We start from the raw sequence: 112,010 nt of genomic DNA, 5'->3' as shown, positions 1-112,010 counted from the left end.
TGTTTGCGAATATGAGTTTGACTTTATTGTATCTATATCAAACTAAATTAGACACAATATGATGCTTTTGTGCTCTCCAAGATTACAAGCAAGGAGTCATTCATCAGCTTGGTTAGTCAAGCATGATCAACTAGTTCATACATCTTTATGTTTTGATTACTAAAGAATAAAAACCCTACAAATAAAGCCAGAGGATTGTGTATCTTGAGTACATTTCTTAAGACGTGAAAGAATGGAAAAAAAAAAAAAAATCAAAACTGAATGGGTTGAGATGAGGAAAAGGTTCGAATGGAAGAAGGAAAAAACAAGCAAAGAAGAGCAAAACAGTATCGTATCACTTGTTTGTCCTCTTTGGCCGACATGATAGTAGGGATAAAAGCTGCTTCATCAGGTTCCCTCCCTTGTCCACTTCCTGTAATAAACACGAATAAAAATTTTCTCTGGGTGAGAATTCAAATATCGGAATGAGTGATGGTAAGCCCCCAAGATATCTTCAGAAAATCGTAGTCCTTGCCACAGTATTCTTATGTCATTCGTTCTAATCCTTCTGGGTGCATGTGAAAGATTGGTTCAGTTCTTTCTTGACCCTTTTTTTATTCCTGTAGAGTTGGTTTCACAGATTAATGAGTAAGAAAGCTGCTGAAAGCATTTGGGTACCCACAAGGAAGGACTCAAGTTTGGACATTACAACAGTAGTTGGTCTTTGCATAAAACTATGAGACCTTGTTTTCTTGGGATGATAACCCATCTCCACTTTACAGAACTCTAAACTTCCATCGGGTTGAACAAGAAAGAACTCGTCTCCGTTTTACAGAACTTTAAACTTCCATTAGTGGTTTCTGAATCAACTTCTTCTTGAGTCATTCATGAATAAAAAAAAGGGGAAGAATCGAAGCAGAAGCCAGTTCAGAAAGTAAAGGAGAAAATTTGAAAATCTGTATCTTTCCCATTCTAATCTCAGGAAAGCAGAGACAAACTCCGTAGAGGCGAGCAAAACCGAAACAATAATCAGACTATTTCTCGTTCAATTCATGCCGGTTAGTAGGTTTTTCGATTTCAGAGAATTCCCTCAGTGAAGTGTGAAGTTTCTTTTCTTTTTTTTCCTCCGATTTAGTGCATTTATCTTCTTCACCTCTTTACTCCCACTTCGGGTCTCGTGTTGCCAGGTCATTAAAAAAAATGGAAGAAAATAGCAGGGAAGCTTCGCACTCAGTGACCGCCGTTGGCTTAAAGACCTGCGCCCCATTAAATGAACTCGGGGTCCCCGGTAAACTCTCTCTCTCTCTCTCTCTCTCTCACGCGCGAAAGAAGAGGACGATCGATCGAGGCGTACCTACAGGTAGCCGTGAACGGATCATTAAAACGTCCTCGCGTTTTTTCTGGGCAGTGGGACTCACCGTGTCTCCCAAGTTCCATGGCCACAAAGCTTTGGCGCATGGTCATCACATCACATTCTCTCATCTTTCAGGGAATGATTGCCGGTGTCCGCCGCCTGTCATTTCATTTTGAGCCCTTCGTTCTCTTTGGTTTTTAGGTGGTGGAGAATATTTTCTTTTTAGCCTTTGGGGCTCGTTTGAGAGGCTGCGTCCTCTCTGAACCAGACATATGCATGGAAGACAGTGTATGGGAGAAACAGAGGGACTTGTTCTGCGAGACTTTATGAAAATAACAAATCTGTAATTCCAAATTTCCAAATATCCATTTTGATCTTGCCCTTGTGTAGGTTGTGTTCGTATCAATTAAGGACAGAGCAAGAAGAAAGCAAAAATGGAAAAAAAATCTGGTTTAAGGGACTCTTCTTGTGCGAAACAACTAAACAAGATAAAAAAATAAGTCTACTTTCATTAGAAAACATAAAATAAGATTTTAAGTATAAAACAAGAAAGCAGATAAAAAATTACTTTTAATGAAAACTGGTCAAAGATTTGCATTAGATGGGATTAACAACAGGCACCAGACCTTTTGCATATCATGGACCTCCAGCTTTTCTCATGTGTAGGTTTAATTACTTGATGGATCTCTAGGGACCAAGAGTGAATGTGCATTTTCAGTTTTAGAAGTTTATACAGAGATGGAGAGATTCTTGCTTGATAGTTCCACTATAGCTACAGTGCAAGCTATTAGATGATGCTAGGTCAAAAAGGAAAGAAAATAAAACCCATAAGAGTCATGGAAATAGTCCCCATCAGATTTTGGTAGCCACTATTGAAATTTGAATCGTTTAACAGTTTCTAACCTTTTAATCATCGGATAGAATTGATTTCTGTATAGGAATGACATAAAAAGGCTGTTCTATCAGAGAATCCCTAGTTTGAGTCTTAACTAAGGTTGTGTTTGGAATACTAAAACCCGAGAGAAATGAAAAAAAAAAAAGGTTTATTTTATCTTGTTCGAATGCCTATGAAAAATAAAAGAAAATGGAAGAGAAATATTCTTAGAGGATAATGAAGGTATCAAGAAATCAATTTTAGTTTCATGTCAAGGAGATAATTCCAAACTTTTATTGTCTTATTAGCTAGGTTTAGGAGGCCAAAAAAGCATATAATGTAGTTGTTGTAAAGACCTTTTTGAGCTTAACTAATGTATAAAGACTTTAGAGAAGAAGGGTAGAGACCTTAGCATCTTTCTGAGATTAGGGTTACCTAAAAAATCACCATCTTTCATCATCCTCCCCATATATATCCAAAAGGAGTACTATAGATATCAATCCTCTCTATCCCAATTACTCATTAATGTAATTTGGAATATCACTAAGGATTTAGAAAATTTTTTAATGAAACCAAGAGAAATAGATTGATTCAGGTAAAAGATTAAAAAAAAATTACGAGTTATCACTTGCCAGTTAATATAAGGCTTCTCTAGTTTGAGATACTGCATCGACCAAACTGATTTGAACTCTGAACTCTGTTACAGAATCAAACCTTTTATGGGTCCGGTTTGGATGAATAAAGATGAGCTCCTTCAAATGTTCTGAGGCGATAAAAGAGAGAGAGGAGTGTGCCATTTCTTGTAGCTTCATAGGAGGCTTTTTACCCCGACGGATGCAAAAACGAGAACCAGAAACAGTATGAGATTTGCGTTTGATTCACATTGAAACTATGTAGGAGAAGACAACCCATGCTAAGAAACGATGGTTGATTCTGAAATTCTTGTTCATGACGTGTGAAGGGAATAAGCTGGAAAATGATATACTTGAGGGTGGAAGGAGACAAGCTTCTGTAGGAAACAGAAAGGACGTTGGCACCCGTAAGCTTCTGAAATGATCTGACTAGTCCAGAAACAAATGTACGTTGTTTTCGTCACTCTCCAAAAGAAACAAGAGGGTTTCGTTCTGTCGTGCACCAGGAAGAGATGAAAGGGGGTTCTGTAGCTTCATTTACACTGAGCAACCCTTACAGGAAAGAAGCCAGAGGGAAAATACAAATCAGATAGGCCGAGAAACGTAGAAAATCAGTTTTCAGATGATTGTACCGAAGCCCATGGATACAGATAAAAAGCCCAACATCAGGTCGCCTAATTTTAACAATTGTAGTCGGAATTGCAAGGCCTTACCCTTGGATAGGGAGCCCTTCCAGAAATTCTCGAAGGCCTCGGCGGAACCCAGGCCAAAGAGGGGGTTTGGAAATAGTTTTCAACCAGCAATTGACGCGCCTCGGTTATAACCTCACTAGCTAAGTCATTGCCCCAAGCGCAAAGATATCTTATCCTCGTTTTATCTTCGTCTTTATACTAATTGGACCACGTTCATTATCTACCGTTTATCCGATGTGGGACTAAACCACAGCCTGCATTTTGCAACGTGGCAATAAACCCCAAGCATGCGCACATTAGTTGTATTACCCTTCCGACTACAAAATGGTAACTGCCGAGATGGACGGTTACCCTTCCGGCAGCTGCGCAGAGGCGAGAACTACCTGGACGTACAAAACGCGTCCCAGTCATCCGTAACGGATAATGTTATTCAAATAAAAAAATAAAAAAGAGTACGGACCGATTCAGTAGATACGGCTGCTGAGCAAGGAGGGAATATGCTTTTTTCACGTTCCGATTTTGTCTTGGATTTTTTGTGATTATGCTCCAGAGCGGACATGAAACGGAAATCCCAATTCAGTTAAGTCGCCGACTTGAGGAACGTGATCCAAACCGTCGCGCTTTCCCCGTCTCAGGGCATGTGTCCCTGTTTGTCGCTTTTCTCACACTCACACACGCGCTCCTTCACCGGTCACCACCGACGACTCCACGCTTTCTTTCCCTTGGGGGTGCGCACTCGCTTCTTCGGATTGACGGGGTTGGAGCTTCTGCTTTTGCTCTTCTTCAACTGGGTTCGTTAGAGCTCGAAGGGTGGAGGGAGGAGCTTTTTTTTTTTTTTTTCTCCCTGAAGTTTTGCAGCTTGATTCTTTTCTTCTGGGTTGGCAATTGGAGGTCGGGTTTTTTGGTTTGACAGAGTAAAATGGCGAGCGACTCTGAAATCGTCTGTGTGGAGCTTCCTGCACCTGCTGGCTGGAAGAAAAAGGTCTTTTTGCTTTCTCTCCGCTGTTTAATTTTGTTCGAATTATGTGTAGTTAGTAGTGCTGTTGCCGTAATTGTAGGAATAAATACTCCTGCGCTACTTTGCGTGTGTAATTCTGTGATAGTTTCTGTTGTTTCAGCATTTTAAGTTCTTTTGGCTATTTTTTACTGTTTAACTGTGCATTTTTTAGTGGTTTCTGCTTTTGCCTCTTTTAATGTATCTTCAAATGAACTGGTTTTATGTACTATGTATTTCTGCGATTGGATTCTTTGCTTGCGGAATAGCTTTTTTATTTTTTATTTATTTTGTGAGGGGTAGGATGCTAGGGTTCGTGACATTGATTGGTGTTCAGTTGCAACTGCTAGGGTTTTTCTGCTAAAAAACTTCAGTAGTACTTTCCTTATTTTTCTGTGTTTTTTTTTTTTTTATATGCGTTTGGCTTGTTTTACTTCACTTGCCTTCCGTTGAATTCTAATTTGATCAGAAATAAGCGCTACACTGAAGTTGAATTTCTCTAATTTAATCGTGCAGAGGCAAGCATCATGCATCTTTCTTCTTATTTGCGTGTATACCATGTTTTGTTCACTTATTTTCTCTCATAATAACAGTGGAGTGTGCAATTGTTTTGTTTGTGATTTTCTCCAAGAAAACTTTCTTGTTTGATATGTAAAGGTGGCGGTAGCACTTCTCCTCTGCTATTCTGGTATACAAGTGGCACGCATGGAAATGACACTTTTAAGGGTTTTGCGGGCGAGTATTGGTGAAGAATTCACAGCCAGATGTATGATTTTAAGGCTTCGTTTTCATGAGAAGGGCATAGTTTGAGCTGACATGGCATTAATTTTTCTCTTTCCTTAAATAGAGAAGAAGAGTGATTGTTCTTTCCTTTTTTTGTTAACATTGTGGCAATCATTCCGTAGGTGATCTCTCATGATCTAGAGGCTGTTTCTTTTCTATATGAATGTGTATCTTATCTAACTCAAACACAACAAATTCTTTACATGTATGACCCCTTGGACCTTTCTGATATTAATGGGCTGTAACAGTAATCTGTTGACTCTTGTCTTGGTCTTGTTCGATCCTTGGATACGGGCTGGTCATCATTTTTTTTTATGATGACAATATGTGAGGCCCAGAATTTTGTTATTTTTTATTTTTAAATGTTGTTGTGCTCTGATTTTAAAGAATGAAAAAATTACAGCTTGGTAGGGAGAGAAGCCTCAGCTGTCAAGATAGAGTGGAGGACAACACAGGCATCAGTTACAAAAGAAGGGCATTTTTGGATTCACTTTTGAGACTTCCTCTGCTTTCAAGATACATTTTTTTCTGGAATATTTGAGTCCCTGGTGCTACTCCTATTGAGCTGTTTGGCTTAACTCCTATTTATTGATATATCTTATTAGTGCTTAGTTTTGCAACAGTTAAGGAGTACGGTCCAATATGTTAATATCTCTTTCTAAATTTCTTGTTTACTTGACTTATATACGAGTGAAGAAGTTGAGTTCCCCATGGTCAATCACATGGTGTACGTGAGAGCCTCTCCATTATTGAAATGGAGAAGTTAATTTGAATAATTAAGACCTCTAATAGTTCTTATTTGTTTTCCCTGGGTTGCAAAGTGTGATTGGGTCATGGAATGATGGGAGAGATGCAAATTTGCTAGAGTTGAATTCTGAAACTCAATATCCAACTTCTTCTTGAACTAGATTTCAGCGGAAGGGAGTATAGAGTGGATCCCGATTGTTGCTTCCATGACGTACTTCTTGGTTAGGGGTGGTGAAGAAAATTCCTGTAGTATTTACCTGAATTTCAGAGTGCCAACAGCCAAGGCCTTCCAAAGTTTCTAAAGAATTAGATGAAAGTTGTTTGATGAATTTAAAGTGCATAAAGTGTATCAGAAGATCAAATTTGGTCAAACCGAAGAATTACATTAATTAGGGATTCCGAAGATTGATCAATGAAGTTCAAATTCCTATTTCAGGAGTATGTAAAAAGAAATACCATTGCTGCTGAAAAAGAATGTTGATCCATTTGAAAAAAAAAAAAAAGAAGAAGAAAGTTGAAAAACTCTGATGTAATATTTTGAAATGTTTATGTAACATAATTAGAACCAAAATTACTAACTACCTTAAAGACAAATGAACAGCTAGGAATTAGTTTTTTTTCTTTTCATTTGATAAATTTGCTTTCAAATTCAACTCTATTTGATTTCAAGCCTTCCTATGTCACTAAGAAGCATTTCTAGAATGTGATATGTAGTTCGGCATGAGTTGGAAACTAGAAAGGTATTTGGAAGTAATTAATACCCTAAATCGCATGGGAGTTTCTCAGTCTGGATAACTTCCAAAGAGACTGGCATCGAGTCTAACTTGAGTTAGGCAAGTTCAAAATGAGGTTGATCTTGGAATCTGTTGTAATATATAGATGTCCTAGAACATGGGGGACTGCATTAATTGCATGTTTTGAGTTCTAAAATAATTTTTTGAGAGTCATCCTGTCCTTGAAGAAGGTTTCTGACATGTAAGCTTTTCAAGTTTTCTTGGATCTTGTGGGATTGTCCTTTTGTTTCAATGGCTATGGGATTAGGGGTGGTTCCAATTTCACCAAATGTGGGATTCAACTGAAAAAAAAAGTTTTCTTGGATCCCAATTTTTTTATGTTTGCATCAAAACAAGTCAAATCATTGTAATTTGTTTTTCCATTCGATTTGAAGATCCTTTAGGGTTTGTTTATCCTTTGATGTGCCCCTTTTTATCTTTTTTCTTACAACCAAAACATCTTTTTGCCGAGGCATTTATTCCTTTTTTTAGTAGCTGCACTCTTGCTTCTTTTTCAGCTAGGTGTTTCCCTTTTCATTGACAATTACAAAGCTTTGCTGTCGTGTGAATACCTCCAACTCCTACTTGGCTGTGATTCCATCAAATTATGCTAACTAAGTCATAACTTCCCTCGGAAGAGTTCTCATATATGTAAAAACCAACTATTCAGAACAACCAATCAAAGATGGGTACTCTTCATAGGCAAAGCAAGGGCATGAAACCACAGTATATATTACCGCTGTTGGCAACTTAATAGTTCTTTCTCCAAGCCATTGCTGGTGAAGGCCAACTCTGCAGTCATCTTTAGTTGGGTTACCAATTGTTCATTTGATATGGCATAGCTTCAGTATCTGGACGAGATTTTGGATGTTGTGGCCCACCACTTGATCGATTGAGATTTGTATAGAAATCCAATCACTTGGTTGACTCCCTTAACATAGTGCTCTTCCACAATGCCAGGAAGACTTATGGCTTTCTTACGTCCTTAAGTTGTACTTTAGTTTTCATTTTTCAAATTCGTTTGGATACTTCTATATTCTTCTTCCTCTTCTACTTTATTTCTTTCTTTCATTTTAGCTTTCTATTAGCCCTTTGGAGCTCTCTCTTTTCTTAAAATTTCTCACCATTCTCAAGAAGAAGAGAATTTCTTGGAGATTCGAGTCGTTAATCACTAGTCCTTAGTAAATTTGGACTGGTCCATTAATATCCAGTCATGATGTTACTACAAACTGGCAAGAAGTCATAATCATATGAGGACCTGATGCGTCTCAATTTCTCAAATTGATTCAATGCTTTTATTGGCATCCAGAATCTAGTGTCCGAGGCTTGAACTTGTTGTAATGCCTTCTGTATATGATGCTCTTCAAATAGAAATGAATAGAAGAACACACATACGATAAAATCTCTTTTTCTTTAAGGCACAGAGGAATGGAGGGAGAGGGACGTGCTTAATTTGTACTAATCAGGAGGGGATTATGCTGAAGGGGTAATGACCATGCATTTTGGAGCAATATTAATCTCCATTTAGGTTCGTGGTAAGCTTTCAAAGCATAAATGGCAGTTATATAGGAATAGTTATATAAATCTCATCCAGCTTTAATTAATACAATTCAAGAACTACTCATGAAATGCATACTTGAATTCTGCAGAATGTTTTCTTATTATCCATGCCATGTTGTAACTGCCTGACTTAGTGAAAATTTGCATTTCGTCGAGCTTCACCAGATTTTAGAAAATATCTCCAGTGGCTCTGTGGATTCTAGGCATGACTTGATGGGACAATTATTATTGTTGCTTTTGGAATATGACCAGTAAGGAAGCTGTTTCATGGGTTTTCTTGTAGCCAGCTGTGGACATAAAAAGAACATGGGTACATTTGAAATGAGATGCTCTTCAATCACAAGGAGGTTCTTAACATGTGGTGGAAGCTTAATTGAAGTAGCAACTGGGGGCAATATTTGGGAAGTGTATTCTGGTGCAAATTAGAGATGACAATGGGGCAAGGGTAGATGGGAAACTGCCCTGCCTCACCTTGCTTAGAGGAGTACAGTATTTGGGGAAAACAAAGCTTACTGCATCAAATAAATTATGCCTATTTTGGTTTCTTTTTTCAATACTAATTTTTGAATGATTTATATAGGGTTACCGAAAAGAGTGGGCCCAAAATATATATACTTTCAAAACAGTCTGCCTAAAATGGACGGGGCTTGTTTTCATTTTCCAGAGTTGGGAGCAATGGGGATTCGTTCATTGGGCTGCGATGGGTTTAGATTAGATTAATCCTTGTCATCGATTAGGACAGGCATGGGTTGGGACTTTCTCCTGATGAGAGGGGACCCCCAAAGAGAGGGGACCAGTTCAGAAATCCTGCCCCAATGTGTGCCTACTTCAAATGTGGCTTGGGGTCTATATATCAAGTATAGACATTTCTGTCATGCGAAACAGCCTGTTAGCTATTTACTGGAAAATGGAAAGCATGCTATTTCTATGCAGAGGTAGGGATGCCTTAGGACTGACGAGCCTTACAACCTGTGATGTGTTCTTGGTAACTGTAGCCAGTTGGCCAGTTATGGTAGTAAAATATATTACTGTAAAGACATTTGAGATGGGATGGATCATTGCTTCCAGATATTTTCCAAGATTTAGAGAAGATGAATAAGGAATTTGCCTCATATAGGAGCTGGTTATGTGATCAGCATTAATTGAAATCAACGAGGTTGGTCCTCTTATCCTTGTTCAATACATCTGAAGTTCAATGAAACACTTTGGTAAGCTTTGTAGTGAGCTGGCACAATAAAGATGCAAAGAGTCATTCAGAAAGCACAAAAATTTAAAATTGGAACCATGTTACAGTTGTGGTTTGCCTGGCTTCCAAACCATCAGTTCTACAGGACTGCAATCACCTTTAGTTGTATCGACTTGCATGTACCCATATGCCTCGTGCAGTCAATAAGTTTGCTTGACTCCCTTGCTAGGGAGGGTGTAGAGAAACAAGTGCTTGGTGATAACCTAGCTGGCTTCCACTCTGGCGTAATTTTCTTTCCTTTTCTGTCTGAGCAGCCTGCTCTATTGTATTCTTTCCTTTCTTAATAAAGATTTCTCATTTCTCAGCCCTGAAGCAGTTACACTTTGATATAGCCAACATGGACAAATCATTTCTGACACAATATTTGTTAGGAAAAACAACCTCAGGTTGGACTTGCACTATGTAATTATTCTATATATATTCCAGAATGTAGAAGCTGCGAAGGTCCCCTTAGTATGGTTTGCTGAAATTTTATGCTTTGGCAATGTTTGTCACACCCATCATTTTGATAGCTTGCCCTGTGACTATTTTATGAGAAGATGAGCCTTCAGTATCTCTTAATAAGGGCAGCGGAAATATTATGCTTGGCTATGTTTGTCATATCCATTATTTTGATAGCCTTCCTGTGACTAATTTACGAGGCGATGGATCTTTAGTATCTTATTAATTCATAACACTGTAGTAGTGGCTAGTCTGGAGGATAATCATTGCTTGATTGGGTTGACACCATAAACTACTGTAACTTGTTGATTCTAACTCCTGTATATTTGAGTTTCTAACAACTATATTTGTAAGGCCTTAATGAAATGTACCTTTTCTCAGAGAAAAAGAAAAAAAGAAAAAAAGAGAGTAGCTCATAGACCTTTTTTAGCTCTGAAGCAAGGCCTGTCCGTTCATATTGCACACTGTCAGAATTTTTATTATACATGACATTACAATTTAATGTCTTATCTCAACATGAGGTACTATTGAACTCCATGATTAATAGTTCCTTGTAACGATATTTACTTATTTGAGTAAGTGGCTTACTCGTTTCAGCAATTGAGTTTTTTCTTTACTTCTTCCTTATTTATCCGCGTCTCTGGATTCTGTTGCTAAACTCATAGCTTTATTTGTTTTCTATGTATTTTTTTACTGGAAAACTTTTTCTGAGCTTCTACCATGTCTCCTGGGTTTTTGTAGATGGCATTAAATTGTTAAGCTGATGTTATAATTGCTAAGTCATCATATTTTCCTGCAGTTTCTGCCTAAGAGAGGAACACCAAAGAAGAATGAAATTGTTTTTACTGCACCCACTGGAGAAGAGATGAATAATAGAAGGCAATTGGAGCAGTATCTCAAATCCCATCCTGGTGGGCCCCCAATTTCTGAGTTTGACTGGGGCACCGGTGAAACGCCTAGGAGATCGGCAAGGATCAGTGAAAAGGTTAAAGCAACACCACCCAAAGAAAGTCAACCCAAGAGGAAGCGAAGTCGGATATCTACAGGTACAAAGAAGGGTGACCAAGAAGGAAAAGAAGAGCATGTGGAGGATGCTGAGATGGTCCAGAAAGATAGTACAGAGGCCAAAGATTCTGCTCCTGAGGAAAAGGAGCAAGGAGTGAAAGAAATTGAAATGAAAGACAGCGAGATTTCTGGAAAAGAAAATGAAAAACCTGAACAAGCTACTGGTGATGCTAATAAAGATGACGAGAAGGGAAACTTGCTGGGGGAAGAAAAGGAAAGTAATGGACCTGAACAAGGAGCTACCGACGATAATAAAGATGGTGAGAAAGGGGTCACTGAAATAGACGGCGAGGTGACAAGCAAAACCAATTCCGAAGACACCAAGGATAAAGTCCATGAAACGGAAGCCCCAAAGGTTGACAATAACAAAACTGAAGCTGCGTCAGAATATTCAGATAGGAATGTAGGTGTTAAGCATGATGGAGAGGTCTTAAAAAAAGATGATGAGGAAACTAAGGAAACTATTCCTGAGACAAGTCAAGTCGGAGAAGATGTTAAATCACTGGAAAAAATTGAAGCTGAGAAGGAACCACAAAAACAGGAAGAGGAACAAACAGAAAAAGTTGTTGATGGGGAAAAAAAGCTGGAACTTGATGGGAATAAAGAGAAAGAGAATGGTAAGGGTCGGATGTCAAAGGAGAAAGAAGCAGTGCAAGTGGGGGACATGGCAAGTAATGAGAATAAAGTGATAGAATATGGGAGCCAAGAAGGTGAGAAGCGCGAAGCAAAATCTCAGGAAGTACATTGACCCAGATGTGGTGGTGGTGATACGGAACCACCCCCAGCAGCCTCTCAAGTGAGGTGCTGAATGTGGTCCATTGTGGTGGTAGAACCTTTATTGGTCCTGGGTTCTTTCGGATGACTGTAACTATTAGATGGTAATGGACGTTTAATGTTGTTAATAGGACCAGTGGTACATGTTAAGTCCATGGATGCAGATGAGTCATCGACGTAGGTTTTAGTTTTGTAGATCATTGTAACTGTATGTTGGGCAACACTACTGAACGCTGTATGTGCACTATGTAATGTCTTACTGATTTTCCCAACTCCTTGAGACCTATTTCAATCATGTAAAGTAGTAGAGTTATTGCTTGGGTAGATAAAATCTTTGAAATATAATATATAAAAATATATTATAAAACCACTTATAAATAACGTCAAAGTATTATAAAAAAAATTAAAATATTACTTGTTATATAACTAATTTCTATTTAACCAAACATCTTTAAATTGTCTCCTACACAATTGGGAAATTCTCTCTATTTATTTGGTTCATAGGCTAATAATGTATAAAATGCCTTTTACTTGCACTTGTTTTATTTAATAATCGAACAAATTCTTACATACTAAAGATATCGTATTTAAATAGTTGGGGACAATTAGGGGTGGCATCAAACTGAGTCGATTATTTAGTGGCTCGAGCTTGGACTCGGTTTCGATCGGTTTAGTTCGATTTATCTCAATCTTAAATTGAATTCTCGGCTATCTGACCCTTTATAACCCTTCCCTCTTTATTCTGTCAATGAACTCTATCCCATGTTCAATCTCTTTGTTCATGAAAATCTTCTCATATAATACTTCTTAACTAGGATTTTTTGTTGTTAATCTTCGATGAATAGATAGATGTATTGTCTGATTTTTCATGGCTATTATGTATCATTACTTGAAAAATTACATTTTATCTTGGATTGGATGGAGAAAATGATTTGAGACATCAATGAAGGAAAATCGAAAAAATTTCGGGTGGTGACATTGCTTTTTTTTATATTATATTTTATGAGTTGACCATGAAACTATTTCTTATTTTGGTGTTTAGTAGGGTAACATTGTTATAATTCATGTTTGTTAATTTTTTTTTCTACTTTTTATGTGCATCTAATCAAGAGAAACTACTTTTTTATATTATTTTATCTCCTATTTTTTCTCTTTGCTCAACAAGAGGAAAGAAATCTTATTATTTTCCTATGTTTGAATGCCCAATTTTAAATAAAATTTATGCATAGTTTTAAATGTATGTTGAACTCAAATTCGGCTTGAACTCGATTAAAATTATTTGGTTCGGCTCGAGCTCAAATTCGAAATATTTAAATCAAACCCAACTCAAATATAGGCAGGTTTCGATACCGGCTCTAGGGGTGGCTTCAAACCGAGTCGGTTCGCGAGCGGCTCGAGCTCGGCTCAGTTTCGGCTTGGTTCGATTCGATATACCTAGATCTCGACGTTCGAGATCCAGATAAAACTCGTTTGTGTTTATGAGCTGGGTCGACCGAGTCATGATTTGGTTTGAAAGCTCGTGAGCTGGCTCTTTAACAGGGTCGAGAGTCGGGGACTTGGGAGCGGGAGCTAGAGAGGGAGTGAGGGGGGAAATTCTTCCTCCCCTCGTCGGGGATAACGACTGCGACGGAAGCGGCAACAACGGAAACAAAGGCAAAGACAGACGAGGGGGAAGAAATCGAGCGGCGACCACATAATTGACGATGATGGAAAGGCAGAAAGCAGTCGGTGAGGCAGTTGTCGACGATGATAGAAGCTGCCACAACAGTGGCAGGAGGTGATGAGGGGAGGAAGAATTTTCCCGCCTCGCTCTCACTCCTTGGTCTCGACTTCCTCAAATCCCCCGAAACCCGTGCCATTAAATTAACGAGCTGACTCGCAAGCTTTCAACCCGAACCTCAATTCGGTCGAGCTCTTTACTTTAATTTAAACGAGCCGATCCCGGATCTTGAACTCGGCTCAAGATTTGGGTATACCGAATTGAGCCAAACTTGAGCCACTCGCGAGTCGGCTCGGTTTGAAACCACCCCTAGCCGCCATCATCCCCGACGACAGATCCTGCGTTGCTAGACCCCTTCCCTCGGCGTCGTTTCGGTGGAGAAAACCAAAAACCAGAGACCTAAGTTAAAAGGGGGAATTAATTTCTCCTCCCCCATGCGTGCGAAGACGCTTGAAGACGCTTTAGCACGTGCAAGATCAAAAGCAAGCTAAAAAAAAAACTCTTTCTTATACTCCAGTTGTCCCTTCCTTGTGGCTCTTGAAGAAATTGAAAAGATATTTTTGTAGAAATACATTTCTAGGGAGTATTAGTAGTTTTTTTCAATAAAATTGAAAATACATTTTTAGTATAAATACTTTTCTAGGGACTATTAGTGCATCATATTTTTTGGAAATATTTTTTTAATTAAAAATTCTTACGAAAAAAATCATATAATTTTCTTAGTAAGATTTTCTTGCCAAGATGGGCTTGAAAACCGTATAGAAAATTTTTGAATAAGTATTTTCTATTGATGTTGTAATACTTTTAGCATGAGGTAATTTTCATAGCAATTTTGTGTTTGACATTTTGTTTGATTAAAAAATTATCAATAAGTATAGTAATATATTAGATTGATTATTAATATTTATTTATTTTCCTAGAAGAAGCAATAAGAGGTCTATTTAATTTTCCTAAGAAAAAATTAAAATATTTCTTGTAATTTTCTAGTAAGTTACTAATAATAATAAGATTTTATTCAATGAACTTTTTGGAAATATGTAACATGGGAATACATTTTTAGTTTTTCCTAGAATATAAATTTTCAACTAGACGTACTAAGGAGGTCATAGTAAATTTATGGACAGATTCAAAAATTATAAAATAAATTAAACAACATTTGGGGTAAAAAAAACTAATATTGATGCATTCTCTGCCTCGCTCGTTCCCGCACCCCTCTCTCGTTAACAGCACTTTGTCGTCTCCCTAAACCCCGAGCTCTCTGCTCCCTCTCTCGACTCTACCGTACCTCTCCGGTCTCCCTCTCTACGACCTCCATCTCTCGCTGCGAACGTCCTTTCGGCGTTCTTCTCTCCATCTCGGACTCGCTCTCCCTCTGAACCTCCCGCTCGCTTCTCCCTTTCTTATCCCTCTCAACCTCCCTCTCTTCTCTCTGTCTCTTCTCCTTCTCTTCTCTCTGTCTCTTCTTCCTTTCGGCATCTCACTCCGTTCTCCCTCTTGCTATTATCTTTTCCCCCAAAATACCTTCCGATTTCCTGCGATTTCCCCTATTTTGGTTTCAGTTTTCTTCGATTTTGACATTTGGGCTTCGATTTCTTAATTTCTACTTTGATTTGGCATCGATTTTCCCATTCGGCTTTGATTTCAGACGTCGGTTTCGGTTTTTCCCAAATTTCAGAAGGTATGTCTAAACCCTAATTTTTTTCTGATTAAATAAGTGTTGTATTTGATTTAATTTTAGTTTCAGTGCCTAATTTGGGGTTATTTGTGCATAATTGTGGGATTTAGTGTTACGGTTTAGGGTTTAAATTTTTTATTAGGGTTAGGGTTTAGTGTTTTTAGGGTTTGGTGCAACATAATTAGGGGTTAAGTGTTTAGGGTTGAGGATTTATGGTATTGTCAGGGTTTAGGTTTTTTTTTCAATTTTTTTTAAGTTGAGGTTTATTGGGTGATAGGGTTTTGGGTTTTGGGTTTGGGGCTTTTAGGGTTTTTAAGATCCTAGGGTTTTTTGTTTAACTTCAGGAATTAGGGTTTAGGGTATAGGGTTTAGGACGTTTTGAGTATAGGGTTTATGTATGCATAATTTTATATCTAGTTTATCTGACATATATTTTATATAAAGTATTAATGTAGGTTAAGCTCGAACTCAATAAAAATTATTAGGCTCGGGCTCGATTACAATTTTAGGTTTGAGGTTAGGGTCAGCTCAAGCTCGAGTTCAAAATATTTAAATCAAGCTCAACTCGAACATAGGAAGGTTTGGACTTAGTTGGATTTGATGCCACCCTTATGCCCAATTTTAAGTAGAGGTCATACCCAATTTATTGTCAAATGTATGCCCAATTTTATGTATAATTTATTTTATATGTACTTTTTGAAAAGTTTTAAATGTATGTTGGAGCTCGAACTCGAGACATGTATTTTTTGAAAAGTTTTAAATGAATGTTGAAGCTTGAACTCGGTTAAAATTATTGGGCTCGAGTTTGATATCAATTTTAGGCTCGAGCCTAGGCTCGACTCTAGCTTGAACTCTGTTAAAATTATTGAGCTTGAACTCGATAAAAATTTTAGGCTCAAGACTAAGCTCGGCTCGAGCTTTAGTTTAAAATATTTAAATCATGCTCGGTTCAAAGCAGGTTTGGGCTCGTCTCGGTTTGGATCAGCTCTGACTCTGCTCAGTCAATGCCACCCTTACATTGAGGTAAGAGGGCAAAACCAATAATCGGGTACAATTGGCCCCCTAGGAATGGGACCACCCGTTAACCTCAAGAGAGAGTAACGATTCCTGGAAGCCATATTTCGTGCTTGCCCGCGGTTCGTTTCCGTCTTCAAGTTTTCTCCTCCTCGCGGAGTCTCACGGATTCGCTCCATTCTTTTCCCGGCGTGATTACGGCGGAGTCTCCTGCCTGCTCATCCGCCGACGGGCTTTTCGAGAGACCTGCGCTATTCTTCTTCCCTTACCCGAGCAGCCGGCCGAAGGGAAATCAAAATCATATTTTTCTCTGCGATACACCTACTTCTCCACTCCATCCCGACCACGTTGAATGGTTTGACCCAAGTATTTGTGATTCTCTACCGAACCTTTAGTAAGAAAGTTTGTTTTATTTTGAGCTTTTCTTTTCAGGGCTGCTAAAACTCCTAGAGTTTTGAACTATATTTGATTATCTGTGTTTTACTAATGGAGCGCTGAGGTTTTATAATTGTGTGTTTTAATGCGCTAGTGGAAATCATTCTCTTGGCTCTATGCACTCTTTACTTCCTACTTGGTTTTGAGGTGTGCCTGCGGAAACCTTTTGCATTAAAGATATCTATTTTAACGTTAATTGAAGCAGAACTTTGATGTTTAGAATGAAGCTTAGCTCTGATGAGTAACTTCAACAATGTTGTACCTTTTTTTAATTTTTTTTCAAAGAAAGCTCAGTTATTCGATGATGATCATGTGAATTATTGAACTTACAAGCAAATGGATTTGGTTTACTCATGTGGAAGTTAGGAAAACTAAAATTTCATAGCTAAAAATTTCTCTGGAGTTTGAATGAAACACTGGTTACTGGCAAAGTTGAACATGATTCAGTCTATTTCTCTTTATTTTCTATGCTGCCAAGCATAGCCATTTTGGGAAAAATACGTAAAGATTGTAAAATATTAGTTGCTTATATGTTGATGTTATATGTTTAGTCAACATAGTATTGGTTGCTTGCTTGTTTTCCTTATTTCACCTATTGCCTACACTGTTTTCTCTTTGGCCTCGTTAAACCATTACTGCTTCTTTTGTTTCTCCAATTTTCCCAGTGGTTTCCATTTAGATTTGACCAATACATTCATCTGTTGTCCTATTTGGCTTCTCTCCAAGAGTAAATGACCGGCAATATCAGACTCTTTTTGTGATATCAACAGCCTTTAGATCAGCTTATTTAAATGTTACATCATGTTGAATGTGTTTCTTGTACATGCTTTGGCTGATATATTTTTCAACAAGTCACTTTGTTTTTTTCTTTCTAAATTGGCATTCAATGAAAAAGACATCTAATTGTTGTCTGCTCTTGTGATAATCTTGAAGAACGGTTTAAAGATGAAGGAGGAAATTAGAGAGGCAGAAAACTTTCTGCACTGAGTTTATGAAAAGTTGTTGCCATTTCAAATTCTGAAACCTTGCATGAGTCAGCTTGTAATGAAGAACTGCCATGAAACATTAGAACAAAACTACAAATTGGTGATTTGTGTGTCTTTTACAGTTCAAAATTTTAAATAAATAGATAAATTGGTAATGCTGTGGTTTTATGACTTGGGAACAAGTGCCAAAATTTTGTTGGTGTTGTGTACATTTTGGGAACTTTACTTTTTTTTCAGAAGAAATTGACTTTCAGGGTCCTTGCAGGTAAGGACTTCAAAGTGACATCAAATTGTTGCAAGAATTTCAAATAACTGGAACTGTCATAGACCAGATCTGAAGAGGAAGATGTTGTTAGCCCGCAGGTGCTCTTCTCTCACGAACCTGAGGCAATTTGTTCCCTTTTATTAACTATTCGTCTCCAAATCCTTCAGATTTGTTGCTTTCTCAGTTCCTAACATTTGTAGCACCAAGAGTAAAATCCTACCCAAACACTCTACTTCCACAAAGAAATCGTACATTCTCTTCTAAAATCAATACCTTCTTGCGCGATGGAAATTATGATGAGTCCTCCACAACTCTACTTGTCTGCCTCAGTTGTGGTGTTTACATGCAAAACTCTAGTCCCAAACTTCCTGTATTCTTCATCCATCCCTCCAAAAAGCGTCCTGATTATCGAGTTCCGATTGATCGGAATCCCATTGCTGAAGAATATGAGATATCAAACTCCCTCAAGAGAGGTAAAATTCAAGAGTCAAATGAAAGTGGTCAACCTAATCCCAGTGCCAGTGAGAGGCCGATTGTTTGTGCCCGTTGCCATTCTCTTCGTCATTATGGGAGTGTGAAGGATACAACTGTGGAAAAACTTCTTCCGGATTTTGATTTTGACCACACTATAAGTCAAAAGCTAGTAACTGCAAGTGGGTCACGCTTCGTTGTTATAATGGTTGTTGATGCCTCAGATTTTTGATGGATCATTTCCTCGCAAAGTAGCCAAATTGGTATCCAACACTATAGAAGAGAATTACGGAGCATGGAAAGAAGGGAAACCAGGAAACATTCCATGAGTGGTCCTTGTTGTAACCAAAATTGATCTCCTCCCTCCATCTCTCTCTCCTACCCGATTGGAACACTTGGTTTTGAGGTGTGCCTGCGGAAACCTTTTGTATTAAAGATATCTATATTAACGTTAATTGAAGCAGAACTTTGATGTTTAGGATGAAGCTTAGCTCTGTTACAGTCTCTGCACATGAAGCAAAAAATGTAATGGTTAGCTGATGAGTAACTTCAACAATGTTGTACCTTTTTTTAATTTTTTTTTAAAGAAAGCTCAGTTATTTGATGATGATCATGTGAATTATTGAACTTACAAGCAAATGGATTTGGTTTACCCATGTGGAAGTTAGGAAAACTACAATTTTATAGCTAAAACTTTCTCTGGAGTTTGAATGTAACACTGGTTACTGGCAAAGTTGAACATGATTCAGTCTATTTCTCTTTATTTTCTATGCTGCCATGCACAGCCATTTTGGGAAAAATACGTAAAGATTGTAAAATATTAGTTGCTTATATGTTGATGTTATATGTTTAGTCAACATAGTATTGGTTGCTTGCTTGTTTTCCTTATTTCACCAATTGCCTACACTGTTTTCTCTTTGGCCTCGTTAAACCATTACTGCTTCTTTTGTTTCTCCAATTTTCCCAGTGGTTTCCCTTTAGATTTGACCATTACATTCATCTGTTGTCCTATTTGGCTTCTCTCCAAGAGTAAATGACCGGCAATATCAGACTCTTTTTGTGATATCAACAGCCTTGAGATCAGCTTATTTAAATGTTAAATCATGTTGAATGTGTTTCTTGTACATGCTTTGGCTGATATATTTTTCAACAAGTCGATTTGTTTTTTTCTTTCAAAATTGGCATTGAATGAAAAAGACATCTAATTGTTGTCTGTTTTTGTGATAATCTTGAAGAACTGTTTAGAGATGAAGGAGGAAATTAGAGAGGCAGAAAACTTTCTACGCTGAGTTTATGAAATGTTGTTTTATATCAGTTCTGGTGCCATTTAAAATTCTGAAACTTTGCATGAGTCAGCTTGTAATGAAGAGCTGCCATGAAACATTAGAAGCAAAAGTACAAATTGGTGATTTGTGTGTCTTTTACAGTTCAAAATTTTAAATAAATAGATAAATTGGTAATGCTGTGGTTTTATGACTTGGGAGCATGTGCCAAAATTTTGTTGGTGTTGTGTACATTTTGGGAACTTTACTTTTTTTCAGAAGAAATTGACTTTCAGGGTCCTTGCAGGTAAGGACTTCAAAGTGACATCAAATTGTGGCAAGAATTTCAAATAACTGGAACTGTCATACACCAGATCTGAAGAGGAAGAAGAAATGTTTTTAGCCCGCAGGTGCTCTTCTCTCACGAAGCTGAGGCAATTTGTTCCCATTTTATTAACTATTTCATCTCCAAATCCTTCGGACTTGTTACTTTCTCAGTTCCTAACATTTGTAGCACCAAGAGTAAAATCCTACCAAAACACTCTGCTTCCACAAAGAAATCGCACATTCTCTTCTACAATCAATACCTTCTTGCGTGATGGAAATTATGATGAGTCCTCCACAACTCTACTTGTCTGCCCCGGTTGTGGTGTTTACATGCAAAACTCTAGTCCCAAACTTCCTGGATTCTTCATCCATCCCACCAAAAAGCGACCTGATTATCGAGTTTTGATTGATCGGAATCCCATTGCTGAAGAATATGAGATATCAAACTCCCTCAAAAGAGGTAAAATTCAAGAGTCAAATGAAAGTTGTCAACCTAATCTGAATCCCAGTGCCAGTGAGAGGCCTATTGTTTGTGCCCGTTGCCATTCTCTTCGTCATTATGGGAGTGTGAAGGATACAACTGTGGAAAACCTTCTTCCGGATTTTGATTTTGACCACACTATAAGTCCAAAGCTAGTAACTGCAAGAGGGTCACGCTCTGTTGTTATAATGGTTGTTGATGCCTCAGATTTTGACGGATCATTTCCTCGCAAAGTAGCCAAACTGGTATCCAACACTATAGAAGAGAATTACAAAGCATGGAAAGAAGGGAAACCAGGAAACATTCCACGAGTGGTCCTTGTTGTAACCAAAATTGATCTCCTCCCTCCATCTCTCTCTCCTACTCGATTAGAACACTGGGTTAGGCAGCGAGCTCGTGAGGGAGGTGCAAATAAGTTGACAAGCGTTCATTTGGTGAGTGCAATCAAGAACTGGGGCTTGAAGAATTTGGTCGATGATGTGAAGGAGTTGATAGGACCACGAGGTAATGTTTGGGCTATAGGGGCTCAAAATGCAGGGAAATCGACATTGATTAATGGGATGGTCAAGTGTGTTGGTGGGAAAATTAGTGAGTTGACAGAGGCTCCCATACCAGGGACCACACTAGGGATTATAAGGATAGAAGGTGTCCTGGCAGGTCAGGCAAAGTTGTTTGATACACCAGGGATTTTGCATCCCTTTCAAATCTCAACAAGGTTGACAAGGGAAGAGCAGAAGCTGGTGCACATAAGCAAGGAGTTGAGGCCAAGAACTTACAGGATTAAGGTTTAAATTAATTGATTTTATGTCTCTTGCTTATTATTTCATATTCTTGTTTATAGTAAGCATTTTTAGTTGATTGTTCGGTCTGCTTTCTTTAGGAATCTATTTCTTTTCTTTTTTATATTGATTACGCACGCACACCTCACTCTTCGACTGGTCATACTTGGACCCAAGAACTCACGCTAGAATCCACTTCATGTGGCATTTGAGCCAAAAACCCAATCTTTAAACACTAGAAAATTTGATCTGTCTTTTTGTCTGCTGACATATGTAGAAAAAAATAGATTGTTAATTACATCTGTATCGTGGCGGTTGAATTGTTTTTTCTATCCTTATCTACAACAACGTGAAGTGAACAGGCCTTCTGGTGTGGAAGTATTATACATTTGATTCTCTGTGCTTGACATATAGAATTGCTCTTCACATATTCATTCCAAGAAACCCCGACTGGTGCAATTTTCGTTTTGTGGTTTGTGCCTTTAGGTCAATGGCCATTTGGGAAGGGGTTCAATTGTTGGGTCTTGAGTTAGTCAACATTTGAGAAATACTCATTCCAGGAGTGTAAGGTTTATTATTAATTTTGTTTTATGTATTTGTTTATTTTGTTTGGAGAGGGGGTTGGGGTGTTTGTAAGTGCTGAAACGGACCTTGCTACCATGCTGTGGTTATATCTATCTAGTAAGGTGCTGATTTGCTTGTAATGGGTTCTGAGAGCCGATGATAATGACATTGACATAGTTATATGTATTATTAGCTACTAATAGGTACATTCTTATAATTGCTTAAATGCAGTTCTAGTGTTTCATATTTTTATTTTATCCAAACCTACTTCTGTTTGGCTTATGTACAATGTATTATGGTCATACAGGAAGGTCATTCTGTACACATAGGGGGACTTGCAAGGCTCGATGTCGAAGAACTATCAGTAGATACTGTTTATGTCACAGTCTGGGCATCCCCCCATATTCCACTGCATATGGGTAAGACAGAAAACGCTTCCTCAATGGTGGATGCCCATTTTGGCCGGCAGCTGCAGGTAATTTTGGCTTTTCAATTCTTAGGACCCCTTTGTCTTTCACTATATTGACACAAGATTTATTTCTTTATGTAATGATTGTAAACTAAAATAGTGAAGGTGTTTTTCCTGTGTTATTGCAGCCACCAATGGGGGAGCAGCGGGTTGCTGAGCTTGGGAAATGGATGAGGAAGGAATTTAAGGTCTGTGGGAACAGTTGGGAGGTGAGTTCTGTGGATGTAGCTGCTGCAGGTCTTGGTTGGTATGCTATAAGTTTAAAAGGAGAGGCAGTTTTAGGTGTTTGGACGTATGATGGAGTAGACCTCACTGTGCGTAATTCATTGATCCCCCAAAGGGCACCAATATTTGAAGTGGCGGGCTTCACAGTTTCAAAAATTGTTTCTCAAGCTGACAGAGCTTTGCATAAGCAGCAGAAAAACAAGAAAGACAAGAAAGCAGAGGTCATCTCTGGAGAAACACTTTCTGATGTTGAATCAACATTAAAACTGGATGCAGAGACAACTGCTTGACTGCTGTTTTTGGTTCCAAGAAGAGGGGTAAAAGGCTGCATTCTGCTTCAGAGGGAAGATATACATGTTGTCGAATGCTGACAGATTAAATTGCTAATCTGGAAGGACTGCAGTATGTTTTTTAAGAGGTAGACAAGGTGCATTACTGCTAATTTTCAAGTGATGGTGCTTGGAATATTGATATGTAACTTTCTTCAAGGATCTGGGTGAGACTGACAGAGAGACACTGAAAGGCACATTCTCAGAGATCCACGTGGGTGATTTCAGTTTTACTTTAATTAGTCAGCAGATCTGTATAGACTTACTCCAGACCAAGATTGGTGCTAATCCGTGGAAGCAAAATAATGAAGAGGAAGTTGTTTTCTAGGGTTTCTTGCAGCTTTGTACTTCTTTCAAAATATAGAAAATGATGCTCATGAAAGCAGTACTAGGCATGTTGGGCACAGATTTTGTTTTTATTGATTTTGTAGAAGTACAGACATTGTTTTGAAAGTGTTGATGGTGCATAAATGCAGTGACTTCACAAATTTGCACCTGAAGCAGGCAATATGAGCTCAATGCAAATTAAAGAATCAATCTGCTATCTAACAAAACTGCATTGCAATCGTCATCACTGTGAAGAGAAGTCGGGAATTCGCATGAAGGCAACAGGGAAGGTCCTGTCTTTCCTACGGAGAGCATCAGAGGCCTTTGAGCTCACTCACCAGACCACTCAAAGCAGTCCACTTCTCCAATGCAGTGGCTGATAATACAAATGCTGTTTTAGAAGACTGAAGATCATTCTTTTGAACTGCAAAACAGTATGTCAGTAATGGGTAGAGAACAACTGGAATAGATAAAACCGCATTAGATTATTAGAAAGATACATATGTACCGGCAGAGATTAATTGAGCTAAAGAGGCATTGAATGTGTTCACTTCAGATTTCTCCTCAGGACCAGAACTCAACTGAAGCACCAAAAGAAAGCATTAGCTATATCTCAAGTTAGAGAAGTTATTTCCCAACTAATTAACTATAAGAAAACAACCTTTGTGAATGCTGAGTTGACATTTTGAATCCAACCGGCCTCAGTTTTCGGAACAAGAACAGAACTTGCTGTGGAGAAATCATTGCTGTCTATGGCTTGACCCACCTTACTTAGTTTGTACACGAGGTTCTGTAGATATCCTGCGACACCAAAGAAAGGTTTCAACAAATAGCTGCAAAAGAGCTAATGCAACAGTAATACAAGCCTTTTTAATCTAAAACCCTTTGGTACTAGAAGTTCATTGATGGAAACCCAGAAGGAAAATTTGAATACAGCTCAAGAACATAAACAGAACTGTCATTCTGGGTAACTTATGAGAATCTTGTGATTATTTTGACTGATGATGATACAAAAGAGCCAAAAGAACCATGAACGTGTTCATGCAATCAAGAAAAGAGGCGCCATCTGAGTTTCTTACTGGTTAAATCACCATTAACCCAACCGACAAATTTTAATCAGAAATGATGACATAAATGGTTCGAGAGCACAATTGGGTAATCCAATAATGACAGAGAAAATACCAGCCTCCTTTCACAATAGATTCTGGGAAATTTGCGAATTCTATTTCGAGAAAAGAGTTGAGAGAGACCTGTTTCCTTCTTGGAGGAGCTGATGAGTTCTTGCCTCTGCAGCCTCTTCTTTCTATCTTTCTTCACCCTCTCCAAAAGCTCTTCATCATCATCGGCCTCTAAAATAGCCGCATTAGCATCGGGCTCCCTCAATAAGACTCCTCCAGCCACAGAGAGCGTTAACGTTGTGAAGGAGACCGCGAGGCTCCGTCTGTTCGTGCCATGTGCAGCAGCCTTGCAAATGAGGCCAATTGGTGAGCCAGGTCTCTTTCTGAAGGCTCTGAGAGCGGGCAGAAATGCTACCAAAGACGAGGAAGATGAAACAGAAGAGAGAAACGGTGAAGAAACAGCAGAGGCGGCGTTGTGGACCGGAGGAAAGCAGGCGACTGCCATTTTTTTCTCTTTCTGGCTTGGGAAGAGAGTGGCAGTAAGAGGAGATAAGAGCCATAACAAAAGATCGTGAGCACTAGGATTTGCCAAGTCAGCAAGACTGGAAAATCTGTCTTAAGCGTTACATGTCATTTCAGCGGCTATCATTTAATTTCGGAAATTTTGTCATAATAACTATTTTTTTAACTAATTAAATACATAATTTTTAAATTTATAATTATCAAAATTACAAACTTTCCTCAGTTCTCGTTCTCCTTCTACTTGTTCTTTCTTTCGTGTCCATTTCGACCAAAGCTCCTCCCGACGGCCACTGCTCCTTCCGGCGAACTCTCTTGGTAAAAAAAGTCCTCCATTATGTTTTTTTCGTCCTTACCTTTTTTTTTTTTCTAGGCGATTCCGAGAGGGAGGGAACCGAGAGGGAGGGAAGGCTTTCCCTCCCCTGGACGAATGCAGAGAGGAAGGGGAAAATCGTTTCCCCTTTCTCTGGACAAATTTTTGGGAGAGGGCTTTCCCTTCCCTCTCAGCTTTCCACCCTCATGGACGAAGACAAAGATGAGGGGAAAAGTCTTCTCCCCCTCTTCTGCGGATCAGCCTGTTCGTACATTGAAAAGGGAGAAAAGGCTTCCCCCTTCCCTCTCTACTTTTTCCTCTTCTTTGAAAGAGAAAAAAACCCTCTACAACTCTTCTTTGGTCTGTGTGTGTGTTGGGGGAGGGGGGTGTTATGGAGACTTTTGCGCCCAATTGCCTTTCACTTCTAAACACCTTTGCTACTCAGGTTAGCAGGAATTTCTGGCAAATCCCAAGAAGCAAAAATGATAGCCATTTAAAAAACATAACAAAGAAGAAGGGTAGATGGGTACTCAGCCCTTTTTACTTACAGGCTTCCGTCAGTGGGTACAGATGAGAAAATAATTGCAACTAAGAGGGACGGCTGGTGCTTCAACGAGGGAAAAGATTTCATTTTTGTTAAACAACTCAGAAGTACTTTGAGGCTCGGAATAATACAGAAAAAAACAAGGGAACGGGCAATAGATGAAACCATGAAATGAGCCGTGGGGGCTGGATTGCAAGTGTGGGGAGCTGGTAATATATTGAGACCGAGATGTGATGATTGAAATGGAGTTAGAGGTTTGTAATGCCTTTGACATGATACCCAGTTAGTACTAGAAAGAATCACATGAAATGTTGTGTCCTTACACTTCGAAAATCAGGAAAAGAATCATTTTAGAGACTCCTACATTCACTTTCATTTATGAGATGTTTTACTGTTGATCGCTAATGCCTCAAACTGCAAATGTTTGGGACTGGTTTTTTATGCAGACTCTCTTGCAACGATTTGGTGAAATATTGATGTGATTACTTTTCATTTCTATTCTATAATAAATGGGGTTCCTGCAAGCAGTGACGGCCTTTCTGCCATTCTTTAGCAAATCAGAAAAACAAATTGATTGATTAGATGTGAACCTCTTGATTATAAGCTCCTGATAGCTCTCTCTTCTGCTAGGAAGAAGTTGGTTTTTGTTTGTTTTAGAGCTTTAAAGCGGATTGGTGAACATGAGGGGATTCATGTGCACAAACATTTACAATGAAGAGAAATTGAAAATTCAAAGAGATGTGGAGTGATTGTAGTGGCATTGTTCTGGGTTTTTATGAACTACCCCAATCTTCCATGGCTCTTTTACCCACTAATCTTTGCCTTGCCTGACACAATGGAACTTTGTTAGCAAGTTTTCTTTTTCTTTCTAGGAATTTCGTCGAATAAGAGGATGATATTTTGGCATTGGTAAAAACACGTGCACAGTGCAGCAGTTGGAAGCCAATTGTCACTACTGGTGAGTAGGGTAGCCACAGGAGATTTTGTTTGAGCTTTTGATAATTCATTCCCACCTTAAAACTTGATTTGTAATTGTCCTTTAAAAAACCTGTCGAAGGTTTAAAAATTTAACCCAAACTCCACTCCTGTGACAGGTTTTTGTGGGAGACAGTGATGTTGTGGCGAGAAAGTCCTAAAGAGCAGCTCGTTTGGATGGGCGACCAATTTCTGGTCTCTCCATTATCTCCTTACTTATTTTCAGTCACGACTCGTTTGTGTCTCGAATGGATGCTAAATTGGTGTATATTGCAGAGTATGTTTGACAGGTTAGAGCTTATTTTTCCCTCCTAAATCTCTCTTCTTTTTTGTCTTTGTATGTCTTGAAGGCAAAATATCTCATGTCTTGAAGACACGAGTGCTAGATTCAAAACATGAGGCTGGAGGGACTCGTGCGTCATGCAGTCCTCTCCACCTCTTGTTTAGAAACAATATTTGCCCCCTTGAGATAGCTGTTAAGTAAATGATTTTCAGCAAAGCAGCAGAACCCACAAAGCATAGGATGGTTTGTCCAAGCTATACTTAGTTTTTTTTCTCCCAAATTGATGGTTTCAATTATCACAAAAGTGGGTTTCGTTTGATCAAACTTATGATTCCCCACATAATTTTTTAATTGTTGTATAATTAACACAAAAGTGGTAGGATGCAAGAAAAAAGATTTAAATGTCCTGTGGATGGGATAAGGTATAGACTTAATGTTGCTGCACAGGCCTCACTCTTTAATTCAAAGTGATATTTGAATGAATTGGAGTTATGATTTTGCTATTAATAAATGGTTTCTTTCCTACCCAATGATCTAATGTCATGCTTTTGGCTGTTTAAGGCTTCATGGTTTCATTTTTGTCGAGTGAAACGTCTTTGAGTATTAGTCACCTCATACTGCAAACATGATTATATTGTTCATGCAGAAATTTTAAGTCTTAGAACTTGATCAATGTATTATCTAAAGGAATGCCATCAATCAGCCTTAACTGTTACTATTTTTTTTGTCCACATAATTTGTATGTTACATGCAAAGGTTCTATAGTCTAATGCATAAGACACTGGCTTAGCCAGAGATTCTGGGTTCAAATCCTAGTAGAGTTACTTCATGATGTTTTTTACCTAAAAATAGATTCAATGAATATGAAGAAATTTCTTTTTTATTGGCAAAATATCTGAAAATACATATTATGTCCAAATTAATATAGACATGGGTATTCATGTTTTGTGGCTTAAACCGCCATTTGCATTGACAACAGCATTATGCCCTTAGTTACCTACATCCTATTGGTGACTTGGAAGTTGCATACTGCAAGATCACAGCATTATGACCTTTCAATGACATGTACTGCTGCTTTTGTTGTCGAGAACCGTCACAATGAAATTTGCAGTCTAATGAATAAATTCATCCACTAATCACTATAATAAGATCCACCAAGCAGTCAACCTTAACAAGAACTTCCTTGAAAGTGTCCCACCAGTTGTTTATACATCCACTGTAAAATTAACCATCTGAATCATACTTACAGGTCTTCTGTGCAAGCAATACAAATAAAAAATATAGGACACACACAAACAAATTACGTGAGGAAACTCATTATATGGCAGAACCGAGTATCCCAGCTTATTGGAGCCTTTGGTGCTCCTCTGTGCACAAAGGCTGTCCTAAACACATACTTCTACAAGTGCAATTGAAATATGGCAGATAATCAAAGAAAGGGCATCATGCATGTTGGGGTTTACATATGTGTCAATAGAACGCAAACATAAAAGTTATTTCTGAATGCAAACAATAGAAGTCAATGGAATACATTAGTATGTCTATCAATTCATTCCTGAAAAATTTAAGTCTCCATGATTGGAATAGATACATTGGAAAAAATTGAGAGTCTAACAAAGAAAGCATTTGAAAATTAGAGAAAACAGTTAGAGTTTATTCACTACAAAAGCACCCCATCAATCATCACCTTGTTCCTTTTTTTTTGTTAATTATTTACAAAGCTATTTAAAAGGAAGAATAATTTCTTTATAGGGTTTCCCTGGGCAGCCGATGCAACTGAATACTCTACTTAAGACTGCTTCAGATACAGAAGTGTGCTAATGCTTGAAATCACAACTGCACCGGTCAAAACCCTTGACTTGAGAGAGATTATTTGACTAGTTTGGCTGCTGGAAGCATCCAATGATTGTTCTCTTGCTTTCTTCTGAGAATCTGAACAGTCAAGATGCACCCTTGGAAGCTGAAAACAGGAAACAATCATCAAATATTGTATACCAGTGTCCAAAAGAATTTAAAATTTCGTTTTGAGACAAATCAGTTGATCATCCCAATAAATTTGGGATGGGAAAACACACACTTTTATTGATCATCCCAATAAATTTTCTTTGCACACTACCTGCATAATCACATAATGAGCAGAGAGATCCTTCACCACACGAAGTTAGTGAAAACTTTGAACTTGAACCACCTTCTCTAGAATTGCCTCCCAAGGTATAGTCTAAACATTATGATCTGTAATGTTAAGGCAAGAACAGAAAGCCATCTGTATGCATTTGTAACAGTGTTTCATTTTAATAGGTCCATAGTTTAAAATAATGTACTGATCTTAATTTTCATGAAAAATAAGAAAAATCTATAGTTTTGTACTGATCTTAATTTTCATTAAAAACAAGAAAACGCTATAGTTTTATGGTCCATACCTAACTTGTTCAATGTTCAAAGTGAAGCAAGGCTTTTCTGACTAGTATCAAGTCTTGAATGCATACCATAAAAATATTTACAAATCCAAAATTTATCCATAGCATGATATTATACAAAAGGAATTGAAATTTCAAGAGATCAAAAGCCACAACTTGATATTGCCCTAGGGAAAAAATCACCAAACCCCTGGTATGTGAACTGACAAATCAGTTGCCGGAACTGTTTAACTTCTTTTATACCCGATTTTAGAGAAGCCAGCTGCAAAGGGAAATTTGAGGTGCTTTGATGATAATGCCAAGAAAAAGGTCAAAAGCAAAAAAGCCATTAAGGGGAAGAAATTGAGAGAGAGAAACATTTGAGAGATTGGAGGAAAAGCAGACAAAGGAATGCTGGTAGAAAAGGCAAAGGAAGTCTAAGAGGATGGTTCTTTCTTAAAGGCTGCTCATATCAATTGTTGAATACCTATTGTGTCATAAAGAGTAAAACAACCTCTAATTGGATAGGGCCCCATTTATTCTTGCTTGGAAGATATGCTACTTTGGGCATCTGCTACCCTGGCATATAAACCTTACAGGTTACAGCACCCTTACCTAGGAAATCTGTAGCTTGAAGTGCCCTGACCAGAAAGGATAGGCACTTTCTACTTTATACTTTAATTACAGGAGAGGCTTTCATAATGCCCATAATTAAATTTTGCATTACGGCCTGTCCTCATACAACATTTCTTCCTTTTTCTCATGAAGAAGAGTCAATTTGCTGCATTTCAAATCAATTGGAACACAAGAAGAGGATTCAAGTCCCTCGACCTCTATCTATAAAGAGTTAGAAGAAACAGTATAATAAAAACTATGAGGGTGCCTGTGTCCAGAGAAGAGAGGGAGAAGTCATTTCCCTTCCCTCCCTGTCTTCGCCACAGAAGAGGGAAGGGAAAGCACTCTCCTGAACTTCGTCCCGAGAATGGGGAAGTAATTTTCTCCTTCCTCTCAACATTCATTCAGAAATTTAATCTCTTTCATTATCGCCTAAAAAATAGAGGGCTAAAAGGATGAAAGAAAAGGTAAAATGGAGGAGCTTCCGAATTGAAAAATACAGGGTCGAGAAGGAAATGTAGGTCTTCGTTTTTTTTGGTTTTTAAGGAGGGAGGCTTACATGGTGCCACCCTAAAAAGATTGTACTGAGGTGGAGATTTGACCATTCTAACATGGTGGCCTAAGTTTGGATTCCGTTATTTTGATAAATAAAGTTGAAATCACATCCTACCCCCATTTATTTTGATAGTAAGAGTACCATTTACATTTCACAAAACGAAAATCTTCCATTAGTGCAGGAAGCACATTGAACTTGACTTCGATCTTGTTCGACATCATTATCGCCAAGGCACTATCACTCTTCCTCATATTTAAGGAATTGATTGTTGATAACTTTAAAGAGAATCAAGATTTAGGTAAGTCTTAAAAATCCTATTTTGTTCTTCATGCTTCTTTGGTATCTCCCCAAAGGCCATTTCCAGGGCCTTAAAATTCCCTCACCTGCATGTAATGTTCCATGTCCTTTTACTTTTATCTCAACCTTGCCGCTCTCGGAAGTCCCATCCTATCTAAGACACGGGTCAGGATACGAGCAAACTTGAATGAATTGCTTTGATTCGTCTCGTGCGGAGACCCAGCTCAGAAATCCGAATCCTCTCTCTGATAATAATTTTCAAATGGTTTTTTTTAGCATATCTTCTCATTTTTTCCAAAGCTGCTGGCTGCTTTTTCTTTTGTACCAAAGATACTTTTATGTTAAGCATAATCAATCTTTTCCACGTCTAATTCCCACAAAGCCACAAGCTTTGGAACTTTCACTGCTAAGACCGAAAATGGTACCAACTCGATTCCACGGCATTTCAGCATTGACAGTAATCCCACTTTTATCTTTTTCTCCTGTTCGTTCGTCGTTAATTCAATAACGTAACCATCTTCTTCTCTCTTATCAATCTAAAAGCCGTGTGGAGCCCTGGTTTCACACGGCCGAGTGATTATTAATTAATAAGCAAAAGATATTCTTCTCTTATCCTGATTAGTTTAAAGGCAGCCCACAGATGAACATTGGTCATAGGATTAGTAATTGAACCTGCGAATCAATCTCAAAAGTATCAGCTATGCAAAGCATTAACAAATCGTCCAGTGGATCTTATTCTCGAAAAAAGTATAGAGAAATAAGAAATTCCAGACTCCAGAGTTAAACATCCAAGAAACTTTGTTTTGCACTCATGGGGAACTCAGAAAACCCGAAAGGGATTTGATTCTATTCCCATTGGATCGAATCCCACCTCTGAACTGCAGCTATTGTCAGTGGAGAGACTGAACGGCGTCAAGTAGAGTGTAAAAGTGAGTATCTCCCACTGGATTTAGACCCAAAAAATTCATCAGATCTCCATGTTATTGGGTTCAGATACGCTGAAACACAATACTCATTCTGCGTAGCAGCGATTTTCATAGGTAGCAGATATTAATTTTGTTTCGACGAATCTAATATGGTCCTCTACGGCATAACATAACATAGGCCAGGGTAAAATGCAAAGCTGCTGGTCAAGGTTGGCTTTAGCGTTGGCGTTTCTGTCGAGTCTGGAGCTTTTCTGTTTTTTGGGTATCTTATTCAGTAAAACTCGTCTTCTGCAGCTACATACCAGTATTGACTGCATTGTATATTTTGGTCAACTAGACGGTGTACAAGTAAGCGCCGACTGTAGTCGTCACAGCTCTCCTTAAAGCCAGACCGGAAAGAGACGGAGATTTTGAACTGTGAAGACGAATAAAGAAAGGCGAAGGAATCATCCCAACTGAAGAACCTCCTCTATAAACCCCGCACAACCCTAAAGCATCTTTGGGCCCACAGCCACGCGGGTGGTGGTACCGGTGGCGGTGACGATTGGGATTGCGGTTGTGGTATAGGCTGCGTCGTTGGCGAAGAGATCTTGCCATCGGCGGTGGTCGCACGGAAGGTATAGAGTACAGAGGAGGAGGAGGAGGAGGACTATGATCTTCTCCGGAAATGGGCAAGAAAAAGCTTAAACACCTTACTTTCCCACGACTGAGGGAATAGATTCCATATCCATCTCGTGCGAAAACTCTCTCCCTCCCTCACTTATTTCTCTATTTGGGTGTTTGGAATCTGTCTATGGCATGCCAGGGGAGGAAGGTTTCCACAATCTGTTATTCCACGGCGTCGCCAGATCTCTGTTCCTACAAATGGAATCCTCCCTTTCCATTTCCAAGCGTCTCCGTTGCTGTAGAAGTCGTGGCTCATCGATGGGAATGTCGCATCTCTCCCTTGCCTTTTTGCTTTTCAATACGTTCTTGTTCAGTGGTATGTCCTAGTCTTGTAGCGACTGTTCTTGCTGTCTGTTACGTCGTGGCTGCTCTTTTTTGCTGCATTTAGAGTCTGAATCTGTTCTGAAATGGTGCTTGTTACTTGGGAATCCGGTGTTTGATCGGAACCTTGTTTGTGTTTGTTTTCCTGGTAGGATGTCAGACTTTTGGTGACTAGTTCTGGCTGTCTATAGATGACGCAATTTCTGTTGGTGGACTGATCGAATTCTACGAGTTGTGTGACTAAAGTTAGCTTGATGTTTCATCCTCACAATTTCTTCTCTTTTGTCTGCTTGTTCAATCTTTGTCGCGGCCGGAGAAAGAAAGAACATGATAAACGTTAGTCTTGCTTGTAATCGATGCTTCGGTTATAGGATTGAGCTCTGGCAGGACCATTCCCTTCCATCGTCATAGTTAGGAGCTTTTTATGGCTTTCTGTGATTAAGTTAGGTAGCAACCTGCTTCTTTTTAGCAAAGGAGAAACTAGTTTTAGGTAATTCTAAACTCGGGATATTTCAGTTTTAGAATATGATGCTAAGCAGCATTAGCTATTTCTGAGGGGAATATTTATCATGCAATTTTTCCTTGACAAAGTTTAATGGAGAAGTTGGAAGTTCTATTATCCAATCTTGCTATTAGATTGCTCAGCTCCAATAGATTCATTCACATATTTTGTAGGTTATGCGCTTTGATCTCCTCTGGTAGGATTCTTGACTCCTCTTTAAACTACATGAGGCAATAGGCCATTTTTTTACTTATTGCATGGTTTTTCACTCAAGTGCTATTTGTGTAGTTATATTGGTGTATAACTCCATTATAATCAATTATATAAGTATATCTGCTTGCAGAACCATCATTTAATTAAAGTTATTATCGATAATTAAATTATACATGACTACAACTGGGGTTGATGTGTTTGAAGAGCTTGCTATCAACTTCATCTTAAACTTTCTTAGCGTAAAATGACTTTTAGGCTTCTAGGAGACTGAATTTCTGAAATGAATCCGGATTTTGTGGATGGTACAAACCAATCGTATGCGCCTTGGCTACATGCCTCTTGTGAGTACCAAGAAAATTGCAGTACTTGGTTCGCATGCTACAAATCCTTGAAGTAATTAGACAGTTCAAGTTGAAAAGAAGTGAAGAACCAAGTGATATAGAGTACAAGGGCCATACAACACCCTTTCTATTTCCCTTTTTTTTTGTTTTTTGAAGTTTGAGGAAATTCTATTGAAAAAAGAGAAGATACAGCAGATGTAATTCCACAAATTAGGAGAACATCAGGTGGAGAAAGCAAGGAGACAGAAAGAAGAACACAGAATTTTTTTGAAACAAATTAAATCTCACATATTTAAATAACTAAGTCAGCTACATTTATCTCTCTATTTTCCATGGAAAAGATTCTCTTGCAGATATGTCCTAAAAGATTGTAATATGATACAATTTCCATGTAACCATCTGCAAAGGAGAGTTATGAATTTTCTTGACCTCATGAGCCATCAAGTTTATGGGCTATGCACGGCATATATGGTTGAAATGTCCTAACCTGTGCTCAGTTTGACTTCAGCAGTTGGAGTCCTGGTCCTTGCTACTGCTTTTCTAAACCATAAATTTTCTATTGTCTACTGTGGTTGTTGCATAGTATTTTTTTTTTCCGAAATGATACTGATTTTTATTAAGACAAAAGCTTTGCATAGTATTTCTTGAAGAAGTGCAACCTAGTGATGTTATCTTAAATGGAAGTCCCAAACCATTACAATTCGGATCTTGATGGCAGTATACTGTGGTTGTTGCATATAGTTCTTGAAGAAGTGTTTCAACCAAAAAAACTACCTAGTTATGTTATCTTAAATTGAAGTCCCAAAACATTACAAGTTGGATCTTGATGGCAATATACTGTGGTTGTTGCATAGAATTTCCCTAAACTTCAGTCTTATAGCTCTTTAGACTGGGTCTTCCATAATCTTCACTGATTTCCTTGTACAAAAGTTCTTGTCCTTTGCATTTATACATGTAACAAGCAGTAGCTAAATTGCTGGCTTGTATATTCATTTGCAGATCTTATGGCAGTTCAAGCATTTACTGGAACGTACGGGATAAACTATGGCCGACTTGCTGATAATATACCTGACCCAGAAAGTGTAGTAACCCTACTTAAAGCAGCAAAGATAAAGAATGTACGAATATATGATGCTGATCACAGTGTTCTGCAGGCTTTCAAAGGATCTGGACTGGAATTGACTATTGGAATACCAAATGAACTTCTGAAAGATATGAGTGTGAATGAAAATCGTGCCATGGAGTGGATTAAGGAAAATGTTCAGGCCTTTCTGCCTAAGACCCACATTCGAGCAATAGCCGTTGGGAATGAGATCTTGGGTGGTCAAGATCCGGAACTGCAGGAAGCTCTGTTGGGTGCATTGAAAAATGTTTACAGTGCTCTTGAGGAACTCAAGTTGAATGATGACATAGAAATCAACAGTCCACATTCGCAGGCTGTGTTCGCAAATTCTTTCCCTCCCTCGGCATGTATTTTCAAGGAAGATTTGATGCAATATATGAAGCCTCTTCTGCAGTTCTTCTCACAAATAGGGTCTCCCTTCTATTTTAATGCATACCCATTTCTGGCTTACAAGAATGACCCTGAGCATATTGATCTTAACTATGCGCTTTTCCAGTCTAATCCGGGCATTCAGGATGCAAAGTCTAACCTACATTATGATAACATGTTCGATGCCACAATAGATGCGGCCTATGCTGCTTTGGAAGCGGCCGACTTTGGGAAAATGGAGGTTATAGTCTCAGAAACAGGTTGGGCTTCGAGAGGGGATGAAAACGAAGCAGGGGCCACTGTGCAGAATGCTAGAACTTATAATTATAATCTAAGAAAACGGCTAGCCAAAAAGAAAGGAACCCCGATGAGACCAAAAAGGGTTGTAAAAGCTTATGTGTTTGCTTTGTTCAATGAGTATCAGAAGCCAGGTCCGACCTCAGAGAGGAACTTTGGATTGTTCAAGGCTGATGGGAGCATAGCCTATGACATTGGTTTTACTGGTCTCAGGCATGCGTCTTCTGCATCATCATCCCTATTGTCTTTGAAGGTCAGAATTTCTTTTGCTGTCACCGTTTTTGTTCGCCTATATATTTATATACATTTTGCCATTGCTGTTGTTTCTTTTCTAACTTTTATTGTCATTCTAAAGTTTTAAAACCTATTTCTAGGAAATCAGATATCGTGATTTCCGATACATAGATTAATTGTTTGTAGAATATCATAACACAGAAGCTTCATTTTTCACTTAAACAGAAAGTTTACATTCAGTCGTTTACTCCCGATCCTATTCCGTAGCCTTTGGATGGTTTCACCTTCAAATTCCACCATTTTTTTTCTCTTTCTTATATTCCCTTGATTTGCTACCTAGTTGTTTTTCATGCCTTAACTAATCCTTCATCTGTTGCCGGAGTTATATCACAGGGTGTAGTAGGAAGAGGAGGTTTCATGCCCTACTTCATGGTTCTCACCAGCTGTGCAACCTTGCTACACATGGTATTAGTATCATGATTGGATGAAGGCTGTCTACTTTGTAAGTTTTTGCATCTCGAATCACTTGAGATAGAAGGGCAGCTTGCAAAATTGTACCATCACCCATTTACAAATTTGTGTACCTAAACTTCTTCATTATAGTGAAGGCTTAAAGTTGGTGATTAATTGGTTTACTTTTGAATTTTCCGTCTGGATTTTTCTGGGGTTGCCTATCTCCATGTTTTCGAAGTCTAAGCTTCATCAAACTTGTGACTTTTAGCTGCAAACTGAACAGCATCTACTGTCTGAGCTTTTTACGGACTGGATGGAGTTACTGAAAAAGAGTCCTCGACAGTTCTAGAACTGGTGGAAGTATTTCTGTGTCTATCTGATTACTGCTACTACAGGAGAATATCTTTTTAAGGGTTTAAGTCATTAACTTCAAATCTAATCGTTAAATTAGGAAAAGGGTGACTTGTGTTATAAAAAACTTCCGTGCGGTGTAATTTATAGAACTCCTGAAATTTTCTGAGCCAAACCCAAACGTGTTCATAGTGAAAGCTCTGAAGATTTGAAGCCCGTAACAATTTTGACATAAACCTTTCGTTTCCACAGTTTTTTCTTTACTTGTGTTTGTGTGCATGACGAAATCGACACGGTTTCCTTTCCGTCTTGATAAAATTAGGCAAAAAACTCTCATCAGTCATCACCCACCTCTCAGCTTGGTGTTTGAAGCCCACACAGGAAAGGAAATCAAGAACCAGAGCCGATCAGATTGAAAAAGCAACCACGAAAGCTGTGGTAAACGGCCAAAAAGCAAGTCTAAAACATTGAAAAACGGAGCCTCGCCGCGTTCAAGTATCCAGGCTCCCCGGTCTTTGACTCTTTCTCGCAAAGAAAAACTAGAGCTTCGGAAGAAGTTTCTGTGATTACGTGCATGGCTGAATTCAATCTTCCTCAACTACCAAACACGTTACATCTCTAGAGACTAAATATTCGGGTCTGAAAGAACAAGTCTTCCATGAAGTCTACCCTTTCTTTCTCATACGCAACCAGTCCTTGAAAATCAAAACGCTACTCAATATATTAAATTTAAGGAGTTTGAGTAGGCCACGTACAATTTTCTCTGTACTAAAACTGCGATATTTATTTATGAAGAACAGTTCATGATTGTTGGGGTTGAAATAATATCTGCAGGCTTGGAACAAGCTCGAAAGCAGAGGAGCAGAGTAAAAAACATGATTTTTTGTTTTATATATGATGTTTAAAGTAAAAAATTAAGGAAATTTTTCATAGTACAAAGAGAACTCATTGTTTGCACTTTGCAATAAAAACTTATCAAGTTTGAATAATTTTTTACTTGGATTTTTCCCAAGGAGACTGGTGAAACCAAGTGAAGAATTTCAGACCCAGAGTCGTCGTTAAAACAAAATTTCTCCATGAATTACTGCGTGATTCTATAAAAAAAATATATATTATCTTCATGGATTTGCTTGAAAATTTTTCTGAACGAGAGTTTCAGTGGAGAGGGTAATCTCCTGTTTCTTGCCAGCAAAAATTACAGCAGCGGCGGTGACGGTAACAGTACGTAACGTCTGGTCAACCAATCGACATTCTTCTCACTTTCGAGTTCTGAGCCTCTTCTTCTGTCGGAAGACACCGAAAATCAAACTAGGCCCCTCTCCCAAAGTCCGAACGCGGCGGGAAAAAGAAGAAAACCCGCCCGGTCTTTGACGGTGGTGGCCGGTAGGTCCGTCTCTTTCGCTCTCCTCCTGCCTTTACTCGTCAACACCCCGCTCCGTCTTAGACTGTGGCGGCCGGTAGGTTCGTCTCTTTCTCTCTCCTCCCGCCTTTACTCGTCAACGCCCCGCCCCGTCTTCGACACCTGCCACCCTCTTCGTTTCCGCAGCAGAAGCTTCCCTGACTTCCCCTCCCTCCTATAAAAGCCAATGCCCTCCCTCCAAGTTTCTCATCACCCACTACAGATAGTTGATATCCGTTACATCTGGGAGTTGCAGAGTCGAACAGGGTCAACCCGAGAACACATCCAGGAAAGCCATGGCGTCTCGCACCAGTTTGATCGGAGCTGCCCTGTTTCTTGCCGCTCTGTTTCACTTCTCAGCGGCAGCGACCACCCATGTGGTTGGAGACGGGACCGGATGGACGATTCCAAACGGAGGAGCTCAATTCTACTCCAATTGGGCGAGTTCACAGACCTTCAGAGTCGGCGACACTCTCGGTAAGACAAACACTCTCTCTCTCTCTCTCTCTGCTCCTGTTTCTTTTTGCTATCTAAGTTTACTGTGGACTATGGAGTACTCTTTAATCTAAAACGCTGCAACTTGCATAAATTTTTCTGCAGTTTTCAACTTCGTGACTGGTGCTCACGACGTAGCCCAAGTATCGAAAGAAGAATTTGATTCCTGCACTGCATCAAACCCAATCGGGCCAATAATTATTAACGGCCCTGCTAATGTGCCTCTCAATGCCACCGGCAATCATAACTTCATTTGCGCAGTCGGTGGTCACTGTAACGCAGGTCAGAGGCTGTCCATTGTTGTGGTTTCCGCCGACACCACCCCACCCACCTCTCCCAACAGTCCTGTTCCAGATGCCAGGGCTCCCACTGGTTCCACTGCTCCACCTCGCAGCGCTGGTAACACGCCCAGCTCGGCCTCCCCTCTTGCCGTTGGCTTTGGAGTGACTGCTTTCTTGTCAGCCATCTCCTTCTTCTTTTAGACAGCCGTCTATCCCACCGTACACTATTTGTTCTGTTTCTCATCCTCTTTTTTGTCGATGTATTCCTGAGTGATTCATTTCTGTTTCATGGTTTGATTACAGAGAATAATGGTTATTTTGCAGTGAGATTCCTTTCTTCATTTCTTTATGTTAAAAACTCATTCTGCTTGTTCTTTGTCACAATTTCATGGGAGCTTAAAGAGAATTAGTTGGTAGCCTTCTGCATCAACCGATTTTCTGATAAATGTTACAATGTAAAGCAAATAAAGAAAATAATAAATAACGAAGCCACCTTCATAGAACAAACAAGTATTTGTGGGATTCCTGAGAGAACCAGCACTCAAACGAACTTTCAGTTCAAGGAACAAAAAACTGCAACCGACACTAGCAACTTCATTGATGTACCCTACATGTTTCACAGAGCTAACATAATAAGAACAAATGTTTAAACGATAGGCAAGACCACCAGGTCCATCCTTACTGTTGTCATGGATCTACTTGGACAGTCACAATCCTTTCAGAAGTGTTCAAGAACAGTTACATCATAGTGAAAAACAGAAAAGAACAATCAGATCATCACCATCTTGATGCAACAACTATATAATTTAGAGGCTTGGCGGGGATATTGCCTAAACCAAACCCATAATCAATGTTTCAGTAATCACATCAGACGGTCACAAAGCAAAACCAGCTGAAGAAAATATAAGCAGCTCACGACAAGAAAAAGGATCTCATTCAAACTCAAAACCGATCAACTATTTACATTTTGCACTACGAACAGTAGAACAAGAAGTACGAACCAGCTTTGACATACAAGTCTTCCTCAAAAGACTCAATTATCAGGATTAGAACTAAAGCTTGCATAACTGACAGGGGTGAAACTATGGTTTTTCTTCCCCTTTTGTCCTATTAAAAAACTGGCTGGATGAAGGCTTCATTTGCCAATGGAATTGCACATCCTCACCAGTACTATCAGTTGGTGCTTTGCGCTTCCTTATGGCCACCTCAGTATTAATATCTTCACCTTCAGAAGCCCATCTGCTTGAGTTCGACTTTTCATCCATGGACAGAGAAAGCATGTTATCATTTCGGTGAGACGAAAATGAAGGGTCAATTTGCCTAGCTCTTGTTGTACTCAGAGATAAATCGCATAACCTGGACCTACCATGAAGTCCGGAACCCCTGTCTCCAACTTCGCGAGTCCATTGATGCTCCAAGGATGAACTTGAAGCTGTCGTGGGACCCAAACGTAATGACAGGTCAAAACCATCATCCCCCCTGTCTCGACATGTGCCAACAAAATTTGGAGAGGTATTTGAAGCATCCTGAGCATGATTGCGATCAATAACGTTGTGCATGATCCTGGTTTTCCGCTCACAAACAATCTGTGAATGTGATGTCTGATTGGAGCCATAGTACAAAGGATATGTTTGACCAAGCTTTGTTCCCTTATAAATCTCCATGGAACCTGAATAACCATCTTGACTACAATGAACAAATTTCTCAGACAGGGGAGGTAATTCTCGACAAGGAACATTAGGTGAACCTATCTTCTCATGAGGGCGGGGTTCCAAACCCATACAAGTTGTGTTTACAGTAGAGGGAGTCATAAGGGTTGAGTAAAATGGTGCAAATTGAACTGATGGTTTGGAAGATTGATTAGTGGGCTGAATGGGGAGTAAAGAATGTGGTACACCATAGGTTGTGTGCTCAGGAGCCTTTGGGATGCTGGCAGTTTCGCCAGAGTCTTGTGGCGTCAGGTACCTCGGAGTATTATGTCGTTGGCTCCGGGAAGCTCTTCTGGGAATGCAACCTAGATTAAGTGCAGCTGAAGCACAAGGACAGAATAATAGATGAATATCATGAATGACTGACCAAATATTCTTCAAAAGAAACGCTTCTTGAGTGAAACACTTCATCTCAAATGAGACCAGAGGCCCAGACAGATAAGGCATATATTACAGAAAAGAATAAATACATTTGCTACTGTTTTATGAACGAATTTCAAATTATCATATCAAACAAACCAGGTGATGCTGCCATCGTTCTTGTAGTTGCAATTGCCATGGATGATGGTTGGAAGCAACCATCTTTGACACTGACTGTGTCCATGGGCTACGTAAATTAAAAAAATTAAAAAAAATTCATGTTCTTCACCGTGCATGAAGAACGTGAGAATTGAGCTTTTAAATTGTCGTAATAAAATAATCCACTCAGATGGATTAGCTTTAACACTATAGGCTACCTCACCTTTTCCAGACACCGAAAAGTCAAAGTAAACGTAGATTCAAGTCTGATTGGGCCTCACCAGCCCACGCAGATTTTAAGCCCAATGTGTCCCCCCTTCTTCCTAGTTCCACCAGAAAACCAGATTCTTCCCCAAACCACTCCACCTTCAAGTGTTTTGCCAGTCTCTCTTTGCATAGACAAAAATGCTTAGCAGCATACGAGTTGTACTCACATTGCAGGGAGCAAGAAAAAATGGGTGAAAGACTGTAACTTGTCAAGGGTAAAAAGATGAAGGGGGCACCTTCAATACATGGTTGTAAGAGATCGCCGGTCTCGGTGCTCTCGTCTCTCCGAATAATCGTGTTAATGGCGTCATTGCTTCGGTCCCAGAGCGTTTTCAGGTCCATGTACTCAGCCTGGAGAAGGCGAAAAGACAGATATGCGAAAGGAGAGACAAGATCCACATGCCGTGAGGGGAAATGGCAACCCAAAACCAAGGGAAAGGACACAAGGAAACTGATGTAATCCCAAAATGTAAACATATAAAACTGGAAAGGAAAAGGCACCCACCTCCGAGTTCGCCTTAGAATACATGATTTCTTCGGCTTTGAGCACAACAATTGGCAGCTTCTCTTGCCATTCTTTGTTCTTCTTGGTGGTGGGACTGTGAATCTCGTTCACGACTCTACACAAACAGGCGGAGGGCATCAGGAAAACGGACAGAGAGAAATAGCAAGACACAACGAAAAGGACGCACCCACCTGAAGATCTCCTGGATAAGAGACCCTCTCATGGGCTGATGCCTGTCGCTATGCCATGCTCGCCGCACGCACTCGTACGGCCTGGGCCCCGGCCGAGGCATCTTCTCCCTCGCTTCCTGCTTCTCTCCTCCTTCCTCCGCTAAAAATGGAAATGGGTTCTTAATTTCTCATTCCAGCAACAGTGATATTTCAGAGAGGGAGGTGAAGGAAGGAAGGAAAAGGGGCGTCGAGTTGAGTTGAGGCCGCTTTCCTGCCTTTCTCTCTCGCTCTCTGACTCTCTCTCTCTCTCTCTCTCTCTCTCTCTCTTTTCTCTGTCTTTTGGTGCACTCAATAATTTAAAAAAGGGGTCTCGTTGTGGTTAATGTGTCCCCCACACATCCACATGGTTGCCTCCCCTCTGGGCATTTCCCCTTTCTCTCCCCAGCCATAGATTTCTGTTTTCTTCTTTTCTTTCTCCATTTTCTCCTCCAGATCCAACGGGGAGGGGACTTCATACATCCCTTATAATCTCTGTAGGGCTGCTGTTCCTTTTAAAATAACCCTCTCATTTGTCACTGTCCCATCCAACTCCCATTTTTTTTTAACAGATTTCTTCTTATTTACCAGATGGATAGAGACTAAAGCGAGGGATAAGATATTTTTATTGGAGTTGGTAAGAAGAGCTGTGAGCCTCCAGTGGCTCCATTGTAGACCGAAACCGAACGAAAGTAGCTCAGTCTCGAAACAGCCACCGATTTCAGCCAAATTGCGAAATGGGGAAAGACAGTGAGGTAAAGGCCCAAAGTGGCAGAGAAGGCGAGAGAGGACGGATTCCCATCCAGACTGGTTTCTATGTGGGCAAATCTGTGAGGGTGATGATGGAATTTGCAGCGGTAGGGACGGGGAACAGAGAAAAGGCGAGTGAAGTTCACAGAAACACGTGTCTAACGCCCGTATGGCTGGGCAGGAGGACTGTTTGAGGACTAAAGCCACCACGTGGTGCTCTGGCATCAAGTCCAGACGCGCTCAGTCTCTCTGGATGATTAGACCGCTCCATGACATGGATGTTTAGGGTTTCTTTAATCGTTGCAACTTCGTGCACAGTTTCCCAATTCTCAGATTTCGTTGTCCTCTCGCCTCTCAGGCCAGTCTGTACCTTGTCTGAATACCTGAAGACACTCGGTCGTTAACCTTACGTGTTTGCACAAGCTCGAAACAAGGCGTAGGGACCCTCCCCCCAGCTACGTCCCAAGGGGGACGGTCGACTTCTCCCGTTATTTACTTTCCGATACAAATAAATTTCCACATTTCCTCCCCTCCCTCCCTTCCTCTCCAAAAGTAAAACCACTTCAACCTGCACGCGGCCATGGGAGGCTGGTGTGGCGTGTCCTCTAAGGACCATCCCATACCAAGTAGAAAGAATGAAGGCGGGGGTACGCTAACCCCCTCTTCCCCCACCTCTGAATTCGAAAGGGCACACCCACTCTTTCCCACTCTTTTTGCTCTCTACGGAGAAAGAGCCTTTAAGATTCCTTCCTGTATTATAGTTTGGAAGGTGGAACTCCTCCTTGCTGGTGCCAAAAAGTTGAGTCAACCCCCTTCCATCCTCTTTTGTTTCAAATGGGGAATCTCGTTACAGAAGCTAGAGGACAAGGGAGACAGTGTCGATACCTCCCCACCCTCTTTGTAGGTGGGGAAGAAGGGATATGTGAGGTGTTGACCCCTCTCTACTCTCTTCTTCTCGTTCCCTCCAGTCAAGCAGACAACCTAAGCAAACAATAATGGGGGAGAGGGGGTTGGGAGAGGAGAATTGACCACCTCTCAATGGGGAAGAAGCCCCTATTTGAGGTTTTTAATAATTTTATTTAAATTAATAAAATATATATAGTTATTTTATTTTATAAATTTATATCTATACTATAGTATAATATTATGTTTTTATATTAATTTTTTTTATAAAATATTATTATAACAATTTTGTGCTTTTTATTTTATATAAATAATTGGTTTTTAATAATTTTTAACAAAAAAATGATTCTATAATCAGTTTATTAATTCTTCTTAATTGGTATTTTATAGTTATATTATTTATTAATTTATTGGTATTCTTCTTACTAAATGATCACTGTAACCATCTCCGTGTATATGCACAAAAATATTTAGCCATGGAGCAGCGAATTGACGATCGTTTCGAAGAAAAAGAGAAGCTTGTTGAAGCAATTCAGTCCCTCTCTGAGAAGCGAGAAGCAGGAAGCAGAATCCATTTTCTTTGAATAGTTTCAAAGAGGTTTGAGTTTTACCAGTTGATCAAGTTGCAGGAAAACGATTTCTTCTTGTCACTGTAGCTACAAGCAGAATCTTCACTGGAAAGGAACCTAGATTGGGTTGAGCTCAAATCCATCTATCTGTTTGTTCTTTGCCCAAACCTGGCGACTCCTTTTATCGGCCCATATGCCTGTATGTCCTATCGGGCCTTTACATGACAAGAGATGTTAATGTTAGAAAAAAGCTTCACATCCTAAGTTTAATTGATCTGAATATCAAGAACAGTTTTACATGGATTTTAGAATTAAAAATTTGATAAAGGCCAGGATTCATTCGCGACATTAGAGCATCTTAGGAACCGAACACAGTATCTGATACCAAGACGCTCACTTTGATCGGTTTCCCAATGCGCCGCCCCCAATCTCAAGACTCTGATTACAACAGTAGCCACGGGAGGAATTAGTATTTTCAATGGAGAAGTGGGATTTTTTGATTGATTAGTTTCTGAAAGGAGTATCAAGGGAGGAGTAGGGTTTACATCAGTTTCATTAAATGCACAGGGAAGAAAACGATGACAAGAGTAATTGACTCCAAAAGGGTTCGATTTCAACTAGAGAGCTGTGTCTTTTTCCCTAGTTGCAGCGGCAGGCCTAACCCCACATCTGAATGAGGAAGAAGGGGCTAATCCTTTTTTGCTTTCTTTCCTTCTTTCTCCCGCTGCCCACTGGAAACAAGTGACAGCCCCTTTCTCCTCCCTTCGGACACCTTTCGATCTGCCTCTGCAGGAGAACTGAACTGTCTGGGCTTCAGTATGCTCTCTCCTCCACCCTTTTTCCTCTGCTGCCTCCTGATCGTCTTCTTACCTTTTTCGATTTTGGTGTCTGTGAACACGAACAGCATCAAAATCCCACTGCAGCTACATCCCATCTTTACCAGGATCAAGAAGGGTGGTTCCGCATCGATTCTCCCCATCTCTATCAGAGCGGTTGAAAATACACCCAGAGTGGCTATTCGTCGTCCTCGATTGAATGGGGATGGGGCACTTCTCCGTCGAGCCGCCCGTTCAAATCCCAACCCGATCCTGCCGCCTAAGGTCGCTTTCATGTTCCTAACCACGGTGCCCCTCCCGTTCGCTCCGCTCTGGGAGCGCTTCTTCGCGCGGGGGAATCACACCAGGCTGTTCAACATCTACATCCACGCTGATCCATCTCGTCCTTACCCCCTCCCGTTCGACGGCGCCTTCACCGGCCGGGTGATACCCTCTTCAAAACCCACGCGTCGGGCCCACCATTCACTTGTAGCGGCCGCCCGCCGCCTAATCGCCCACGCCCTCCTGGACGATCCCGCCAACTCCATGTTCGTCCTGCTCTCTCCCTCGTGCATCCCATTACGCTCCTTTCCCTTCGTCTACCGCACTCTCACCAACGGTTCGGGGAAAAGCTTCATAGAGATACTGGCGGGAGAGCCGGGGATCGAGGAGCGGTACAACGCCCGGGGGGAAGGGTCGATGGTGCCGGCGGTACCGTTCGAGAGTTTCCGGGTAGGGTCCCAGTTCTTCGCGTTGGCCCGGCGGCACGCCCGGGTGGTGGTGAATGATACCGCGCTGTGGTCGAGGTTCAGGCGGCCGTGCAGGGACAGCGAGTCGTGTTATCCGGAGGAGCATTATTTCTCGACGTTGCTCAGTATGCGTGACCCGCTGGGGTGCGTGCCAGCGACGCTCACGCACGTGGACTGGACCGGGAGCGTGGGAGGGCATCCGAGGACGTATTGGCCTGAAGAAGTAGGGGAGGAAATGATCCGCGATTTAAGGTCGGCCCGGCCAAGGTACGGTCAAGATCTTGTCTGGGGGGAGGGGATGAATAAGAGGTGGGACCCGTTTCTGTTCGCGAGGAAGTTCGCCCCGGAGTGCTTGGAGCCGTTGATGCGCATTGCCGACGAGTTCATACTGGAGGACAGTTGATGGAACCGATCCAACGGTGGAGATGTTGTGTGTATGATCAAGGACGTAGTGTTTTTTTTAGATTATTTTATTTTCCCAAATTTCTTTTCTAAGTGTAATTATGTAAAGAAAGAGGAAAAGGGAACTGAAAAAAAGATAGATAGTAAAGTAAAGAGAGTGAGTCGTCTCAATCTGTGGAAGAATAAAGAAAGCATTTCAACTGTGCTTTTTGCCTTCGCTCCTATTCTTTACCTCTCTTATCATACTTATAAAACAATTTATATAATCGCAGTTAGAATTATACCAATGGACTCTTAATTTGGTCCGTTAGGTCTATTTTGTTTTATGATTTTATAAGTGGATAATTTAAATGAAGATTCATGACTTGTTTTGATATTATGTTAAATTGGGTTTAAAACTCTACCGACAACGTTCATCTTTCGGGGTAAGACCATTGATAAAAACCACCACACGTTTCGAAGGTGGTGAGATGATTTATTTATAATCTCTATATAATCAAATATCACCATATACATAAGATTACAAATCAGAGGTAATTACAATCAAAACGGAAAGTTTTCAAGGGAGGAACCTTAATCAAGGCCCTCAACAGTATCTTTACAAAAGAAACCTTTGATTAAGGCGAAGGATCATCAGCATTATCTTCAACAAGTCGGCCAGAGACGTGTTTGTGGATAATCTTTTTCCACGTAACCCATTCTCAGCTCTTGCCCTCCACTTGTCTGCCTCACGACGTTTTTCTTCCTCTTCAGAAGATTCTTCCGCCCTGATATTTTTCCGTAAGAGTCACTTTTCCGACCACTGTTGCTGATGTATGACTGCCGTGAACGTTTTTCCTCCCTCGACTGCTGAGTGTTTTCGGTAAACTACTGTGCGTTCGTAAATTTGATCTCAGTAGTTCACCGGATGAAAATTCTAGCAGAAGAAGATTGTTTATTGATATACCGCAAGTCTGGTCACCTAATTCTGTCCCGCTGAATCATTTTGTGGGTCAGTGCTGGGATAATTCTGCAACAAGATCATAAATTGGGTAAGAATTACAGTGTGTTATGTGGCAATAGCTGATGCTCTGAGCAGCTCCTCAACTGTAACTCTGCAAAACTGATCTTATCTTCTACCCCACGCGTTGCCATAACCAGGTCCAAAAAAAAAAAAAAAAAAAACCAGCAGTTCGAAGATTTCCACCTGCTATGTGTGTGACAAAAATGGAAAACCAATTGCCTCCACTTTGTCCGACAGTCTAAAAGGTCTTTCCAATTGAGACCTGCTTTAAAGCTTGACTACAACCTACAGATACGATTCAAGAAGCCGACATGATCATAATTTATTGAAGGAAAGGGAAAGCGTTAGAGAGATATTAAATTAAAGAAAGATAAGCAATGCTACGTTATAAGTTAATGATGATGGCCTTTCTTACACTAATTAAGATCAAAGCGAGCTGGTAAACTGAATCAATGGCATAAATTTTTCTAAAATATTTTTCCTAACGCAGAAAAAGGAGAGTGCGAAAACTGACAGCAAACGGAGACGATCGGAATTGCGGTTGCTGGGTACACTGATAAGCTTCCGGATTTTCTATTCTTTAGGAAAAATTCAGTGGCGGAAAAAGGCTCCTGTTGGTGCCTAATCAACTGTTTCGAATGGGAAATGATGTCTTCGACGATCGCTGATCGGTGTCTTTTCTTCTTCCTGTTTTTTTGACTCCTCGCTTGGGGAAAGGGTGATGGAATCAAAGGCTTAATCTTTTTCTCTGACAAAATCTTATTTATTTTTCTGTGCTTTTCTTATTCTGCTTGATTTGATGTCGAAAAGATAACTGGATTTGAATTGTATCACAACGATAATTTATTTCTTTCCAGAAGAGAAGCAAAAAAAGAAAGCTCGGAGGAAGGTTTAAAGAACATGTACAGTAATTCAATCAGAAGACCACAACTCGAAACAGTACTATAAAAAAGACAAAAAAAAAAAAAAGTGTTGTTTTGAACTTCGAAGCGAAAGCTTCGATACAGAGCTAACAAAGAAAAGCCGAACTGGAATCTGACAGACTTTACGTAGGGATCGCTGAAGGAGAAATTGTTTCACCAACAGTAGAATCAACCGCATCAAGCTCTTCATCGACCGCCCAGTAAGCATCCCCGTTGATCTGATCAAGAACGAGAACAAGACCCATGGCGAAGGCGCCATCGAACCCAGGCTTGACGCAGAGAAGAAAGACATCCTTATCAAGCACCACATTGGCAGAAGCCGCCACCTTCCGCTTTATCTCTGCTACGGGGTCTCTGGAGCTGTTGTAGAACGTGCAGCATCTGTGGGCAAAGTAGCCTTCGATTTGGTATTCTTCCATTTGAGGGCCGTACACCTCGACGGTGACGCTGGATCGGCCGATAATGGAGGAGCGGCGGACGCTGAAGATGGGTTTCTGCCCGTCGGTGCGCTCGCCCAAAAAGCCTTCCCATCGGTTATGGAGGCTCGGCCGCTGAAGGGAACAACAAAGTGAGATGAATCTCAGCATTTCGTTACTTCTTTTTGAAAAAAAAAAATGAGTCGCGGAGAGTTCAGATGTGAATAATTATACCTTTTCTCCGTTTGAAATAAAAGAGAATAAAGAATTGAAGATTCTTCTTTAAGAAGAAAAAAAAAAACTTGAAGTGATCGAATGGATTCATATTCTCCAAAAAGAGATTTTATTCTGATATTCGAACAGAATCAAAACTAAGAAATCTTTTACTCCTACAGCGTTTCTTGAATCCAATTCATAATTTGATTATTCAACCAAAAATATTGAAAAACCTCTTCCCAGATCGAAAGATGCTCAATACCTTAATATCCTACTCTCCGTTCAAATTACCATTTTAAGATCTTAATCACCAGTAAAGTAAGTACATCGACTCAAAGAAATCATCAAGTCTACCATCGTCCAAAATCGCTACTTCTACAGTCCCACTCCACCCGCTTTCTCTCCCAGAATCAATATTCGAAAAAACGACACAGACGAAGAAAACAAAAATCGCTAACAGCGGCGATCAAAAAGGGAGAGACGAAGTTAGTTGTACCTTTCTCCGAACAGTGAGCAAACACTTGCCAGAACCGTCCATGAGAACGATCTCGTCCTTATCCCGCATATCGGGGCCGTAACTGTCGACTCGGAAGACAAGCTCCCCCTTGCAATCGTAAACAGTGAAGCCATCGCCGGCAAAGAAGAGCGAAGTCTTCAACACCGTGAGATGCGTCTCCTCCTCGTAGCACAAACTCTCCTCCACGATTCCTTTCCCCATTTATCTCTGCCGCTCGACTATAAAACCAGTGAAACCAGAGCGAATCAAATCTAACGAATCGCCTCCTAGATCTCAGCCTTTTCTTGCTTTCCAATCGCCACCAAGAGAGAACGGAAGTGAAAGAGATATTAATAGCGGCGATGCCAGGCCTCGCACCTAGGTACATACGGTTGGTCGGGTCGTCTACGTCGTATATGGTTGCATTTGTACGCATTCCTTCGCTTCTTTTCATGATGGGATGGGATCCGTTGGATGCAACGAAAAGAAAAAGAATTCATTGGGCCCACGCGTTATTGCCGCCCACGTGTCGAGTGTTGATTTACGCTTTAAAGATCGAACCGAAACGGAGCGAGAATAATTTTTTTTCCCGGTCAGACCAAACCGGTGACCTTACTAAATGTAGATCAATTTATTTTCCATGAAAAGGGTTTTTGCAGCTACGGAGATGGAGAAAGTCCATCGTCTTCATTGTAGGTGAGCGTGGGTTCTCTTTGGCAAATCGTCAAGCATCTCCTGATGACTTCTTGTCTCCTCAAAAACATTACCGTTTTCCACAAAGGTTTCACCGACTTGTTTCGAATGCCTGGATTTGAATCCTTGGTAGCAGAGACGCGGAAACAGCTTACAATCTGCTGAATCAATTACTCAAAATTTTTACAGTCACCGACGTTTCTATCTTCTTCAAAAGCCGTCAAAGGTCTTCTTCTCCTGCAATTATGTCCAAGGAGGTACTCCTCAACTGTTGTTCGTGCAACACGGTTCATTTATTAGAATTGAAATTTCTATGTACTATTCATGATCGTTTTCATAAGCATTCATAACCCTTAACTTCTCTCACTAGGGTTTGTCTCTAGCCAGCGGTGCTGTCTACTCTCTAGTGCAAAATTTTTGAAACATATAAGGATGTAGATGTGCTTTTTTTAGGCTCAGTTCTTTAATACAACCTTATTAGATGTTTAAGTTTTAAAGGTAAAGAATAAGAAGTTATGTTTTGAATAGAGACATTTACCAAAATACCAGATTGAAAAAATGTGTTTACCTAAATAACAAACTTTTGATTTCCCAAACTACTAGGTTTCCACGTTTGAAATCCATGTGGGATCGAACAACTTCCTATATTAACAAAGTTTGTTCACATGGTACCATGAGGACAAATTTCGCTGACATTGGAAGTTTATAGATCTTGTATAGATTTCAAATACTTAAATCAGATAGTTTGGAAAATAAGTTTGAAATTTTTTTATTTAAAGAAAAAAATTTGGGTGTGGCTTTCGTGTTTTAAGTTCTCCTAACTTCTATTATAGTAACATAATTATAAGTCATTTGTTCCTAAATGTAAAACTAAAAGTTGTTAAACGCCTAACCAATACAAGTCAACAGACCGGTTTGTTAAGTGCGGAAAGCCAAGTACCTAACCCATCAATGGTGGATGGAACCACCTAGCTTTGACACCCACCGTTCCCGTTCCTAACTGCTTCCGCCGGGATTCGACGCGGAACGTGATGTCCAACTCTGATACCATGTCAAACGCCTAAACAATACAACTCAACAGACCGATCTGTTAAGTGCAAAAAACCAAGTATTTAACCCATCAATGGTGGACAGAACCACCTAGCTCTAACACCCACCGTTCCATTCCATACTACTTTCGTCGAGATTCAAACGCGAAACGTGGTGCCCAACTCTAATACCATGTCAAACGCCTAGCCAATACTACCCAAAAGACAGGGCTGTTAGGTGCGGAAACCAAAGTACTTAACCCAGGTGGACAAAACCTAATCCAGGTGGACCGGAACCACCTAGCTTTGACACCCACCGTTCCACTTCCTTACCGCTTCCGTCGGAATTCAAACGCGGAACGTGGTGCCCAACTCTGATACCATTTCAAATGCCTAGCCAATAGGACTTCCGAGGAGGTTACCTGTTATGGACCTGGGTTAAGTACCTATGTCTTCCGCTCCTAACAGGCCGATCTTTTGGGTAGTATTGGCTAGGTGTTTAACATTTGGTATCAGAGCTAGCGCTATGTCGCGAGTTCGAATCCCGGTGGGGGCGACCAGAGTGTGCTTCCCGTACCAATGGGCCACCGCTATATGCGGAAAGGGCGACTTGAGTGTATTCCCGCACCATAGATCGTCGCTAGAGTAGGTCATCGAAAGTGGGTCGTCGTGGACGTCGACTCTCGCGTGCGTGGGTGTGATGTTATGGTCCTGGGTTAAGTACCTATGTCTTTTGCTCCTAATAGGCCGATCTTTTGGGTAGTATTTGCTAGGTGCTTAACATCACCCATCCTAGTACTACTCTTGTCCAAACTCGCTTAACTTCAGAATTCTGAGTCAGACATCTAGCCAATACAACCCAACAGACCGGTCTCTTAAGTGTGGAAAGCCAAATATTTAACTCATCAATGGTGGACGGAACCTAACCTAGGTGGACCGGAACCACCTAATTCTGACAAAAGTAATTAATGCAAATAAGATTAAAATTTTTTATTAATAAAATACTTAAATTTCGTACTATTATCTTTTTAACATTTAAAATATGTACTTAGGTATATTTTTGCATTTGTCTCATGTCGAGAATCCTAGAGTTGCTTTTCCCTTCACTCTTTCAAATTGCAGTTTTTTAAAGGCCAACATTTCATATATATTCAGGATCTCGTCGAGTTTACGAGTAGTATAGTTTTTGAAGTAGTTAATCATTTTTAATGAAGTTAAACCTAATTTTATTACTTTCAACTTAGTCATGCACTCAATTTGAAAAGTGGGTGAGTAGGAACGAGAAGAGAATGGTGGTTTGGAGTTTTTTATTCTTGGGTAATTACAATGAATTAGGAGTTGCCGGCTAGACCTAAATTGTTTCTAAGCATTTTCTTTTTATTTTCTTACGTTACTGTGAATGTCCCCGGTGATTCCATGAGCCTTCTCATTTGCACTGATGGAACCTCAACAATGGCAGAATTGTGCGGTTGGGGACGGCAAGGAAATAGCCGAGGGCATTAAACAATTTAAATCTTCTTCTCCAAATTATTATTGTTATTGTTATTTGCTACACGAGGAATGTTTATTATATGTACTGGAGACTTGTGGTTACAGCGTTTATTCTGGACATTCCTCAATCATCATTCGTCCCAGCTACTGTATAACTTTTGAAAGGTTGTAGAAAGGTTGCCAAGTTAAATGGAGTACCGAGTACTCAGGAGGCTAGTTTTCATGGACGTCTAGCATCATCAATCAAGAAGAGGAAACTATACAGCTTCCAAAACAGTGACGATCAGTCTTTTCACGAAGAGAAAGGAGAGAAGAAGCGGGTGGGTACTCGACTGGAGCATTGAATCGACACAGAATACAGAAACAGTGGTTTCAGATTGAAGTACAACATCGTGCACAGAGAACAGCATTAAAGAATAACTCTACAGTAAAAACAGCTGACACAAGCTTCGTAATGGAACTCGTCCTCTTCTTCTCCATTTAGTACGTCAGCTCTACCTTTCAGCTTTCGAAGCGGTGTTGCAAAAACTCCAGCTGTCCGCCGCTGCCGCTGTTGTCTGAATCATTTAGGGTTTCTTTTCACTGTAATACAGTGATGTCTTTTCACTCCAAACCAGGATACCTCACTCCTGCTGCCATTACTCGCTGCTGCTCTATCTGCAATTTTGCAATTTTGCAGGAGATACATGAAAGAATCTTCAGTTCCGAACCTTCTGGTTGAGAATAGGTTGAAAAGAAGGGAAGCAGAAAGAGGGTCAGTTACTTGGAACAGTTCGTGCAGCTTGTTTTTTAGGTAACAGTATTCGTGCTCCAGCAGCTCCAAAGAACGCAAGCACCTGGGAAAATTATCCAATCAAGTGCTCATAATTTATCTCTGTGCATCTTTCTGAAAGCTGGTCGGTGGAAAGAGACTAAATTTCTAGAAAAAAATTGAGCTTTTACAAGAATTGAAGAAGGTGACAAACCCAGTTCTGTTGTTTTGCTCCGAAGCAGCTCGAAAAGCTAAACAGACGTTTCCGACCCGTTTAGCTCCAATGCTGGAACTGCTACCCATGAACTGGTTCAAATGAATTCCCATCTTCTTGTAGTCCGAATATTGTCTCTCCATGCTGTCATTCACCAAACTCAGAAAGACTGACAAAATTTTGCCATGGTTGAAAAATGAGAACTTTCGAAATCCGAAAGAGTACTTACAGGAGTGATCTTAGATTCCTAAGGAGCTTCTCAGATTCCCGGAAATAGATTGTAACAACCTCGGTGACGAAATTGGGAGAGGTCTCATCTTGCAGCTGCTGAAGCTGCAAGAACTGCTCGTCCAGCACTCCCTGCACCAGATTTTCCAAACATCTTTCAGAAGGCGAAACTTTTTCGAAAAGCGCATGGTGGGCAACTACTACAGAAAGCTTCAAAGCTCCCACACCGGACATTGTCCTCGTTCCTCAAAAGACCGAACAGTAATATTCCTTTGAGGAAAAGCGCATTCCAACAAATGCATGGAGCTAAAGTTTAACTTTGCTTCGAGCATTATAGAAACTCCCAAACAAACAAAAAAGAAGAAGCAAATCAATAATAATGGTAAATTGTGGCTAGAAATAGTAAGAGGACCTGGTGAAAGAGTAAGGCGAGCAACCGATGCATGTCGTCCTGCAAGCGATCGGCGCCGAGCCCAAGCATCCACAGCGGCAGACCCGTCTTGGCTGAAGCTAAAGAAAAGAACACAGAGATTATAATGAAGTACGAACTGTGGTTTTCTCCTGCAAGTGTCTGTTTCTCTTCTTCGGAAGTCAAGTTCGGACTTAGAAGGGTTTAGCATAGGGTTTTATGGCACACGAAGGTAGGGGAAGGAGGGAGGAGTGGAATTTAAAGGGCAGTAGGGAAAGGGAACCGAGGTGAATGTGTGGCATCTACCGGACCGGCCGCAGAGTAGTAGGATGACCTGCTGTCACCCGTACTCGGTCACCTCGCGTGCTGTCTGTTAGACTGGCGTAGCGGTCACCTTTGCTCCGACAACTGCCTGCAGCCGGTTAATTGTCAGCCCGCCGCTTTGCTTTTTCTTTTCTTCGCTTCTCTCGTACTTCAGGCTCACTCGTCTGTGGCTCAGGATTGACGGAGCCTCTGACATAGAGAAAAGAACGAGCGCGGGTGGACGAGTCTGACTCGGTGGAGAAAGCGAAGCCCTCCGCCAGAAAGGCCATACCCGGCGCCTGTCAAGTGTCAACTGGTCTCCACTCAGTTCTCACCATCGATTCTAGCATCTTTCTTTTTCTTTTCTTGTTTTTTCTTTTTGTTTCCATTCAAACATGGCCGAGTCAGAGCCCAAACCGAGCGAGTCGGACGCTCTGTTTACGCAGTGTGCACACAGCCTTTGACTCCAGGAAACTTGTCGTGTGCGGTCAGATACTCAGAGAACACCCGGGAAATACGGTCATTACCGGTTAGCCGCCGGCTGAAGCGCCGAATCTACTGTAGCTTTCTGACACGTGTCACTTATAGGAGACTCTCGTTCCATAATTAAACTTTTCGGCTGTGAGGGCGTGTCGAGACAAGGAGCACGAGGCCTCTGTAATCTGTATCGGTAAAACAACAGTGGGCAGTGAGAAAAGCCAATCAGCTAACAAGCCAGAACCCAATGACCTTAACTTTCAAATCCAGAAAAGAGAGAGAGAGAGAGAGGGTCGATAAAAATGATAGGCCGTATCATCTCTTGCACTGGGGTTTTGCACCCGTGAGCGAAGCTTTTTAAGGTACTGAAGTCTGAAACACATACAAGGTTTGATGATTCTACAGTTCAGAAGGAAACGCATACAAGGTTTGATGATTCTACAGTTCAGAAGGAAACCCAAATGGGTCTTTGTCAATTTATCAATTTTTAAAGCATAAAGCAAAGCACTCGAATTCTGATGATAGATAGATGGCCTTCGTGAATGAAACTCTATTTCTTTCATCAATATCAAATCAAGAAGCGAGAGATGAGGCAGCCTTCTGTGCTTTCTGGGTCTGACATGTTATGGCCACTGCTCCATTATGGTGCTTGCTACCTGCCTGCTCTGCGGACTGGTATGGGGTTAACTCTTACTTTACTGTGCCGTTTTGGATTTTACAATTTAAAGGGAGTGGGGAAGGTCCTACGCACTTGTTTAAATATACCAAAATCCTATATTTGTTACTGGGTGTTTTCTTCAAACAGTAGGACTGCATGAGCTGAAAATAAGAAAAGAGTGAAATAGCAAATGAGAGACAGATAGAAAGGTTGTCTCTGTAAACGGGCACACTTGTATAATTTATAATGTGGACTGAAGACGGGAAAGAAGAAGCTGAGTTAAATTAAGGAAGGAACAGCTTTTGCATCCATGTGACGCATGCAGTGATTAGTGTATTCAAATGGATGAGCTATGCCGGAGTGCCCGAGTGCCTGAGCGCCCCTCCTCTCCCATCCATGACTTGAAGAAGGAAAGCATGCTTCCCTTTGACGTAAGCCTTCTCGGGAAGCAAATCCATTCACCCTCACACCCACCCCGACGCAACAATCATAATGCTTCCCTTCCCTTTCTCCTCCCGTGCTTACTTAGGCCAGCCATCACTCGCACATGCTCCCCCTCAAAAACCTCAATTCGATATTCCTAATGTCTCCTCCCTTCCCTCCCAGGAATTTCATCAAACAAGTAATCTGCCTGGTGATGAAGGGAAGATGATGTCATTAGGAGCATTGGAGTAGTTAACCACTTTTGAAGGAGCATAAAGGGGTCCACTGCTCGAGATTAGTGGCTAAGCAATGGAGGTTTTTAGGGGCTATGGGTAGCTTCGTCAAAGCCTAGTGCAAGGAGGTGCTTGGGGTTCTTTTGCTGAATGATTGAGCAATTAGAAGTGGAATTATATTCCTAATCCTTGGTTTGAAATGCCGATAACGATAAGTGATCCATGGGAGCTTGGGACCTTCCATCTTCCCCAACAGCACCGAGTACAGAACTCGACCCAGAACTGTTTATTAGTTCCTTACCAACAAGAACGAATGGCTTCGTTGAGACCGACGGGAGCTCGGGACCTTCGTCTTGCCCACAGCACCGACTGCAGGACTCGACCCAGAACTGTTTAGTAGATCCTTACCAGCAAGAACAAATGGCTTCGTTGAGACCGACGGGCAAGAGTAATTGGAGAAACAAACTGGAACAAGCAAGATATCAAGGGAAGAGATAACAGGTTTGTTTGGTATGACAATTTTTAGCCAATTAGCAGTACATTAATAAGCTGATAAAGCAATTTTTGCCATTTCCTTAAAAATCAAACAAGGAATTACTAGAAAATTTGTCAAAAAAAAAAATCTTGCAATTTTCTAATAGGTCACTCTAAGATATTAAATTAAATAAATAATAGAAATTTATTACTAGAAAAAATGTTTCTAATTTTTATTTGGATACAAATTTTTCGTGCTAATAACACTAATAAGACCATATTGAACACAGTGGCCTTAATAAAATGGGATCTTTAAAATAAAAAATATAAAATGGGTTATATTTGTTCACCAAATCACTTGCATGTGGTTCCCTACAAAATGATTTAAATGGAGTTTTAATATAGCTAATAAAAAAAAATAAGGGAGTAAAAGTTATTTTCGGTTGTTTGACAGAAAAAAAATATTTTCTCTCTTAGTTAATAATTTTTTTATTGTAAAATGATAGAATTTTGGGAGAAAATAAAATAAATAGAAACTTGAGAGAAATTTTTAATTATTCAAATTTTTTAATATTATTATTTTTTTCACTTTTCACGTGTATCCAAACAAAATAAACTATATTTCTCGTCCATTTTTTCTTGCAAAAATTTGATTATTAAATAAAAATTTTGATGCACCATTATACTTAAGTCCATCTTTATATATAGGCCTGATCTAATACGAAAAATCATTAGGTATGAAACATATAGAATGTTATCTCAAGCGTCCCATAAGAGTTACCTAACTAGGTTACCAAGTTAACTAGTTATCTTCATTTTTCTCGAGTCTTAAAGACTTGAAACCCAAACAAGAGATTGGGTTCAATTGCACTAGACAATTAAACCTTTTGAGTATGAAGAAAACAGACTAAAGAGTAACCCAGACTAATAATTATCATCAACCATTTGAATGATACTGTTATAGCACTCCAGGGTCCAGACACTCCAGTGTTTTTGTGAGTTTCTGGATCTTGCTCAATGGCAGTTTGCTTGAAAAACAAGAAAACCACTGCTACAAGCAATATTCATCTGGGCAATTTGACTGAAAAAAAGGAGATTAGTTCATTTCTTACAGAACACAAAAGGTACTAATAAGAATTAATCCCTCGCTTACCAGACAAAAGACTGTTAATTATATTATTTCCACTCAATTTGATCCCCCCTCTGGCCTCCACTCTTCATTTCCGGAACGCAGAAATTCAATTGGTTGACGAAGAAAAAACGAGCTGGAAAGGACCCACGATTACGGAATTCGTGATCGCCCGGTCGTTAGTACTAATCGTCTCCACCTTACCAAATTCCAAATCGTAACAGGGAGAGAGGAAATGGACAGTTTTATGACTCTGGTTCCGACAGTAATCGGGTGATATAAATGCAAAGAAACTCCTTCCAGATTTCGCGGATGGTAACCTCTAAAAGATGATGTGAAGTGAAGGGGCAAAGGAAATCCTACTCTTGTTCTCCTCCATTTCCGTTCTGATCCGGGCGTAGCAGAGAACAACAGACAGAAATGTCGGTCCCAAGAGGGGGCCAGGAGGCGTGGGACTGCATGCTACCGGGACCTCCAAGCCGAAACAACGGTGGCGCCGCGGACTGCAGCACCCACGGCCTCCTCGCCTACGGCGCCGGCAGCTGCGTCACCGTAGTGGACGCCCGCTCCATGCAACTTGTTACCGTCTTGCCCATGCCAGGGCCTACCACCTCCACACTCGCCCCTTTTGTTACTGCCCTGCGGTGGGCCCCTCAGCCGCTCCCTCGCGACCTCCTTTCCCACGATCCCTCAAACTCGCACCTCCCCCTCGCCGTCGGCGACCGCCAGGGCCGCGTAGCCCTTTGGGACCTCCGCTCCAAATCCATCCAGCTCTTCTTAGCCCACGACTCGCTTTCAACTTTTTCGGACAAATCCAAACCCGGCGTGCAAGATCTCTGCTGGATCCGCGGGGATTCCTGGCTTCTTGCCTCTATTCACGGTCCGTCTCTTCTTGCATTGTGGAACACCACCAACGGGCGATGCATCTGGAAGTATGATGCTTCCCCTGAGTTTTTCTTTTGCGTTCGTCGTGACCCTTTTGATTCGCGGCACTTCTGCGCCGTTGGAATCAAAGGGTTTCTCCTCTCCGCCACGATACTTGGAGATGGCGAAGATGATGTTGTCGTTTCGGAGCATCAGATCAAGACCAACGCCACTGATTTTGCTGAACTCCAGAGGTTGGAAAAAGAAGCTCAGCCAAATCCAAATTCGCCTGCATTGGCGGTTTTCCCAACCTACTCTGTGAGATTTGGCTTCTCCCCACACTGGAAGAGTATTCTGTTTGTTACTTTCCCAAAGGAACTGGTTGTGTTTGATTTGCAGTATGGGACTTCACTCTCATCCTCGGGATTGCCACGTGGATTAGCCAAGTTTATGGATGTCATACCTGATCTGGATAAAGAGTTCATGTATTGTGCTCATTCGGATGGTAAACTCAGCACATGGAGGCGGAAAGAGTAAGTTGTCAATACTCTATTTCATGATAGAAGTTCTGCATCAGAATTTTGCGCGACCTTAACTGCTTGACATACTGATACTAAAATGCTTCCATCATTGCTGTTTCTCTTCAGTTTGATCGCTTATCTGATTATATTTAATGAAACCGTTGAGTTGGATACCTAGTGCCATTGTAGAAGTTCTTTCCGGAAGAATTCCGTCTATTACTTGAAGTGACTTTATAAATCGATTAAACAGCTGGGACAGAATTTTATCATTTTTTGTTTTTTTTTAACCTTTAAGCCGAGGCCCTAATCTTATCTTTTGTTAACACCTCTTGTCTTTTGTCATACAACTAGACTGTCAGAGCGGGAACATGAAACTTACTTAAACAATATTTGATTACACAGAGATTAAGTTAGCTTCTTTGGTGTATTTTTTTTGTGTTAAAATTTTAGTAGTAATTACTCATTTAAAAGAGGTCATTCATACAAAAAATGTTTCTAGTAATTACGTGGCTTTAGTTGCATTACTGAAATGCCCTTCGCCGTCAGGTAATTCGAATGACTTGGTTTTTAGTACTTTTTAAGCTTTATTGTTTTCAATAGTCGAATCTCTCAAGTTTCTACTCAAATGTCAAAGGATAAAATGGGACTGAATATTAAAATGGGACCTGGCACAACTGAGTTTTGCATTTGCAAAGGACTTTCTACTAGATGGACAGCACTTAAGTGGCCTTCTGAGGAAAAGATATACTAATAGAAGCCATTCATTAGCTGGGGGTTTGAGTTTACCTCTCCAGACCTGAAGATTATGGATAAATCTTCTACTGTAAAAAATGCAGGTTAAAATTTTTGAGAATAATAAAGAAAAGTATGTCTGATCTTTGTGACAACTGGGAGCAGACATGTAGTAAGGGCAACAGAACTCCAATAAGACTTGGAGGCCCTACGAATGGCTTATCCTATAAGTCCCTTGTGGTTGCAGGTAACATCTTTGCACCTGCCATTAAGTTTAAGCAAGGTCGAGTATAGGGACATTGGGCGAAATCTAAGAAAAACTCTAGTTTTCATTAAAATTAGTTCCTGGGCATTGTTCAAATTCTTACCAATACCTGCCCTTGTTAGATTGAATGAACCCTTGCTTTTTGTTCTGCCAAAAGCTTCATTTTTTTGTTTTCTTGATTATTTCTATTTTCCTCTGTAATCCACTTGATAACAGCCAAGAGAGTTTCAAATGAATTTTTCCTAATCAATGGAAGGGATTAGGCATTGGTAAAAGTGGTGGGAAAGCATATATATCTAAACTGCATAGAATATTGAGGTCAGCCTCCAAAGAGAACCTGCAACTAGTGTTAGCAATCTGCATCCCTCCTTACCTGTAAGAAGTAGTCATTTGCCATCCACGGCATATTGAAGGAAGCTAATTCACTAATGGGCACTGTTGGGAACTTCCAATGACAAATCCTCCGGGGATGAATTCATAAGTTACCATTCAAAATAGAATTGATGGAAGTCATTTTTGTATAATTTTGAAACTTTTGTAGCTCAGATATGTAAATAATGTTCAGATCAATTTAAAAGAGAGGGAAAGAAAGAGAAAGAAGTAGGAGGAAATTGAAAAATTATGTACATTCATGTGGGATTTCAATATGTACCTTTAGGGAACCTTTCATGCCCCTACTGCTAATATTTGTCCATTTCCATCACTTAATTCTTTTTCATGAAAAAAAAAATCAGAAGTACTCCTCTAGAAGTGCTACAATGTCTCTTCTATATTCTGGTCCTATAAACTACTTAAAGAAGGTGATTGTAGACCCACCTAACAGCTTCATATTAAAATATCATAGAGTGAACCTAAATTTTTATTCTTTCAGGTTGGTCCTACATAAGATGAACAGATCCAATGGCTTATAGGCTATATTATAGAAAAGGAATAATGATAGCAATAATGATCCACATAGGCTAATGTGGCTAATGTCAAGAAAAAACTTCTAGTTGTTAGTTAAAAAAATACCTCCTAATTTAATTAATTATTTTGGGATGGACCTGAACTCAACTTTAATATGGTATTAGAGTAGAGTGTCTATTATGTTGGGCTTAGTTCTTTGTTAGTTTGTATCCCAATTTTGTTGTCCATGTTTCAAGCTTGTTGGTAGGAGTAATCCCACATAGGTTAATGTCAAGAAAATTTTTGTGGTTATTAATTGGAAAAATGTTGAATTTTTGGAGAAGAGAAATAATTCATTGATTTGTTTAATATGAGTATACTAGGTCTCTATTTATAATTATGGGAAATACATAGAATCATAATGAAATTAAACTACTAAGTCCCAATTACACCCAAAATAATACTCCTAATCATAATCAAACTAAACAACAATTAAGAGAATTGAAATAACTAAAACACCTTTTAATTGAGACATTCCTATGAGACTTCCTCCTCTGGGACTCCCGTTAGACTCTACCATACCATATCTCCTTTTTTGAGACTTCTTCTTATGGGAGTCATGTAAGACTCTTCCATAATTGTTATTCAACACTCCCCCTCAAGTTGGAGTTTGTAACTTCAGCTTGCAAGGAAAAAGATTTTTAGTCTTCAATTTTTTTTGGCTGAAAAAATTTCTTTAAGATGCAAAATTTTCATTTTTGTTTTCCCCTTACTTGACTATTCTGGTCCCATAAAATAAAATACCTCTTTTTTTGTACTTCTTTTAATTCTCCTCCTCAAGTTGGGGATAAAAGAGACAGAGATCTAGCTTGGACAAAAAAAAATATGGGAGAAGAAAATCACTTCTATCTACACGACAAAACTCCATACACCAGTCAAAATGATCATAGTCTGTAGAAAAACTTGCTCAACTTCAAAGGGGGAAAAAAACTTAATTTTAGGCATGAAAAGGAGACTACTAACTTTTTAAGGGCAACTCGAAAAAAAAAACCACCACTTGGGTGAATAAAAAGACTTGAATCACTCTGGATGTTGGGTGGCCTCCTATACTTTGCTGGTAGTGGGTTTATAGGATTGCTCTGAAGTGATGAAAAAATAAGAGATGATAGATTAAATAAATACTAGAGAAACATAAATATAAAAACAATCATACTTCAAATAGAAGAAAACGACAATGCAATACTCATACTTCCAAAAAAGAAAGAGGCGCTCATCAAATCAATAGATTAATATAAATGACCGGTCTTGCAAAAAAAAGGGCTAAAGCAAAATAGAAGACTAGATTTCTATCATATTTTATAAATTTTTCTTAAAAAATGAAGTTACATTAAGTGAGACGAAAACATTTGCCACAATTGACCAAAAAAATAGAAACTTTTGGAGAATCTCAATGATGCATAAGGGCAGTAAAGAGAGTTGAATATAAGAACTTGCTTAGCTTGAGAGTCAATGGCAGCAAGTTAGTAAAATAAAATAGAAAACTCCAATAAAAAAATTGAGAAATAAGCCCTTCTTCTCTCTTGTTTCTCTTTTAAAACAACCTCAAACCCTAACTTAGGGTTTTCATGTGGGAGACAAGTTAATTTTGTCCAGCAAAAAAAGTTTATTGAAGAAGGAATTTTAAAGGAGTTCTCACCAATATAAGAGTGAATTTATGGCATAAAAATAGAAGGTAATGGCTGGAGAGAAACAAAGAGAAATTTTGACATGTATGGCTGCTATCTTGCTATATGGTACATGCAAAAAATAATTTTGATAGTGAAGAAAGGATTGTGATGTGCATGCTTGTAAACTGGTGAGGCATGCAATTAAAAAAACAAACTTTGGAGCCTACAATTTATGTACTCAAAGCAAAAACAAGCGGAATTGAAATATAGACTTATCTTTGAGGAAGGAGCGTAAAATTCGGATTTCTACAAACAACATACTTCTAGAATGACCCTTGAGTCTTTCTATATTGATATTTCTCTTTGGAAATATCACATTGAGAAACAATTTGTCGCATTAGAAATTAGACTCACATAGCTTTCTTTTGAGATGCAATTTTCCATTTAAAGTCTCGTATGGCATAAAAAAGTTCGAAAAATGAAGTTTTCTGTTGTCGCTCGAACCTTTCTTGCTGCATGACTTAATGCTTCAGATGTTGATCTCTCTTTTTAGAAAATCTGATTTCCGAAATCCTTTTTGTGTTTGAAAATAGACTCAAATACCTTTCCATCAATATATTATTTGTAATATGAAAAGTGTATTATGAAGGTGTACACTCCAAGGAAAAATGGGTACAAGGATAGGAAAAACATAATGGGGAGGAAAAAAGTAAAATACAAACTTAAAACCAATAGAGATGACGATTCAGAAAAGATCACATTATCTTTTTGGGTTGACCGAGTCAACTCATTGAACTTACTCTAGTACCATGTTGAATTTTTGGAAAAGAGAAATAATTCATTGATTTGTTTAATTTGAGAACATTGAACTTATATTTATAATAGAGGAAATACATAGAATTATAATGATATTAAACTACCCAAGTCATAGGTATGCTCAGAATAGTACTCTAATTATAATCATAATAAACAACAATTAAAGAGAACTAAAATAACTAAACACCTTTAATTGAAACACTCGTGTGAAACTTCCTCCCACGAGACGCCTGTTAGACTCTACCATATTGATTCTCCTTCTTTGAGACTTCCTCCTATGAGAGTCATGTATGACTCTTTCGTAATTGCTCTTCAATAAAAAAAACTACTAACTTCGGCTAGTTATTTTAGAAGGGACTTGAACCCAACTTTAACAAATAAAATATAAAAAAACATCTCCGTGATGGAATTTAGTGAATTTTTTATATCTTGATTAAAGATAACATATGGGAATGGAGGGAAATTGATGCCAGGCCTTGAATGTTGCTTCAATAATATTTTGGGTTAGTTAATTTAATTGCTACTTGGCAGTTGGTGTATCCTGCATGTCTGCCCTCATTAAGCTGTTCTATTCTGAGCATTATAGCCTGAAAACAATTCATACAGATTCCTGGATTTGAGACTTGGGGAAAGCAAAATCTAAGACATTTTTACACCTCCCAGATTGCTGGCAGTCACCTACTTTCTTTGAATGCTTAGGCTCCCTAGAAAAATGTGTAAAATCAGTTTGCTGAAGCTCAAGGCGGTATTATTATTTGGTTGTGGAAGGATGCTTATTGTCCTAAGAAGTATGGTGGAACTTGGAGTCATAAGCATGCACGCTTTGACTTGTGCGTTTCTACTAAAGTGGCTTTGGTGGTTTGGTATGTGCAGAAATCTTGTTGGGAGGCACTCCATTATTACTAAGTTGGGATGACATTACAGTTGTTGGTGGTCCCTCGATGGATGTTGGTTATCCCCATTATAGAGATCAATCATCAGTTTCTGCCTAACTTTCAGTTAGGAGGCAGATATCATGTCAGTGATTGGATCTTTTGTTAGATTTTGGCTTCATTGGTCGTTAGTAGTTGCCAGCCTGAAGGCAATTTAATAATTTAATTTGTAAGGGTAAAATGGGCAAGGGTAGGATGGGGAGTTTAGGTGTAAGTGGATCAAGGGATATTAGCAAGACAGTTCAAGGAAGTTTAGTTCAAGATGAATATATATATATATATATATTTTTTTTAAATAGATTCAAGATGAATAATTGGCATTGATTAGAGTTGAAATAGAGATAAGGTAAGTGTCTTATTTGAGTTGGACTCTAAGAGTTGTAATATCTATTTAAGGAGAATGAAGTGGACATGTAAGGGAGCCTTGAAGCCTTAAAATTTTGTGTCCTCTCCCTCTCTCCTTCTTTCTCTCTTCCCTTGAACATCAGAATACCAAATTTTGCTCTTCTTCTTGCAAGGATCTTAACAATGGTGGACTGGTGTGGGACTCCTTTCAAATTCCTACCCATTGACCTGTAACATTACCAATGACCATAAAATCCTGGTTGTCGGTGCTACCCCTCTGGTTCTAATACCACAATCATGTATGAAATCTTAACTCGAGGAGGAACCTTAGTGACCTGGAAGCTCCAATGACTAGCTTTATTCACACTACTCATGAGAACTTGTACATCTAACACTTCTAGGGACAAACTAGTAAGGTGCAGCTTTATTTAGGGATGCTTTATGGGGGATTTTATTTTATGACAGCTGGATGGAGTTGGATTGCCTGCTTTTTTATTACACAGCTTGCTGGAGTCTTAGCTGAACCTTCTAAGATTCTGAATACAAAAATGTAAAAAAAAAATAAAAAAATCTAAAACACAATCAAAAGTAAGTAGACCTAGAAGAAGGCAATAAACATGAAAATGCTAAATTAAATAGAAAAATCAATGAAAGTAACAAAATATGTTTGCTAACACTCAAAAGCTACACTCTTCTTAACCGGAGAAGATAAAAAACTTGAGGAGACAAAATATTTCTACAGAGGAAGAAAACAATGATTGAACTTGATGAAAAACTACATTCATGCCTACCCAAGAGCTGAGAAGCATAGGAGGGAAAGAAAAAGGAAAGTGCCAAGTGAGAAACATCATGTCTTTCTTACTCTTCTTAACCAAAGAAGATTGCATAGAGAAATTTGGAGGAGATGTCGAAAACAAAGAGGCAGAAGAGGGAAATGAAATCCTTTGTCTTTTTTTCTTGTGTAAAAATTAAATAAAGACGAAGTAACAAAATAAAGAGGAGCTTTTGGAAAACAGCTGACAAACACTAATTGTCTTTCTTTCTCGTGTAAAAACAAAATAAAGAGGAAGTTTTGGAAAGCAGCTGGCACATAATATGTATATTTTAGTGAAACGTGTCAAAAGAGGAAAGGTTTGAGAAATAATATGTAAACAACAAAAATGTTTTAATGGAATAAAAGAGAAAACTTACCACACATACCCGAGATTTTGGATTTGAATATTTATCGGATCCAAATCCATAGATTCCGATTCTGATTCAAATTTTAATCGGGTGTCTTTTATACATCTGAATCCGACCCGAAAGAACAAAAATTTATCCTAAATTTCTGATCCGGATAAGAATCAAATCTGGATAATATCCGGATCCGTTGACACCCCAATATTTTTTGTTTGGATTGATTTGCATAGGAAAATTCTGATGTTGATTACCTTGGGAAGTGCAGTACTATGGTGGAATTTCCACTTTCAGAGATTTCACTGAGCTATGCTTTCACCCCCCTTTAAGGATAAGGAAGATCTTGCAGAATACATGCCTTGCTTACATTCCTTGGGGTTCATGGATGGAAAGAAACCTATGGTGCTTTAACTGCAAGGCTGACTCCTATGACAACATATTGAGAAGATTTCTTTTCAAATCATTTTTTGTGTTGGCCTTCACTAGGATTTTGAGGATATCATGGCTAGGTAATTAGGAGCAATTTGAATTTAGTGGCCAAGTTCTTGATCCTTGCATAAAGATGTTGGTCTCTTCCTCCAGGATTTTTCAGTTAAAATTTGAAGCAATGCTCTTGGAAATCCAGGGCCAATTGGGTTTGGTGGGTTCTACAGGTTGTGCATGATGGGACTGTTCTTATGGTTGGGCCTTTGTCTCAATGGTCTGTTCAAATCTCCCAAAAAAAAAGGATTGTTCTTGCCTCATATGTAGGCCTCGTGGCTGCTCTGTCTCCACCTTAGCTCTTCATGCTTTCCTTCATAGCCCCAGAAATTTGCAGTTCCTTAGGTGGTTGACTTGAAATTGAGAGGGATTCTAAAGTTGTGATCAACTGACATAAGAATGATTTGGATTCCCATGGCAATATTGGCACTTTTTTTCACAAAATTCTAGACCTTGCTTGTGGTTGGGTTTGTTGCTGGAATCATGTTTCTCATTTAGCAAATTTTGTTTCTGACTCTTAAGCGAAGGAAGGGGATAACCTTCAATTTCTCATTATTGTTAGAGGCCCACTTGTTTCTTGTTGTTTCTTGTTTAGTTTGTTTTACTTTTTTGCCTAAGGCTTTAAGAAAATCTTGGTCATTAAAGTAAAGGTGGTATTATTATTTGTTATAATAATAAAACTAACTATTATTTTTAGGTTAATAAAAGAAGAAGAAGAAGTATTTTCGCTCATTGGCAGAATCCCTTCCTTCTCCCTCCATTCTTTTGTTGGCTTTGTGGGTTCTCTTGTTGTTCTTGTGACTTACAGAACTTTTTTTTCTGAAAAAAAAAATGAAAATGAAGAGAGCAGGAAGGTGTATGTTACTCTCCATGCAGCTTCTTTAAAATCTCCATGTCAAAACATTAGGAACAGTGTGCAGTTTGTTCAAGCATATAAAGCGTGTAACTTTATCCCTCATTTAAATTTTAAAAGGTTAATTTTCTTCCCATCTCGACTTTGCACCTTTTTTTCTTACCTTTTGAAGAATTTCCAGGAGGCAAATAATGGCGCCTTAATGTTCCAAAATGATTTCATTGGTATTTTTTGCCTTTGCATCAATTGAAATGGTGTGAGATTGATTCCTGTTCTTCTGAATGCACTGCCAAAACACTTTGTTTTCCCTTTTTGGGACTTCAGGGGCTGTACTTATTGGCTTAATTATCACAGTGGAGAACAGGTTCATGTGCTGTGTACGATTGGAGAACTAATGCCTTCAATTGGAACTTCTGTCCCTTCTCCCTGTGTTCTTGCTGTGGTTCTCTGTGCATCAGAATCTACAATCCAAAATATCGACAAGCTTTTCTTGGGAAACACTTCTTCCTCATCTTCTTTTAACTATTCAGTTCCCAATTTTCCTTGTGAAGCTCATGCCTCTGGAACAAATGTGCTTTCTATTTCCGATGATGGGAAAATCTGGAAATGGCTGCTGACTGCTGTAGGGTGTAGAGATGCTCACCAGTCTAATACAGATGTTAATGTAAATTGTGGAGTTAATCAAGATGACATGCCTGAGGACAATATTAAACCTGTGGATACTGCTGTTAATGGGCCTGAGTTGGATGCTGTAAAGGAATTGGAGCCATTGAATAGCAGTTGCAGTCGCATGGTACACTCAAAGTCGATCAAATCACAGGAGTCATATAAGGTAGATCTTTACCCCAGGGCAGTCTTTTTATATTTTTTTGAGCTTCTCCTGTATAATGATATGGAGAAAATTATATACTTACATGTCGTTACAGCCCATATTATTGATTCAACTATCACATGAGTGGTCAGACCACCACATCAGGTGGATGGGCCACCAGTGGGGGCCTGCTTGCCTTTTGTGAAAATGGTGAAGCTACTCAATCCATTTACCTAGACTTGATTAAAAGCCTTCATTTAACTTGATTTCTGAGTGGAGCATACTTTCTATTCAAGATTATAGCAAGGCTCCACTTAAAATTTCATTTGGCATTAGGCTTTCTAGTTCACAATTATATGTTCTTTTTCTTTAATGAAAACTTTTTTTTTTCTATTGAAGTTATTGTACCGTTATTCCCAATTCTTGACGGATTTGATTGCAGCTATTTGGTTGTTCCTTGGAATGGTACAAAAAACTGTTCCAATTTCCTACTGAAAAGGATCAATTTCCTATTTTTCAGTGGTTCAGTTTCGGATTTCAAACTCTAATATTCATTATTGTTTAAATTATTTCATCACCAAAGAAAAACTCCATTACACCCCACCCCCCTCCAAAAAAGAAAAAAAAACTAATAATTTATAAAGGAAAAAGAAGAAAGTGGTTCATTTTTTATGGGCCCTGGAGAAGGTTAATACTGGATTAACCAGGTCAGAAGGTTGATACTGCGTTAACCAAGTCAGAAGGTTGATACTGGGTTAACCAGGTCAGAGCTGAGTACAGGATTATTATGTTTATGCTTTTATGGATCTCGGGCCACTTCATTCACTGCTGTTTAGAATCCAAGAACCAATTCTAGTTTTCTGTGAGTTCGCCCCTTTAAGGAAGGCAGACAGATGGGATCAATTGAGGTTGACTCTGAGCACATTGTGTTAGATATAATATTATAATAGGATCGTCGTTTCTTTTAATAAATGTCATAAACTTGCTAGCCTAGTGCCTCATCATCAGCATACTTTATAGAAGTTAAGCTAACTTTTTTTTTTTTTTTTTTAAACACCCAGTAGCTTTTATTAAAATAGCTAACCTGAATTTTTTTTTTTTAAATTGACAAAAAGTTTAAACTTAGAAAGGGGTTACTCTCATCCCCTGAAAATGGGAAACTTACTCTCATCTCCATAACAAATTCCAAATTACTCTCATCCCCTAGAGTTAAGAATTCATTACACACACCCTTATTTGATTTTTTCATGAAAAAGTCGACAAATTTACTCTTAACTAATTATTACCTTTCTTAATTTTTAAAAGGGCAACCTTTTCTCATCCTTCTCTCCCAGTTCCAGGAGGAAGGGAGGAGGAGGCCAGGCGCCTCACCATTTGCGAAAGGAGGGGGAGGGACTGCAGTAGTCCCACTGCCATGTGAAGGGGGTTAGGTTTTTGCCCTCCCCCATTTTCCTTTGATATTACTTCTTTGTGAACAGAAAATATTAAAGATAAGAAAATTGGGGGAGGACATGGCCTCCCACTTCACCACCTTCTATCTGCTGCTTCTTGTAAACATTGAAGTTTACAGAGAAGACTAAAGGGGGAGTGGTGATGTTCACCCTCTAGAAGTAACTTATTTTGGTTGTTTACATAAGCCATAGGCAAATAGCTATTCATATTTGGGTTGTTTACATATACCACAGGTGAATAGCTATTTATCTAATCTCTATTCAAAATCACTAACTTATATCTGTTTGTTCTCTGAAAACAGGGTATGATTAAAGATGACAATCCTTTCTGTGATTTTAGTTCTCTATAACGGGGCTCTCTTGTTATTCTTATTTTTAGTTGCATCTGTTTTTACCTTTTCTTGTTCTTAAAAAGGCTAGTTTTCCATCTTAGATGTGGCATGAGGACTTTAGCAGAGGGTTTGCGGATATTGACGTGCTGCGACTATTCCTCAATATGCTTGCTACTTAGCTGCGAGACTTGTTGGCTGACTCCCAAATCAAATTTATGATTTTCAATAAACATGTCTATGTTAGGAGAAAGACATGATAGTTTTTTGCAAGAGTATGCTGATCTAACTTAACTAACCAAAATAGATGGCAGGTGCATGTGTAGTTTGTATCCTGCACAAGGTTGTCTAAGTAGTTAGTTTCTTGGGGATCTAGGCATATATGCTGTTTTTAGGGAGTTACGTAAATAACTCTTATTTTTTCAGGGAACTTATATTTTGAGATTGAGAAAGTGTCTGCTTGATACTACTACATAGTTTATGGATGGGAACCTAATATTCCAATGACTCACCATCTGAGCGATCATTTCTGTATATTTTTCTTCTTCCTGTCCATTTTGTGCCCACAAGTGGAACTGTTGATATCCTTTTAGAGACTGGAAAGTGGTCCACCTGTACTGTGACACTCAGTTGCATATTTTACACAAGGAAATTAATACATTAAGAAGACTTGGGTGTTTGGCTCAATGCTCATACTGGGGGTTTCTAATGTGATGTCTTGGATTCAAGTCTCACCAGGGGTTAAGGGGTATGTGTCTGTGGGAATTGAACCTTAAAAAAAAAAAAAAATTAATACATTGTAGATAGAATTGAATAGGATGCATAATGGTGTCTTTTATGTTTCTGTTTTTGTAGTGGTAGGGATATGTCTAGAAGTGTGATTTAATTGAGGTACAATGGTTGGTTCAGTTGAACTGGTGTAAAAAAAAGAAAATTAATACATTGTAGATAGAATTGCATAGGAGGCATAATGGTGTCTTTTATGTTTCTGTTTTTGTAGTGGTAGGGATATGTTTAGATGTGTGATTTAATTGAGAGTACAATGGTTGGTTCAGTTGAACTGGTGTATTATTTCTTTTGTTGCTTTGCTATATAGTTAAGCATTCTGCTGTTCTGGTGAGCTAATTAATATACACTTTTATGTGGCACTCCACTAGTCTTCTAATTACTTGACTGTTTACTCTGTTTTAAATGATTTTTTCTAGGTCTTAATGATTTTGATGAACGAATAACTAAATGTTTCTATATCCTAGTTATGTGGTATTACAGAAACCTGATCATAACAAATTATTTTGATGTTTATTAGGTACAGATATCTACTTGTACCGCATTCCTACATTATGAGTATAAAAACATCCCTCTTCTTTGATTTATTCTGTTTATTGAGGAAGTCACACCTCTGCTGCAGAGCAACTTGGTGGGCCAGCTTCATCTTCTTTCTTCAACGGTGTCAACTCTGGCTGTACCCTCTCCTTCTCTAACTGCTACTTTGGCCCGTAAGTCAGTATCTGTCATTTATTGTTTTACTGGTGTTTCTTGCTGGCGTTTTTTTAAATAATATAAACAAAACCTATCCATGAGCTGATTTTTGTGTGACCCATTTGAAGGTGGGGGTAATTATCCTGCTGTTGCCGTTCCCCTGGTTGCTTTGGGAACTCAAAGTGGGACCGTTGACGTCATCGACATTTCTTCCAATGCTGTAGCAGCAAGCTTTTCTGTTCATAATAGTGTTGTTAGGGGATTGAGATGGCTTGGCAATTCTCGGCTGGTTTCATTTTCCTACGTACAGGTATATGTGCACTTAGAAAATAATTCTCGGTTCAAACATCCTCACTTTTTGGTTGCGCAGATCAATTTAGTTATTTACATGTGTGCAGGCATTTAAGATTTATTGCTAATTCTCTCTCTCTCCTTCTCTCTTTTCCATATAATTAGATATGTGTATGACCATGGAGTAGTACATGCAGACCTACAATGAAGGTGGAATCGAAAGTAGAGGCCAAAAGTTGACCAATAGCCCTCATATAGATAACTCTCTTGAGTAACTTAAGAGTGACCAAGCTAAAATCAAGATGGAAACCCTGTTACTTACTGGTGCTTTAAAATTAAATTACTCAACATGCACATAACATGAGATCAAGAAAAGGTTACTTCCAATCTCTCATTGTTAGGGGTTCCCTCTCCTTGCTTTGTTTCCCTTCGTCTTCTGCCATCGGTTAATTAGCCATTTTTTTTTTTTAAAAAGGGTATAAACATCATGAGATACAATAGGTACAAATCATGCTGATCATAGATTTTTTTTTTACCACAACCCAACTTGCCTCACGGGGTTGATTTCTTTTCCCTTTACTGCTTGAAGCAGAGTGGATTGAAGTAGGTTCCCCATTTAAGCCACTCCACAACTTGTATTCTTTGATTGAATTTTCAAAGAATTATTTGTCATAAGCTTTGGTTTCATGGTGGTGAAGTAAAAAATTAAGCATCCGAACAATAGTTGTTTTTTTTAAGTGGCTATTAAACTTGTGAATTGTTAAAATTATTCTATCTTACTTTCCTTTTCTTTTTTTTCTTTTTTTTTTTGTAAGTTTTAACTATGTAGAGATCAGAATTCAATATGATGGTTAATAGAAGCAAAATGTTGATTAATACAGGTGAATGATAAAGTTGGAGGTTATACCAATAGGCTTATTGTGACTTGTGTTAGGAGTGGTCTCAATCGCCCATTCCGCATCCTACAAAAACCAGAACGGGCTCCTTTAAGAGCTTTAAGGGCATCGTCATCTGGAAGGTTGACCATGAACTTGTTTTCTTCTTCTGATTCATATTATAGCTACTGCATGTGCAAGTGAAGTAGGTTGTCAAGAACTCGAGGGCTTTTCATCTTGAATTTTGGCAGTATATTGTTTCTATTTCAGTTCACAATATAGAATATGTTCTCTACATGAATTTTTAGAGAGAGAGAGAGTTCCACTGGAGTTTGATCATAGTCCTAGAATTTGGAGGTCAAAAAGCACTCTAAAGCTATGACATTTGTCTAAAAAATGCATATGACCATTACAGTAGAAGGAAGGTAGAATGCTAATAGTTCTGACAAGGCAGTGGCAAAAAAAGATACTGCTACCAGAAGAAATTTTGAATGTACTAGTTCTGAGAACCGAAAAACAATTTTCTTATTATCTTGAAATGAGTTGTTGTAGAGATACTAATCCAAAGGTATTCAGAAACCTTCAAAGTTTTGTTTTTAAGGAATAAGTGCACAAAGCATTCAAGTAAGAAATTGAAGTCTTGAGCAAAAAATGCAATACGTCTTTCATTTAAAACTATTCTTCTAAGAATGTCCTTAGGTTGTGGAAATAAGATTTAAGGATACTTTTGTGGCCAGAGAATGGGGTTGGTGGCAATCGGTGGATGAACTTAGCAACCATATTTCGGAGAATTAGAAAATCTACCTAGTAGCTAGGAAAACATGCTTATATAGATCACAAGAAATATTTTTTTTTAACTTAGACCTCAAAAGCTTGAAGATTGAGGGGAAGGTAGGGGTGGCATCGCGTCGAGCCGAACTCGAACTTGCATATGTTCGAAATAGGCTTGATTTAAATACTTTGAACTTGAGCTCGAGCCCAGCCCAGCCTTGAGCCTAAAATTGGAATCGAGCTTGAGCCCAATAATTTTAATCGAGTTCAAGCTCGAGCTCGAGCCGAGTTTGAGCTCCAACTTACATTTAAAACTTTGCATAAAATACATGTCAACTAAACTGTATATAAAATTATGCATAAATTTTACTTAAAATTAGGCATGATATCTACATAAAATTGGGCATGACCTCTGTACACAAATCCTACATAAAATTTTCTATACTCTCTACATAAAATTGTTCATAAACACTGCATAATATTATGCATAAACTTTATTCAATAATCAAACACAAAAATTTAAATGAAATATCAATATCATTTTTTTTTCTTATACCCATGCTTAAATTCAGACCCATGCTTAGATATTTTGAGAGATTTTTGTCCCCCTTGGTTGTTAACGGTGACTTCGTGTTGGTCTTCATGGGCTTGAGAGAAAGCCACATCGGATCTTTTCCTGGAGTATTTTGATGAAGTTGAAAACATCAATAGATCCAGGTGAAGCATATTCTTAAGGGTGCGAATGAGTGGCAAACAGGTTGGCAAGGGAGGGGGTCAAATGACCAAGAGCTCACTTTCAGCACTTTCGTACCTCTATGAGTTTTCTCAATATCTGGCATTTGCTCCTTTTGTTTCTTTCATGCAATACTCAAATAAGATAAGATATGTGAGCTCCAATAGGGACTCTAGCTCATCAACAATTGCTGAAAGAAGAATCAGGCACAAGATAGAGGAGCAAAAGTCCGCTAAATCGAATCTTAAGATATGGAATTAATCAACTAATTTACCTCTTTATGGATAGGATCTCAAAATATTATTTTACCACACTGATCGTTATCCCCATGGCAAATCAGGTCTTCTTAAGTGAAGAACAACCCGTACTGCTATTGTCACAATTGGCATATCTGGCCAGGGCCAACCCGAACAATGTAGCTTGGCAAACTTCAATAAATTTCAAATTGAAAATTTAGACACTATAGTATTCAAAATAAATAAATAACCTACAAAGTTGCCTTTTCTTTTCCATAGTTAGAAGTGAAAATCCATTGCATTAATTATCAGAGTAATTCAAATAATTATAGATGAAATTCAAAAGATGGGAAATAAATAATAATATTAAAGATAAAATCAATAGCCAATAATAGTATAATGAATTTCCACCCAAAATATTTTTAGAAAGAGGAGAAACAGGAAAAAAGAAAAAGAAAGATCACATGAATTGAAAGCAAAACTAAAGTTAAAAAAAAAAAGGTAAAGAATACCTCATTTAACTTATCGAGAGTCGGCTAGGCATTGGTTTCTTGCCTAGGCTTCATGAAAATCATCTGAAACATGATGCCCTTTGTCGAAGTCCCTCTGCAATTTAAGAACATGCTCAGATCACCGTCCCAGCATAGATCCACGAATTGGATCAAGATCATTCACATGTGTAAAACAAAATTTCGTACGAGAAACGAATATCAATGATAAAAGAATCTCATCTCAAGACTGGAAACAATTTTAAGGATGAGGAGTATCAAGCTGAGGAACAAAACAAGGAGTACTGAGGGAATTAAGAGGGGATGAGAGATCAAATAAGTGCCTGTTGAGAGAGAAAATGAGGAGAAGGGGGAGTCTACAAGTTGAGAAAATTTGTGGAGAAAGGGGACAAGATCGAGTGATCAATTTGATGATGCTGGTATCTGAAATAGGAAACGCTGATATGCTTGAGATGGAGATTTCGCCTTTTGTCCCTACTGGAGACGGAGAGTTTCATCCCGACTGGAGATTGAAGGTTTTGGAATCCTTCGTTCCCGACTCCCGATTCCTAACCCTAGGTTTAAGTAAACGAGCTGGTTCTCGCGAACCGAACTGACCCTCGTTTGGGTTTGGCTCATTTACTTAAACGAGTTGGAAACCCGATCTCGAATTCGATTCGAGATTAGGTTATTCGAATCGAATCAAGCTGAGTTCGAGCTATTCGCGAATCGGCTCGGTTCGATGCCAACCCTAGGGCAAGGATACGATGTGTCAAAAGATTTTTCTTTTTAAATAGCTGTTCTCAGAGAGTTATTAGGAGAGAACAAGAAATTTGTCACCTAAAGACTAATGGAGGTAAGAAGAAAAGAATGAGCATCTCGTTCCTGTGTACTAGCCTGTTTTCCTGTTACACTAGATGGACAGGGCAGGAAAGTGAAGAAATACAAAGTGTGACTTTATGATAGGGATGTAATGAAAGTCGTAGGACCTTAGAAGAGAATACCTACCCTTTATGATTCCATGTACTTTCAAATGCTTCAGGAGAGGATTCCAAAACATTTTAGAACTAAAAAAAAAACAGAGACAGAGGGAGGCCAGATAAGTAGATGAAAATTCTGTTTGTTTGAACCATGTACTGACAGAAGATCATCGGTGATTTTGATAAGGGGGTCTCCTCTCAGTTCAACTGATACAAGTCATAAAATGGAATGACTTTCAATGACAATCTCTCATGATTTCCTGTCTATAACTTCTCTACACCTTCCTCGAAAGAAACATGAGAATTTTGCAATGCAACTAATGGACTACACTTTTTCTTTACCTTAAAAGCAAAACAGTGTAAGACACAATGTTTAGGAATAATTTTTCTTTAATCATATTGGAAAGCGAGGAGAGGTGTAGCTGATTGCTCAAAGCTAAAAAGATAAACTTCTGGCTGCAGTAGCTGTCAGTGGTCTTTGCTGCATGCTGAGCAGATTGACACTCAGTACTCTCATGTTTACTCATTTAGTTTTAGTTACTGCTCGTGTTTCCTCTTTCTTACTATATTGCTATAGTGATCTGATCGACTTACTGCACATCTTTGATGTTGTCTCCTGAATGACTTGAACTACTTGCAGATATCTCCTTATTTTGTTTCGTGATGCACCTGTGGAAGTATGGGCCATGACAAAGAGTCCTATTATGGTATGTGGCTATTTCTCTACGAAACTGCTTGAGTTGAGGTTGGTTGATAGAAAACATTTGTTGTGCTGTTGTGGAGATACTCATTGTTCACAACCTTCTGTTATGTGAAATGACTCAACCTTTACATGCCCTGGTTTTATATTCTATTTGAACATTTCTTTATCCTCTCCCAGAATGGCGAAACCAAGTTTCTTAACCGGATACACCTCTCCAACTGGGTCACCATTCCTGAGCACCTTCTTCCAACCATTTATCATTTACTAAAAAAAGGGCAAAAATCCTGAAAGCAACAATAAAATAAAAAAAAGCAATAAAAAAGACAAGGCTAGCCAAATTGGGCTACATTAACAACAAGATGCTGAGGATGGGCCTTAGAGTCAGCTAAAGCATTTAGCAAGTGGAGCTCCTATCAAAATTTGGGTTTAGGAAGCCCAGAGGATGTGACCAAGCAATGGTTTTAGGCCTCATTGGGAAGCTGGAAACAGCAACACTTGCCCAATTTAATCTTTAGAAAAGAGCCAGAGTAGTCAGAGAAGAAAGTTATAAGCTGAGTCCAAGCAAAAACCAGGTGTGGACCTTTTTCACTATTGCTCTGAAAAAGGCAAACCGATTAGAGAATATTCTGTTATTTCTCTCCAGCCATAAACTCCAAATAACTGCAGCAACCATCTTCCAGAGGCAATTTCCAAGGTGTGGGAAGGGAAAAGGACCAATTTCAACAAGCCAGTCAGCAATGCTAACAGGCAAACACATCAAAAGCCCAAACCTGCAAATGTTGGAGAGCCAAATTTCCATAGAAAAAGGACATCCTAGCAGCAATGATTGATGGATTCTTCAGCTCTTTGACAGCACATGCAGGTAAGAGTTTGCAGTTGGAAACCCCTTCTACACAGAATGTCACAGGTTGGGATATTAACCTTCAAGGACTTCCCAAAGGAATGCTATCACTGTTAAAGGAGCAATGGATTTCAAAGCCAAGGCAGGAGCCAAGGAACAGACGATCAGCTTATCTGTCAAGGCTCTTTAAACTGAGGCAATTGAAGAATATAATATAGAAGTAGACTTTTTGAACAAGAAATTTAATTCACATCGTCTCTCACCTAGATATGTTGAATTTGTAAAATCTTGAATAGCTTAATTAAAATCTTCGTCCTCTTACTTTCTTACAAGTCTTAGTTGTATTTTATCGTTTTTGCTTCACCAATTGTCTGGTATCTTATATTGCTACTTCACCAATTACTTTGTATCTTAATATTGTTACTTTACCAATGTAGCTTAGATCATTAGCTCTTCCATTTACTGTTTTGGAATGGACACTTCCTACTGCCCCTCGACCAGCACAGAAGGCACCATCTCTGCAATCATCATTTTTCTCTAGAGAGCCTTCACCTTTGGCTTCACCTCCTGCAGCTTCCTCCCCCAAAGCATCTACAGACTCCAGTGAGGAAAATTAATGTTTAATTCTGGTCATTTTATTTTTGGACCATGACTTTACTTAATGAAACATGTAAATAATGGTGTCGTTTCGTGCAGATGTTGGAGGCTCTGAAGGATCTAGTGATGACCTATCTGAAAGTTTTGCTTTTGCATTAGTCAATGGTGCTCTGGGAGTTTTTGAGGTTCATGGGAGAAGAATACGTGATTACAGGTGTTTTAACTTTCTCTTATTAATTCACTAGTTCTTGAAAAAACAAGTACCATTTGAGTTGTTCTTCTCAAAAATGCTTCTTCTGTTGCTCTTTACAGACCCAAATGGCCTTCTTCTTCATTTGTTTCATCAGATGGATTAGTTACTGCGATGGCTTACCGCCTTCCACATGTTGTATGTATCTCATATTCCTTAAAATATTGCATTTTAATTAAAATATTTTACTCTTGCATAAGGATATTTAAGCTGCCAAAGTTTGCTATCATTTTATTACAGTGATTGTAGTGTCATGTATGGTTGTATATGATACATGTTTTCAGGTAATGGGAGACAGGTCAGGAAACATTCGCTGGTGGGATGTCATAACTGGCTTTTCTTCATCATTTAACACCCACAGAGATGGAATTCGAAGAATCAAATTTTCCCCAGTTGTTTCCGGTGATCATAGTCGGGGTCGTATTGCTGTACTGTTTGTTGATAACACATTTTCAATATTTGATCTGGTAAGCCAATGTTTCCAGCACATCATGGTTATCTGTTCCTTTATATTATTTATTCTTGAAATTGTGGAATATCATGTTTCTTAGGGCAACTACTTCATCAGTATTAAATGTCAGAGTCAAATTGTGCCTTGCTGGATTTCTTTTTTCACTTGGTTCCTTTCTTTTTCTTCTAGATCATTTAATTCATACCACTTACATTCTGATAGCCCAATTTAATAGTGTTTAAAGATTGTCTGAATATGATGATATGCTTCTGCTATTATTAATTTCCAGTTTTACTGATACTTGAGTCTTGGATTTTCCTGAGATAAATTCTACTAAATCAGTAGGTTTCATAAATATTTAGATATACAAATTCATAGACTAGAAGCAAAAAACTCTAGTTAAGAAGGGTATAATTCTGTTTCTAATTTATGAAATCCCCTTTCTCATTGCTTTCAAAAAAAATAAAATAAAAAAATGGGTGTCTTTTGAATTTGCAGGATTCACAGGATCCATTGGCCAATGCGCTTTTACAACCACAACTTCCGGGCACACTTGTCTTGGAGCTTGATTGGTTACCTTTCCGAACGGACAAGGATGAACCATTGGTATTGTGTATTGCTGGGGCAGACAGTAGCTTTCGGCTAACTGAGATTAATGTGTATGTAGAATAAAATTTTATGGGATGGTTTACTGTTTTCAAGTTTTCCTAATAACTGTAATTTTCTCTTTCTGTTCTCTTATGCCTGTTATACTGTATGTCTGCCTCCATGCTTGCTTCCTTTCATCCATTAGTAGTTTTTTTTAATATATTGGTGAGGCTCTTTCCATGTTCTTGCTGGAACTTTGTGCTATACTATTTTCAAAAAAATGGAATTTGACAGTTGTAAAAGAATAGAATTTGATGAAAGTATTTGACAGTAGTAAGTAAGCCATGGTTTGGTGACATGTTAATATTATGTACATAAGCCAAACATTATTCTCTTGAAGCCAATCTAGGTCTATAAACTGTGTCACCTGATTGTTTCCCATTTTTTCAATGAGAATTCAAACAGGTAAACTAACAGAATGTGTAAGAGAGCTACTGCATTTCTGTTTATCTATAATTGGATAATGTGGTATTCATCTTTATGTGCCCTGTGCGCATTGAGGAAATGAATAAAAAACTGCATGACAAATTCATTTTGAGATAGTTCATAAAATATAGAAAATTTTAGATTAAAATTATTCTAGAATGACCACCCAAAAAATTGAAAAATGTTCTACATCGTACAAACAACTTATTTAAGTATTAAAATGAAAACGATACCAGCATAAGTTTAAACATATTTAAAAACTCTATTAAGTTTTTATGGTTCATATGATTCAGAAATGTACAATATTTTGTTTAAACTCTACAAGATAAAAATAAAAAAATTTAGTTAGTACAAATAAAAAATCTCGTATTTTAACTTTAAAAATGAAACGATATGCTAAACTCAAATCATTGTAAAAAACGGTGTAAAGGAGTGAATAAAATTATCTAAATATTCAAATAATAGAATAAAAGTTTTTTGGATGCTTATATATAAAATAATGAAGGAGTACAAAATATGCTTAACTTACTTGAACAACTAGGTAATCCAGTACAGCAAACTCTTTTTTGTATTCTCTCTTAAATCAACAGAAGTTGCTTAGTCTGGTTAAATTTATTTACTTATTTGGGCAAAATTTTCCTTTTATAACTTAGTACAGATGTTCAGGTAAAATGGTGGAATGCGTATTTGGGTAAATTTGCCTGCCTTCTCTTCACCTATGAGATTTGTCATGGTGGAATCTGAATACAACTTGCAATTCTTCTAGTGTTTATTTTGCTAGACTGGTGTTCTGAAACAACTGTCTATTTGTTTCCTGTTCTCTTTTGAATCCTAGCATTCTGTAGATATTGTCGCACTTTTGCTTACTACTGTTAAATGATATCCATTGTGCAGTAGTGAGATAAAATCCAGCTTTGGACCTAAGCCAAGGGCAATTAAAGAGAGATTCAGGCCAATGCCATTATGTATGCCTGTTTTACTTCCTACACCACATGCATTGGTAAAAGTTCTTTACTTTTCATTTTCAAAAAAAATTCTTTGCTTTTCTGATCTCAGCTGCCCATTGTTTCTCAGTTTGATGCTCTTTGTGCTAAAGTTCTAGGTTATAAACTACATGAAAGAGTCAAGGAAATAAATAAGTAATCCGTACCCCTAACCCCTTAAAAAAAGAAAAAAGAAAAATAAAGCCAGTAGAAGTCAGTAATATATTATTTTTCCATTTTCAAAAATAGAAAGGTCATTAATCTTCTTACTCTGCAGGCATTGAGGATGATATTGCAACTGGGTGTGAAACCTTCTTGGTTCAATACAAGTGGAACAACAGATAATCTTGTGCAGCATTTCCCTCAATCTCCAACTTCTACAGGAGACCTTCGCAATTATATGATTGAATTGAAGCTTCCTTCCGTTGGTGATTCTGTGGTGCCAGAAATGCTTCTTAAGGTGTTGGAAACTTATCGTAGAGAAGGTATGTTCTTTTATTTTTTTTCTATTTTGTAGCTGGATGCGCTGTATGTATCTAACCTGGGTGTTTCTTTCGAAAGGGTGCTTGCTTGACAATGAGAGAGCAGCACTTTATGCTGCTATAGTGAATAAAGGTTGTGCTGCAAGGTTTGCTTTTGCTGCTGCAATCTTTGGTGAACTCTCAGAAGCCCTTTTCTGGTTACAGTTGCCTGCGGCTCTTTACCAGTTAATGGACAGATCTTCTAACAAGTTTCCTCAGAATGTATCTGTACAAGCATTAGGGCCAGAGCATGGAGACATATTTGAAGCTAATAATGTGCAAGCAATGGGGAAATCTGTGTCTGTGAACCAGAATAATACTGTAGTAAGCCATTTGTTTCTTTCCCTCTTTCACATTGACATCATCTATGCTTACATCCGTAACCATTTAGCAATTTGATATTCAAATTCTGTGTCTTGCATTATGTTTTGGCCACTGAGCTAAATTGACATTCAGCATCTCATAATTATTTTGAAACAATCATTTGTCTATCCAAAGATGTGTCATTTGTGTTTTTTAATCACTGTTCTAACCCTTTTCACTTTTATGATATGATTCACTGTCAGGATCATGGGCAGCTTAAGTTTATGGCCTTTGATCAACAAGCATTGTGGCGAACAGCCAGTGAGAGAATTCCTTGGCATGAGAAACTGGATGGAGATGAGGCAATTCAAAAACGGGTCCATGAGTCAGTTTTTGCTCTCCTGTTATCTGCATTTTTTTCCCTGTCCACTGTTGATAAATGATTTCAAATGTATTTGTATTTGTTTTGAGGACAGAAATTCAACTAACTTCAATAAGTTGTGATGCACATTGCTCTTTAAGCTCGTTAAAACTATAGCTATTTTCAGTTTACTAAAAATGTATGTGCCATTGCTACTAAACAAAAGAGAGCGCTCACAATTTTTTTGTTAGGCATTTTACATTCTGATAAGTTTTTGATGTCCAGGCTTGTGTCTGTTGGAAACTTAGAAGCTGCCGTGTCTTTGCTACTTTCCACCTCTCCTGAGGGTCCACACTTTTATGTCAATGCCCTTCGTGCAGTGGCACTTTCATCTGCTGTATCCAGATCTTTACATGAACTAGCTGTTAAGGTGAGGATTCACTCTGTCAGTTAAAGTCCTCTGAGTTTTTTAGACCATATTTTCTTGACGTGTGTCAGATGGCATTCTCTGCCTAGGTCGTTGCTGCCAATATGGTCAGAACAGACAAATCACTATCTGGCACCCATCTTCTATGTGCTGTTGGTAGATACCAAGAAGCATGTTCTCAGGTTAAATTCATTCAAGTTTTGCAATTCATTAAGTGTCTATAGCTTTCTAGATTATAAATCCATTAGGGCAGACTACTATTTTTTTCTTGTACAATGCAGATTGCAAATTTGTAAAATGAAAGTAAATAACTAGCCAGTTCATGTAAAAATTCACCCAAATTCTTTTTCGTCTGAGATGATCCAAATGTACCAATTAATGATGGTGGGATGAGGGTTCCTACAAGAGTAGTGTTCTAATTTTTTATGTATTCTTATGTTCTTCTTTTATTTCTGGAAAATATAGAGAAGTTAATGAACTTAAGAAATAGTACTAAGAAATATTCTTTTTTATTTTGAATGTTCATAATTAGAGGATTTAGCGAGAAAATAAAAAAAGAAGAATTCTAGGTTCATGCATGCTCCCAATGTTTATGCGTGTTGACTGACCATATCACCAACTTCTAGTGTATATTTATCCAAAGCATGACCACCTAAAGTTGTGCTGTGAAACTTATCAACAGTTACAAGATGCTGGGTGCTGGACAGATGCTGCTACTCTAGCTGCCACTCATTTGCAGGGATCTGATTATGCCAGGTTCTATTTCCTGAACTTTGTGCTGATCATCAATCAAATAGCTATCAACTAATAGATCATTGTCCATTTATTTAGCTGTCTTGAATTGCATAAACACTTTCCCCAAAGTTCTATCTCAGCATCTAGTATTTTCCCTATAGGGTTTTGCAGAGATGGGGGGATCATGTCCTTCAAGCTGAGCATAACCTTTGGAGGTAAGATCATCTATCTTGATGTTTTTCTAGGAAGGCTCATTTGAAGGTTTACTGTTATCCTTCTCAGCATTTAGTCCTTGGGGCTTCTTGTGCTGTTGCAGTTGATAAGAAGCTAACCACTTGAGTTTTACTTTAAGTATGAAGCTATTTTCCATAACTTGTACTATTCAGGTCAATGACTCAAAAGTGTTTTAGTTTATATAATCCAAAGGCTGTTCTTAAGTGCATCTCTATGTATGTGGTAACTCGACAAACCAACTTTGACAAACGTGGGCATAGTTTGTCAGAATGTTTATTTTTTTGTGATTAAAGCATCTCAACAAATTTACCATAGTTAAGCCAAGAACAAAGAGCTTTTTTTTCTTTTTCTGTAAACTGTTTTAAATAGCTTTCAATTAATCTTATGTATAAGAATCCCCTACTATGAGCAAGTAGAGTTCCCAACATAAAGATGTTAATGTGAGATCCCTTCCTTACAAGAGTGTCAGCCAACTGATCTACGTGTATGCACTTATCTAATCTCAAGTTACCCAGCAATGTCCATTATCTTATCAAAATATTGTCATAGAGGTAGCAATACCAAGAAAGCCAACTTATTACCATGTGGAGTCACCCTCTTATCTCAAGTGTGTCAAAGAACTATTTGTGGAAATGTGATGACCATAATGGAGTGCACTGTTAAGCACCTAGCCAATACTACCCAAAAGACCGGCCTGTTAGGAGCGGAAGACATAGGTACTTAACCTAGGACCATAACATTACACCCCACCTTCGCGAGCCGACGACCACGGCGGCGTAACGACACTGGCCCAACCCGGTGGCCTACTTTAGCAGCGGCCTACTCCTAGTGCCCCTTCGCAGTTCTCCAGGTCGCCCCCTCCGCTAGGTCGCCCCTTCCAAACCTACCAGTAATTTTAATCCAGCCTTTGCGCTCCCCGAGACTCGAACTCGCGACGTGGCAGCCCGCTCTGATACCAAATATTAAGCACCTAGCCAATACTACATAAAAGACCGGCCCGTTAGGAGCGGAAGACATAGGTACTTAGGTACTTAACCCAGGACCATACCAAATGCTAAGCACCTAGCCAATACTACCCAAAAGACCGGCCTGTTAGGAGCGGAAGACATAGGTACTTAACCCAGGACCATAACATGCACTCATCTCAACTTGTGTTGAATCCACTCACCCACTACTAGCAGAATTCCATATAGAATCACAAATAAATTCACCCCTCCTGCTGGCTCCAAGTTATCCCTGAAACTACCATCAGACTTTAGCTTCGACCACCTTGCAGTTACAAGAATCCAAGCTTGGGAAAAGCCTCTGTCAGAACTGACAAAGACTGCCACTGACAAAGAACATAGGTCTAAGCCTGCTAATTTGACAATAGTCTCCCATTCAATCAGAGTTCTCTTGGAATTAAGAAAGGCGAAAATAAATCATTATTGACCAATGTAGACCATATCAACATGTCAGCCGATATCTGATTTCTTAGTTCACAATACAGTACAAGAACTGATACAGCTTACCATGCCATAGATGGGTTGCTTGTTTGGTGGTTTCAGGGGTTAAATAGTGGAATAATTATTTTTGAGAAATAGTGGAATAATCTGATAGGCAAATTTACTTTTCTTCTTAAATGTGTGCTTTTATTTTAAAAAATGACAGTTTTTTTCTGCAATCTACACATGGCAGGGCTCTGCTTTTGTATGTGGCAGCAGGTGCATTGCATGAGGCATTGGCAGCGCTTCGTGAAGCACAGCAGCCAGATACAGCTGCACTATTCTTGCTTGCCTGCCACGAGATGACTGCAGAAACTGCTGCGATATCTGGGAACAAAGACCAGTATGCCTCCTCTGTTGTAGATGAAGGGGAAAAATTTTTGTTTGTGCCAGGAATGAATAGCGAGCATGAAGATGTTGTTGCTGTTAGTGAATATTTTGGACACTACCAGCGCAAGTTGGTACATCTATGCATGGATGCTGTCCCACTTTTTGATTAACCAGGCAACTAAGACTGCTCACTTTTCAGTACCACATATTTGCAAGGTGAAGCTTCATCTTTTGTTCCTTACAATAAAAACTGAGAACCAGCATTCAGGTCACCTTGAAACTTCAGCTGAGAAGAACCTGCATTCAGGCCACCTTGGAACTTCAGCTGAGAAGAATCTCCATTCAGGCCACCTTGTTGTGGCCTGCAATCATGCTAGAACCTTGGAACTTCAGCAGAGACTACTTCACTACTCAACCTTGAATGGAGTCACTTGCCAGGAAGATTCTCGGTTCTTAAGGCTGGGGACAGTTGTGATTCCTATTGGTCAGCATATGTTGAATGCTCTATGATTCAACTTCTGGAGTCGCAAGGGAATGTAAATGTGAAGACTACAAGCATTTCAGTGTAGCAGCCACATTATTTTTCATTAGAAACATTTTGGGGTTGAACATTTTTTATGACTAGGGAGAGTTTGCTTTCTTGTTAATCACATTTTTTTCCTTGATGTCTCCCTTTATTTTTTGTTTTCATTGAGGGGAGGGGAGAGGGGAGAGGGGAGAGGGTAGACAAAATGCAAGTCTGTATGTGTAATAAGCGCATGAGCAAGGTTATTATTTATGTGATCAATCAAAACGAGTAGTGGAGCAATTTCGTCTTACCCTCTATATGAGCTTCGCCCACGAGACGAACATAAATAATCTGTAATCCAGAAAAGCTGCTAAAATAGAGGCCATTTCAATCCTCCTCACAATAGCCATTTCTGGTTAAGAAAGTTTCCACAAACACATCATAAATGTTGAAAGAGCAGCTCCATATTTACAACTGAAATGTAAAAATAAAAGGGGCTGGCCAGCCTCCTCGAATCACAAAAAGAGGGAAAATAAGATCCATCAATTTATTTAAATGAGTTTCTTTCACCTTTTTTACCTACCCATGGCTAGTACATGGAATAACCGATCTGAACTCCAAATAAAGACATTAAATGCTACTAAAACATCATATAAAACTATCAAAGCTGCAAGTGTTAACAAATTGAATTTCAAGACTAATACAAGTTGGATATCTTGGGTCAGAGAACAGCCTAGAACTGTTTTGCATTTTTCTTCGTGACTTGTGGCATGGTGTTTCAGTAACATGTTCCTACCAACTATTGAGATTGGGTGGCGACATGGTGTTGAGAAGAAACCTGTGACAGCAAACATTAAGCGGCATTCAAAGAACAATCTGAAGTCCCCACCCTATAATTTTGCTTAAGTTTGCAGCTTCTTCTTTTCCTCAGATATGCGGTGAGATAAACACCTAAGCGAACTCTAACACTGGAGTCGAACAAATTTGGATTGGATCCAAGTGAGCACTTTCAAGTGTAGAGATCCACCACGAGCTGAAAAGGTTGCGTCAACCTTGATAGAGCTTTCAAATCTCTGCATTTCATTGAGAGACCAAGGATTTTTAAAAAAAAGAGCCTCCATTTTCCAACAGTTAATGCATGAATCGACGGCGACACCGAGCTGAACCTAGCTCCTCATATTCAGACTTAGTCACACACATTGCTTCAAAATCAGGGCTAGATGCCAAAAGTGATCCTCCTTTCCAAACTCCTCGAATAGGGCTAGACAAGCAGTTGGAAGTCAAAAAAACTGTGAGAGTTATATTCGACGTAGAGGAATAGAGTAGTTCTCAGGAGGGAAAAAGAAAAAGGATTTCATCTCATGAAGCGAAACTTCATATCAAATACTTAAAAAGAACCATGCATATTGAGTAGGGGGAGGTATTTACTCTTCCTGAGTCGTTATTTTCACTCGGTAATGGTCGGGTACCAGTGGGCGAAGCTCCCTTTCTCTGCATAATTGGAATGTTTCTCAATGAAAAATTACAAAATTTTCAAAATATAATTTCAAAGAGAAGCAGTTTACAGATAATTGGATGACATCAACATAAACATTTCCTCAAAGAATTCTCATCTAGTGTAGCACTAAGAGAACATAGATGTATGTGAAGATGTAAACTTACAATCTTTCAGCAAATCGAGGAAATAGAGTGCTCCCACCAGTTAATATAATACTGCAGATATATAAAATCATGAGAAAAGAATTGAGATGCATAGTAAATCGACATCAACTAGTACTAGTTAAAATCTAAACAAAAAGTACCTCTCAAAGAGTACTGGATGAAGATAAGGATGGCAAGAATGGACAGATCTAACGATGCACTCCGCCAATCCAGCCTGATTCATTCCTGCAAAGCAGTACACAGTCATACTGGTGAATGAAATATCCTGCCACAACTCACATGGGCAAACGATCACACATAATGAGCATGCCGCTTTAAAAAATCAAATAAAATCTTATTATAGCTAGAATCAACTCAGCATATGGGAGCAAACATGTCAACTTCTACAAACCCAAGTCAGAAGGATGGAATAGCATCTCAGGGACAAGGAAACGCTCATTGGTCAGGTTAAACTCCTGCACATATGCCAAACAATTTAAACATGATATACAGTATGAAAACCCAAATGAGATAGTGCTGTGCATGAAACCTTAATTGAGATGCACTATGTAGTATACATTTTTTGTCAAATCGACTTTCCCCTTGTCTTCATTTCTTCCCGCATCTTCAGTGACCCCCACCTCTTGTTTTGTGACTGGTTGAACTGCGTCTTGCAGATTAAGGTATCCATATGCTTCAGTGGGATCTTTTATATAACCTTTAGTATGAGTTACACCATCAGGAAGGACATATGTGCATCGCAGCAGATTTTCTTTCCCACGCTTTCTACAGAATTCAAGGCATGAACGAATCGCAAACAAGTGGTGAATGTCAAAAACATCAAAACAATGAAACCCATTGAGAATAATTGACCCCAGCGTTAACAAAACAAAATAAACATGTCAAAGTCCACTATTTCCTTCCTGCACATGTTTGGCAAAATTCAAAAGTTCCAAATACCTTTCCACCATCAAGATATTGAAACATAGTAGGTCTATGGGAATCTTCTATCAGCCACTAAACATCCAAAGAGAGGTTCCACTAGAATTGTGGCTTTAATAAGCAACTGCAAGCCAAGATCCTAAAATGTAGAATGACATAATTGGACTTTCTGCCTATCAGTATACCTTCCTATAACAGAGATTTATTGAAGGAAGGGTCTGTGACATCAGTTGCACGACTGGTCCCTGGCTCCCTCTGAACCAACCTTTACGAACAAAATGGCTTTCCATTAACATAAAATTCACCCTAGCCATCTAAACGCCCATACTAAAAACCAGTAAAACTTTTTCTGTCAGAATTTGTGTAATATTGAGAATCGGGCATTTCTAATAAACAATGAGGGGCTGAATAACCGCAGCACACACCTTAGCAAATGGTGGAACAAGAGCAAGTATCCAGGTTATGACTTTAATGAACAAAATGAACACTCCGCCGGATTTCACCCAATTTTAACGCCAGCAAAAAGCATAGAGATGGAGCAGAAGAGGACTCATCAGTTATCTTATGTCTGTCTTAGTGAAGCAAAAGCTACTGTCAAAAGTGATTTTTTTTTTTTTTTCTTTTCGAAATAGAGGTTTTTGTTCTCAACCCGCTAAGGCACCAATTCAGTTTCTTCTCGTATGGGAGTCGTCAAAAGAGGTAAGTATTAGAGCAAATTTCTTAAGAACAAAGCAGAATTTCCACGCATGCACTTACCTTGCAATCTCCAAGTCCCGGGCAACATCAAGCGAAACAAAACAAAGCTTCTCCTTGACCTCGTCAACGATAAGAGTCTCATCCATAACATTTAGCGAACGGTAAGAAATGAGCTCCTTCAAGTAATTAGTAAGAGCTTTACCCCCAAGGTCGAGCCTCTTAAGCCCATAATTAAGAGTGAAATTCTGTAATACAGGAGCGGCATGAGTGAAGGAGAAACCACAATCAACGACGAGGCTGCATTGGGTCTTGGCGACGAGGCCGTCCGGGCGTCGGCTTGCCTCATGGAGGTGGACGAGGGAAGGAGAGTCGGCAACGTAGAGGCACTTGAAACCGAAGTCCTCGAAGACGAGCTCGTCGGTGGCGCGTTGGATGGAGGGGAGGTTGAAAAGGGGCTCAACGAGGAGAAGGGAGGACTGAGCGGGGTCGACGCGGAGGATGGAGCGGAAGACGCGATCCCAGATTTCCTTCTCGAGGTCCGGGTTGATGAGGTATCCGCGATCGAATGGTCGCCGGAGGGAGATGGAGGTGGGGTCTTCGCAGGACAGAAGCTGATCGGCGACGAGCCAGCGCTTGGAAGAGTGGGGAGGACGGCCGAGGGAGTTGGGGACCACTGCAACGGGGTCCAGATCGCCGCCGATGCCGGCCTTGATGAGGCCACCGCCGTTGTCCAGCACCACGACATTCGACATGTTCCTTCGGCAAGAGTACCCAGTCCCACTCTCGAGAAAAGTTTAAGGCTTTTCCCCCTCGGAGTATGTCTTTTACGGTTTTACCGGAGCGCCCATAAATGGAATAAATTGGCGGCAGCAACTAGCAAGGCTTTCTCAGTCGTCACCCACACTGCGTTTACCACCAAAACATGGATTGGGATTGGGACACTTTGGTCCTCCGTCCGTCACTACCGGTTTATTTTCCTTTTCTCCCACAAGTCGCAATTCAACTGCACTAATCTTTACAACTAAGAACATGTCTTTTGGTTTTTTAATCTTTTATGAAGCATATCCAAATTCCAAATGTTGAAATACGATCATTTTTAAAACAAATCATCTAAATTGACTCACTTCCCTGTTCATCCACGCATTATCTACCCCCTACTTCACAATTTCATCAGGGGCACTCAAGTTGATCGTCTGATCATTCCTGATTTCCTATTTCAACCCACAACGTACAATCCCCAACTACAGCAAATTTATTTATTAAGCGGCCAAAACGTTTACGCTCGTTTTTCTGCAACAAAAGTATATTTGATATAACATACAAAACCGGCTTCACAAGTTTCAAGCTTCAGCTCCGGAGCCTCAATTCAATTCACCGACATCCTCCGCTTCTGAGCCTCCGATGGTAGCTTCACGTCCGTGGCCAATCCAAGGACTTCAAGTAGGCGAATTACGTACCATGTCAAGTCCAGCTCCCACCACTCTAACCCATGCCGAGCAGAGTACTCGAAGGCATGGTGGTTGTTGTGCCATCCCTCCCCAAATGCAAGCAGAGCCACCCACCTGAAACCGGCGACAGCAATTAATAAAGGACCATGATCACCTGGGCATCGCGTCGTACAGAGAGATTGTGATTCTTTTCCGAGCTGAGTGTTATTCATACCAATTGTTTCTGGACAGATCTCCGGTGTTCCATGACTGAGTACCCCAGACGTGACTAGCAGAATTCACTAGCCACGTTATATGATACACCCAGACCACTCTTACCCCCTGTCATCCACAGCAAAAACCAACCATTTATCGCTCAGTGGGAATTTGACAGATTATTCATAGCATACCAGCCAATTCATGTCAAAAAGCAGAGCTCGAGATGGGGGGAATGCCTCAGGCTGTCGCAAACCTCAACTCGTCTTTCTGCTCTTAACTCTCCGAAGGCTCGTAGTTCTGATAATCGGCTGTTTTCTAATTTCAAAAAAAAAAAAAAAAAAAACTAGGAACTCCTCTTTAAAAAATGAGTAAAGAATCATTTTCCTCTATGATATGGAGAAAACTACAGTGGAAGTGAAATGGCGAGAATGAAGATTGAGGACGGTACTAAGTCTTGTCAAAACCTTTCCCTACATCATCCATTGGGATCGTAATCATGGATCAGCAGAACGAGAATTGCAGCGGAGTTACCATGCCCCAAACAAGGAAGGGAAACCCCCCGGCAGCGTATAGGAGAAAGGCCAGCACAATTGGGTGAACCATGTACGTCTGCCTCAGAAATCTGTAAAAGGGTTGTCGTTCCAAGTCGCCTACATTGCTACTTTCACCACACTGCCAGAAAATCCTCACAGATAAGTGCCAGAGAATACAAAACAAGAAAAGTGATGTGATTTTTAACGAAAAGAGGAGGCTTTCTCACTCTGTGGAGGATAGAATTGGTATCGAAGAGCCAGCTCATGTGACTAAACCAGAAACCTTCGACAGGGCTATGCGGATCTTTCTCTGAATCGCAGTACTGATGGTGGAACCTATGAGTACTTACCCAATCCAATGGATTCCCCTGTAGACGGCAAGTAAAATTTAAGTCTTTGATATAGAGAAGAGCCACAGAAAAAAACAACTTTTTGATGCATTTCGTCGGTTACCTGCAGTGCCTGAACTCCGCAATAGGCGAACAGGTACTCGAGCCATGTCGGAAGCTTAAAGCTCCTATGAGATAAGTTCCGATGGAACGAGAGTGTTATCCCGAACATGCCCGTTACGAGATACAGAACCACAGCCGTCCACAGCGCCGGCCAGTTGAACGTGAAAGGAGCGAATAAAGCTAAAACATGCATCAGCACCACCACCGAAGCCGTCGCAATGTCCAGAAAATTCCATTTCCTCCCCGTGTATATCTGCGGCCTCCGTTTTATCTCCACGTTCGAGAACAGGATTTTACCGAACTCTGCTTCCGCCGTTGCGCGGGCTAAAATGGGTGCTCTCGCCTCCTTACTTTGCAGACGACGGTGTAGTCCACCGTATTTGATGCTTCTAGAGTAGACATCCAGACGACGGTGCAGTGCCTCCTCCCCTGGCCAATATTTTGCAAACGCACGGGGAAATGCAAAACGATTTTGATTCTTAATGGTTTTAGGCACCCCCACTGCCACTGCGAGGGCCATGTCTTTCAGATTGAGCAACTTGGGCTGGGTGCATTGCCATTTCTTCTGAATTTAAGCCTGTGGGTTCGCTTCGATGGATTTGATGGGGACGATGGAGATAAGGTGGAATCCACTGATACTGGTTTTACTTCTCATTAAAGGCTTCAGCCCTCCCTTTCTCTAGATTTTTTGGCGACTTGTGTTTTGTCCGTTTGTAGCAAGGATGAGGCAGTGATTTTCTTGCGTCCTTCCTTCTCCTTCACACAAAAACGTGAGCAGAAAGACTAACATGTCCAGAGTAGTTTGATCTTAAAAAGGTCTGCACTATGCACGAGATTTTTATTTTAGCTTCTGATAGAAATATCAACAGACCCGACTTCGTTTTACACATGGCGGCCTCAGCTTCAGCTACCTTCCTCTCTTCTCTGTCGCAGTCACGCTTGCTGCCCTCGGCTCAATGCTGCTCTTGCTCTCCTCTATCTGGTAAGCAACTTGCCTACACGACTTTGGTTGACAGTCGGGGCGGGTTTGCTACGATTAATTTTTAAATTCGTGCCTTTTAGGGACATCTGCTTCTCCGTTTGAGGTTGCGAGTTGGAAATAGTCTGAAGAATCCTGATAATACATCGATTGCTACCGTCTCATTTGTGATGTCAAGATTTCTCATCTCACAATTGAGCAATCTAAAGTGAAACTGAAACCACAGTAGTTGTTAAACAAGGGACTTTCATTGAAGCTTTCAATACTATCTGACCATTATCCTGTCTCTGTTTGAAAACAAAATTTCAATTTCCTTTCAACATTTCGAATTGATGGAGAAGCAAAAGACGATATGATAAGGGGGTTTTGATGAATGGCTGATTGGCAGATCTCGGTCGGGTGATTTAATTTCTTTCTGATTTCCAGGTCTTGCCCCTTTTGGTTTTCAGGCTGAAAATTCATTTTGGAGTATTTATAGGGTTTGGTGTTGCAATTCTAATTGATATTGCGTGGGTTATAAAGGATGAAGGAACTTAAAATGATGACCTCCAAGAACTTGGCCAGCAGTGGATGAAAACATGATGGTTAAAAAGGAGGCTTATTCAATTTATTCTTGTTTAATTTTATCAGTTTAATTCTGAATTTGCACACTCTGTTACGAATATATTGTTAACTTTTTGTTTATGGAGAGATTTCTTCGCTTGTCGTTTTGAATGATCTAATTGAGTTTTATCTCTGTCGGTTCTTTTCATGTCTCCTCTTAGATTATTGTTGACATATTGTTAACTTTTTGTTTATGGAGAGATTTCTTTGTTTGTCGTTTTGCACGATCTAATTGAGTTTTATCTCAGTCTGTTCTTTTCATGTCTCCTCTTAGATCATTGTTGACATATTGTTAACTTTTTGTTTATGGAGAGATTTCTTTGCTTGTCATTTTGCACGATCTAATTGAGTTTTATCTCATGTCAACAATGATCTAAGAGGAGAGATTTCTTTTGCTTGTTGTTTTGCACGATCTAATTGAGTTTTATCTCAGTCAGTTCTTTTCATTTCTCCTCTTAGATCATTGTTGACATATTGTTAACTTTTTGTTTATGGAGAGATTTCTTTGCTTGTCGTTTTGCAAGATCTAATTGAGTTTTATCTCAGTCAATTCTTTTCATGTCTCCTCTTAGATCATTGTTGACATATTGTTAACTTTTTGTCTATGGAGAGATTTCTTTGCTTGTCGTTTTGCACGATCTAATTGAGTTTTATCTCAGTCGGGTCTTTTCATTTCTCCTCTTAGACCATTGTTCATGCGTTCGACACTCCTTCCAGTGATGCAGTTGTACTTATTGAAAAGCTTTGAAATGCAGGAGCTGATTTTGTTGGCACACACCAGCTGAGATATCAACCAACAAAGAGGCAGATTGTTATAAGAACTGGAAAAATAAGGGCTGTTGCAACAACTGCAGTGTTGGAGGTTAAAGAGTATGTTCCTATGTTTGCTAGTTCTGAAAATTTGGACCTCATTGGTGCACAAAACAAATTGATTGACCTAAAGAAATTGCAGTTTTTTTACTTTATTCATTTTATATGTGCTTAAATACGCATCTTAGTAATTGCAACTTACACTAATAGGTTTTTGTGCGTCTTTTGTTTTTGTTCTAATTGTTTTTCTTTATCAAGTTAAATTTAACTTTAGGAACTATTTTTTTTCCAAGTTCTGCAGTTGAAATTGCAACTTACACTAATAGGTTTTTGTGCGTCTTTTGTTTTTGTTCTAATTGTTTTTCTTTATCAAGTTAAATTTAACTTTAGGAACTATTTTTTTTTCCAAGTTCTGCAGTTGAAGCCCTTATAGGACCATTTATCTGATTTCAATTTAAACCATGAACTTAGACTCCAAGCATAATCAGTAGGTACTTCCTCTGGTCATTGGTGACAAAATTGAAATTAAGAACCGCTTGTTATTTTCACTACTTGTATCTCCTTCAGCTGGTAAACTTAGCGATGGATCTTTAAGTGCTAATCCAACCACTAGAGTCAGTAATTAATTTTTGATATTGAGGTCTCATTTCATACCATAAGTCTTTCTTGAAATGAAAGTTACAACTTCAATCTTTAGGCATCTGAATCCACTGAAAATTTCTTGTAGTATCTTTTTCTCTTTGAGTTGCTAGAGACTTATGTATGGGTAAACCAGCCAACCCCCATGGTACTCATGGATGTCTGAATGCTTTATTGATAAAGATGGGTACGGCCTTATAGAATTGTGCTTCCAACTATGAGTTTTTGTTTATGTTATGATCTCTTCATCAGCAGTAATTAGCATATGAATCGTTTTAACCTCACCTCAAAATTGGGTGTCGGGACTGTAACTTGAAACTCACCCTACTTTCTGTAGCATATTGTGAACTAGCTGGTGAAACATCACCACTGTTGAAACTAGCGTAATCACCATGACTGGTTCTAAGTAAAGAGATTGACATTTTGATTTCTATCCAGGTATACTCTTCCCAAGTGGACTGAGTTTGAACTTGGATTGGCTCCTGTATACTGGAAAACCAGCAACGGTCTTCCTCCATCATCTGTATGTAGGACATTGCAGCTGATTCTAAGATGCTTCTTTCTTCTTGGTTTGACTTTCATTGAGAATCCACTTCAACCTTTGGCAGGGAGGCAATTTGACACTCTTTTACAATCCCTCAAATAAGTTGGTCCCAAATGAGGAATTTGGAATCGCATTTAATGGTATCGCATTTGTTAATCCAAGTTAACAACCCATCTGTCGCTAGGGATGATGGCCGACCTTTAATCTTTTTACTGTGACTGTGTTTGCAGGGGGTTTTAATCAGCCCATCATGTGTGGGGGTGAGCCAAGGGTTATGACAAAGAAAGTTCGAGGAAAGGCTGACCCTCCTTTTTTCACTATCAGGATATGCGTTCCTAAACATGGTTCGTGCTCTGTTCATACCTCATATGTTTACAGTCATTCTCTATTGCAGCGACTTTCCAGAATCCCTGCAACATTTTGATAGTACTTCTGTGACAAAATTGAGTGGCAGTGCAATTAGTATCAGGGGTGCTGACTATCACATCTGATGAAATTTTATGTTCATCATTGTGCACCACTCGTTTTTTTCCTTAGAGAGAAAAATATGCTTGAAATCGGATCCCGTTTCAGCGAGAAGGATTTTCTCATTACTGAGGGTTCTACTCAAAGTCTGCTTTGTGTTTTATGCTTGAATTGACAGCTACAAACATGATTTTTTCATTTACAAATGGAGTTGCTTGGGATGGTCAATACAAACTGCAGTTTCAAGTTCCAAAGAATTGGCGCAAGAAGCCAATTGACTTCTTCAATGGGGTAACACTTCAGACTCTGAACAGACTCCCTGCATGTCGAATGGTCTTGTTACATCACCCTCATGAATCTTATGTTTTTTCTCTTACTTTTTTTTTTTTTTTTTTTGCTGGGATGGTCCACTCTTTGCACTCATGATATAGGTTCTCAAACGATTTTCTTGGGAGCGTTATCTGTTATTTCTTGTGCTCCTTTTGGTGGCAATCTTTAGTTACAGTTTTTTGAAATTACCAAACAGAAAATGATATAGGAAGAATCAGGTTAATGGGTTTAAAAACCCCTGTTATGTGCAGGGCTTAGCAGAAGAATTGGGTAAAGAGGGAGCATGCGAACAAGCAATCTTTCCTGATTCAAATACTGTTATCACACGGTGCGCAATGATCGGCAATTTGTCGGTGGAAGGGGTATGTAGCAGCCTTCATTCATACCTGCAATCTGGCAAACATGGATACATTTCTTATGACTTGATTTTAACATTCTTATCATTTTGAATTTTTGATGAAGGGGGACCGCTGTAATTTGGACCTGGTGGTCGGCTGCACTGATCCAAGCTCCTCATTGTTCAATCCACTCGCGAATGTGGACGACGGATCTTGTCCCCTTGAATCAGATTCTGAGGACTAATGGCCTGTCCAATATGGCTTTTCCTTCCCATGTTTCCGCTCTCTGGGAACGTTGTAAAGATGCCAAACCTTGCTTTATTTAAGAATTTGTTAAACGTCGATCACGAGCCTGTCGTCTCCTTACAAATGCCTGAGGAGGCTCTGTTTACAAGCTCTACTTCTGGAACACATATACTAGGCGATGAAACTGATGATTGACCTCGCCCATTATATAAGCTGCAAATTGAGAATTCAGCTATCATCACGAAGGCTAGCTGTCATTTTGCTACATCCAAATTTCCCCTTTGAAGTTGCAGTTATTTTGTCGTGGGGGACACAGAAAGCGACTTTCTCTCGCTTCACTGACCTCAGATACAGGGTTTGGCTTAGACGAGTGGATGGTGGCTGATCAAGCGAGCTGCCAATGGCAGGGACCATTAAATCAGAAAAGTCTCCCACCCTTCCGGATACCGTTCTTTAATAGGAATATAGCAGCACTCTTTCTTTCTCACCAGTTTTTTTTATCTTGGAACCAGTCTTAGTTTCCTGTCCCCTTCACATTCTCCCGCATTGTTTTTCTTTCTGGAACAGAAAAAGAAAAAAAAAAGAACAGCAAATCTGCAACCTCTCGCACGAAACAAGATTCATCACGGATGTAAATTGTTCTTCTGGGTTAGCTCAGGGGACCCAGTAATTCTACAATTTAAATGCAACAGACGAAGACCAAATGAACAGCTGAAGTAGTGAATCGACGTGATCCAAAGAGAATCCCATTTTTCTGCACCTTAGCCAATCGGTGGTGATCTGAGGCCACCACTTCTCTCTGCGGTGCGGGTTGTGTGGCTTACATGAAATCAAAGGGAAACAGAGCAGACAACGAAGCAACCTCGAACCCTCACATGCGAAAGAAGATTGAAAAAGAGACGCGCTGCCTTTGGTCTTTTCCTCGTCTTCTTTTGATCCCCCGAAGGCCGAGAGCGTAAGCGTTTCTTCGTCAATCTCTGGGCATCCCCTGCTGTGCCTTCGCCTTCGCCTTCGCTTCGTACGGGTACGGTGTCTGGTGAGAGCAAGATTTTTGTATGCAGTATTCGTACTTTCCGGCTAGGGAATCGAACAAGTAGCCGGTACCCACTCCCACAGCTAAATCGATTGTGTAGTGGCCCCTCGTCGCCAGCAGTCTCACTCCTTGCAAGAGGTTTAATGCGTCGAACAGCCACGCCATCTCTCGTCTGTTCATTCGGCGCATGTCCAGTGATGCAATCACCGAACCGGCTACGTGGTCGGAAAAGAAGAGAAAGAAGGACACGTTCCCCGCCGGAAAGTCCAGTCCGGAACCCAGAAATTCCTGCAAGAAATCATGTTTTTCTCTTAATTCAGGTTTCTCCCACTATATTCGAGAAAAAATAACAACTGACTAATAAGGAGAATAAAAAACGAGAATTGATCCGGAGAGGAGAAATGCAAGCACCTGTGGCAATGGGAGCTGAGTAGAGTAACCCAAAATCCCTCTGCACGTAAACATGAAAAGGGCGGATATGGTGGCCCTTGGCCTTCCCTCCACCAACCATGTCCACAAGATATAAGTCGTCTGCATGCCCACAAACACCTGAAACGTCGGTAAATCGTCCGTCAGTTAAAGAGGGGATAACACCTGAGCAGTTAAGATCTATTAAATTTCATTTCCATACCGAAAAATAATAATCAACACGAAGCAAAAAGAACGAGGATAGATCTCGTACGGTATTGAGGGCGGCGAGGGCGGCATTGAGGGCGGGACGAAGAGCGAGGAGGCGGTGGAGCGGGAGGGTGAGGTGGAAGCCCAAATCGTAGGGAGGCGAGGAAGGCGGAACCATGAGGAGGGTGTACTCCACGCCCATGAAAAAGAGCAAGGACAAAGCGAAGACGCAAGGAATGGGGTGATACCGCGCCAGATCCACTACGTCCTCCATAGTCCAGGCCATGAACGACGCTTTCTCCAGAGCCGTCATTCTGTGTTTCTGGCCATCTTCCCTTGCCTGAGTCTCGACGGGGTCGTCTCGTGGCTTGGGATAACGGAGGGTGGCCTGGTTATGGTGGGCGCCGTTTGCGGCAGCCATGGCGGAAGGAGAGAAAAGAGACTGGGGGTGGGAGAAGAGGGGAAGGCTACGTATTTTGTAAAAGAGGGTGATGTTGACGAGTCAAAACGCATGTCCTTTAGAAAAGAGTAAAAATGAGACGCCAGACACGTGAGCTGTTTGTCAGCTGCTTCGGATTTCCAAAAACCAGACATCATATATTCGTGGAAGCATAGTAGGCTTTCATGAATACTTGAATGTCCTTTCTCTTCCATCTCATTGCACTTTCTATGAGACACATTGACATAAAAAAATATTTTTTTGATGGAAAGCAGATCACCCTAGAATTCACATTCAAGTTCTCTTTTCATGGGTGATCAACCTTTTTCCAGAGCAGATCATTTACAGGAGATAATTCAGGCATTTATAACTTGTTACCAAACTCAACTCTGATGAGACGATTTATGCAGTCATATCTCGAAGAAACTCACCTCTCAATCTTCAAAACACATTTGAACAACTTTCAACTGAAAAAGAGAAAGAACCGAACTTTTAAAATGACTACTGAACCTAGGCTTCTATTTTCTCAATGTCCTCAATAATGATGGCAGACTTTGTGGGTTTTAGCCAAGAAAACAGTGAACTCCTGGAATGGAGATCTAGAGAAGCGAGTCTCTCTCCAGAAATCTGGTGTAAGGAACCCGTAGGTCTTTAAAAGACAATCAAATGTGGCCTACAAACAGAATACACCAAATAACAATGTTGACATTTTTTTTCTGCATCAAAAGTAGCTGCAGTACGTTTTCAAGGATAGTAAGAGTAGAACAAAATAATACATATATCAGCTTGCATTCCATACCACAATGGCACACGAAAACAAAATATAAAATCATGTTGATGGGAGATGCCCAAATGACTATCTCAAACAACAGTCCTATGGGTCTGTTTGGAACTCCCAGAAAAGAAAAGAAAAAATGAGAATTTGACCATTATTATTTCTAAACAACAGATACAGTCACTGTAAACAATGTAAGAGACCAACTTGTTCAACTAGGCTCAACTGGAAATCTAATACATTCTGATTCTTAGATTCATCAGAATCATATGTCCTTTAAAAAATGGCCCACCCAACCAGGGAAACCAGTTCAGCTGATACACAGCAAAACTGCTTCATAATAGTGTTTGTGCTAGAAAACCAGATATTACAGTAGCTTCTCTCAAGAATGTAATACAATTATTTTTTTATATTAGGAAGGCAATACAACAAAATGCAAATTTTGAAGATACTAAAGCTTAGATCCATGTTTCTCAAATAAAGGCAGCTGTAACAGGGTATTACGTTTGAATAATATATAATTTGGTAAAAGGATTTATAGAAGCTCAGCCTAATATGTATCAAATCTTTAGGCAGCAGTCAATAGCATCATAAATTCCAGCATAATTCAGTAAGAGTTCAGATAATAATGATGTTCAAATTGTTCGTGCTCTATACAAATTATCCAACAGAATGCATTAAAGTATGCACACACGCTAGCACCCAAGAAAAGTGATGAGATACAGAAGTATCAGATCAGTGTAAATCAAACAGAATACAACTCTCTCTATACACAAATAACCTGTCTCCGCCCAAAATCAGAAACCACAAGTTCACCCATAGTAAACTGTTGAAGAACAAATATGAAAGAGTTTTATGTGACTTTCACAATAAGAAGCCTTACCAGAGCCAAAACTAATATGGAGTCTTAAGGCAATCTCATAGGAGTAGGTCTCACAAAAAAGTCTCACTTAAAGGTGTTTTAATTATGTTAATCTTCTATTTATGTTCGATTGTTCAATTGTTTTATGACTTATTTTTTAGTGTTTAACTTTGGGTGTAAGTAAGACAAAGATAATTTAATTTTAATTGGATTCTACTTGTTTCCTATATTATAAATAGAAGTTCATTGTACTCAAATCAAATCAAGTCAACAAAGTATTTCTCTTTTTTAGAAATTTAACATAGTATCAAAGAATATGATCATTTTTTTATCTATCATTTCCAGTAGTTTAGATATTCGAGTAAACTATTTAAAACAATTTTTTTTTTGCCAATCATAGTTTTCTATAAAGCGAAATCGACATTTGAAGCAGCAAAGATCATATTGCAAGAGAGGTTCAAGCAACAGCAAAAAGAGCCAACTTTCGAGGTATTTTATGCCATCAAAAACAAGACTTTATATGGAGAATCATATATCAAAAGATAGATTAGTAAGTCTATTTTCTTACCTAGTAAACCAATTCTCAATTCGAGTTTTCTAGAGGGAGATATCAATATCGGAAAAATCAATGATCATGCTGGCCAAATAAGAAAGTGTACTCAGTTCGGCCAGATTACGGAGTCTGAAATCTATCAGAATTTTTCTCTCATAAGAAATATAATTTATAAAAAAATATTATACTTGAATTAAAGGTATAAAATTCAATTTTCAAAAGGAGAAAATTTCATGTCAATCTGATCTATTTGGAAGGAGATAGAGTCGGCAACCATTAAGCTACAGGATAAGAAAAATAAATAGGCCCTAAGAGATGCAAGAACGAAAATTTTAATTAGTTTGCAAATTCAAGTTCTTTGAGTTTTGAGTTTAGTTTCTTAAGCAACAAATATTTTGTGATTTTGATCTATATTGTGGGAGATATTTATATCAAAAGTACTAAAGGTTAGTTTTGTAAAAAAAAAATCTCATTTTCCTATTTTCTCCTATTATCTCTTCATGTGTTGGAATGAATTGAGTTTTCTTTCTCCTAGAACCCTAGTTTTTTAGCCAAGGGATGCAAAAATTTCTTGCTTCAATGTTGTTTTCAAGTTTTACGTTTTTGCTACTTGGTTGTATATCTTCTGCATCGTCAACTCCAAAAATACAAAACTATACTTAGTCAAATTTATGTAGTTTATAGTCTCCACTAGTTTATTTTTTTTTAAAAAGGTCATTTTTCTAGATTCGCTTGGAAATATGAGTATTGCATAGTCGACTCCTTCCAGTTAAATTTTTTTCTTCAAATATTTCTTCAATTTATCTTCTTGTGTTTTCATCACTTATGGCAATGCCTATACACACTACTACCTAAACAGTATAGGAGTGTACCCAACATCCACTTTGAGTCAAAAAATTTATTCTTCAGCCAAGAAGTGATTTGTGTTTGAGTTACCCTTAAAAAAACGAGTAATCTTTTTGTTGTGCCTAAAATTGGGTCATTTTCTGTCTTTAAAATTGAGCGGAGTGTGTTCCAAACTATGATCATTTTAACTGGTGTATGAAACTTTATTGTACAGTTAGGAATGATTTTCTTCTCCTATATTATGTTTTGCCTAAACAAGGTCCCTAACTTGAAGGAGAAAAGTAGAAGAAGAAGTACACAAAAGAGGTATGTTATTCTATATATTGTGGTAATTTTTATGTAACTAAAATATTCAAAAAATGGGGAGAATAAAAGATGAAGATTTTAAATCTATAAAAAAAATTTAGCCAATGAAGATTGAAGACCAAAATTAAAGACCAAGAATCTTTTTCAGTACAAGTTGAAGTTATAAACTCTAACTTGAGGGAAAATGTTGAAGAACAAGTACGAAAGAGTTTTACATTGCTCTCATAACAAGAAGTCTCACAAGAGTCAAAACTAATATGGTGGATTCTTAAGTGAGTCTCACAGGAGGAGGTCTCACAAAAGAATCTTAGTTAAATAAAATTTAGTTACCTTAGTTTTCTATTTATGTTCAATTGTTTTAAGACTTATTTTTTAATGTTTAACTTTGGGTGCAACGGGACAAATCTATTCTAAATAGAAACTCATTATACTCAAATTAAATCAAGTCACTAAAATAAAACACAAGCAAAACAGCCAGTATTTGAAAGAAATAAACAAAAGAAAGACAAAACAACAGAATAAATCCATAAAACCAAACCTTGACGAAATTTCCAAGTGTCTTGGTAGATGCCATAGTGCAGGTAAAGACATCTTTGATACCCGCGAACTGCAACACTTTCTTCGGGACTCTGGCAGCAACAATTGCAGGACCACGGGGCGCTGGAACCATCCTCACCAAGACAGACCCACACTTTCCAGTAACCTTTGCAAGTAGGGGTGGCTTCGAACCGAGCCGGTTCGCGAGCCGGCTCGGTTCAGCTCGGCTCGGTTCAATTCGTCATTTATCGAGCTCGAGCACCGAAATCGGCTCGTTTACCTTAACGAGCCGAGCTCGACCGAAGCTAGGTTCGGTTCGTCGGCTCGCGAACCGGCTCGAAATGAGTCGGATCGGTATGACTCGGTAACGGGTCGCGAGCGAGCGGGGGAGCGGGAGCGGGAGCGGAAGCAAAAGCGAGGGGGGGAAAAAATTTTCCTCCCCCCTCGTCACCGCCGATCCCTCCCATCGGTTGTTGTCGCCGCCTCTACCGCCGTCGTAGTTGTTCGCCAGCGTCTATACCGCCGTCGCAGCTGCTCGTCAGCCGCCTATGTGGCCGGCCGTTCGATTTCTTCTTCTTCTCGTCGTCGCCTCTGTTTTCGTCGCCACCGCTTCCGTCGCCGCCGACTCTGTCGTGGCCATCATCCCCGACGATAGGTCCTCCCCGGCGCCGTAACCCCCTTCCCTCCGCGTTGTCTCTGCGGAAAACCAGAACAGCGGAGAAATAATCTCCCCCTTCCCTCGCACGTGCGAGATCATAAAAAAAAAAAAAAAACTTTTTCCTCTGGAAAAAATTAAAAATAAATTTTATAGAAATAATTTTCTATAAACTATTAGTGTCTCATGTTTGTTTTTCTAATTGAAATTTTTTATTAAAAATCATATAATTTTCTAAGTAAGATTTTTCATACCAAGATGGGGCAAAAAACTGTATAGAAAATTTTTGAATAAGTATTTAACAGTTGATGCTGTAATACTTTTAGCATGAAGCAATTTTCATTGCAATTTTGTGTTTGATATTTTATTTAATTAAAAATTTATCGATAAGTATAATAATATATTAGATTGATTATTAATTTTTATTTATTTCCCTAGAAGAGACAATAAAAGGTCCATTTAACTTTCCTAAGAAAATTTTAAAATATTTCTTGTAATTTTCTAATAAGTCACTAATAGTAATAAGATTTTATTTAAAGGTTTTTTTGGGAATATGTATCATAGGAAAAATATTTTTAGTTTTTCCTATAATATAAATTTTTATCTAGGGGCACTAAGGACGCCATAATAAATTATGGCCAGATTCAAAAATTACAAAACAAGCTAGACAACAATTGCAGTAAAAAATATTAATATTGGTGCTTTTTAATCCATTATTGAAATTCAATCCTGAACCGCCCCTATCATTATATTTTTTAAAAATGTATGCATAATTTTATATATAATTTATTCAAAGCCACCCCTACGTGCGAGATCATAAACAATGAAAAAAAAAACTCTTTGTCCCTTCCTCATGGCTCTTAAATAAATTGAAAAGATATTTTAGTAGAAATACGTTTCTAGAGACTATTAGTGATTTTTTCAATAAATGTTGAAAAGACATTTTTAATAGAAATATAGGGACCATTAGTGCCTCATATTTTTTCAAAACATTTTTCTAATTATAAATTCTTTTTAAAAAATCATATAATTTTCCAAGTAAGATTTTCTTGCCAAGATGGGTTAGAAAACCATATAGAAAATTTTTGAATAAGTATTTGACAGTTGATGATATAATACTTTGAGCATGAGGCAATTTTCATAGCAATTTTGTGTTTGACATTTTATGTGATTAAAAATTTATCGATAAGTATAATAATATATTAGATTAATTATTAATTTTTATTTATTTTCTTAGAAAAGGCAATAAGAGGTCCATTTAACTTTCCTAAGAAAAATTTAAAATATTTCTTGTAATTTTCTAGTAAGTCTGTAATAGTAATAGGATTTTATTTAAAGGATTTATAGTTTTTATTTGGGTGATTGTAAATTGACAGTGATATTTTATTTAATTTTGTTGTGTTTGATTATTGTATAGAGTTTATTTATAATGTTATGCAGTGTATGGAGTGTTTAGATTATTTTATGGAGTGTATAAACAATTTCATGAAGTGTTTATGGAATGTATAGACAATTTTATGGAGTGTTTATGAAATGTTTATGCAGGTATTATGTATATTGATTATGCCCAATTTTAAGTAGAGGTCATGCCAGATTTTATACAAGTATTTTTTTATATATATATTATGCTCAATTTTAAGTAGAAGTTATGCCCAATTTTATGTAAAGGTAATGCCCAATTTTATGTCAAATGTATGCATAATTGTATATACATTTTATTTGATATATATTTTTTAAAAAATTTTAAATGTATGTTGAGGCTCGAGCTCGGCTCGAACTCGTTGGGCTTGAGCTCGATAACAATTTTAGGCTCGAGAAGAGGCTCGGCTCGAAGCTCGGCTCGAAATATTTAAATCAAACTCGACTCGAACATAAGCAGATTCGGGCTCGGCTCGGCTCGGCTCGATGCCACCCCTATTTGCAAGGCACCGTGTGGGGTTTACCGATCTTGTTTCCCCCGGTAACCTCGCCTCACGGGGATTACCGAAAGCTTAGCTAAAATAATAGCGCCACGAATGGCTGTAGCAACCTCCTTACTGCATTTCACACCCAAACCAACATGGCCATCGCCGACAACAAAGGCCTTGAAGCGTGTACGCTGACCAGCGCGGGTCTGTTTCTGGACGGGCATAATTTTCATTACCTCGTCCTTGAGCTTAGGACCCAGCAAGGCTTCCACAATTTGATGCCCTTCACGGAGAGAGAATGAAGGTAGATCTGCTCAAGGGACATGATTTTGGTTACGGGAACCCACTGCTCTTCTTCGTCACTGCGGCCTCCCCCACGCCGACCACCACGACGGTCTCCACGGCCTCGATCACCACGGCCAAAACCGCCGCGGTCGCCCCCTCGCTCCGCCATGGCACCTGTTAAGTTTCTGGAGTGAGAAAAGTGGCTAGTAAAACAGCGGGGGCAAACAGTTGATAGCGAACCATAGCCTTCTATAGTGCTGCATGCACCAGCAGTGGTCCAGGATTGACACTTGGTTTCTAACTCAGCAAGTTAAATTGTTGTAACTTGCTGGGTTGACTTATATCCCTGCCCCATCCCCTCTGGTTTGATTTAGAAGAACCCTAAACCCTAAACCCCAAAACCTACTTAAGTTATGTTTTGTTCCCGCCCCGTCCTAAACCTATGAAATCTAAAAAAAAAATGTTCTACTGGAACGCCCACCGTGGGGCTCGAACCCACGACCACAAGGTTAAGAGCCTTGCGCTCTACCAACTGAGCTAGACGGGCTTTTGCTACAATATGAATCCATTTAATATTATATTATAAACACAATCGAACTTACACTTGTTTTTTATTCATTTTTTAACTTTATTTTCATCTTCACATTATAGAGTCCTTCGTTGATAATCCAACATTTTAATGATTTAAAAAAGTAAAATAATTATTTTGTTTAATCATAAAACACAATTTTGGGTTTATAATTTAACATTAAAAGAAATCATAATGCAGAAAATGTTATTATATTTTAAATTCTGAACATAATTATTGTTCATGTCTTGAGTGGTTTTGGTTTTACCTCGGGAGTGTTGTGCTGTCATTAGAAAATAAAACAAATATATTATAAATAAATTATTTTTATAAATATTTATAATTAAAAGTAAGAGGTTAATGATAAAAAAAATTAAATTATATATAATCTATATTCTGTGACAGGATTTGTTCTGGCGAGTGAAGGTGAGGTTAAAAAAAATTCTTTATGCGTGGTCGGCAGGATTCGAACCTGCGCGGGCAGAGCCCACATGATTTCTAGTCATGCCCGATAACCACTCCGGCACAACCACAGATATTGCTATTTATCGAATTTAAAATCTGAGCTAATAAACTAAAAGTCCAAAAAAAAATGTGAAAATTAAGCTGATTATTAGATATAACTAGTTAGATAAAAAAAAAATTTTAAGTCCTCCGTGCCTCTCACCATCTTCTAGAGAAATACCTATTTAATAATAATTTTATAAAATATAAAGTATTTTAATGAAAGATAAAAATATTTTATTATTACATAAGAAATGGGACATTTAAAAAACATAATGGATACAAAATTTAATTAAAGAAATAACAAACTTTTAATCTTATTTGTCAAAATACCGGATTTCAAACTTGGGCATCCACGCGGGATTGGTCAACTCTCCATCTCGACAAGACTTGTCCATTGTGTGCCGTTCAACATTGTCCTTCAAAACTTAAAAAACCTGGCAGTATCCAACGTATGCATATGTTAGTCTTGTAGGATCTTAAATGAAACTCATTAACATACCACCTGACATGGCATCAATTTTCAGTGTTTGACGTCTTTATCTTTGGTGAATGGTGTTGTCTCATATATCGCAGAGGTTCGTCTATGGCAACATTCAGGGATGCCTTTACTAGACCAGACCCCCTTTTATAGTTTCATTTTTATCAAATAGTCATAAGGTTGTAACCAACGACCACCATCAATGAAAAACTGACGACAAATGGAACACTTAAGTCTTACAAGTCTTGCATCAACTATGAAAATCAATATCACTTACACAATCTTTAGATAATTGATAGGAATTAATATCTTTGATCTCATTTGTTTTGCTCTTTTATCTTAGTGTTTAGAATTTTAAGTACATAAAAAATGATAGTGTTGTCAAACCAACCCTAAAAGTTAACAGTTTTAAACACTATTTTTTTCCCCTTGATGTAAGCCATGTCGGCATGCGCGATGTGGTCAGAAAGTCCAACCCAACTGATCGACAAGAAACGATCGAGCACCTGGCGGGCTTGCAACCAGCCTCATCATTCAAAAGGTACTAATGACATGGACTCTGCTGAGTCACTGACCGGTCCTACTCGGACAGGGACACGTGTTGAACTACCAAAACATCTCGGCAAGCAGTTGGAATAGAATTTTCGTATCTAGCAAGGAGATCTATGATTGATGACGCCGTAGATTTTGGTAGAAATTTTCTTGTTTGGGAAAAAAAACTCAGACATGGCGGCCGTGACGTTTCTCCACTTTTTCTTTCCTTATTCGTGATTCGTTATCTTCTTTCTCCTTGGCCTCGCCCGTGGCCTTGGAAGTTTTGGCCTTGGCGGTTACTTTCCCAGGCATCCTGTGACCACTTCTCCCCTTCCTTTCAACTCCTTTTTCTTCTCTCTCTTCATGGCTTCACTTCTAAAACTAAAAAAACAAAACAGTTAATTAATCAAAATAGTCGTTTTGAGCTACAATTGACCCAATTTTAATAGTTACTGTTAAAATTATGGAGATCATCAAATGAAGAGAAGAGTGGAGGGAGCGGAAGTAACTGCTATTATCTCACAAACAATACAATGGTAGAAGAGAGAGACATGGATTATTTTGCAACAGAAATGAAATTTGGAAGGTGGAGTTAGAAACTAGAAAGTGTCTCCTGGGAAAGAACATGGGTAAGTCGGCAAGTTTGATTCTATAACTCCCCAATCGGGGAAGACGACCATGGGATGATGGGTGGAACTGTACTGGGGACCGAGGGAAAGTGAATCGAAAGGCATGAGTGAGGTCGGATTTGTGGTACGAGGAAGATGAGCCTCAAATGGGTGAAGATGATCGGCTCCTGTACCACCGCCACTGCTTGAACTGGCATTACTGCTTCCAAAAGTGAACTGTTCTGCCACGGAGCTAACTTCGGCGAGCTGAGGCATATGATCTTCCTCAACTTTGGTTGGTCCCGGGATCATCAACCGCCTTTTCTTGTCGCTGTGCTCCGGCATCATCGAAGAGAGGATGTCTGGGTCCTCGAGTACCTTCACCAAGAAGGTCATCATCTGCTGCGGCCTTCGCTCGGTTGCCTGTAGACGCCGGTTGATGACTTCCATCTCTGCTTCCAGAGCTCTTTGCTCTTGCTTCAGCCGGGCCAGTTCCGCCACGATTGCCTTCTCCACTTGGTCGTCCTCGCCCTCTCTATTTGCCACAACCATGGACGTAGCTCGGTGGTGGTGGGTCTTCCGGCGCACTATGTTTTTCAGCAGGTGCTTCTGCCCTCGGAGGAACGACTCGTGAGCGAATTCCCACTTGTCAGGATCCACCTTGCGGAATCCCTGGTGTGGGAGATGATAAACACGAAGTAAGTTTTATTTTAATTTTTTTTATTTTTCTACCAGCAGAGTACAGTTAGTCGAACTTCCAGACACGAGAACGGGAATTTGAGCAAACAGTTGATACTCACGTAGGTATTGAGCTGACGGACGAAGCTGGAGAAGTTGTTGTGCTTGAAATGGATTGGCAGGAGACGCTGGGAGAAATCTAAAGGGTCGAACACTATGAAACTGTTGTTGCCTGCGCTCCACGAGATGAAAGAGTCGGTGGCAGGATCGTTCACCATCTTGTATGTCTTCGATACAAAAGGAGCTACCAGATTATTGCCGCCTTCCATTGCGAACAGCATGAATTTCTCTAAATCTTGTCTGAAACTTTCAGGAATGCGCTTTTCGGAAGGAAGCTCAAACTTACTTCTCTCTCTAACATAACCCCAATTCCACAGAAAGAGAATGCTTCCTCTGCTCTAAAGTCAACCTCCGCTCATCTTTTTCTTTAACCAGAACAAAGATTTCCACCAGTCAAATTTCCAAAGAAGATAAAGCAAATCCAAGTATCTTTCTCTCAAAAAAACAGATTCAGGGAGCGAAACAAACCCAGATAGTAATTCTCCCCGAGCGCTTTACTTGCTACAACCACAGCAAAAACGATGACAAGAGAGTTGCAGGACCCTGACCAGCCTTCTTCTGCCTAGTGAGGAGAACCCAAGGGTAAAGACAAGATGAAAAAGGCTAAAGCAGGAGGAGTCGTGGCATCTCTCCAGAGGCTCCTGATATATATATATATACTCCATCATGCGCCGATCCTACCCTCTTTTTCATTTTTGCCCTTTTCTCTGCTGGCATTTGCCCAGAATCAGATATTTCTCCGCGTATCAAGTACGAACCAACCCAACGCCCACCCCTGTCTTCTTTGCTGGTTTTCCCATTGGTTCAGGAAAGCTGGTCTTCCGCATAGTTATGAGTTGGCGACTCTTCGTTGGCTCAAATACTCGAAATTCTACTTCGTCAATGGAGTTTTATCAATAGTGTCTTCACTGGATTTTCCGAAAATAGTAAAAAAAAAAAAAAAAAAACAGGAACTGTCCGCTCTCCGGGAGCAGTTCATCCTCCTCCATTGTCGGTGAGATCAACGTCTGTCTTACACCCCAATGACGTCTTCCGGGAAACCTTTCCCTTTGAGGAAGTTGAAGGGACCCGCCATGCTGTACACAGGAACTCCATTAGGAAACACATCAACTCAACCAATAAACTGTAATCGAAGCGTTCGTCTTTTGCTAATTGTTTATACGATCACGAATTTTTTATCGAATTCTTATCGTTCGGTAGATTCTCGTTTGGCGAATGGAAAGCAAAATGTATCATCGCAGGTCTCCGGATCCAAGGCTCGCGTATCAAAGCAGATCTCGTCGTGGAGAAAAGCGAAACAGGTTACTGTGCGGAAGACATTAATAAATTCACTTTCGAAGACGACCCCCAACTTGACCTTAGCCTCTTACCAATCATATACCTAATCAACTGCAAATGTCGGTACTAGACGATATTAGCAGAGGGATTTCTGTACACTGCCCTCACCGCCATTCTCCCTGATTATCCTTCAACCTTCGATCGTCGATGGGACAGACGAGCAAAATATTATCAGTTATTAAATTGTCACTCGGAATCCGTTTCTTGGAGATGTCTAATCATGTGACCTTTCTGGGAATACAGACGAGACAATCGGCAGGGACAGGTACGCGTCGCGACTGCATGCATGAGCCTCCAGAATCTTCATCTGTGATACTGTGCCTGATCTGAAACTTCATTAACTGATTACGAGCGATAGGTGTTTTAGGGAAGATGCTTCAAAGTTTGATCAACAACTGAAATTTAACGTAGGTCACTTGATTTTGATTAGACCAGCCAAATCTCACTCTTGACTCTCGAATTCCTTGTCCTCGGGAACCTTCAGTTTGGAAGGATCTCCCCTAATGGCGGCCATAGTAATCTTCACATACAAACATAATAGCAAATATTTATATTTAGATACATGTATTAAAGGCCTTCTTGAACACTAATATCCAACAATTTAACATATTTTGGTTTCTATATACCATAATAGCTTTCTTAAAATCCAATATGTATCACCTAATACTCAATACATGTCGTCGATATGGGTAAACTTTGTTTATACTCAACTCGATTCGCCAAACCTAACGGGTTCATATGATCAAATGAACAAATGTTATTTAACGAAGTTGTTGATATTTAAGCATACTTTGCCACGCAAGAACATTACCAAGTCAAACTTCTCGTTAAACGATTTGCTAAGTAAAAATTTTAAGAAAAGATTAAATACAACAAATCGATTCATTTTTACGTAAGTCAAACTTCTAGTTGAACGCCAAAATTTTCAAGAAAAGATTGCGTGCAACAAAAGTATACGTTTTAACCCGATCGATGTAAATAGGGTTAAGTATGGTTTTAATCGAGAAGATGTTAATTGATTCTCATTTTTAAGTCTAAATGAAAGGATGAGGATAAGTTTGATCAGTTTGGCACATTATGTGTGCAATTTATTGTAAAAAAATGTCTTGTGTTTTGTTGTTTTCTTACATTAAATTATTGTAGGAGCCTTGTAGTTTTATTTTATTTGGAGTTCCCACAAACTCTAGACTCTTCCCCAACTATCTTATTCATGCTTACTACCAATTTAGGCCACTCATTTTAAGTAGTTCATAGTTGATGAAGCATTTGAGTAGGTGATCTGAATCAAAAATAATCACACAGGCTTAAGTTACAATGACACGAACTACTAACTCTACTATTTTATTATTATATTACGCAAAAACCATGTTGTAATTACTCAATCGATCGTCGAAGTTGTCGCCTCAAAGATTTTTCCAAAAGCTATATGTTTATCGAGTCATATAACATAATTTCACAGGTTATGGTTTGAAATATGAGTAAAAAAATTTCAAAATTTTAAAATTATTTACAATTCAATTCAATCCATTTATTTCGAATACATGTAAATATTTTTTTTAAAAAAAGTGCTTAATAATGAAAAGAGTTAACAGTTTAAGATGTGTTGGCATAAAGAGAAATGTACTGGGTTTGGGCCCAGAATGAAGATACAGCCCATGATTCCTAGTGGGCCTCTTTTCCACAACTTATATGGGGAGAAGGAAGAGATCAGATTCAACGTTGATTAAATGAAGGCATTAATGTTATTTGTTCTAGTTCTCTTCGAGGACAAGTAACGTGCAATTAGGGTTATATTTAGTTGATAATTCGATGCAAGCCAAGTTTGACTTGTTAGCTCGTGAGCCAACTCATTAGCATAGATTTTTTTTACGAAAATAATTTTTTTCTCTAATTATTCTTATCAATTCCCTATTTAGTTGGTTGATAGT

General features: G+C 39.2%; 15 protein-coding genes, 1 long non-coding RNA gene, 3 other non-coding genes and 1 pseudogene across 22 annotated transcripts; 8 read left to right on the top strand and 12 right to left on the bottom strand.

The window, feature by feature from the left end:
- Positions 1-3,556: 3,556 nt before the first annotated feature.
- Positions 3,557-3,698, bottom strand: LOC137950956 (U4 spliceosomal RNA). The gene has a single exon (XR_011112043.1). It is a non-coding gene; the product is annotated as a U4 spliceosomal RNA (small nuclear RNA).
- Positions 3,699-4,117: 419 nt separating this feature from the next.
- Positions 4,118-12,198, top strand: LOC137950502 (methyl-CpG-binding domain-containing protein 11-like). Its single transcript, XM_068797000.1, has 2 exons — positions 4,118-4,513; positions 10,875-12,198. The coding sequence occupies exons 1-2, from the start codon at positions 4,451-4,453 to the stop codon at positions 11,886-11,888; spliced, it is 1,077 nt and encodes a 358-aa protein (XP_068653101.1). The 5' UTR covers positions 4,118-4,450; the 3' UTR covers positions 11,889-12,198.
- A 4,294-nt stretch (positions 12,199-16,492) lies between these two features.
- Positions 16,493-22,893, top strand: LOC137950391 (GTP-binding protein BRASSINAZOLE INSENSITIVE PALE GREEN 2, chloroplastic). Of its 2 annotated transcripts, XM_068796834.1 has the most exons (5): positions 16,493-16,717; positions 18,010-18,107; positions 20,050-21,335; positions 22,201-22,368; positions 22,491-22,893. In XM_068796834.1, the coding sequence occupies exons 3-5, from the start codon at positions 20,136-20,138 to the stop codon at positions 22,875-22,877; spliced, it is 1,755 nt and encodes a 584-aa protein (XP_068652935.1). In that variant the 5' UTR covers positions 16,493-16,717; positions 18,010-18,107; positions 20,050-20,135; the 3' UTR covers positions 22,878-22,893. The 2 variants fall into 2 exon arrangements, with proteins under 2 accessions (XP_068652935.1, XP_068652936.1); XM_068796835.1 differs by lacking the exons at positions 16,493-16,717; positions 18,010-18,107 and adding an exon at positions 18,526-18,886.
- A 294-nt stretch (positions 22,894-23,187) lies between these two features.
- On the bottom strand, positions 23,188-24,893 carry LOC137950392 (thylakoid lumenal 16.5 kDa protein, chloroplastic-like). Its single transcript, XM_068796836.1, has 4 exons — positions 24,494-24,893; positions 23,905-24,044; positions 23,752-23,824; positions 23,188-23,667 (listed from the first exon to the last, which is right to left on the bottom strand). The coding sequence occupies exons 1-4, from the start codon at positions 24,864-24,866 to the stop codon at positions 23,558-23,560; spliced, it is 696 nt and encodes a 231-aa protein (XP_068652937.1). The 5' UTR covers positions 24,867-24,893; the 3' UTR covers positions 23,188-23,557.
- A 230-nt stretch (positions 24,894-25,123) lies between these two features.
- Positions 25,124-27,028, top strand: LOC137950900 (uncharacterized). Its single transcript, XR_011112019.1, has 3 exons — positions 25,124-25,198; positions 26,610-26,695; positions 26,832-27,028. It is a non-coding gene; the product is annotated as an uncharacterized lncRNA (long non-coding RNA).
- A 5,167-nt stretch (positions 27,029-32,195) lies between these two features.
- LOC137949755 (glucan endo-1,3-beta-glucosidase 14-like) lies at positions 32,196-36,634 on the top strand. Of its 2 annotated transcripts, none has more exons than XM_068795933.1 (3): positions 32,196-32,767; positions 34,828-35,870; positions 36,245-36,634. In XM_068795933.1, the coding sequence occupies exons 1-3, from the start codon at positions 32,584-32,586 to the stop codon at positions 36,329-36,331; spliced, it is 1,314 nt and encodes a 437-aa protein (XP_068652034.1). In that variant the 5' UTR covers positions 32,196-32,583; the 3' UTR covers positions 36,332-36,634. The 2 variants fall into 2 exon arrangements, with proteins under 2 accessions (XP_068652034.1, XP_068652035.1); XM_068795934.1 differs by lacking the exon at positions 32,196-32,767 and adding an exon at positions 33,209-33,262.
- A 1,414-nt stretch (positions 36,635-38,048) lies between these two features.
- On the top strand, positions 38,049-39,111 carry LOC137949757 (mavicyanin-like). The gene is made up of 2 exons (XM_068795936.1): positions 38,049-38,531; positions 38,655-39,111. The coding sequence occupies exons 1-2, from the start codon at positions 38,351-38,353 to the stop codon at positions 39,029-39,031; spliced, it is 558 nt and encodes a 185-aa protein (XP_068652037.1). The 5' UTR covers positions 38,049-38,350; the 3' UTR covers positions 39,032-39,111.
- Positions 39,112-39,615: 504 nt separating this feature from the next.
- Positions 39,616-42,510, bottom strand: LOC137949756 (uncharacterized). The gene is made up of 4 exons (XM_068795935.1): positions 42,022-42,510; positions 41,831-41,945; positions 41,562-41,676; positions 39,616-40,859 (listed from the first exon to the last, which is right to left on the bottom strand). The coding sequence occupies exons 1-4, from the start codon at positions 42,120-42,122 to the stop codon at positions 39,913-39,915; spliced, it is 1,278 nt and encodes a 425-aa protein (XP_068652036.1). The 5' UTR covers positions 42,123-42,510; the 3' UTR covers positions 39,616-39,912.
- A 2,052-nt stretch (positions 42,511-44,562) lies between these two features.
- On the top strand, positions 44,563-46,475 carry LOC137950257 (glycosyltransferase BC10-like). The gene has a single exon (XM_068796642.1). The coding sequence runs from the start codon at positions 45,077-45,079 to the stop codon at positions 46,223-46,225; it is 1,149 nt and encodes a 382-aa protein (XP_068652743.1). The 5' UTR covers positions 44,563-45,076; the 3' UTR covers positions 46,226-46,475.
- A 1,577-nt stretch (positions 46,476-48,052) lies between these two features.
- LOC137950508 (protein LURP-one-related 5-like) lies at positions 48,053-49,639 on the bottom strand. Its single transcript, XM_068797008.1, has 2 exons — positions 49,279-49,639; positions 48,053-48,701 (listed from the first exon to the last, which is right to left on the bottom strand). The coding sequence occupies exons 1-2, from the start codon at positions 49,498-49,500 to the stop codon at positions 48,273-48,275; spliced, it is 651 nt and encodes a 216-aa protein (XP_068653109.1). The 5' UTR covers positions 49,501-49,639; the 3' UTR covers positions 48,053-48,272.
- Positions 49,640-52,968: 3,329 nt separating this feature from the next.
- Positions 52,969-54,164, bottom strand: LOC137949337 (pseudo histidine-containing phosphotransfer protein 6-like). Its single transcript, XM_068795410.1, has 5 exons — positions 54,096-54,164; positions 53,685-53,815; positions 53,456-53,599; positions 53,254-53,326; positions 52,969-53,147 (listed from the first exon to the last, which is right to left on the bottom strand). Exons 1-5 carry the CDS (start codon positions 54,162-54,164, stop codon positions 53,094-53,096), a joined length of 471 nt encoding a protein of 156 aa, XP_068651511.1. The 3' UTR covers positions 52,969-53,093.
- A 3,756-nt stretch (positions 54,165-57,920) lies between these two features.
- LOC137950911 (uncharacterized) lies at positions 57,921-85,710 on the top strand. Its single transcript, XM_068797573.1, has 20 exons — positions 57,921-59,186; positions 67,680-68,157; positions 71,325-71,412; positions 71,524-71,705; positions 72,568-72,704; positions 76,410-76,476; positions 77,751-77,916; positions 78,010-78,124; positions 78,223-78,298; positions 78,445-78,627; positions 79,110-79,270; positions 80,580-80,685; positions 80,946-81,153; positions 81,230-81,513; positions 81,756-81,877; positions 82,139-82,283; positions 82,370-82,462; positions 82,963-83,036; positions 83,177-83,230; positions 84,927-85,710. The coding sequence occupies exons 1-20, from the start codon at positions 58,210-58,212 to the stop codon at positions 85,231-85,233; spliced, it is 4,023 nt and encodes a 1,340-aa protein (XP_068653674.1). The 5' UTR covers positions 57,921-58,209; the 3' UTR covers positions 85,234-85,710.
- Positions 85,711-85,993: 283 nt separating this feature from the next.
- Positions 85,994-89,840, bottom strand: LOC137950520 (actin-related protein 6). Its single transcript, XM_068797035.1, has 7 exons — positions 88,911-89,840; positions 87,791-87,998; positions 87,625-87,688; positions 87,374-87,458; positions 87,234-87,284; positions 87,000-87,062; positions 85,994-86,832 (listed from the first exon to the last, which is right to left on the bottom strand). The coding sequence occupies exons 1-7, from the start codon at positions 89,600-89,602 to the stop codon at positions 86,703-86,705; spliced, it is 1,293 nt and encodes a 430-aa protein (XP_068653136.1). The 5' UTR covers positions 89,603-89,840; the 3' UTR covers positions 85,994-86,702.
- A 167-nt stretch (positions 89,841-90,007) lies between these two features.
- On the bottom strand, positions 90,008-92,001 carry LOC137950215 (palmitoyl-monogalactosyldiacylglycerol delta-7 desaturase, chloroplastic-like). Its single transcript, XM_068796603.1, has 5 exons — positions 91,483-92,001; positions 91,257-91,397; positions 91,028-91,168; positions 90,513-90,619; positions 90,008-90,412 (listed from the first exon to the last, which is right to left on the bottom strand). The coding sequence occupies exons 1-5, from the start codon at positions 91,999-92,001 to the stop codon at positions 90,217-90,219; spliced, it is 1,104 nt and encodes a 367-aa protein (XP_068652704.1). The 3' UTR covers positions 90,008-90,216.
- LOC137949590 (protein POST-ILLUMINATION CHLOROPHYLL FLUORESCENCE INCREASE, chloroplastic-like) lies at positions 91,932-96,680 on the top strand. 2 transcript variants are annotated; one of them, XM_068795677.1, is made up of 9 exons: positions 91,932-92,251; positions 92,351-92,463; positions 93,819-93,933; positions 94,951-95,035; positions 95,121-95,196; positions 95,287-95,400; positions 95,700-95,812; positions 96,103-96,213; positions 96,314-96,680. In XM_068795677.1, exons 2-9 carry the CDS (start codon positions 92,370-92,372, stop codon positions 96,431-96,433), a joined length of 828 nt encoding a protein of 275 aa, XP_068651778.1. In that variant the 5' UTR covers positions 91,932-92,251; positions 92,351-92,369; the 3' UTR covers positions 96,434-96,680. The 2 variants fall into 2 exon arrangements, with proteins under 2 accessions (XP_068651778.1, XP_068651777.1); XM_068795676.1 differs by having other exon boundaries at positions 91,932-92,463.
- Positions 96,681-97,048: 368 nt separating this feature from the next.
- On the bottom strand, positions 97,049-98,519 carry LOC137949591 (phosphatidylcholine:diacylglycerol cholinephosphotransferase 1-like). The gene is made up of 3 exons (XM_068795678.1): positions 98,151-98,519; positions 97,880-98,017; positions 97,049-97,756 (listed from the first exon to the last, which is right to left on the bottom strand). Exons 1-3 carry the CDS (start codon positions 98,505-98,507, stop codon positions 97,406-97,408), a joined length of 846 nt encoding a protein of 281 aa, XP_068651779.1. The 5' UTR covers positions 98,508-98,519; the 3' UTR covers positions 97,049-97,405.
- A 516-nt stretch (positions 98,520-99,035) lies between these two features.
- LOC137950871 (small ribosomal subunit protein uS5x-like) lies at positions 99,036-105,420 on the bottom strand (annotated as a pseudogene).
- A 305-nt stretch (positions 105,421-105,725) lies between these two features.
- TRNAK-CUU (transfer RNA lysine (anticodon CUU)) lies at positions 105,726-105,798 on the bottom strand. The gene has a single exon. It is a non-coding gene; the product is annotated as a tRNA-Lys (tRNA).
- Positions 105,799-106,270: 472 nt separating this feature from the next.
- Positions 106,271-106,352, bottom strand: TRNAS-AGA (transfer RNA serine (anticodon AGA)). Its single transcript has one exon. It is a non-coding gene; the product is annotated as a tRNA-Ser (tRNA).
- Positions 106,353-107,882: 1,530 nt separating this feature from the next.
- On the bottom strand, positions 107,883-109,331 carry LOC137949589 (heat stress transcription factor C-1). The gene is made up of 3 exons (XM_068795675.1): positions 109,213-109,331; positions 108,747-109,109; positions 107,883-108,618 (listed from the first exon to the last, which is right to left on the bottom strand). The coding sequence occupies exons 2-3, from the start codon at positions 108,963-108,965 to the stop codon at positions 107,938-107,940; spliced, it is 900 nt and encodes a 299-aa protein (XP_068651776.1). The 5' UTR covers positions 108,966-109,109; positions 109,213-109,331; the 3' UTR covers positions 107,883-107,937.
- Between the last annotated feature and the right edge of the window lie 2,679 nt (positions 109,332-112,010).

Source organism: Aristolochia californica, unplaced genomic scaffold, assembly GCF_029961685.1.
Source record: "Aristolochia californica isolate CCGP_79_NKW_82.1479 unplaced genomic scaffold, dmAriCali1.0.hap1 SCAF_14, whole genome shotgun sequence".
NCBI classification, from domain to species: domain Eukaryota; kingdom Viridiplantae; phylum Streptophyta; class Magnoliopsida; order Piperales; family Aristolochiaceae; genus Aristolochia; species Aristolochia californica.
This window is presented reverse-complemented; position numbering and strand designations above follow the sequence as displayed.

Excerpts from the sequence above, each read along its gene's own strand:
- LOC137950502 (XM_068797000.1), top strand. The coding sequence starts at position 4,451 with ATGGCGAGCGACTCTGAAATCGTCTGTGTGGAGCTTCCTGCACCTGCT. Across the intron at positions 4,514-10,874 it reads CTGCTGGCTGGAAGAAAAAG|TTTCTGCCTAAGAGAGGAAC; the intron begins GTCTTTTTGCTT and ends ATTTTCCTGCAG.
- LOC137950391 (XM_068796834.1), top strand. The coding sequence starts at position 20,136 with ATGTTTTTAGCCCGCAGGTGCTCTTCTCTCACGAAGCTGAGGCAATTT. Across the intron at positions 21,336-22,200 it reads CAAGAACTTACAGGATTAAG|GAAGGTCATTCTGTACACAT; the intron begins GTTTAAATTAAT and ends ATGGTCATACAG. Across the intron at positions 22,369-22,490 it reads ATTTTGGCCGGCAGCTGCAG|CCACCAATGGGGGAGCAGCG; the intron begins GTAATTTTGGCT and ends GTGTTATTGCAG.
- LOC137950392 (XM_068796836.1), bottom strand. The coding sequence starts at position 24,866 with ATGGCAGTCGCCTGCTTTCCTCCGGTCCACAACGCCGCCTCTGCTGTT. Across the intron at positions 24,045-24,493 it reads CTCCTCCAAGAAGGAAACAG|GATATCTACAGAACCTCGTG; the intron begins GTCTCTCTCAAC and ends TTGGTGTCGCAG. Across the intron at positions 23,825-23,904 it reads TCAACTCAGCATTCACAAAG|TTGAGTTCTGGTCCTGAGGA; the intron begins GTTGTTTTCTTA and ends TTGGTGCTTCAG.
- LOC137949755 (XM_068795933.1), top strand. The coding sequence starts at position 32,584 with ATGCCAGGGGAGGAAGGTTTCCACAATCTGTTATTCCACGGCGTCGCC. Across the intron at positions 32,768-34,827 it reads CAATACGTTCTTGTTCAGTG|ATCTTATGGCAGTTCAAGCA; the intron begins GTATGTCCTAGT and ends ATTCATTTGCAG. Across the intron at positions 35,871-36,244 it reads CATCCCTATTGTCTTTGAAG|GGTGTAGTAGGAAGAGGAGG; the intron begins GTCAGAATTTCT and ends GTTATATCACAG.
- LOC137949757 (XM_068795936.1), top strand. The coding sequence starts at position 38,351 with ATGGCGTCTCGCACCAGTTTGATCGGAGCTGCCCTGTTTCTTGCCGCT. Across the intron at positions 38,532-38,654 it reads CAGAGTCGGCGACACTCTCG|TTTTCAACTTCGTGACTGGT; the intron begins GTAAGACAAACA and ends ATTTTTCTGCAG.
- LOC137949756 (XM_068795935.1), bottom strand. The coding sequence starts at position 42,122 with ATGCCTCGGCCGGGGCCCAGGCCGTACGAGTGCGTGCGGCGAGCATGG. Across the intron at positions 41,946-42,021 it reads CTTATCCAGGAGATCTTCAG|AGTCGTGAACGAGATTCACA; the intron begins GTGGGTGCGTCC and ends CTGTTTGTGTAG. Across the intron at positions 40,860-41,561 it reads CTTACAACCATGTATTGAAG|CTGCACTTAATCTAGGTTGC; the intron begins GTGCCCCCTTCA and ends CTTGTGCTTCAG.
- LOC137950257 (XM_068796642.1), top strand. The coding sequence starts at position 45,077 with ATGCTCTCTCCTCCACCCTTTTTCCTCTGCTGCCTCCTGATCGTCTTC.
- LOC137950508 (XM_068797008.1), bottom strand. The coding sequence starts at position 49,500 with ATGGGGAAAGGAATCGTGGAGGAGAGTTTGTGCTACGAGGAGGAGACG. Across the intron at positions 48,702-49,278 it reads TGCTCACTGTTCGGAGAAAG|CGGCCGAGCCTCCATAACCG; the intron begins GTACAACTAACT and ends TGTTCCCTTCAG.
- LOC137949337 (XM_068795410.1), bottom strand. The coding sequence starts at position 54,164 with ATGCTTGGGCTCGGCGCCGATCGCTTGCAGGACGACATGCATCGGTTG. Across the intron at positions 53,600-53,684 it reads AGGAATCTAAGATCACTCCT|CATGGAGAGACAATATTCGG; the intron begins GTAAGTACTCTT and ends GGTGAATGACAG. Across the intron at positions 53,148-53,253 it reads AGCTGCACGAACTGTTCCAA|ATAGAGCAGCAGCGAGTAAT; the intron begins GTAACTGACCCT and ends GCAAAATTGCAG.
- LOC137950911 (XM_068797573.1), top strand. The coding sequence starts at position 58,210 with ATGTCGGTCCCAAGAGGGGGCCAGGAGGCGTGGGACTGCATGCTACCG. Across the intron at positions 68,158-71,324 it reads AATCACAGGAGTCATATAAG|AGCAACTTGGTGGGCCAGCT; the intron begins GTAGATCTTTAC and ends CCTCTGCTGCAG. Across the intron at positions 71,706-72,567 it reads TTTCATTTTCCTACGTACAG|GTGAATGATAAAGTTGGAGG; the intron begins GTATATGTGCAC and ends TGATTAATACAG.
- LOC137950520 (XM_068797035.1), bottom strand. The coding sequence starts at position 89,602 with ATGTCGAATGTCGTGGTGCTGGACAACGGCGGTGGCCTCATCAAGGCC. Across the intron at positions 87,459-87,624 it reads ATTCCATCCTTCTGACTTGG|GAATGAATCAGGCTGGATTG; the intron begins GTTTGTAGAAGT and ends ACTGCTTTGCAG. Across the intron at positions 87,285-87,373 it reads CATCCAGTACTCTTTGAGAG|TATTATATTAACTGGTGGGA; the intron begins GTACTTTTTGTT and ends ATATATCTGCAG.
- LOC137950215 (XM_068796603.1), bottom strand. The coding sequence starts at position 92,001 with ATGGCCCTCGCAGTGGCAGTGGGGGTGCCTAAAACCATTAAGAATCAA. Across the intron at positions 91,398-91,482 it reads GCGGAGTTCAGGCACTGCAG|GGGAATCCATTGGATTGGGT; the intron begins GTAACCGACGAA and ends TGCCGTCTACAG. Across the intron at positions 91,169-91,256 it reads CCAATTCTATCCTCCACAGA|TGTGGTGAAAGTAGCAATGT; the intron begins GTGAGAAAGCCT and ends ATTTTCTGGCAG.
- LOC137949590 (XM_068795676.1), top strand. The coding sequence starts at position 92,307 with ATGCACGAGATTTTTATTTTAGCTTCTGATAGAAATATCAACAGACCC. Across the intron at positions 93,934-94,950 it reads GCAGTGTTGGAGGTTAAAGA|GTATACTCTTCCCAAGTGGA; the intron begins GTATGTTCCTAT and ends ATTTCTATCCAG. Across the intron at positions 96,214-96,313 it reads GCAATTTGTCGGTGGAAGGG|GGGGACCGCTGTAATTTGGA; the intron begins GTATGTAGCAGC and ends TTTTTGATGAAG.
- LOC137949591 (XM_068795678.1), bottom strand. The coding sequence starts at position 98,507 with ATGGCTGCCGCAAACGGCGCCCACCATAACCAGGCCACCCTCCGTTAT. Across the intron at positions 98,018-98,150 it reads CCCTCGCCGCCCTCAATACC|GTGTTTGTGGGCATGCAGAC; the intron begins GTACGAGATCTA and ends CCGACGTTTCAG. Across the intron at positions 97,757-97,879 it reads CTCAGCTCCCATTGCCACAG|GAATTTCTGGGTTCCGGACT; the intron begins GTGCTTGCATTT and ends GATTTCTTGCAG.
- LOC137949589 (XM_068795675.1), bottom strand. The coding sequence starts at position 108,965 with ATGCTGTTCGCAATGGAAGGCGGCAATAATCTGGTAGCTCCTTTTGTA. Across the intron at positions 108,619-108,746 it reads TCCGTCAGCTCAATACCTAC|GGATTCCGCAAGGTGGATCC; the intron begins GTGAGTATCAAC and ends CTCCCACACCAG.